General features: G+C 40.5%; 1 protein-coding gene across 7 annotated transcripts; it reads right to left on the minus strand.

Moving 5' to 3' along the window:
- Positions 1–281: 281 nt before the first annotated feature.
- ZNF438 (zinc finger protein 438) lies at positions 282–61,950 on the minus strand. Of its 7 annotated transcripts, XM_082314738.1 has the most exons (7): positions 61,863–61,950; positions 59,503–59,581; positions 58,967–59,020; positions 23,518–23,574; positions 13,477–13,581; positions 6,896–8,756; positions 282–5,259 (listed from the first exon to the last, which is right to left on the minus strand). In XM_082314738.1, the coding sequence occupies exons 4-7, from the start codon at positions 23,543–23,545 to the stop codon at positions 4,647–4,649; spliced, it is 2,607 nt and encodes an 868-aa protein (XP_082170864.1). In that variant the 5' UTR covers positions 23,546–23,574; positions 58,967–59,020; positions 59,503–59,581; positions 61,863–61,950; the 3' UTR covers positions 282–4,646. The 7 variants fall into 7 exon arrangements, 6 of the variants coding, with proteins under 6 accessions (XP_082170864.1, XP_082170867.1, XP_082170865.1 ...); XM_082314741.1 differs by lacking the exon at positions 13,477–13,581; XM_082314739.1 differs by lacking the exon at positions 59,503–59,581 and having other exon boundaries at positions 61,863–61,885.
- Between the last annotated feature and the right edge of the window lie 54,570 nt (positions 61,951–116,520).

Consider the following 116,520-nt stretch of genomic DNA (forward strand, 5'->3'; position numbering starts at 1 on the left):
CATCCACAGCAGTATAATTGTGCAGAGAAATCCACACATGGGACAGTTTGCTTATGTATCTCTTTCCAACAGAATTTTCTTTTCACTGATTTCACCTGTTATTCTAGATTAAATTGGAAATTTCTGCAAAATAACTTCAGAATAATGTTTCTGGATTTGTCAGCAGCAGAAATCATAATTCATCCCATCATTTCTAATGCTTACATGGAAAAGTCAATAAAATGAAAAAAAAAAAAAAAAAAAGGAAGGGAGAAAGCTTCCTTTGTACTCGACAGTGCCAGACCTCTCACATTTTAGAACACTCCTGGTACTACTACATCAATAAAATTGTTACAAAAAGCACAAGCAGAGAGAAAAGCTATTGTCATTTTTTAGGATTTCTTGAAGGCTTGTGAATAAGGTATTAGAAATTCACTCAAGTCTGAAAACCAAGTTATTTTTACACTCAAATTTGTAGTTTCTACTTTGGAACTGCAGAATGGTCAGCCACATAAAGTCATACACTGAAGCCCAACTCTTGCACGTTGCCCCACATTGTGCCTGTATAGGTAAGGCCATCAAGACTATTTTGATTCCATGGACGTGTCTGCCTGTATGGAGGAAGGAAGTAAACACATTTTCCTGAAACTTGCTTGCAGGCTCAGGTCTTCTTCAGTATTCCTAACCAAGAAAAATGATGGCAATTTAATAAAAAGTGGAGAAAATCCTACAATGTGACAGATCAGCTATAAAAGCACACACTGAAATGAGGACAACCTTTTTAAGCCATCAGAATTTTCTTCATGAGACTAGACTTTTTCTGTGTCATACTCAGCACGCAGAGATTTTCCTTTTTCAGAGCTATAAGGAATCTGACAAGTAAACCTACTACGGTTAATAGCATTTTAATCTTTATGCATAATTATCACAAACCTACATTGTACAGGTTTGATAATAATAACCGACAGCGGAATTTGAAGTATACATTTCTTTCCAAAATAGATGCGCATGTAGGTGGATGTGTTGTAGAAATATAATATACTACACAGCTGAGCCTAGATAAGCTGGTGATTCTCAAACGTCAGCATCATCTGCACAAAGTTAGGGTTGAAATCTGCTCTCCTAAATACCTGTTCATCCTCCTTATGACACTTTCTCTAAAGAGCTCAGTGAATACTAGATAAAATAAGTATCTAATGAGGTATGACAGAAACCGTGATGGAGCTAAACAGCAGAGATCTAAATTCTAATAAATAAATGAAGTAAAACATTTACTGCCAGCAACTATGTCAAGTTAGCCATAGGAAACTGTAGCTCTGCAGCTGGAGAAGGGCAATACTCTGCAAGCCAGAGAAGTGGTGGAACGCCTCCAGCTTTGATTATTTATGGTGTGATGATGAAGGAACAACTTTCCATGTGAGGAACAGCTTTAAAGTTGAACAGTGAAGCTGAAACAGAGATTTAATGAAAAATCAGAGGGGAACAAAACTACAGCTACAAAAACAATAACATTCGTTTTAACAATTTAAAACCATAATTTATGTGCAAAACCAGATGTTAACTTGTCCAGCTTCAAGGTAAACAGCAAACTGTATTCATAACAACCCTTCTGCTGAACAGCAAACATGCACTATTTATTTTTGCTGTAAATAAGGCTCACTTCATACCTCCAAATGTTATCAAAATGAACACAAATGCAAAACAAACACATTTTAAACAAAGGACACATCTGTATTTAATGCAAAGCTATTTTCAAAAATCCCAACCTTCCATAATCTACCATAATCGTAATAGCCTGAAACATAAGAATGCTTTCAGGCTCAGAAAAAAAGGCTTCTAATTTTAAACATTTACGAGGACACTGAGAAGTGGCTTAGAACTATACTTTAAAACATGTTTTCAGGCTTTAAATTGCTGAAAGCTGAGACCCCTTTATCCATTTGGCCTGGACTACTGAAAGGGAGAGAAGCACAAAAATATGATGAAAAGACTGTACATGAAAATTTCCATTAAAAAAAAAAATGCAACCCACTCCCTCGTCGCAAACCTCTTTCCTCCCATCATTGCTGCAGCTCCCCCCCTGCTTTTACATGAAAGGGAGTGACTCTTCTTGCCTGATAGCCACCACCAAACCACTCGTCTACATCACTGGCTCTGATGCAACACCATTTTTAACAAACGCTTTTTGAAAATATGTTTGAAGGACAACTCTGCCATCATTGATGCTGCTCCTGAACAGGAGCGACTCCATGTCGGAGCTGCATTCACTTCAGCTCACCTTAAACTATACCAGGGAATGGGTGATATTGCAAGAAAGGTGATTTAATGTCCATTCTAAATGAACATGATCAAACCTTTTGAATTTTTTTTTCCCAACTCTTAAAATGCATGCTTTATGCTGGGAATGAACTTCCCTTTGATATAGTATAACTATGAGATGGAGGGATTTTTCTCACATTTCTTTTTCAGAGAAAACACCAAGCTGTTTGATTTTGAAAGTTAAAAGATTAAGACGGGGGAAAAAAACACTTCTAAATGCAAACACACTCTACTAAGTTAAATACAGTCTCAGATTGATATGAAACACTGGCTTTAAAATCAGCTGTTCCTTTCCAAATACGCCATATATTCTTCTCCATCTATGCAGTGAAAATAAATATGAATATACTGTACGCATTAAAAGATGGGTGTGCCATACCCAAGAGTAAGAACTAGCAGTATTTTTAAAGTAGTTCAGCATACAAAAGTAATATATGAAAGCAAAGAAACAACCACAAATATGTATTTATAGCAACAGATAGTAGGAAGGAAGTTTTGAAAACCCAGAGGGATTCTTCCACCTTACCAGGCACCTGTACAGTTCTATGAGCATTTTTCTTTTGTCTTTTATTGTTCTTGGCTCCAGTTTTATAGTTCAACTCCAGGGCAAAGCACCATACAACAAGAAATTACATTCAAAACTATTAGCTCATCAAAACTGCCTTTACTGTTCAAAAACAAAACAAATACACAAAATATTGCAACATCTTCTGTAATCCCACTCAGAAAACCCAACATTTTTAGATCTCTTCTCATGTTCTCATCACCACAATTTCTGCAAAACATTGGGAAGCCACCCAGGACATTTTAGGAACGACTCCTTCATTGTTGCAATCCCTCAATTATAGTTTGACCACAAGAAGAAATGGATAGAGTAGTACTGTAGAGACAGTATTGGTGTAGTTTTCAGTTTGCCCTCTGATGTGCCCTGACTTCTGTTGAACAGTGATATAGTGACTTCTTATGCTGCCTCCATTATTGCTCCCCAAATAATTCAGAGGTACATAAGCCTTTAAGTAACGGCAGTTTAAACACCAATTTCAAACTAGATTCAATGGTTCCATGACATTTGCATCAAAACTGAGCTCCAGAACTCCATCTCCTTACAGCCTGAACTGACTTGCCCCCTTGGAGATGTGCTGAAATGGTCACTTAACCGTGCCTGCTCTGTAGCAGGGGACACAGCATGCACTATTGCTGCATGACAGGCTGCTGCTGCTTTGCATCCTGGTAAGGCAACTCTTACTGGTTCCTGACGCTGGAAGGTTAAGGTGCTGCATGCAATTCCTCTAGTACAGCAAATCTGGCAACATAAGTGAAAAAACCCTCATTACCTGTACCATAGACTTAGAAGTGAAGGAACAATTTCCCTTTAAAGCCATAGACTGGGTCAACTGCAGAGGTACAAATGCTATATACCAAGAGTGTTAAAGGCAGAGTGCTAACGGTGTTGGCAGCAGTAGCGCTGCTGTCACACGAGGTGCAAGGAATATGCTAAAAGTTCACTGTGAAACATGCAGTCTATTGCAGAATGTCAAACTTCCCAGAAGTAACCAACTCAGATTACTATTTTTAAAAAAAAACTTGGTTTTTTTTTCATAAAGCAGTCAAGCTTTGAGGGTTCCATCTTCATGGGTGGCAACTAACTCGTCTTCAACCCAAAGAGCTACAGGCAAAAAAATACATGTAGATTTTTCACTTTAAAAATCCAAAGATCCTTGCTGTTACCAGGACAGAATATAATGGCTAGAAGACCTGCCCAATAACAAACCTACAAGCAATGAACATGGTTGAAGACACTGAAATCAAGAAAACAAGAATTAAAAGCTCTTAAATTATAGATTACAAAGCTCCTGAATGCCGGCTGCATGTATGCACATTCAAATGATTCAGAGAACTGCATGGAAATATATATTTACCATAAAATCTGGGAGCACAGTTGGGAATGAAATTACACTTTCAGTCTGGTTTGTCATTTCATTCAAGACTGACATTACTTCATATAAACTGATTTATTTCTGTGTGTATAGTATAATTTAACTTGAGAATCTTTTTCCTTGATGTTAACCATTAGTACTGAGTATTTGCTGCTGCTAAGTTCCTTAAGCATGAATTTTAAGTACAGTGTTTCATAATCGGCTTGCATTAACCCATCTGGAATGATACTGGATAAATACATTTTCTGTTTAACAAAATAAAGGTTAGCGTAACTTAAAAAAACCCCAACAAACGCACCAAACAAACCTCTGAAGTGATACATCTCTTGGGTTAGTTTAGCAACACAGCAAAAAACCATCAACAATTTGGTAAGGTAGCTGATGTTTTTCATAGCATTGTAGAATTGAGCTTCAATATTCACCATTATTAGAAAGTTCAAGAATTCCTTGTTTTGATAACAAACTAAAAATTGTCCATAAAGTGGAGGGGTCTTCACAGTTATGATGACTCTGCCAATGATTACAAAGATCCTCTTTTCTTCCAAAGAACTGTTTGCATAAAATGCAGTTATAGCCCGCTTTAGACCAAATTTCTATTTTTTTGCTTGGTGTACCAAAACCTACATTTTGCATCTCCTTGGCTGCTTCACCACCTCCTGAGTGAGTCAGATCACTTTTAGATAACATATCGACATTATTTTGATGGTGAAAGTATATCTGTCTTTTCAGTTTCGGATAAGTATAAAACTCCTCCTCACGGGCACTGCATTTTGCTAAGTGTCTTCTCTCGTTGCGCTGTTTCCAGAAGTGGGTTGCATGTTTGATCAGTTCCCCCTTAGCTCCTCTATTTCCTTGCAATGCCCCTTCCTTTACTCTTCCCTGGATCTCTTCTCCGTGAGAGCACAGTAAGTGAAACTTCATTTCACCAAAAGACTGTGCAATAAACTGGCATCGACCACATTTGATCTGTAATTTCACTTCTCCTGGGTTATGGAATAGGTCCTCAAAATTGCACTTATTTCCCCTGTTAAAAAAGGGAAATACAAACTCTTTCAGTATTACCCATGCAAAGAATAGAGATGGCAATTTCTGTCCTTATAAGTTTCAAGAAGAGATGATATTCATGAAACATTCTTTTAATTAAAAACAGGCTACAGTATCTAATTTATTTGGAACAAAAAAAAAAAAAAAGAGAAATAAAATAATAATAAGGCTGATTAGGAAACAACTAAAACCAAATGTTATTCAACACTGCTGAGTTTAAGAATTGCCTCCAAAATTAGCCTTGGTAGAAAAAAATCTTTTAACAACAGTCTACTTTTAATAAAAGGTTAATAACATTTTTCTAAGTTCCTGATTTAGTGAGGTCAATCCAAATTCTTCTAGCTCTGTGCTAGAAAAGTGAAAATTAATATTAGGTGTAGCGTACTAGTAAGAGAAACCAACTATTTTACACTGAGTGATCTAAGGTCAATCTAAGGCAAAACCACATGTCCCGCCTCCCACTCCAAGGTGGAAACAATGAAACCTCAAAATTTCTTTTTTTTCCTAAAAGTTTGTAACACAGTTTTAGAAGTTTAATACCTGATTTACAATTGGGCAGCCCCTCTCATTGATTTAGAACAGCTCTGCAGTATGAAGGAAACAGATACACACAGAGCTAGCAAGTCCCTGGTTTAAGTTAAGCCAATCAAAAGATGACCTCCACAGAAACCTTCTCACAATTTCTACCAAAAGGACCATGCGATACTGTGTGTTTATACACATTAGACATATCGCCCAACAAAAGAGATAAACTAAATGATTCATTGTACGAAGGCTAGTAAGGCTGAAAGAAAAGTGCTCGTGTTTCTTCGGTTCAGTACCTTAAAAATATCTAATGCCCCAGAGAGTGGAGCTATGCAAAGCAAAATGTGTAAAATTGACCTGTAGTGTTGTAGTGAGGCATCAAGTTAAAGCCCTGAGCTTATTAAAACATACTTCAATGAAAGTAAATGCACAGTGGAACAAACAAAAAAGCCAACATTTATACAGTGTCAAGAAATTTCACCTCAAAATCATAATGCAGAGATAAAAGAATGTTCTATCCATCTTAATAACATGTTAACTTTTCTGCTTGGCTAAATGATCGCAAGAGCAGCAGCAGTAATCAACACACAAGACGGATTAGCTCACAGCACTCCGGAGAAGGAAATGGGATAATGATATTTAATAGGGTAAACAAACTACAAGCTAATACTGAAATATGAATTGCTTTGCACTTAACTGCAGTTGGTTCGCTTACCTTCTGGGGAAAACCCAAAATGGGTAGAACGCAGAACACAGCGCAGGTTAACAGCAAAAGCGTTAGCCATGAGAAATCAACTGATCAAAATAGCTCCACTGGCAGTATATTGGGTATTACTAGAATACATGCAATATTACTTTGGATATTCAAGTATCAGTAATAATTTATATTCAATAAATCAGTTAAAATATACTGGATGGTCTAATGGATTGACTAGATTCCTTAACAAAATATTTAAACCATTACGAATCTCACCTTGGGGGAAAAAAAGATGAAGAAAAAGCAACAATTTTCATAATGGTGATGTTTATGAACTTTCACTGACAACCTGAAATCCCGTTCTCATTAGCATTTAATTAGTGAAAACACTCACCTCTCCGTTGCTTCTTCCGCTTCTTTCATATTCGTGTCTCTCTTCTTTAAAGCATCTTGCAGCTGTTGCTCACTGGTAGAGGGCTCTGTACTGATAACAACCCTGTGCACTTCTCTTAGGTGACCAAAATACACTTTTGCATGGCCAAAAACTTTAGCACAGAATTCACAACACACAAGTTTTTTGGGTTTGCCTTCATTGTGATGAAGTTTCATATGTGTGCTCAGGCTTCCAGAGTGAATATATGCTTTCCGGCAAATTCGACAGCTGTAAGGCCGTTTGTTTGTATGTGTGTTCATATGGTCCTGAAGATGGTGTTTAAACTGGAAGATATGGTTACAAACATGACATTTATGTGACGGCTTAGGTACAGCTGAACATGCATTTCTGCTTAAGTCACTTGATTTAGCTGATGTAGCATCACTATGTTTGTAACTTAAATATTTGTTGGGAAGTGAACTATTTAAAAAAATATCTTCATCTAAATGGTCAGGAGATGGTGTCTCTACTATTGCCGCAGAAGTCAATGGTGCAAAAGCCTGCACAACTATCACTGGTTTTGGTCTAATACTACGGTATTTTTTCACTGCCTCTGCTTTTTTGTTTTCAGGTGGCTGAAGATCAACTTTCACCCTCTCTCTTCCTTCTCTAAACTTATTAATGACACATTTCCTTCGCTTGCTCTGAAAAGCCAATAAATCATCTGGGGCTCTTCTTTTCCTGCCTCTTCTTTTAGAGGCTGCACCATTCAATTTTTTAAGACTGTCAACATCCACTTTATTGGATGGAGAGAAGGTATTTTCTCGAATGGTTTGTTTGGGGACTTGTGTAAATGATACAGCTAATCGTTTATCAGATGCTTTAGCAGGAACATGAAAGGTTTTCGCCAAAGCTGGTATCTTTTCACATTCAGATCTTAATGAAGGACCAGGTACATCCGTAACATTAGTATTCTGCTTAGATTTAGAGAACGCTGAATTTTTCATCCTTGAGTAAGGCAAAATAGGAAGTTTTCCTTTTGGTGCTGATGGAGTCATCTGTACTGTACTGCCAAAAACTGCTGGTGACAGGACAGCAACAGAATTTGCAGAATTTGTGGGTTTTTCCTTTAGCTTCTCAGACGTTATGAATGACTCTCCTGTGGTTTCAGATGCTGTCTTCTCAGAGTGCAGACTTAGTTTCATGGGATTAATTGTACTTGCCAGCTTGGATAAAGAGTCTTTAACTACAGATGGTCCAGAAACATTACCGTTAGCAATTTCAGTTTTGTTCACTAAAGGAGATACAGATTTCACGCAATTGCTTTTATTTACTAATGTGGCAACTGTAATTTCAGCGGAGTCACGGTCTGTTAGCGTCACTTGCTCAGTTGGATCTGAACTAGAATGAGTTTCAGGACAGTCTTCAGTTAAGGCAGTCATGGGGGAAGTCCGCGATGAGATTGATGCTTTGGCAGGAATCTTATGTGCACCCAAACCAGAGATTTGTGCCAGTTTTTTGTCATTCAGCAATTTATTTCTTACAGATTGGTACCTAGGGATAGGCAGCTTTAGGTTTTCAGAAGGGGCCATGTTTGACTGCGGGATTTGCTGCGTTAGGGCAGGAGCAACATACGGCAAGGCCAACAGCGAAAAAGTTCCCTCATGCCCAGCCACCTGCATGACAGCATAGTTTTGAGTTGGTACCACCAGCGGTTTAGAACCTGCAGCTGAAATTGGTGTATTTTGCTCAGGCAAAGATGACTGAAGACAAGAAACCACTCCAGATGTTAAAATTTTTGGCACCATTTTTGGAGCAATGGTCCTAAACTGACTTTTCTTCTGAAAACTTTGTATTATATCCGAAGGGGATTTGTGTTTATCTGTAATAATAAAAAAACAAAGATATAATGTAATATATAGTATTTCTATTTTAAAAATTACTGTATCAAAAATAAAACTGCTTACAAAGGATACTATTACACACAAACTTATTAAAAATATTTAGATATTTAAATGGCCATTAAGTTTAGAATTGCAAAAGTTTCATGGACAAACCAGAAATACTCCCTGAAGCAATGTGCTTGAATATAGATATGCAAAAAAAACCCCTCTTAATCTAATCTTAAATGGATGTTTCATTCTAGGTTAGAAACTACATGGCGTCTCAGAACAAATACACTTACAAGCCTCTTTTGCCCTGGAAAAGCCGCACTAGCATGCTGGCAGTATTCAGCTGGAAGAATTAACAGGGACAGGATTTAAACTCCATGATGAAGAACTTTTCTAAGCACCTGCTCTGATCATATCTCTCAACCAGAGTCATGCTGTCTTTCAGATTCTGAAAGTTTCCGTAACATTTAGAATTTGTGGGTTTTATCAGATACAGACCAAAGCTTACCTGATGAAGTCTTTAAAAAATTACTGCTATAAAACATGCAAATAATGTGTAATAAAATCAAAGAGGAATTGAGAGAAGATATACCGTTGTTAAATACCCAATCACACACATTGTTTATGTGCCTTTAATGCACAACAGAACTACTGTAGTAAGTTATTCCAATATTTTCTTGAAAGATGCAATTTATCAAGGTTATACCACAGTTCCTTCCTGTCTCTACTTGTGTTGGTAAATGTTGCAAACATTTTAGTAAAGAAGAATGTGAGGATAATTAAGTAAAACAAATAAAAGGAAAAAAGTAATGTGTGTAAGATATAATCTGCATCGGGCAGCAGAGATATATGCTGACCTTTCAGACACTCCATAAAAAAGGACTTGATACATAGTTAATTGTACCACTACCATTTCATAGAACAGCCTCATTACCCACTCCCAAATTCAACTACTGCTTCTAGTTCTCAAAAACTGGGATAGGTTTCCTGGAAAAAAGAAATTCCCCAAAAAATCCCACTCTCAACCACTGAAAATTCAGCTACAAAGATCCCAAGCAGAAAGGCAATTTGGGAAGGCAACAATGTAAGAAAAATTCATTTCGAGAGAGGAATCACATTTGAATAGAATACGTAAAAGTAAATGCTGGGACCTTGAAATATTGCAGTAAGGTAATTCCATGGGGAAGTTTCCATTCCTTACCATTTTAAAGCCTTGTATTACAAATGCATTTATACATAGTTACGGACTTAAAGAGGTAACTGTGAATCACTACCAACACTGGAAACTCCAGTAAGTTTATCTTGATCCTGGATGTTCTTCTCAGACCTCACTCACTTTGCAACAAGCCCTGTAAGTTACAGAGCGATCAGCTGTCATGACCAGAACTCCTGGACAGATATACGTGCATACTCATGGTATGCACATGTGAAGTAAATCCACTGCCTTCAGGACACGCTAGATTCACTGAGCAATCACGTATAAACTGCACAGTTCATACATAGTAGGTCTGATGCTTCTCAAAACTCTTTGACCTACAGCAGGTTCACAGAGTAATAACTATGCAGGGCATAAACCTTTGATCCTTTTATTGCCATCTACAGCATCAAACCCCAAGTCTATTGTGCACCTTCTTGATCCTCCAATTAAGTGAAACTACTGGACACCACTGTAACTTTCTTTCTGCTCCAGGATTTCTAGATATTCTGTGCAAACTGGACTACTGCGCATACGGAAATCCTGCAAAAATGTAAAGAGAGATCCCTATATACAGGATAAGTCCAGGCCTACAGAGTTTGTGCAACCTGGAAAAGGCAGAAACATGGTAAGTTTAAAATTCTGTTTCCCTACAGCCCTTTTTATTCTCCAAAAGCTAGGAGCATGTACTATTTCTCACTAAGAATTTCCATTTTTGCCAATCTACAATCACTAAATATATAGAAACCTTTATCTTTTCAACTGCTAAGAGTTCTAACAATAGTCAGATTATTTTTTGTTTCCTGCAGGGTATCTTCTTGTTGCTGCTTTTGAGGAAACACTTTTAAGAGCTTCTGAGAAGTACAATAAAATTATGTAAACTATTGTAATCGTTAACCAAATTAGCCCTGAACTTCAATGCTAGTTACAGGTCATACTGTACAGCTTAAATACAGTAGATGACAGAACAAGTATATTTTTCTTTTAGGTCACAGATTCTGCTCTTATTTTTCCAGATCACGCTTGCCCTATACTGACATTAAAGACTTTTTCCAAATCAGCAGTTACTCAGCTTGCTACAATATTCAACACAAAGTAGTTTCCATTCTCTCTCACATTTAGCTTGTCCCTCTCCCTTTTTATTTCAAAATCTCATTCATTGATCTGCATAAACTTTTTAGGAAAGCCGGCACTTCAGCAGACTGCGACCTGTGCTACTTAACACTCCAAGTTATAAGGCACCTGCTCTCCAACCAGCAGCAGCAAATGATGTGAGTTCAGGAGAAGACGTAAGTTTTGCTGCGGACATGGCACCTCTACAAAAGTGCAGAAATAGCTGCCAAAACGCCACAAAAGAAAGGTCAATTTGAGGTTAGGAGGAAATATTTGTAGAAATAATGCATGACACTAACTTTAAAAATAAGCATATGCTTCTCAAATACATTGACTTGCCTATTGCAAAATTAGGCAGTAAAGCCACTTTTCTTTAAAGAAAGTCTCTCCACATATTTTCTCAGTATTCCATAAGAAAGTGTCATTCTAGAAGGCAGGACCTTCATGAATATCAATCACAAAATGCTCTTTGAAACAAGGTCCGTTTAGATCAATATTCTTCTTATGCAGTTAACACAACACTAAGCATTGATATAACTGTTTGAGAAGGGATTTTTATATGAACACTCTTTTTCCAACTAGCCTAATTTTGTCATAAATATGTCTCCTAGGCAAGCTATGTTTGGTATCAGCCTTCAGTACAACTTTTTTTTTTTTCTTTCTTTTCCCAAGTTTACATTAGACAGTTCAGTGCAGAAATATTCATTGCAGTGCCTCTGGTAAGCAAAGGATACTCAACTCTGTATTTCCCTCTCATCCAACACAGCTGCTGTAGTTAAGCAGCTTAGCCAGTGTCTAAATATAGAGATGGGCTAGATGCACACTAGCTGTCTGATGATCCTTCAGACTCGGTTAAGATTTTGTTTGTGGACTGGGAAAGCTAATTGGAAGAACTGGTGGAAGACTATTTAGCATCTTGGATCGGGAAACAGCCAATTCATAGAGCGGAGGTCCTACTGACCCCACCCAGAGTGTGCAAGTATCATCAGTGACCAAAACTACTTTTTCCATTTATACTCGGTGAAAAGTTTCAGCAATTTCCTTTGCACACAGTGATTGCTACAATAATTCATGTCTTCGCCACCCTGACACTGAAGGACTTAATATGCTCTAGCTGTCTGGCTACCAGAAGGCCACTTGGAAACTTAATATGCATCTCTCAGGGACATTCCACTTCTATTCCACACATTCTTCCAAATTATTTCTGTCTCTGATTCAAAGGACTCATTTTGACTTGTTGTTGCTTGTGACCTAAGGAAAAGCCTTCACGCCTATGCAAACCCAGTAAGTCTTGCATCTAAAAAGGGTAATTTTCAGTTAAGGGAGGCTCTGCAACGGCATTTTTGAGGATGGCCCTTGGTTTTAGGCAACATTCTTTCTACAAGTCAGTCTACAGGTCCTTCACTGGAAGGCAACAATTTTTATACTTTCTCTAAAATTTTCATTAAGAATAAAGGAAATTAATGAAAACATTAGATTTAATATCTGAATGACATGAAGCTCATCTTTAACTGCTGTGTTCTCAGTCTTTCACATAGACGTGGAGTCGGCGCAACAGGTAGACACTTTTAAATAATTAAACACAAGGTTAAATCAAATGCAATTCAATCCATTTACTTTAAAAGTCTCTGTTAAAAGATTAATGGTTACCATGTTAGTACCTGCAAGTATCAAATCACTCAGAAACTTGCAGGATGTCATAAGCTTTGACCCCTTCTAAATAACCTTAGAATTGTATAGGACTGGACAGTGATACAGCAATAAAAAAATCAATGATGCATCAAAGTCTCTGATATAGCCATGCTGGGAAGAGTCCTCTGGAGGAAAGAAAGTCTTCCACGGGGCTGCTGATCATTCACGGTTCCCCTTCCCTCCTAAGTCATTCAAGCCTGGTCTACTCCAGTCTGTTCTGCCTTCTTCTGTACCTCCTTCAGTTTGTTCTCTACATAAAGCACCTAACGTTGGTGAACGCAGACGTTGTAGAAAGTATCAGAAGAAATTTAAATTTTCGCCACTAATCTGGTCTATTTTGACCATTAAAATAAACCACCAAAATGCCAGAAAACACTGTGTAACAGTGTTAATTTTTTAAATAAACCTTGTAGGACCACCTCACTTGTGTAGGTACGTATTTAATTTGTGTATGACTGGACAAGTGACAGAAAATAACACAAAAAAAGGATCATCTTGTTTTGAAGGCAGAATACCGATGAAAAAGATTAATGAACTCTTTTATTAAATGCATGTTTACGTTGCTGAGTCTTTTGCTGACTTTGAAAGGAAGACTATCTGTTCTACGGGAAAGAAACAAATTCACAACCTTCTAACAGACAATATTAGATTTATTTCTTTCAACGATAGTTAATCATTCACTTTGCCAAATCTCCATACACACTAAATACCTGTGGATACTGTCTTTCCAGCACAAGTTTCTTGCTTTTGCTGACCCAGCATACTTTGTTGGACACAATGTTTCTCTGCAGGATTAGCATGCAAAAAAACACCACCTGCAAAAGTGCTTCAGTCAGTTATAAATAGATCCCAGGACAAAAAAACCCCAAACAACCCCCAAAACCAACAAAGCCCAGAAAAAGACAATATAAAACATTAACTTCCAGTTAATGCATTAAGAAAGCTACTGCTTCTTGCTCTTTGCCATTTTTCTCTCCTCAAAAAATGTTTTAAAATCGAATATATTACATGCCAAATACAAGGTGATAGCTTAATAACTGAGTAAAGCTGGTTAATGTGGTAAACAGATGGGATGCTTTAGCTTCAGTGTCATGGCAGACAGTCAACAGCACCAAAACAAAGCTCAGAAAAATGAAGGTTCAGTAGCTTTAGTGAGGCTTTTAAATATGGGGGCTAAATTCTATGCTGATTTACACTTTCCGTTATCCCATGTAAATCAATGGAACTGCAGATATTCTAGAAAATAGAATTTGGCCTTCTGTGTTCAAAACTAGTTCTGCCACACACCTATATAAAGAAAGGCTGGTAATAAAGCCTACAAATCAGGAGTGCCCAGCTCTACACATTATAACAATTAATTTGCAGTAGTTTCTATCTTTGCCCAATAATAACTATTTGGGTGGAATGTTCTGTTCTCGGTATTTGCCTCAGATAATTTTCTAAAATTAATTTCAACCGAAAATGCCAGCCATCCCCAAAGTATGTCTTAGCTAAAAAAAAAAAAAACCAAAGCACCAAAAAACACATCACAAAAAAACCCAAACAACCAAAAAGAAGAATCTAGTAACACATCTGTGCATTAGATGAAGACCTTGATATTTGACACAGCTTTTCTATGAAAAGCTGCCCGAATTTGGCAAAGTGGTAAGCTCTTGGCATGTGTTCAACAGATACTTTAAGCAGCTAATTTTTCTAATGATTACATTCTGTTGAACATGCCTCCTGCTTCAGGCTGGGCTGGATTTTTCCTAAAACTATAGCTTTAGGTCCAACCACCCAAGTTGGAACAAGGAAATGGCCTCTCCTTCTCTCTTTAACTGCTGAGCTGACGGTGTGGAAGAGAAACTAGGATATACACAGGGCAAGCAGGAAAAGGACAAGAGAACTAGAAATGAGACTTGGAAAGCGTCTAGGCCAAAGAGTCAGGGTGGGATATAAGAATTAAAAGCAGACTTAAGATGGGTAAGGAACATTACTATTACATGTGACTTGGAAAGGAGAAGCATTTAAGCCACAGGGATAACCTCCTATCTTGCATTTCTTACCTTTTTAGTACCTGATTTTTTTAAGAGTAATATAATTATGTCTACATAGGAGTACTTTTGTGCAAGTTAAAATAGATTAGAAAAATAAACAATATAACAAAGTATTCTAATGCAAGTTTGGAAAATTACAGTACAGAATTCACTCAAACACTAAGATACAGAATGTACAAATACGCTTACAAAACATGTTCTGGTGTACCACAGGAGGAATGAGATCAAAATAGTTTGTTAAAATTCTAAAAGGGAATATATAAAGACCTCTTTAAAGCTATATATAATTAATTCTGACTTGAGCATCAATGGGATTTGCTATTTGTGCACTAAGCATTTTATCATTGAGAAAGGTCATCTTTGCTTTAAAATCTATGCAAGTTCATTATCTTAAGGGATTAGGATTATAGTGCATTTCAAGAAATTCTGTGAGAAGCAGGATACTTCCTGGATTCCTTAAATAGTCTCCAAAAGACTCTTCTTAGCAGAAGAGAGCATTACAGAAACAAAGTTACACAACAAAAATGGCTTTTTTGACATTAACTGGACTCCATTAAAGCAGACATTCAACCTTAAAATTTCTAGCTACATTTTTCAGTATGGGAATAAGCTAAAACTATTTTTGGCATAAACAGTCATTTTGGAGACATAACTCATATAGTAATCCAAGACCATGGGTACATAGTTCATATTTAGGGAAGTTCTTCAGTTTCCTGTCTAAGTCAGTCTTTTTTTTTCCTGAAACATCTTTATTGCACTATCAACCATATATTAATACATACCAAATTTTTTACAGATCTACTTTTCAGAAAATTAGCATCTAACGTAACTTATGCAAAAAAAAAAAGGATGGAGAAAAAAACATTAATTATCTCTACTGTTAGATAACTATACTTTCTTAATTTCTGGAATTGCTTTCCTCTGTTGTTTGAAAGTATACATAGGAGTTGCTTCACTATCATGCTGTCATCTATCTGGACTTCTGTAAGGCCTTTGACATGGTCCCCCCGAATATCCTTCTCTCTAAAATGGAGAGATACAGATTTGATAGGTGGACTATTTGGTGGATAAGGAATCGGCTGGATGGTCGCATCCAGAGATTAGTGGTCAACAGCTCAATGTCCAGATAGATGTCAGTGATGAGTGGTATCCCTCAGGGGTCTGTATGGGGACCAATACTGTTTAATATCTTCATCAATAACCTAGATAGTGGGATCGAGTGCACCCTCAGCAAATTTACAGATGACACCAAGCTGAGTGGTGCGGTTGGGATGGGATGTGAGGGATGTGGGTGCCTGAGGGATGGGATGCCATCCAGAAGGACCTGGAAAAGCTTAAGAAGTAGGCCCACGTGAGCCTCATGAGGTTCAACAACGACAAGTGCAAGGTACCCCTGGTATCAATACAGGCTGAGGGATGTAGGCACTGAGAGCAGCCTTACAGAGAAGGGATTGGGGGTACCGGTGGATGAAAAGCTGGACATGAGCAGGCAATGTGCTCTCGCAGCCCAGAAAGCCAACTGTATCCTCGGCTGCATCAAAAGCAGCATGGCCAGCAGGTCGCGGGAGGTGATTCTGCCCCTCTACTCTGCTCTGGTGAGACCCCACCTGCAGTACTGCATCCAGCTCTGGGGTCCTCAGCACAGGAAGGACATGGACCTGCTGGAGCGGGTCCAGAGGAGGCCACAAAAATGGTCAGAGGGGTGGAACACCTCTCCTGTGAGGAAAGGCTGAGAGAGTTGGGGTTGTTCCGGCTGGAGAAGAGAAGGCTCCAGGGAGACCTTATTGCAGCCTTTCCATACTTAAAGGGGACTTACAAGAAAGATGAGGACAGACTTTTTAGTGGGGCCTGTTGCGATAGGGCAAGGGGTAATGGTTTTAAACTAAAAGAGGGAACATTTAGACTAGATAGAAGGAAGAAGTTTTTTATGATGAGGTTGGTGAAATACTGGAACAGGTTTCCCAGAGAGGTGGTAGATGCCCCATCCCTGGAAACATTCAAGGTCAGGTTGGACGGGGCTCTGAGCAACCTGGTCTAGTTGAAGATGTCCCTGCTCATTGCAGGAGGGTTGGACCAAATGGCCTTAAAGGTCCCTTCCAACCCAAACTATGCTATGATTCTGTTTAAGGTTTCTGTCTGCAATTGAGGCTTCTTTCTGCCAATACAATCTAGCCAGCATCTTGGCTCCAGTATCTCTGTCCTCAAAGTGTAACATAAAACAATACCCATGCAAAAGCAGATCTGTTAAACAAAAGTTAACACATCAAGAAATCAATGCATCTCAACACTATACTATCAGCACTAGCAACAGTAATAATCTAAGACATATTTTTGGATTTATCGTAGATTTAGGTTTCACATATGTCTGTATTGTCCCAACACAAGTAACTTTCAAAATATGTATGGAATCCTATTTCTATAGGGAATAACAAGTGGCCAACAGCTTTGAAGGTAACCTTCCTGAGTTGTAATATCAAATATATTAGCCACATGTGGGTAAATCAACATTCAAAAGCAACATCTTATATAAAATGTGGGCAACGCAAGGCTTAATACAACCTTCTATAAAAGAAGCCATTTCTGTGCTACTGTATAAAGGGAGTAAGTCTTGGAAGTCTTTCATAAAAGTCAGAACATATATACAGAAGAGATTTTTAAACAGTCTTTTGCAATGAATTTAAAATACATTTATTAGCAGATCCACATGTTCTCTTAACACCTTTCATGCAGTGTTTGTGAACTTTAAAAGCTTTCCTTTTTTTTTTTTGAAGGCACAGTCTTTCAAGTAATAAGCTACTCATTTCATACTAAGGTTAACATAATTAATAGGTTTTAAGCAGATCAAAATATTTTCATATCAAGAAATGAAAACTGACGTAAAGAGAGCTAGACATAAAGCATCTGTAATTATTAATAACTTTTTCCACCTTTACAGCTGAAGAAATTACACAGAGGTTTTTGTCACTATGGCAATAAGAGAACTTTGGAATAACATTTACGCAGATAAATCTATGGGCTCGAGATGGTGCCTGGCCTCCGCAACCACACAAATCACTATTAAAGATGAAAACACCAGTTATTTTCTGTTTAAGCATGGAACTTCTGTCTGAAAGAGACTGTTAGATACATCATCAAAGACAATGTGTTTCAGCTTCTATATGCCTCTACCAGTTTCAGCGACCAACCATGTCTAACTTCAAGTGGGTATTATCTAGAAACCATGCTGCTCTGACAGGACTCAGTTGAGTAGAAAGGAAATTATTTTGGTAGCATTGCAAATCCAGTGGTTTATCTTTGTTGGTTTTGCCCAGTCATTCTGTTCCGCAGAGGATACCATCCCTGGAGATTTGCAAAGGAAGGCTTCAGTGGCGCAGCCACTTGGGGGAAGTAATTGTTCAGAAAATAGCTGAAGGGAGGTGATGCCAGCACTGGTTGTAAACTCGTAACTCATAAACCTTCAATGGCATTGCAAATATGAGTTAGGTACTTTAGAAGGTGGGGACAAACAGAAGATTCAAAAAAGACTGTAATTGGATTTTAAAAAATTTTTTTCCTGGGGAACTGCCAGTTGAAATCTCTTTTAGTGAGCTTTAAGAAAGATATGGACCTAAACAGTAATTCATTCACTGTAAATTCGACATCAGTGTAAAGTCCTTTTTAAAAGGACTATCAAGATCACATCAGCCGGGACAAAATCTTGATATGCTTAATGTAAGTGGTAATTAATAGACTTATTTTTTCCTTAAGTGCAGGAAATAATAATGACCAGGTCTGCTACAAAAAACGAAGACAGAATTCTTCAGAAACTATGCAGCACTAAAAGGTCAAGTAGAACCATTTTATGAATAAATCATTAAATACTTTCTGACAAGACTCTTGCTCCCCTTTCAAACAAGCTGAGAATAGAATCTGTCTTCATCTTACTGAGAGTTCAACCCTCCTCCCTTCCCTCTATGGGACAGAAAACACGTATGTCTGATTGCAGTAAGGGAATTATGCCTCTTACTCCCAAAGTTTATTTTTTGCAAGTACTGCTGTGCAAATGGAAAGCACAACAGAACAGTAAAATTGGTTTTCCTTTTTTAAGAGTATCACTTTTTTGTGACAACCAGAGTACCTCTTTCTGAACAGAGCCCGTATGCAAGAGAAAACAAACAATTAATTCACCACTTTGGCTCCAAAGAGCAAATATCTTTTACTTGAGGCATTAAAAGCATCTGTATGGTGACTTCTGTACTACAAACCTTGGAAAGTGCTCCCTCATTAAAGATGAACGGAGGATCAGAAGACTGTCAGACTTCGCCTGGCCTATTTTGCATCTTCCTATATGAACTATACACAGGGTTTATCATTCCCCAAAGAAAGGGCCAGAACACATTGTTAAATGTAGATGATAGTTGCAGAGAGTTTTCTGAGGGATTTTGTAAACACCTCATTTCTTTTGAAAATTACCTAAGTGATATAACTTTTGAATGGGGAATTTCTATCCAGGATTTTTGTTTGTTCTGTCTGTCCCCCCTTTTCTTTCTTCATGACCCAAATTTCTTCAGAAAAAAGACTCTACAGTGCTGGCTAAGATATGCAAAACATTGCCACCTGTAGTCAATTCCACTAAGGATTAAAACAAAAATAAAGATTAGAGGATCTCCACAGTACTTCAAATAGATACGTATACGTATATTTTTTCAAAGACAGACAAAGCCCTGTAAAGCATAAGAAAACTAAAACATCTTCAGAAAGACTATGGCCCTGGCTAGGAAGGCATTAGTTTTCAGAACATCGAAAATTAGCACTTGCTGCTGAACCTGAACATAGCTAGGCCTTTCTGGCAGTAGAATGTAGCAGAAAATAATTGAAATTACAGTATCTGAATGCTTTTTCACCCCTGTGCATAATTACAATTACTTGCAATGCTTATTGACATTGCTAAGCATATACCAATATGGCCCATATTGGCCACTGCATTGTTGAAAGGTAGCACCGGTTCTCACAAGAAGGTACGGGATGTGCTGTAAAGGGATTGATCGAAGACACTGCTGCTAAGCGATAATACATCAGCAAACACTTGTAAAGGGCGCCAGCATACGAGGGAATGAAAACAGGAATGCAGTCAACAGGAATGGAGGCCAAAGATGACATCCTTAACTTGCCGTGTGCCGCAGTATCAGTACATTTCTAATTAAATTCAGGTGTAGCCGGCGTGCTCCGGCAGACAAAGGAGCCCCTCGGTGCGGAGTCCAGCAGGGGGAGCCGGCGCCCGTCACCGCTGCCTCCGGGCAGCGCCGGAGCCGGGCCGGCCTCGCCGCCGCCGGGGAGCCCACGCTGCGGCACTCTCCGGTCCTTCTTTAGGTGCCAGCTCAGGTTGGAGCTGCGACTCACGTCGGCTCCCCTACACTAATCTTCAAACAACAGAAAGGCTGAACTACGTGTCTAAATTCTGTAACGCTAAATATGGCTTCTATTGAAAAATCACCAAAGTCATGCCATCTTTTACAGCACCGCACACCATCTCTGAATGCCTTCACGACGAGTTATGTAATTATTTCAAAATATTCTACCTTTGCAAACTCTTCAGCCAATTCGATGTTTTGTATAAATTTGAGAGCACCTTGAGGCAAAGCAGCTGAGCCTTCTTGTTAAAAGCAATTGCTTCTGTTAAACTATTTACTATCTTCTATAACTGCAGGACGATTTTTGTGCAAGAGATTTCTTTTTTTTAAATCCATTACTGATCTTGTGTTAATCTAGTTAATGTCCCAAATAACACGTCCATGTTACTAAAAACATCAGTATTTACAACAGATGTTCTTCTTCTGGTAGACATCTGAAAACGAAGCACTGTTACCAACCTATTTTCCCATCCCGAGCAATACCCTGAAATCTTTGTCAAACTTTCTTGCTTTCATCATTGCTCAGCTCATCACACAAACCATCTGCATAAATAAAGATGTAAGCATCTGCTGTATGGCAAATGGTCTCAGGGGCAGATGTTTTTATCCTTGCATTCATGTCACTGGCTTGGGTACATTATTTGAACAGATGTACGCAATCTGAAAGTGTCGTGTCCCACAGTGAAATGTCTCCAACTGCTTTCTATCAAAGTACATAAATGCTATTTGCACCTGCATTTATGTTAATGATATAAAGGCAGCAGGGGTTCCAGCAAAGTGAGAGTTGATGCTAAGAAACACATTTACATGGCTAATTGAAGTTTGAGATCTCCCAGCATCAAATGACCATACTAACATGGATACAAAATGTACTAACCTATACAATGACTTTTTAAAAAAAACTATGGGTTTTTTTTTAAATTAAAATAAACATACCCAAGGAGCAAAACTATGATTTCAGCCTGTGATATACTTTTCCAATGTATATTTAAAAAAGACAAAAAAGTATTACATAAATTCCTAGATAAACCAGGACAGCCTTATATTTTGCACAATAATTGTGTAAGATACCCAGGTTTTTTTCCATGTTAGAGTCATTTAACAAAAATGTTTTATAAATCTGACAGTGCCACTCATCCAAAGGTATTTCAGTTCTCTAAGGCACACTGGTATTTTAAGTCATTATGGAGCACTTCAAAAAAAACCCAGTGCTTGCTCAACAGCAAATATTAAGATGAGTGTGAATGACAGAATATGATGCTTCAATGATAATTTCATAATTCCTAGGAAAAAATTAAGATCTTAGAAGTTAAATATTTATCATTATTCAGAAAAGTGCATCTGTTTGAACATGGAGTTACAATTGCTTGTTATGTAAGTGATAATCACCTTTCTTATAAAATATTTTAAATTGAGAAAAATATAGATGCCCTGAAGGAGTACGTATCAAATTACAGAACTTCTGCTATTACATGACAAATGGTAGCAGTGAAGGGTTTATGTTGTCACTCAAAGAACTTGCACTAACCATTACTTCCATACCCAACTGAAAAATAACAAGCACTTTCAAAGTATAGAAAGACTGACAAAAATGCTATACTGAATCTAGCTGATGGATAGGTTCTACTTCCAACACCATTTATTTTTGAACCTTTTATTTGTAAGAAATGTACCAATGTTACAGCTGTACATAAATCATTATAAATTACTAATAGCCTCAACATTTTCCAGGTGCCATAACACATTTAAGAAACAAAAGTGATGCTTGATACGAGGACAAAAATAAGTGATAGCAAAAGCATACAAAAAAATTACACTGAAACTAGTGTATTTGTAGAATATCATGATTTCACACTGATATAGCTCTTGACCAGGATCTGGTTATGATTTCTAACGTGAACCCTCATTTCCAAAGTTTACAACATGGCTATTATAATTCACTCTGGGTGCAACCTGGTAACAGGATACTGACTGGAATGGATTTTTGTTTAGAGTAAAAAAAAAAAAAAAAAAAGTCTTCAAAAAATCTCAGAGCAAATGATTCATTAGTTTCAAGTTTGCAAATAGCTTCACAGTCTATATTCTCCTATTATTCAGAAATGGCTTTAACATAAAGCTAACACATTCACTTTGACTACAACAGTGGTCAAATTCCTGTTATTTAAAGGAAAAATTAAATTAAGGCTTTTAAGTATTAGAATTAAGTATTTCAGTCATAAGCATACGGACATAGAGCACACTGCAGGGTGGACAGCTTTACACAACAGCAAGTACTGTCTCCCTTGAAAGAATAGTCCCATTAGACACAGAACTCATCAACTAAGACCAATTTGAATGACATCCTCCTGGAAGAGCTTCCTCAGAATTATTACAGTATCATAAAAACACTCAGTCTTCACAAAACAGGTGAAGTATAAACTTACATGACATTAAAAGCTCAAGGCTTCAAGTTAGGTAATATATAGTGCTTTCCTTAATTAACATCAGTACTAACAATGGAAACTTAGCTGACAACGTGCAATGGTTCTGAAAGGTCCATTAGAGCTTATGTCATATCCATCAAACATTCACTCACATTTAAGAAGTATCATTAAAAATTACATTCATGTTAAAAATAATATTTAAACATTAGCATTGTGACACAGATCAAAAGGTAAAGGAAATTAAAGTTATGGCTGCACATTTAGAGGGCTGGGAATACACAGTTGCAGCACAAATACCCTTACTAATAATGGAGAAAAAAATTCAAGACACTAACCATACTGAAAACTAAATCAACAAAAGATGACTTCTGAAGAGACAAAACATAGAAAAAATATAGTTAAACACAAAAAATGACAGGAAGGATAGGAATGCTGGAGAAAAGGCACTTAAAATCTAAAAATCTAAGTTCATATTTAGAAAATTTTTATTTTCTTGTTTGTGCTAGTCTTGTAGCATAACTTGCAAAGAGATTTGACCCCCAGTTATATGGGGGTCAAATACGACAATGAGTTTCAAATATATGAGCATAAAAAAATTGTAATAAACCCTGAACACTTAGTTCTGCTGAATCAAACAAGAAGCAGATTTATATATTTCAAGTTTCAACTATAGGTGGTAACAGTAATTAGCAATATCTTAAAGAAGAAAACAATCTTAGCTATTGCAATTGTTTAAAGTGATAAATGCTGCAATATGGCTTTTTTTTTTTTTTTTTTACCATATTAGGGTAGAATAGTAGACATGAGTTATACAGTGATTTACTAATGATGATGATATTTCTTCCAGATTTTGAATCACAAGCATCTAATTTCTCAAAAAAAGTACAGAAAGTATACTATACCTGCAGAAAAAGTTAAAGGATTCTGCATTATGCCCTTTAATAGTTACGACAACGTTCCTGGAAAGAAAAAATACAGATACTTAGAAGTTCTGATAATTGTTCATAAACTAAAAAAAAAAAAAAAAAAAAAAGAAAAGGACAATGGCAATTGTTTTCCAAAATGATATTTCAGAATGGATCCTAGTATGCCCATACTTCACGCAAAACACCACCAGAGTTTTAAACCAAGTATTTCTCTGGATCACACATACCCTTCTATGCATTCTCCATATTTCAACACTGGGTACAACTAAGTTAGGCTTCTTGTAATTGAAAACCCCCGTTAAAGCCAGAGAAGAGGACATGTCATGAACTCCAATGTGACAATGCATTCTGAAGAATCACAGACAATGTAGGGGTAAGCAATCATTTTCCTTCAAACATCTGACTGCATGGATCCCATATAACTGACTGACAAGCAGAATCTTCCACGGATGCTACAATGAAGATATAAGTTTGCATTTGTGAAGCAAACATTTACACTGCCGCCTCTCCTGAATTTGACGTGGCTACTTATCACAAAATTTGATTCATAACATTTGACATAAAGCATTACATCAAGTGGCCACCCAGTAACTTAAGAGTTGGCCATTTCTTTCCAGTGCAATGTGTTGCTTAAGCTTTGGTCAAATGTGATTCAACAGTCAAGTCGGAATGACATAGTATAACATAATGACAATATAAAATTGTGTTATTATCCACTTCTATTTTCTTCATCATAAAATGATCTAGCTTTTGGAATGGCTGCCTAATACTTTGGTTCAGTTGAAAACCACTAACTTGTTAAAAGTTACACAGGGTATAAAACTCTTGTTCTCCTGACGCAGTTGGAGGCTTTGGGATGGTAACAGACAAGTCCATTGACCAACAGATAGGACTCCAACTACTTGGGGGTTTACTTAGATCTAGGCTTTCATACCAGTGCATATCTATAACATTTCCCATGATCAGAGACAGCTGTGCGGATGTGGAGTTTGTTTACTTTCCCAGCCAATTTAACAGCCGGTAGAATCTTACATAAAGAACATTCCAGACATGCACTCAAGAGCCCCCTTCTGAGCACACGAAGTACTAAAAGACTGGTTTTGGATAAATACAAAAATAGTTAGGACAATTTTTGATGCAATTACCAAACAGAAAAAATAAGCCTTGAATATGTTTCTTTACTATCATGCAACTGACTTCATCAGTTGCATCAACAAGGACATCACCAGCAGAGATAAAGAAGTCCTTATCCCACTCTACTCAGCGCTTGTCAGGCCACACCTGCAATACTGTGTACAGTTCTGGTCTCCGCTATACAAAAAAGATGTGGACAGGCTGGAGGGGGTCCAGAGAAGGGCCACCAAGATGATCAAGGGTCTGGGAAGCCTGCCATAGGAGGATAGGCTGAGAGAGCTTGAGAGAGCTGGGTTTGGTCGGCCTTGAGAAAAAAAGGCTTAGAGGTCATCTCATCACCACGTACCAGTACTTAAAGGGGAGCTACAAAGAAGATGGAGACTCCCTTTTTACAAGGAGTCACATGGTGAGGACAAGGGGTAACGGGTACAAGTTACTCCCAGGGAGATTCCCATTGGACACGAGAGGAAAATTTTTCACAATGAGAACAGTCAGCCATTGGAATAATCTCCCCAGGGAAGTGGTTGACTCCGCTACGCTGAGCACATTTAAGACCCAGCTGGACATGGTGCTGGGCCATCTCGTCTAGATTGTGCTAGAAAGGTTGGACCAGATGATCCTCGAGGTCCCTTCCAACCTGGTATTCTATGATTCTGAAAAAGCAGTGAAGAGGTTCCAGGAAGGTGATGGTTCTGTGGGCAGCAGTAAAGTATAAGAGAGGCAAAACCAATTCCATTTCCAGGAAGTTCAATACCAAAGCATAAAAGAAAATTGAGTGTGGCTGCTGTGAGGAGACCTCTCACACAGCAAACAGGTGAGGCTCTTTGGTACCTGTATCTTCTGTGCAGAGCCATATGTAATAAGAAGCTCTTGTATGTCAACCAGCACCTCCTGGCATAGGTTTGCTGACGTGTAGCAGCAGACCCCAGGCTGCCTCAAAGAGCCTCTGTCCATGGTACTTAAGCAGTCAACCTCTGATCTGTCAGACCCAGTATACAAACATATGTCGGCTCATCTAAACGCAGTTTACGTTGTGGTAACATATAGACAATCCCTTTTAACCTACAAGAATGGAACAGACCATGCTGATGTAATTTTGGAATGGCAAAATACTTCTAGGAACCAGCATGGATTTTCAACTTGTCATCCACAGTGTACGGCATTCTTCTTTCAGGCCGTATTGCTCAACAAGATCTTTTTACAGAACCAACTCAGAAGTTTTTCTAGGATTTTCAACATTTGAAAACATACTAAAGTAGTTACAGAAACACATATTCTCATAAAAAACAATGTAAGAAATGATGTTCAAATGAAGGTTCTCAAAATTGTTATTCTGAAGTTACATTTTTATAGGTTTTCATGATCCTTCCCAGTTGTAGGGAGCATTAAATCATGTAAGAGAATGCCCTGCTTATGGTTAATAATCCCTCTTAGAATTGTAGCAAGCAAACCAGACTTCATAGATACAGATCAATAATTCTTAGAATACCATGTGGAAATACAAGCTCCACATTTTCCCCCAAGCATTCACAAACCCTAACACTAGGTTTCACTAACCCTAACAGAAAATTGGACCATACAAATCCAAACATTTTGTACAGGCATCTCCGATTTGATTTTAACCCTAACTGCAGTGAGATAATGGTCTTGATCTAGAAAATCCAGTGCTTATTTGACAGACTAGTACATTGATCAGCTACTGTCAATTAAAAAAAAAAAGTGTAATTTCTCAAGTTAACTTTTCATCTTCTAGCCATTCATGAATAATTTTTTTATTGTTGTTATACCAAAGAACCTTTCGCTGCCTTTTATTTTTGCAGATATTTAATCAAGTAACCTTCCTTTTAGGAAAAACTGAACAGCTCAAGATTTTGAAGTCAGGGCAAGATGATTCTTCTTATCCCTTCAAATTTTTCTATCCGCTGTTATATGTATGACTGTATTAAAGCATGTTTTCTTTGAATACAAACACAGTTTACAAAGCAAACCACACAGCTTTGTGTGACTGTCCTGTCTGCATTTTACACTATTTTCAAATTTATCAACAGCGATACTGTCTTTTTGACCACTGCCTAGTGCTAGTCTTGGAACCAGTCCCACCACAACTTTACTACAAGTAAAATGATTCATGTTCCTTGCTCACTGACGGTTTCTGACATCTTTCAGCCAGGCTGTAACATGTTTAACAGATACGTAGTATCTCCATACATTTGATCTGTGTCCTAAACATAAACCGCAGTCTTATCAAAAAGTTCTGAAATTTTGAAACAATGCACAGTAGAGAATTAGAAGGATATAACATCTATACACCTACCTATGCCTGCCCTCAGCGGCATTTTTTTTTTTTTTCATTTGACTATAAATCTGACTTGGTATGACCACTTCCCACAAAAAAAACATGATGTTCAAAAAACAGACAACTTTAGAAATAAAATTAGTTAATAATTTTTGTACCTGTTTTATACTTTTACATCCAGAACAAATTTTAGGTTGGACACCACCAATAATTCAGGATGTCCCGTTGTTTTTATTGAATACTGAGGAGGCAAACATGCTTACAGTCGTCCTTGGTTATATTTGAGTCCAAATCTGGTTCTTTCCAAACACAGAAGATGATATTGATTATTTCTATCTGGCATTATCATCAATTTTTCTCCACCTGAGAGCCTATCCCAATGATAAAACTTTCAAAATTCTATATAATCTTAAAATCTGTTTTGCTCAGTTTGTAACTGTACCATAGGACAATAAATAAAATCATTCACATCGCAGTACTCCAGAACTCAAAATAGTTCTCTTGAAATCTGCTGCTGACTGCTCAGAGGTGAAAAGAAATCTATTATGAAAATTTCAAATGAAGTGGAGTTGAAGTTGGACAGAATTAAAAACCAAAATTTATCTTAATGCCACAAAATAAGCTCTATCATACCTACACTACTCCTTATGTTACCACAGAATGAAAAGACGAATTGTCAACCAAAAGAAGCAAAAATATCAAATAAACTGGAAAAAAACTACACTGTAAATTGGTCTTTAACAACCAAAGGAAGCAGAGCATATACATGTAACAATTTAAAAGCAATTTTCACAGAAAGATACCCACAGGTCTTTTATATGAAATTGGTGTCCTGATAGACAGACTGAATCTGAGTATCAGGTGAACCCAATTAACCTAATTTGATGCTTGTCCATACTGAGACGTTTATTTTAGATGTTATACAAAATCCTTTAGGATACTGCACAGAAAACGATAAATAGGCTGTAAAGGTTATGACATTAATTTTACTGTCATTCTAATGCTTTAAGCAGGCATCAAAACCAAAAATCTCATCCTCTGGGAAGAGAGAACCATCTGAAAGTAATTATAGTACTTATTATCATAACAGTATTAAACTAAACCACTATGACCCTAACTGAATTTATTTTTGGTACCTTTTGTTAAAAGAACAAAGCTTCTCAATGACGACAGCACCTTCTAATGCAGTGAACACTAGTTCAGGTACTGGAAGAAAGCATTAAATCAAATCTTACAATTTCATATTAAGCTTAATTATTAATTTTAATTTAAAACTAGGCATGTAAAGAAGTGTTAGTTAAACATTATTATGTAATTTCATTTCAGAAGGAAAACATTCAGCTAAAAAGAAAAATTAAATACTTAGTGCAGTTTAGAAAAGACGTTCTCCTAACAGAAGCCCATGAAATGTCCATTTATATTTCAAAAGCAATTTTATTCACTTCATTTTTCACACCTGTTCTTTCACATACTGTGCCATCTTATAAATGACAGTGCCATGCAACCATTATTTTCCAAAATTTAGAGATTTTTCAACTGAAACCAAGTTCCCCAAAAAGCATGAATGAATCGTATCAGCATAACTTCCAGGAAAGTTAGCAAAATCCGTTGGTATTTAAAGGCCGAGTTAGACTTGAAATAAAAGATTAAAACATTGAAGCTATGCAAAAACACTAACGCAGGTAAAAATGACAGACAAAGATTGACTAGTGTAACACAAAAAAGCATTTGTTCAAGGAAGTATATTTGCCAAAAGCCTGCAGTGCTTGGCTACCTTATAAAATCAAGCACAAGGCATTAAGCCAATTTGTTTAAAAAAATAAAAAAACCCTCCAAAACCCCAAACCCCAATAATCAAACAATAGCTGATTTGCATTTCTGAAAGCCTGCAAAAATATTCTGCATTTCACTATCCAAATCTTCAGTCGCAGAAGGCTGATTTACTCTTACTCAAAATTTTCTATTTTAAATTGTATTTTCACACTAGGATTTCATTCTACATCTGTAGATCCTCATCCTCCTATTCTATATCCAAAGAGATATGCACAGAGTCACAAACAACAGCTTTCTTACAGGAGAAATTACACGCTGCTTCTGCTTCCATACTTAGGTAATTAATCAGGAGAAATGTGTGTCCATGGCAGAATTCTTTTGGCTGAGCCCATTAGGTGACTTTAGCAGACAGCCAAAAAGAAACAGAAGCCTCACTGCAACTGGTCACTTTTCCCAGTACAAACCCAGCAGAACCTAAAACCCAGGCTATTTTTAAATTTTTGGTCATCCTATGAGATAGACCAGTCCGAGCGCATTTCCTGAACTTCAAGCCTTACACACACTGAATGCCACAGTGGCAATCCTGGACAAAAATTCTTCCCTTCATACTCTGTTAGGTGAGGTATAGAATGGTTGGCTGGCATGCCTACACTATGCCCATCTGTCAGAGTGGAACTGTGCCTACACGACAGGCTCTATGCTACTTTTAATAACATGTTGCTGATAATAAAAGCTTATTTATGAAACAACATAGGGCAACTTCAGTGTTTGGCTTAAAATAAAAAGCAAATGAAGAGTGATTGCTTTTCTTGAGGAGACAAATCTTTTGAAACCAACTTCTAAGGTTTTTCAATTGTACGAATAAAGACTAGCACATACACTGCAAGAAATGAGGATGCTCCACACATTTTCTACTATTGCAGACAGTCCAGATACAGTCTCAGTAATTCTGATTGTACAACTATAACTATCTCCAAGAAAGCAAATTCAAGGACCTGAGAAAAAAATTGATGAAATCTAAGTTTCTCAAAAGGACGCCTGGGAGAAGAGAAGGCTGAAGAAGGAGCAATATTGATTCTTCATTTTATGAAATGTATGTGTATGAAATAAATTGTAGTTAATAAACCCAACTATTTTCCATTTGAGAAAACAACTCCATTCTGAAAAACTAAAAAAGAAAAGCAAGGAGCAGCACAGCTACTATTATGCCTAATATTAGACAATATTTAGAATGCCAAAAAATAACACCTTTCCTTCCAAATTTCCAATTTAAAATGACAGCTTATCATTTTAAGTTTTCCTTAGTGCATGCCTTCTCGGTAGTACTGCTTTGAATGTCGCGAACTGGAGTCCTGTATAAGTTCCACATCTGTATTACACACCTTTGCCATTATTCTGTATTAAAAGGTCAAAGCTTCTGATTTTAAAATAGTCTTGGATCTTACTGTTGTGAAAGTAACTGTGAAATGATGAATCAGTACAAATTGCTACATTTTGTTCTTGATTTTGAGAGCAGCTAGAAACAATAGTTCTGGAAAACACAGAATACCCATTTCATTTTTATAAGACACTACATGAAATCTATGCTGTCAATAGTTCTTACAATTTAAATTGAAATTAATTTACTATTTAAAAAAAAAAAATCAAAACCCAGAAACATCTAGCACTCTTACTTGGCAATGACTACTCTAGAATTTCCTTAAAAATTCAAACAGTGCAATTCCTTCTACTCCTGTTCTCCCCCCCCGTTATCCTAGTCCTAAACTAAGCACTAATTTATTGTTTGGGTCCAAACTGCTAAGAGGTTTTGCCAGGATTCTCAATAAGGCAGTTTCATAAGACAGAATCTATGTATCTTACAATTCTGTTCACAATATCACAGAATCATAGCATAGTTTGGGTTGGAAGGGACCTTTAAGGCCATTTGGTCCAACCCTCCTGCAACGAGCAGGGACATCTTCAACTAGACCAGGTTGCTCAGAGCCCCGTCCAACCTGACCTTGAATGTTTCCAAGGATGGGGCATCTACCACCTCTCTGGGAAACCTGTTCCAGTATTTCACCAACCTCATCATAAAAAACTTCTTCCTTCTATCTAGTCTAAATGTTCCCTCTTTTAGTTTAAAACCATTACCCCTTGCCCTATCACAACAGGCCCCACTAAAAAGTCTGTCACCATCTTTCTTGTAAGTCCCCTTTAAGTATGGAAAGGCTGCAATAAGGTCTCCCTGGAGCCTTCTCTTCTCCAGCCGGAACAACCCCAACTCTTTCAGCCTTTCCTCACAGGAGAGGTGTTCCACCCCTCTGACCATTTTTGTGGCCTCCTCTGGACCCGCTCCAGCAGGTCCATGTCCTTCCTGTGCTGAGGACCCCAGAGCTGGATGCAGTACTGCAGGTGGGGTCTCACCAGAGCAGAGTAGAGGGGCAGAATCACCTCCCGCAACCTGCTGGCCATGCTGCTTTTGATGCAGCCCAGGATACAGTTGGCTTTCTGGGCTGCGAGAGCACATTGCCGGCTCATGTCCAGCTTTTCATCCACCAGTACCCTTAACTCCTTCTCAGCAGGGCTGCTCTCAATCTCTTCACCCCCCAGCCTGTATTGATACTGGGGGTTACTCCGACCGAAGTGCAGGACCCTGCACTTGGCCTTGTTGAACCTCACGAGGTTCACATGAACCCACTTATCAAGCTTGTCCGGGTCAATATGTAACGTCATACATAGTGGAATTGCCATACACCATTATGGTTTCCAGTTTGCAATGCCTGATTAAATTGTGAGACTTTTTAACTTTGCTGTTGTTCATAATTAATGACTGTTTTGGTCTAATAAGGACAGAATACATAATTCATCTTTCACTATATACCTGCTGCAGTACATTAACTTTCTCTTCATATAAACAATATCACAAATATTAAACAGCAATTTCATTGCAGTTATAATAAAACTTGAATAGCTTTAGACAAACATCTGCAATTATGTACACAGGTACTCACATAATCATTCAGGTTGGCAGGGACCGTGCTAGGTCATCCCATCCAACTTCCCTGCTTAAAGCAGGGTCAACACTGGGCTTAGGGCTTTGTCTAGATGGGTCTTGAAAACTTCCAACCTCAACAAATGCCTTTCAGAAATCAAATTATATTTACCACTTGACAACAAAGGATAGCCTTAAAATCACAGGAACATTGGGTCTATGTACACAGGACAGATTGTTCCAGCAATTCCTGCTGCAATGGTCTTGCCACACTTCAGAATTAGCTAAAAAGGTACTCAAAAAAACCTTCCCATATTTCATGCTATGCTGAATGATTAAAGAGAATTTGACTGAGTGGCAGAGAACAAAGATATTTCATAATAAATTGCCATATATACTTTTTATTTACTTGCTCTTACGCTACAGATAAACAGGTTATTTCTAAGAGTAGAATGAGGTTAACGTACGACAAAGGTACCAACCAAAGTAATTACAGATGACTAAAGAAAAGACCAAAAAAACTTTACTTTTATATTACTTGCTTTTTCCATCTTCCTCAACTTTGACATTTGACAAATAAGTTATTACTGGTAGCATAACAACAATTTTCCGGTGACAATAGTTTTAAGATTCTGTTAATTATCAATTTAGGCTATAGAAATAACCAGCCAGGACTGCAATGCTGAAAGGAGAGCAAGGATTCTGTTTTCTTAATTTGGGAGTCCTAACATATTTTAGAGATATTTGATACCTCAGAACTTACTCACACAGAGTCAAAACGTACTTGAATGTCTCAGAGAGCACAGCCCTAAAAATTCCATTAATAATTTCAGGATTAAAAGAAGACGTTCACCTGCAAAATCTGACTCACTTAAGTTTGAAACATGGCACTAAGGTCTTCACAGAATCATAGCTGGCCCTTAAATTATGTAAAGACTAAACAAGAAACAATCAATCCCTAATCACTTCTTCCATTTTGACTATGGTATTTTTGGGTTATTTGAACACTAACCTAAATCTTTCAGAGGATGAAGATAAGATAAAACTTATTGTGTCATTCAGGAAGGATTTTGTACAGGGTTTTTATTATTTTAATAAAGTCTGGGCATGTTGTTAATGTTCTGCTTAGAATAAAGGTAACCAACAGCTGACAAAAAGCAAAAAAACACTCCAAACTTTGCAAAGTGAATTGCCTTTGCAATTCTGACTCACATAATGGAATTATTTCTGACTTTACAGGTGCAAACTTGAGCCTAGTACTAAATTTGCAATCATAGTCCCTGGAAGTATTCAAAAAAACGTGTGGATGTGGTGCTTAGGGACATGGTTTAGAGGTGGACCAGGCAGTTAGGTTAACAGTTGGACTCAATGATCTGAGAGGTCCTTTCCAACCTTAACCTCCAAGCCCAGTCAGAAGGTCATGATATCATAGGAGTAACTGAGACACGGTGGGACAACTCACATGACTGGGGAATCACGATGGACGGTTATAGGCTGTTTCGCAAAGACAGGCAGGGAAAAAGAGGTGGAGGAGTCGCACTCTACGTTAAGGAAAACCTCGAATGTATCGAAGTCAACTATGGTGATTGTGAGTGCTCTATTGAATGCCTCTGGATTAAAATCAGAGGGGTCATCTCCAAGCAGGACCTTACAGTGGGCATCTGCTACCAACCCCCAAACCATGACGATAAAGCTGATGAAGCAATATTTGGGACACCAAGGCAAGCTTCTGGTCAGCAGAACCTGGTTCTCATGGGTGACTTCAACTACCCAGACATTTGCTGGAAGAACAATACAGCAGCTCACATGACATCCATCAAGTCCCTGGAACATGTAGAGGACTGTTTCCTCTTACAAATGTTAGATGTGCCAACCAGGAAGGAGGCACTACTGGACCTGCTATTCACAAACCAAGAAAACCCGCTTTGTAATATCTCAGACAGTAACAGCCTTGGCTGCAGTGACCACAATATTGTGGAGCTCGGGATCCAGCTGAGCATGCTGAAGGTTAGCACCAAGACAAGGGTTCAAGATTTTAGAAGAGCAAACTTCAGCTCGCTCAGAGCTCAGTTGGGAGGGATTCCGTGAGAAGCTTCCATGGAGGATAAAGGAGCCAGTGAGTGCTTGGAGTTCTTCAAGAATGCTCTCTTGGAAGTACAAAACCAGTTTATCCCCTATAAAAGAAAAGGAAGTAAGCGGAGCAAGAGGCCCCCTTGACTCAACCACGAGCTCCTGGGTCTGCTTAAAACCAAAAGAGATGCGTACCAGAGATGGAGAAGTGGAAGATTGTCCACTGAGAACTATAAGGGCATTGCCAGTGTGTGCAGAGAAGCAGTTAGAAAAAGTAAAAGCTCAACTTGAATTGGAACTGGCCAGAGACATCAAAAATAACAAGGAAGGGTTCTTCCGATATGTAAGTTGCAAGCAGAAACAGAAGGAAAACATAGGCCCACTGTTAAACAGTAGAGGTGAATCAGTCACCAGCAATGCTGAAAAGGCAGAGGTTCTCAACACCTTCTTCACCTCTCTCTTTACCAACACTGTTGGATCCCAGGCGTTGGGAACGAAAATCCAGGAGAATCCAAACATAGACCCACCATCAGTGAAGGAGTTAGTATGTGAATTATTACAGGAGCTTGACCCCTGCAAATCAATGGGCCCTGACGCCATCCACCTAAGGGTGTTGAGAGAGCTGGCTGATGTCATTGCGGGTCCACTCTCTATAATCTTCGAGAAGTCATGGAGATCGGGGGATGTCCCAGAGGACTGGAGGAAGGCAAATGTTACCCCTGCCTAGAAGAAGGGCTCAAGGGAGGATCTGGGTAATTACAGGCTCATCAGTCTTCCTTCAATCCCCAGGAAAGTTACGGAACAGATCCTCCTGGGGGCCATCACGAGTCAAATGAAACATGTGATCGGGAAAAGCCAACATGGCTTCACAAAAGGCAGATCATGCCTGACAAATCTCACGGCCTTCTATGATAAAGTGACCTGCTCAGTTGACATGGGGCGAGCGGTCGATGTTGTCTACTTGGGACTTCTCCAAGGCCTTCAATACGGTTCCCCACGGCCTCCTCCTGGAGAAACTGATGCGTTATGGCCTGGACAAGTGGTCTGTGCAGTGAGTGAGGAACTGGCTGACGGGCCGCACCCAAAGGGTGGTGGTAAATGGCTCTTTTTCAAACTGGCAACCCGTCACAAGTGGGGTCCCCCAGAGATCGATATTGGGCCCAACGCTATTCAATATCTTCATAAGCTATCTGGATAACAGGATCAAGTGCAGCCTGATGAAGTTTGCAGATGACACCAAATTGAGTGGGGAAGCAGACACTCTGGAAGGGAGAGCCACCCTGCAGGAAGATCTGGATAGGCTGGAAGAGTGTGCTAACAAGAACCTTATGAAGTTTAACAAAGACAAGTGTAAGGTCTTGCACCTGGGAAAACATAATCCAGGAGTGCAGCACAGACTGCGATCCACCTGGCTAGAGAGCAGCTCCGTGGAAAGGGAGCTGAGGGTCCTGGTGGACAGGAAGCTCAACATGAGTGAACAGTGTGCTGCTGCGGCCAAGAAGGCCAATAGGATGCTGGGTTGCATCAACAAGGGCATCACCAGCAGAGATAAAGAAGTCCTTATCCCACTCTACTCAGCGCTTGTCAGGCCACACCTGCAATACTGTGTACAGTTCTGGTCTCCGCTATACAAAAAAGATGTGGACAGGCTGGAGGGGGTCCAGAGAAGGGCCACCAAGATGATCAAGGGTCTGGGAAGCCTGCCATAGGAGGATAGGCTGAGAGAGCTTGAGAGAGCTGGGTTTGGTCGGCCTTGAGAAAAAAAGGCTTAGAGGTCATCTCATCACCACGTACCAGTACTTAAAGGGGAGCTACAAAGAAGATGGAGACTCCCTTTTTACAAGGAGTCACATGGTGAGGACAAGGGGTAACGGGTACAAGTTACTCCCAGGGAGATTCCCATTGGACACGAGAGGAAAATTTTTCACAATGAGAACAGTCAGCCATTGGAATAATCTCCCCAGGGAAGTGGTTGACTCCGCTACGCTGAGCACATTTAAGACCCAGCTGGACATGGTGCTGGGCCATCTCGTCTAGATTGTGCTAGAAAGGTTGGACCAGATGATCCTCGAGGTCCCTTCCAACCTGGTATTCTATGATTCTATGATAATGATTCTATGATTCTATTTTGCCATAGTACTAAATAAGTAAAGTGTGCATCATCTACAGTTGTTTCTATAAGAATTTCCATTATGAAGTTTCTCTTAGAGAGTCAGACAGCTTTCAGTCAGAAAGCTACATTCTGACATTTAGAATGTTTTTGCAGGAATACCCCCCATACAAAAAATACACTGCATTTTAAAAAGTAATTTCAGTGTGTCTTATTCACAGACTCAAGCAAAACAAGCATTCAAGAACTTGAAGGAAAAAAAAAAACACCAAAACTATTACATGGCATACAGGACAAAGTGAGAAGGCAAACCTATGACTGTGCCTGATCAAGCAATAAATGAGCTAGGCCAAGATGTTATGGATTTCCAGGATGTTAAAATTCTAATTGCCTACCAACTAATGATTTTTAAGAGAAAGTCTTCCCCCGCCCCCAAAAGGGCCCACCTGTAACACGCACATTTCTAAGGCAGAAGTTAGAGAAACAAAGAAGATAAAAAGGGTATTAGTGCCAAAAAACTAAGAAGTAACACTGCCCAATGCCTAAGACCAACCAAGGCATACTAGATTCTAAGGACTAATTTCTCTCAACCAAAAAAGCTCTTACTAAGAATTATACACTGAAATATTTAGTTTCTTACATTGAAGGAAAAGGCCTATTTTCTTCAGCTGAACTCAAAAATAACCTCCAAATTCTACAGAAGAAGAATTCACTTGAGAATGTATAACTGTTGTGAGGCACAGCTGGTCCTTGCAGATTGCCCTGTACTGAAAAATATACCAGATAACTAATCAGATGGTGTACTAAAAATTGGTTTGATTGGTTTTGTGCTACACTGATTCTGCCCCCAAACGCTAACATTGCTAACCTAGACTGTGCTTCAGAGCTAAGGACCTTTTTTTCTGGATAGCTGAGTGCCCAGTACACTAATATATAAGACTATATATACTTTTAAGATCAGTGATATAAATAATAGTTGGATTTTCTTAATGATGCTGAACATTAAAAACATTGCCCAACTATGAATTATATCCTATGTTTCCCAAACATGATCCTACTCACCAGAAAGGGATATGTACTTAACAAATCACACTTAAAAATCCCATAAAAAAATCTAATGACTGGCATAACCAACTTAAATCCTATATGACTTCCACCTTTACGGCCTCCTAAGCATATAATAAACTGTTCTACATTGGAAGAATCATCAAATATTAAGTTTACAAATTAGAACATAATCCCACTGAAACACCCTCATAAAACTCAGAGTCCCAAGTTTAGTGCAAAAATTAAAAGGTCACATTTTATGTAAGTTCTGTGACAGTAAGTACCTTAAGTGTTAAAGAATATTGCATAAATTTCATACTTGTAGATAAAAAGAATTCCCAACACACAACCAATGCAGTCAAAATTATTTTGCAAAACTTAGGGCAGTTCAACTTTCACAGCTGAAGAAGCGGACTACAGATGTAGAACCCTTGTGAAAACTGCAGCAAGAGAAGCAATCATCCAGCTGTGTGCTGAGCACGTGCAGAGGATGCAGCATTCCCCGTTCCCTGCTCCTGCTGTGCCCAAACTATTTCATACAGACCCCAGCCGAGAAGTTCAGCTGTTCGCCCACATTCTTTGCTCAAACAGTTACATTCCTCTCATTTTCTGGGAAAGGACTGTCACCCCTTCGATGGATTCTCCTGCATGGAATGCCCCAATTGCCTGGCTGGGAGCTCCCGGAGGTCTGACCCAACTGACAAAGCAACTGCTGGCCCAAAATGACCGATATATCATTTATTTTAAGAACAGTCAGAATATAACAGAGTATATTTTCTAGTCAACTTAATACCAATCCTAAAATTTAGATAGACAAAAAAATTCCACAGGCTTATCTAGATTTGGTGACATTGCTTGACTGATTAGCATCCAGAAGAAACATAGAACAGTGGCGGCTGTTCAAACTGGTAAGCCATTCACCATGCAGTATACAGGACAACATTTGCAAGACAAAGTGTATATCCATATTCCACGATTTATTTAAATGATAACTTTTTCGCAGGATTTATTACTGTCTGTCAGCACAATGTTACTGATGAAACATACCTTCTTATTACAAAAACCTTTGCACAGATAAACATACAAAATAGAATAAATCAAAGTCTAACCTGTCCTAGTTCACTGCCTTCACTCACTTATCTTGTGTTGTTTTCATTGTGCAAATAGTCCTTGCCAATATAATTTTCATTTTTGTATCCACCACCCTGTTTGTTGCTTTCAAAATGTTAAAGGCACAGAGCTTCAAAGACTGATCAGACATACTTAATGAAGTTTCCTCAAAACATGTTCATGGAGAAAAAAATGTGAAATAAACATGTCAAAATTATTCCTGGCCACTGTCCAGCAACCAGCTGTGGTGCACAGACTATGCTAACCCTGGGAACATTCTTCTTTCTCTATGGGCCTCCAGCTTTGCCTTCTGTTCCTAAGGATATTTGTATTCCTAATTCGTTCAGTTAAATCTCAAACTAAGCAAGACCAAACTGAATTAGTACTTCAAGAGAAAAACAATTAAGCATGACCAAGCTTTTAGACCAACTAGGCTTCTGTGGTTTGACACACAGTACCTTTTCATTAATTTCCCATAAAAACCATGCTGTGGGACACCTACACTGCTTGAGTCATGTCAAGTCTTCAAATTCTAACACTGAAGTTCTACTTGCTTAGGGTAATGAAATAACTAAACATCTATTTTTTTGAATAGTGGCACCAATTCCTACATTATGGCCAAATTCAAACTTTGGTAGTCATATTCAGTGTCTCTAAATTTCAGTAGAGTTTTAACTATTTGAGACACTGCTCAAGCATGCACAGAGAGAGTTAGGAAAGGCAAAGCTCACCTGGAGTTGCAACCAGCAAGGGAGGGGAAAGGTGACAAGACTTCTACAAATACACTGGCAACAAAAGAAAGACTAAGGAAAGTGTGGGCCTAATGGAGAAGGGGACAAGGTGACGGAAAATGCTGAGGTACTAACATAACATTAACAACAGTAGATGAAGATGCAGTTCAGTAAGAGAATACAACTGGACACGCACAAATCCATAGGATCAGAAGGATGTATGCAAGAGCGCTGAGGGAGCCGGTCAGTGTCACTGCAAGGATGCACTCTATCATCTTTTAAAAGTCATGCCATCAAGGGAGATCCCCAAAGACTAGAAAATGGCACATAGAGACAGGCAACAAAGAGGATCTGGGGAACTACAGGCCAGTCAGCCTAATCTCAGTCCACAGAAAGATTATGGAGCAAAGCCTCCTTGAAGCCATTTTCAGCCATGTGAGGGACAGGGAGGAGGCTGGGAACAGCCAGCACAGATTAATCAAGGGTAAATCATACTCAACTAACTTAACTACTTTCTGTGAGGAGATGACTAGTCCTATGGTTAAGCGAGGGCAGTTGGTGTTCTTCATTTTAACTTTATGAAGGTCTTTGACATGTTCTCCCACCGTATCCTCACAGCCAAATTAGTGAGATATGTATTGGAAAGTGGATGATAACGTGCATGGAAAACTGTCTGGACTGTCAGGCTAAAGGGTGGTGGTGATCAGTAGTATAAAGTTCAACTGACAACCAGTTACCAGTGGTAAGCCTCTGGGACCAATCCTGGGGCCAACACTGTTTAACATCATTGTTAATGACCTGGATAATGCAATAGAGTTCACTCCTAACATGTGTGCAACTGATATGAAACTGGGACCTGGAGGGCAGGGACTCTATTCAGAAGGACCTAGACAGGCTGGAGGAAAGAGCGATCAGGAATCTGTGAAATTCAACAAGGGCAAAAGCAAATGCAAGCACCCTCTGATGGAGTAATCCCATGCAACAGTAAGAGGCAGTGGCTGACTTGCCCATTCTGATCAGCATTAATTATGCAATTCTTCTTTGAATCTTCACTGACGGCATACTACTATCTGCCTTTTCAAGGTGTTCATATTATACTTTCTAAATTTGGGCACATTAGTTCCCCTTCCCCTCCAGCCTTCTAGAATTTCTCCACTGTTCCATGATTTGTTAAAACTCAAAATTAATAATTCATATAGCTTCTGAGCTTTTTTTTTTTAGTATCTGTAGGTGTCAGTGCAGCAGATTTAAAAACATTTAGCATTAACAGTTGCTGGTACAGTGATAATACGTTCTTTCCATCACTAATGATGGAGGTGGTGAGATGTAAAAGCATAATCCAGCCTCTTTCTGAATACAGAACATAATATTTATTGAGTATTTATGCCTTTTTCTGCACAGCAGAAATTTATCATCCTTGCCTGTTATTGCACTTCTATCATTACTAAGCTTTTGTACCCTTCAAGAACACCCTCTATATTTAAAGAACTCTATTGTACTCTACTGCCTACAGATTTTTATTAATATCTTTACCTCATTAACCAACTGTCTTCAAGCCATGTAGTGCTTGCCATCATCAGCTCCCCATTCTTTAAACTGTATTGCTAACTTCACTCCCCTTCTTACCTTGTTTTAACCAAACAAATCACGTTTCCTAAGAGAAGAATTGCTCTGGGAGTATCTAATGAGCAAGCAATTGTCAGGTTAGTCAGATACTTCTGCTCAAGTATTCCTTGCTTTTAAAGTTTGTCCTTGTTTTAAAGATTAAAGTAGGAGATACGTGCATGCAGAACTTGTTCTTGGCTCCTAACATGTAAAGTTAGGTCACAGTTCCTAATACATCTGCACTATTTATTCTACATGCATCAGGAAGAAAACCTGTACAGAATTAGCCAGAATAATGTGGGTTTTATTTGTTAGAGAACTGTCTCATATATGTATGTGTGTGTGTGTGTGTGTGAGTATATATATATATATATATGTGTCTGTGTATATATGTATAGGAACAAGTATTTTAGAAGTTTCAGAAATTGATCAGTGGCCACTTGATGTATCAAACTCCCCATACCAGCAACAGGCTGAATTCTCCTAATTTTCCTTTATTCAATACAGAACAAGTTTTAAGAAACTATTCATGTTTCTAGGATCTGAATTACGTTTATAAAAAGCCTCCAATATATTTTGTCAGTTAAAATACTGGCACCGTACCACTCTACTTGTCTTCTGAATTGTGAGAACTGTTACAAGTAGGCAACAGAACATTTAATATACAAGACCACAGAAAAGTCTAAGGTTTTGTTGTGACATTTTAGTTTTCACAGAGGTTCTCAGTAAATGCTCATTAAAAATGTTTTAACATACGAGTTATTTGGGTCCACTATAATTTTCATTACAAAGTTGTGATTTTATTTTTTTTTTTTTAATTTATCATTTTGCTTTATCTCAAAAAATTAGCACTAAATAGCAGGAATATACAAGTCTGGACAAAGAACATGATAACCTGTAAAGATTTAGATAAGAGTTTTAACATGGAAAGAACATTAGTGAATGCATTTTTGTAAAAATAAAAATCAATGCTTCCCCTGCAGCAAAGCCGAAACACCTGCATATTATTTCTATCACATTCACCTTCTCACTGTACCACTAATAGTGAAACAACTTAAGATCTGTTTTGTAAACTTCATATTTTTTACATGCGCACTGGGCACATGCAAACAACATGCATCTTTTTCTCCATCAAACATTCATTCATCCAGCCCAACTACTTTTTTTTAGAGCACTAGAAAGGAGGAAGGGAGAGAAAAAATAATGGTGAAAACTGCTGAAGACATTTACCACTTTTCTTGTACAGATAGTTCCGATCTGTGTGAATTCACTTACTGCATGCAGGCCTCATGATCCATAGCATGTAAATGTCAATGATCATGCTACGAGTTTGAATTGAATTAACCTTAAAAGAAACATGCAATGGCAACGACAGAGTTCCATTCAAACCCACAGTCCTTTGCTTAATCTAAAAAAAAGTATTTCCATTGATGACAGTTATCTTTAAAGATAAATAGGTAACTAATTTTTTCAATATTTCAGGCTACATAAATACATAATTTGTAAGTATTTGCAAAGCTGTCCACCGCCATAGCTATAACACCTACTGTATTTAAAGATGATGAAAATCCACAGACTGGAAACCAAATTCATTTTATACAGATGGTAGAATGAGCTTTAAGTTTCTGAAATGCAAAGTTTTGGATAGGATTTTTAAAAGAAGCCTCCAATAAGTTACAAATTTAGACAATATACATACTTTTAGCAGATCACACAGAAAGCATAAAACTACTTTGGGCACTAGACCAGATGGCATGACTAGAACTCTTTCTACATAGGAGAAACACATGTATAATAAAGATGCAGCATATTCCTCTTTCCTAACCTCTTTCAAATTGTAAGATATCTTTTAAAATTCTCCATTTTCATGACTGTTCATCTAAAACCATACAATTAAAAAGCCTTAAAAATATAGACGGAACTTAAAAAAGTTCAGGGGGGGGCGGGGGGTGGGGTGTGGGGTATTTCATCTCAACTGTTAAAAATGTCATGATGCTTCATTTTCTCTTGGCACAGAAAAAATGCCAGCATGTCTATCACTATACTTAATCCACTTTTCTTCATTTGCTAAATAGTAGTCTCTAAATGCTGTAAACTGGGCAGTAAATCTTAACATTAGCTAAGCCTATTAGGCATCTTTTGTTCCTGTATTTATGTACAGGGAACAGAAAATGTTTTAACTAGTCAGTAAGAGCTGCAAATAAGCTAATTTCCATCACTGAACTTGCATGCTGTTTGTAAATGGTCAGAAATGACACCTGAGATCTTGCTTGTTACACTACTCTAAACATGAATAAATTGCAGAGAGCAAGGGTTTACAGGTTTTTTTCCCCTTCAAAAATCCCTGCCTATTTTATTTAGTAAAAATCCAGTGAATAAGTATAAGCTGGATGCATGCTTTGTGAACTTCGAAGAGAAATACTTTCAAAAATATATGCATCATCCGGAAACAAAAAATGGAACTGTTAAGTATTAGGTGTAAGTGGGAAAATTATCACCCCAGTACCCCAATCTTTTTGTTTCCCATTCCAGAACAAAACAATGCCACCTGAAATTCATTGACAAATATGAACACATGCACTGGTTTCAATTATTTCAGATAAACATTTTTTTTTTCTCAATGGGTATGAGTCAGAAACCAAAAGAGTTTGTGCAGATCACCAGGTCCAAGACAACAGTCCATCAACTAACTTATTACAGTGGTAGAGATTCTCATCTAATCTGAAATTACTATTTCCAGTGCCAAATCTCTTTAATGTACAGTTGCTTTTGTCAGCTGAGTATTATCTAATTTTAAGCTACAGAAATCATGCCCATTTCAGTTTTTAAATGAAAGACAGCAGTTTTACCCAGGATACCTGTTTTTTCCCCTTACAAGCAGTGCTCAGACCAAGAAATTCTGAGTGGGCAGTGTAACAGAAGAGAGGTTTTTGTCTCAAGCAGCAACTATACAGTCTGACAAACTGGTCTACTCCTCTTTTCTTCCTTATACACATTTTTGAAAAACTAAGAAATTTGTTTCCGTTAACATTTCAGGAACATTTTCAAGCTTTTATGCCAAACATTTTCATTTTCAGGCAACAAGAGGCAAGAGAGTATTTAATTCTTCTAACGTTTTGGCCATAAAACCCTTATTTCCTACCAAGAACAGGAAACTGTAGCTGCATTGTCTAATTTTTCAACATTCTATCCTACTCTATGTTGCCAGTATTTTATAATAAGGCTTAAACGTTTTCAGAGGGAAAATATGATTTAACACAGTCTTCCAAAGTGACACGGGGAAGGTAAAGAAAGAACTGGTCAGGAATGTGAAAGTCAATAGCAGCCTTTGCTGTAGGAGATGGTAAAACCTTAAGATCCCAAGAAAAGCAATCAAAACTAATAGCAAAATTGCACTCCTGGACTCAAGGAAACACTTCTGTTTGTTCAGAAAGCTAGCTGGTGTGACCCCTTTGAAAAGGCCACCCTGAAACATAAGGGAGCCCTGGAGAACTGGTTGATATTCAAGGTCAACCTCTTCAAAGTATAAGAACGGTCCAGCATTTTGACATGCAGCAAGTGTGGAAGAATACTCCTAACTGAGCTCCAAGACAAAAGAAGCATATGCAAAGTAGAGGAGGAAGAAGCTAACAGGAAGAACACAGAAACATTACCTGGGGCACGTACACAGAATTAGCAAACCAAAGATCATTTGGAATTGCAACTAGCAAGGGATGTCAAAGGCCAAGGAAGGCTTCCATAGATACACAAGAACAAGCTGAGGGAACTGAATATTCCTGTCTATTCTGCACTTACAGGGCTGTACTCATGTTTGGGTTCCCCACAGACATACCCAAGTTCAGTTGTAGGAAGAGAAAGCTAAGGTAGGAATCTTACTGCTGTCTTTACCTACCTGAAACAGGAGGGTGTATGGAAGATGACGGCAGACTGTCCTTCAGGCTGCACAAGAGAAGGACAAGTTGCCATGTAAGAAATCGAGATAGTAGAAAATTCTCAGTGAAAGTGGTCAAACACTGGAAAAGGGTGTCCAGAGGCTGTGTAGTATCCATCCATGGAGATGATCGAGACTCAACTAAACAAGACCTTGGACAACCTCACCTAACTATGAAGGTAGCCCTGTTCTGAGCTGGGCATTTGAGCAGATGACCTCGAGTGGTCCTTTCCAAAATAAATTTTTCTTTGATTCCATAATGTGTACCCACAAGAGCACAATACTTTTGGCACATCCTTTTTCAACTCACTAATTTTGCTTTCCAACATATGTGTCTTAAATAATGAACCTTTCAAAATAAATGATTCAAATTCTTTGATATTACTGATTTCTAAAACCTCATACTGTGCTACTATAGTATCCTCACACCTTCTCCCCCTTCGTCACTGGGATCTCTGCTCTGTGTTTCACTTTTCTTTCTCCCTAAAGCATCGATATAGAACTCAAGGAATGAAAATATGTAAATAAACTAAAGAACAATTAATAGCAAAAATACGTGCATCAAGTCAGTAAGCATTGCTAAATACACAAGCAGACAGATGAAATTAAAATGCAGTGCATGCATAGCCAGTGTACAAAGGACTGTCATAATTTAAAGATCTTATGCATGCTTAATACTTATCTAAGAATGAAGACTATAGCCAATTCCTATAAACACATCAGTGTTAGCATATTTACATATCAAATATATGTATGTAATGTTTGCGTAAATACAAAGAACCAAAGATGAAATGTAGACCACAAAAAAGCCAATGTGCAACACAAATTACTTTGAAGTCAAGTTGTGGAACTCTCATGTAAGTAGCCCACCAAATCCAGTATCCAGAAAAAAGATCCTGAAAGACAGCTGCATAAAGAGCACGTGCTCTGAGATTTTCCCACCAGTGGATACATGGCATCTTCTGACCCAGGACAAATCCAAGAAACTCAAAGAACCAATCATTCTTTTTGCACACCAGTGGTAAATAACATCATTCTACCAGAGTGCTAATCAACACTTTAGCAGTACCTAATACTTTGTTATATATAGTTCAACTCACTCAAGAAAGCCAGGGACATAAAAATTGCCCTTAAAAATCTAGTCAAGAGGTGCTCTGTGATTAAACTTCAGTTTGTGAACATTGAAAGTGAGAAACCACTGCACTTAAAAACAAAGTGTCTGCAGTTTTACGAAATGTGCTATTACACCTGATGTGTGTTAAATTTGTTTACATGTTACTTTTTATAGCCAGTTTCAAACTGAGGCACTTAATCTTGCCTTAGATAAGCGAAATGAATTAATTACTATCAAATCCTAGACATGTTTATGCATTTTGTCATAACAGTAATTTACATGTCTTCTCAAGGAGAGAACTTGTAGAACTCTGAATATAAAAATACAGTTGACTACATTGTCTGAAAGCTTAAAAGCTCACCTAATTCAAATTATTCCTTAATTCTATAGTAGCTTGTTAAAACCAAACAGCTTCTTTCTCTGCACTAAATACACTTCAGATTAGGTCCAGTTCTTCCCTGCATCACAGCTACATGCATCACCTTGCCTCCAGAGCATGAGAGACATCCAAATCCAAGAGTTTTAATTTAAACCACTAGAAGATCAACGCGCACACACATACACAAGATCAACAGCACCATCTTACATCCTGTAACATGCTTTCTACACAAAAAGCAGGAGGTAATTTGCATAGGACTCTGCAACCACGTATTTTTCATAGAAGAAAATTCATTACCACTCAGGGTATTTTCCACTTCAAAGGCGACATTTATAATGGAGAGTCAGGTCAGTTACCTTCTAAGCACTTTACAAAGTAAATTCAAAACAGGTTACCTTTAATTACAATATAACATGTAATTCCTCACTGTCTTCATCTGAGCAGGAGCAAAATTAAACAGGAAAAGACAAAGGAAAGACAATCTATACATCCTATTGGATGGAAAGCAGGCTTCAACACAGTTGTACTCACTTTCAGCTAACTCTAAATTCATCAGTGTTTTCCTAATATAAAGTCAAAAGTAAGCTGTTTTGAAAAAAAGCTTTAACCAAAGCACTACTCTGCTGCACTTCATTGCACAGGGAGCCTAGAATGCTTGCAACGTGTTTAATGCATACCCAAGTGGATGTGTTTAGGTAAGCTCTCTTCATATGAGGTTTCTTACAAAATCTCAGGTACCTGGAGATCACATGCAGGCCATGATAAAATGAAAAAGGAACAGTCTAATTCTAAAATATCAGCAGTATCTTCTTCTGTCTGTTCAGTTATACTCTCTCGGTGCTTCATGGTTTTTATTTTGTTCTTGTTTTTTTTTGTGTCCCCCCCCCCCCCCACATGACTACTGTATAAATACTTTATGCCAGGACCGGTTTTCTGTGTCTTGAATAATATGCCAGTCAGAACCTCTGGGTTCAACAACAAAAATAGGCATATCTGACAGCCATGTTCCCAATTATATGATAGAGTATGCAATTAAGAATTGGCCAGCATACTGACTGCATTCCAATTATAACTAAGCCATCAAATTCAAGAAGACTTCCTGATAAAAATTAAAAAGACATTTTCATTAGAATATACTGTTCTTCACTAGCATAGCAGCACAGTTAACAACATGCGCACCAACTGCTCTAACTTCTATTTATATAGTAAAGCAAAGGCATTGGTATTCACGAGAATTAAACTAAGAAAAGGGCTCAAACTGCTACAATTTATTACCCACACAACATTTTCTTCCAAGTCCAATCCCACTGAGCTCAAACACAGTTATGCATTCACAAGACTTCAGTCAGTTACTGGGAAGACTTCTGAGTATCCGAGTTGCAAGCACAATATCACAGCTAAACAAAATAGAATTACTTGCAGCCTGAGAATTTCACACAGCAGCCAATTAAATGCACGAGGTAATAAGACTATGATTATGACAAAAAAATTATCTGTAACAGGATAATAAGCTAATGAGATCACTCTTGAATGAAGTATCAAAATTTGGGCTACTTCTCAAACCAATGGTGCACAGAACCTCCAGCTACTTTCTGACATTGTCAGTAACAAAAAAACCCACCCACTGATGTCAATATGTCAGCACATTACAACTCCTCACAGCCTAAAAAAAACCCCTGCCATCACAATCTTGCATCTTTCTTGGCACTGTGAGAAAACGGCATAAAGCTCATGGAAAGCAGACTTCACTCGCATTCTTACAGGTGGCTCCTCCAGATGAAAGCTGAGGAGCAGCTAAGCAGTGGCACGGAGGACCTTTCAGTGCCTTTGTAGAACAGAACACTTCAGTTCCCACACCTCTGAAGCCAACATTTTTCAGCAGTATGCAGTCATTTCTATTTAAAAACAAAATAACACCTTGTGTTTACTGTTTATATACCACAAACTGAAAATCCGAAGAAATACAGGATAATTGAACTATGTGGGAAAGACAGAATTGAGTAATACCCTCTCGTTTTTTGTAAGATATGCAGCGACTGCAAAGAATTCAAAAGAAAGAAAAATCCTGAAGGCTCAACTAAGTAGTTCTACATTCAAGCAAGCTTAAAATGATATACCAATTACATGGTCAGAAGTAAGAAGCTAGAGTCAAAAACTGTCTTTTTTTAGATCATAACCTATTTTCCAAACATATTATGAAAAAATAATCTTTAATATGAACTCACAGTCATTCAACCAGGATTCAGCAAATTCTAAACCCACACATTTGATTTGTCATCTATTTGGCTGCTAAATCTGACTCTGAAAGAGTGATGTGTTACCTTATTATTATTTTTAAAAAGATTTCTCTTGGGATTGCACAGCGAAGGAATGAGTATTTAGCCTATCTTACACAGGAAGGAGAGATTTTTATCCTTAAAAACAGGAGGCTCGCCCACATGATCACCTGGGACAAACTTGGCCAGTGCAAGCAGGCTAGAAGGTTATAGGAGCCTGGGAATGTTTAACATCAAGAAAGTAATTACAGCCCAGCAAGATCAGAAGGAATTACACAGGAAATGTGAACAGTAACCCTTTCATGCCAAAAAAATCATGAAAAAGTGAGCTCTCGGCTGCCAAGCTATGAGGCTGTACAAACCAATTGCAAAACACAGGAATGGAAAAAGCACTATATATTACTAGGCTATAAATTCCCGATGATGTGATAAAGCTGTATTTCCAAGAAAAGAACAAAACCTCTGGTCTTTCTTCTTGCCATGTACATGCAGCATAATTAAAGCCCAGAAGAAACAAGAAAACATTTCAAACACCACGTAAGAATGGTCAGTTGTCTCTTCTGGATTTTTTTCTTTTATTTTTATGCTGGCCGAACAGTCTCCTCCCTAGAAGGTGGTCAAACATCTTGTTCTTATTTAGCCATGGGAAGCTTCCTTCCAAAATAAATATTACATTATCCAAGCAAGAATGCTAACTCTCTCAGTTATCTATTCCATAAAAATGAACCCCCCAAATTCTGAAATAAACTCCATAGCTCAACAGAATGGGCTCAAGCTACCCTATGGTAGGTGAAGCAATTTCTGTTCTCTAGGGACACGAGGGAATTTGAGTAATCTGACTGTAGTTCAGTCTAGTTACAAAGCCTTCAAGTGCCATTTTGGAAAGTGAAGAGTGATCATACATGCATGCTCTTCACACAGACCTGGGAACCATTTTAAGCAAGAGACTTTTTTTAAGCTCCCTGCTAAGGAAACTTGTATTCCTTTATATCTACCAACAGATAATGCCGCAAACTATTAGCACATAACCCTGATCAGACAAGAGACGAGCAAAAAAGCAACCAAACACTACTGTTTTTATTAATTTGTTGATTAAAACTATGAATATATTCTCATTAGAGTAAACAAAAATTAGATCCCCTAAAATGAGTATTAGTTTTATCTGATCTACCCAAAAATGAGATAGAAAGATACTTTTATGTTTAAAAACTTCAATAAATTATCTTATTTATTTAAACAATGTGCTTCCTTAGTTGCTCTTAAAATTGCAAATCGGAACAGCATCATCACACATTGCATTTGCAGTGCATCTCCATACCAGCACTTTAGCTTCTTTTCTTCCACCTTGTCACTCAGGTCTTCCTCTCTACCCTCCTTTACTACCAAAGTCTTCCTTTTCTCATCTGTTCTGTTGGATTCTATTTTTTTTCCTTTTCCTTGCCTTCACCTAAGGCGGGCCTTTGCCATCACTAACGCCGCATGCACAACCAACTCCTGCATGACTGAAGTCTACTCAGCTACCTGCTCAGTGGAACTGTTGAAAAAATAAAATTGAGGGGGAAAAAAAAGAAAATAAAATACAAAAGCACCACATCAGAGTTTCGAGCATAGGCATGCAAACAGGGCAGATACGGTACAGTAAAGAAGTAACAATCAAGAAGGCCAAAAAGTCATTGCTAACATTATGGCCTGCACAGTAACTGTAACTCCCATTCTTCAGGAGATAAAATTGAAATATGAAACAATTATATTTTCTATTATTTTACCGAGATGGAGGCTGAAAAGAAACAAGCACTGTGATCTCATTCGGGAGTCAAAGGGAAAGCTCCATTTTCTCCTGCACTAAACTTAATCCCACTTCTAAGGGTTGGTGATTTGCAAAAACAAACTGAACTAACTCTCCCCGTCAATACACGTTCTTCTGAGATTAAAGTCCCTTCTCCTAAATTTGTCTGTCTCCACAGGAGACTAAATATTCAGCAGTACAATATCCATACAAGATACCATCCAAAAAAACTGCAATAGCAGATGAGCCACTAAATTTTTGATGGCTATAAACCTGATGCAAATCTTTTGATGATTATTCTTTTTTTACTTTTTGTTTTCTAGGGCAAAGGTGCTTTGCACATTATTGGATATCGCGATCAAGAAATTACTCTGTTTCCTTGGCTTGCATTTTTGATGGTCCAATTAAAGCCCATTACTCCACAACTTCTGTAATCAACATTTTATAGTTCTTGATTTTTTTTGCTTTTTTCTGAAATGAACAGCTTCCTGAAACAGGAAGAGACATATGCAGAACAAACCAATTCTATAGTCAGGAGTTTCCATCAACATAGTTAGCAGTATTCTTAGACTAAGGAATTTTTCTGCTTCTCAAAAGTTGATCAACTAAATCTTTCAAAGATATCTGCACTTCCGTAAGTGCAGTTTGATTTTAAAGTCAAAAGAGAAAAATAAGAGAGTTTGCTCTACTTTAATCTTGAACATGAAAACAAGCTTTTGTGTCTCAAAATTGAAACAAAATTTCACTTTCCAATGAACATCAATATTATATACCAAGCGTTTGAAGATTTCTAGATGAAAAAACACCTTCAAAAAGGTTTCAAAACTTTAGATCAATTACACCTTAATAATATCTCAAACCAGCTCTCCTTGCAATACACAGCTATCTTCACAGCATGCTAGTACATAAATGTAGGTTTAATATTTGCATGAAATCATAAAAAAAATAAAATGGGTATGATCCTTGCAGATCCTGATCTAGCCTACATGGAATCTACAGTTTCATGCTTCTTTTAAAGTGAAATCTTACCATGTAAAAGAAACCTTAAGTACTTACGATTAAATGATCTAGAATAAAGCCTTTAAATACAGAATCCATAATTTACCAGTTTTTCTAACATTTTTTATGTGGTCACAAAGTCTTTCAGAAACTGCAGTAAACAAAGAAATTTGAGAGCCAGGTGAAAAATACCTGGAAGAAATTAAGTACAGGAGAGACATAAATAATGATCAAACACACCAAACTCTGTTACAATTTCAGCATCTCTCAAGCTAAAGAACATGCCCTAAACTGGTCAGAAGTGCAAAATCCTGCACTGGACTGGACTTACTCACTGTCTGAATAACTCTCACAGCAGCTATTGATCTAACCTGGCTTCCTTCACATTTAGGAAATCAAAAAGGCTTCACTCAATCCTTTTGGAGCAGCTCTGACCACAATTATTTCCAGGCTGGCCACTTTCAAGCCGCTGAAATTAGCTACCTAACCAAGAAACTCAACATGCTACAGCTGAGAGGCAAGCTAGTTTGTCCCCTTTTCTTTTAGCAGTGCAGCTACATTGTTCATCAGGAAAAAAATACGGGAAGATTTGTTCACAAATCTGAATAGCATACTCTAGTTATGACTTTGTAAACCCTGAGGAGAACAGAGCACATACATTACATATGTTACATATACGATGCTTTTGACAACTCTCCCCCTATACTAACTGTTTTGTTTTTTTTTAAAAAGTCAGACTTTTTCATCATACTCTGATTAAGTGCATAATAAGATGCATTCCTTCTATTTCAAATCCCATCTCTCCAGAAAATGGTAAGAGCTACTACAATCACCACTAGAATATGAAGACCCAAAGCAGGAGGGCAACATGGTTTTCTGAAACACTAACCCAAGATTAAGAGGCAGCATCACAAAGAAAATCAGAAGATTTATTACTATTCTCCCCTCCAGATTACTGTATAACTAACATTTTTTCATCACAAGAAAAAAAAATTCCCCAGACTCCTCAAAGTATTGAATACATCATTATACATATAAGACAACAGAGAATCGGCACAACTTTCACATATAGCAACCTGCAATCAAAATTACTGCAAATTACATCACATTTATGTTTTTATAATCTATAAACTATACTGCAGCAATATATACTTTTGAAGTACAGGTAGACGGTAAGTGGAAAAAAAAAGATGTGAGAAAGATAAACAAACACGTAATCATTCTACTAACAAATTACACAAGGTGTTTTCAGAAATGGAACCTTAATCAAGGCAAAGATAAAATAGCTCCAGCCTTAAAAAAAAAAAAAAAAAAAAGCAGCCACTAACTTTTGAAGCATTCTGCTCATTACAAAAGTGAAAAGAAATAAACCAAAGCAACAAACTTCTCCAGGATCCCACATACATCTGGCACCCACCTGCTTATGCAAAGGCTGGCAACATGTAGTGGTGGCTTTTAAATGCATATTTTTGAAATAGCGACAATCCCCAAACAGCAAAGCTTACTATTTAGATGTTCCAACCCTAAATAATGTTTAAAAGTTGACCACTATTTTAGGCTTATCATCCCTGACACAGTACCTCTCAGTTACTGAAGTCTTTCTGCCTTGACAGGGGAATTCCATTTTTAAGATTCATACAGAGAAAATGTTTCGGTATAAATTGTGGCTGTTCTAAGCCAGGAAAACGTCCCACAGGCCACTAAGCTACCATCTCTCAGGCAAGTTCTCCATAATTAAGGTATCAATTATAATTTCACAGGCATATTTTATTTTATATATAAACTCTGTTTCCACAATTTGAACTGTGGGAAAGAATGCCTGCGTCAATGCACCAACCCTTGCAGCACAGCAAGTTTTGAGCTGAATGCCAACTTTAAATGTTGTAATATGGATTCTAGCAGGGAAAAAATAGGAGGAAGATTTCCCCCTCACCCCCCCAAAATCCCACAAGCCTTCTGAATCTTTTTATTCCTGTCACGGCACCTCCCTGACATCTGCTCTTTGCTGCTCTAGAGCCAAATACAACAAATTTAAGTCAATCTGTTGCTAAAGACACCAAAAGTAAAAACTGCAGCCTCCATTAAATGGAATGAAAAGGACATTTCAGTGGGAATGAGCAAAAGCTGGTTCTGTAGTCTTTTCCTTCTGAACACTGCTTTTGATGCTTTTATCACAGAGTTTTATATTTGAGTTTGATAGAGAGTGAAAACAAACAGTTTCTAGGACTTCAACCATGCCAAGAGAAAAGACTGGCAGAGCGTCAAGCATGCTCATACAATTAAGATACCCCCACTGCTGTTTTTTATGACTTTTTACATACTTGCTGGAAGTTGGCTGGATGACACAGAAGGCCAGCATTAGCTCACCCTCCCTAAATATTCCATCGCTCTAGGTAGCGAACAAACTTGTGTACTGACTTGGATTAAATTACTGCAGGAACACCTACTTAATGCATGAGCCCAGGCAACAGAAAAATCCAAGCTGAACAGAACAGTGTCTCACAAGTGGCAAGTCACAAAAACAACAGCCCTACATAATTTCTCTCCAAGTTGATGAGGACCTCGATGTTACTCCCCAAAACTTCTTCCTCAGTGTCCCCACCTACAAGAAAAACAAAGTAAATCAGTGGATACTACCAAGAAAACTAGACATAGTACCTAGTGGGTATTTCACCTACATATAACCTAACACAGGGACAGAGAGCAAACAAATTAGTGAGACACTATAACCATTTCTCTTGTAAACAAACTAGGGACAAACTTAACTCCTTTACTCCCACCATCAATACATAGCTTTTAGATGAGCTTTAGAAAAAATCATAATGGGAAAAAAAAACCAAAAAAATCTTATTAATGACAAAAAGCTAAGGGGTTACATTCTTTCAGGAAAAAAGGTAACATAAGTCTGTGTAAATATTCTTGCACTCTAAATTATCCAATTTCTATTAGAATTTTCCTAAATTAAAATTATCCCTAGACTGCAGAGCTCACTGTCTTAATCAATTTATTAAGAAATACATCCTTTCTCAAGTTTCCTTTCTCAATTTGCCACCCTAATTTCACAGAATGTCCCCTTACTCTCACAGTATGAACCAACAGAACAAAAGCTTTGAATTACTTTTCTCAAACCATTCATCATTCTGTGTACTTGTGTTATACTTCATCATATTCATTGCCTTTCAAAGGCTAAACAATTTTTTTTCCAATTTCTCTTCATACAAGCAAGTTTCCATCCCCATAGATCACTCTTTTAGCCTTTTCTCTGAATCTCCTCTCCTCTACACCTTCATTTTTAGAGGAGGCATCCAGCACCACATACACTGTGATGGCATGCTATACAACAGGAAGATATTGATTTTTACCACAGCATTTTGTTCCCCATGTTATTCTCCATCACACTTTGTTTACTCTGATTGCAAGTACAAACACAGGTATCAGAAGTCAACAGAGCTCTCAGAAACAAGATTCTTAACACGTGGCCCCCTACTTTGAACATGAGACACTATGAACCTGTGAAGACATCATTTTGTGCCAGGCAGTCTTTGCCTTTTTGTCCTTCAGCATAATTTCTTCCTCATACTTCACCCATTACAGTACACAAATCTTTGTCACCTGCCCATCAGGATATCTTCCCAGAAAGACAATCACTGGTTCACAAGAGAACATAACCATAGACTAAGCAAAGGTAACTGCCCTAAACTGCACATATGTAGACTTTTCACCGTCAGGCCTTCAGTGAGGCACCAAGTATGCTTTGGCATAAGAACAAGTCTGTAATGTAATACAGCAGACCTGCCCTTTGAAAAATTAAGACTTTAATAGAAAACATAACACTTATATATGGAAGACAAGAATGTTCAAATCCCACTTACCCTACAAGAGCTACGGAAAACATATAACATCCCTGCATTAACTTACTAAAACATCATAAAATATGATAGATACTATATGGACCCTTAAGGAGTACATATCCAGCCAAAACGAGACAAAAGTTTCCAAGAAAAAGGTACATTTGAAGATCTGAAATCACATCTGCCTTCCGGAAGCAAAAAAAACCCAACAGAATCAAAAGTCTAAGATTTTTTTTCCTCAATTGTGAACAGTATTGTAAAGTTTGTTTAATATTGCCATTTAGGGAAAAACATAATGGAGTGATTGACCCAACTCTGTTCTTAAATGCTCTGCTAAAAGAACAAACTATTTGTGCAAATAACAAAAAACAGCTGAAGGCATTTGGGTGGTCTCAGTTTCAGTCCTGTAATACAGAACAGTCCCTTCTTTCTAAATCCAATACCAATTTGTTTTCCTTCTTCAGTAAAGCCTCAAAATGTGTTGATGACAAAAGCAATAAAACCCACCGAACATCCATATTATTAATTTAGGACATTTTACTAGTAGACTGACAACTTAAAAGTGCTTCTTGATTCATCATACATAGAGCACTCATGTACAAAACAGAACAGGTTTTTATAGACTGATCCTTTTTGATTCCCTAACAATATTTTGGGGGTTCATATACTTTTATACTTTATATTCGGCTGGGGCTGCACGGCTAGAAGGCACGTCCCCTGGGTGGTGGATAGGGGATCCCTCTCTGGAGGGTGCACCAGATAAAATTGAAGAAGGTGCCGCGAACCAACGCAGCCTAAGGGAAGGCCACCCTGACAGAAAAACCACTGGCCCTCCAAGTCATGGGGGTTGGGCAGGAGGCCAACTACCTCCTCCTGGAAAAAAAAAAAAAAAAAAAAAAGTTGCAGAAACAACAAGCACCAGAAATGGCAGGGATGGAGAAAACCGGTAATGAAGTGAGGAGGAGGAGGAGATGGAGCTGGATCGGTCATGGCCCGAGAGGGAAACCGACAGAAGACTGCGCCGTGGCCCTTGATTCCAGAGCACGCAGCCGCGGACCGATCGAAGTGGAAGAACGATGTTCGCGCCTTGTGTGCCTCCTGGCACTGACAGAATTCAGATTCAGAGAGAGATTCATATACTTTTACCTTTAGAACAGTGCATATCATTAGCATTGACTGATGTTGGACTGAATGCTGATATTTAAACTTTACTGCCTTGCTTCCTAAAAACATGGATCTAGCTTATTTCTTCACCACCTGTTCTGTTTTGACTGAGCTAAGCAAGACCAAGAACTGAGAGAAGCTCATCTCTTGGTGTATGTAGCACTGCTTGCTTCACTGAAACAGCAGCCTGATATAAATCTGAGATTACAGGCATTCACAGAAAATTGGCAGACTGTTACCTCACTTAGGGAGGCTAACCAGCCAAGGACGGCCAAAAAAACCACCAAAATTAAGTTTTGTATTGCTACTATTTAAAATCAATGACACGCAGAAGACTGAAGCATGCTCAAAAGCTACACAAATCAGTTAACAGGAACATCCCTATTTTCTATGGTTCATCCAAAAGAACCACAAACATATATGTAAGAAAAGTGAAGTGGCAAAGAAGCATGCATACAGAAATTACATCAGTCTAAGCTTTGTCACTATGCATCATATTTGCCACTATGCATCATTTTCAGAACGTTGTCCCTAAGGGAAGGTCCTTAAAAGAGAAGAACGATTACCTTGCAGTTGTCCCTTACAACAGATGAATAATGCACCAAAAAGTAAGATGACACACCTTTAAGGGTTTGTTTGGCTTGGTTTCTGCTTTTGGGTCAGGTAAAACCATTAAATACTTCCTACAGATATTTCAGTCTTCAGTTACTGATAACACAGGGCTTCATGCAGAAGACTGAGTATGGAAACATTGCTCTGACTGATCTGTCAGCCAAACTGAAACAAACAGCAAAAATTTTCCATGAAACTATAACTTAGAAGCCACTTAATATCCCAAACCAATTTCATTGATAGGTCCTAGTAAGTCTGCCAGGAGTCGTTACTTTCCCCCACAACTCCTATACCTTTCAAACAAATTTTCCAAGCTGGTTTTCCATCTCTTTTGCACCTGCTGCTCCTGGCAAATACCCAAGCAAGCCACAAGAACACTCCTACCTCCCTGCCTCCCCAGTGACTTGCTGTGACAGAGGCATTTCAGCAGGGCTGGGATAGTCCAGCTCTGAAGCTCATCTCAGCACATGACCCCTTCTTGGCATTAACTCTGATACTTTTTGTAAACCAACAATCTTGGGCTGAGACTTACTGAAAAACAATAAAGAGCTAAGCCACAGAATGAAACTACAGGATGCATACACAGAAATTAATATCCTAAAGCAGCCTCTAAAAGTAAAAGTCCCACTTTAAAAACTACATATATTCATTACACAATAGTGCATAATTTTACTCGTTATATGATCCCACGAAGAAAACTCATCATTCTGCAAAAAAATAAAGCTTTTTAAAAAACAAACAAACAAACATAACCACAAATGAAGTGACCGCAATGCATTACAACTCTAAAAGATGCATCAAGCTACATATTATATTATTTCCTTTCCATTTCTGCAATAGTTGAAAGTATAGTGACAGCTCAATACTAAGCCTGTTATGGTATCAGGACATCAGCTAGCCTCCCTTCAGGCAAGGCTTTCAGTACTGTATGCCCTTCAAAAAGATGCAAGAAAGAACCAAAGAACAGTTCACAGTTTAGGTGAGGAAATAGCTGTTTCCTAAAATGGTAAAAGACTGAAGTGACAAATGAAAGAGAGTCTCTCCTTAATTTATGCACTTTTATATCCTTGTTTAATACGCAGTACAGTTCTACCTCAGTTAGATTTATGGTGTTTTGATTATATTTTTTTATATTAATTAGGAATAATTATCAGATTAAGATGTATTGCTCCACAAACCATGGTAACATTTCCTACAACATTTACTTACACTACAAAAACCCATGGAATCAGTCCTTTAAAAAAATAATGCTTGAATACTACTTATACTAGGTTTAATCAGCTTACTAAGGACAAACCAGTATCTGCAAACACAGTACTATAATAAGTTAAAGACACAATTAAAAAATATCACATGAAGAACAAGATCATTTCTACCCAGCAGTTCTGTACATTTTCATGAAGGGTGACAAGACCAATAGTAATACAGAGCAAATATAATACAAAGAAGACAGCATTCTCCAAATGCCATTTTAAGCTGACAGTAAGCACCTGTTTGTTATACCAGCAAGAGAAAGCATGGAATAAAAAAATTACCACAACTTTTTATTTTCAAAACTAAAAAAACTCCAGATTATTAAAGATCTACACTATATTCTTTTTAATCATTACATTGTGAAGAAGTTTGCATTTCATTCAACTTTGATAACAACACCATGCAAATACACTTCATGAGAAAGGGCTCTATTATTCAAGCATCGCTGTTCTCTTATTTGCCAATGTTAGTCTTGTAAAAATACATGTTCATGTTCTAAATTTTGTTTAAAAAAAATCTTTTTAAGTAAAAACATGTTCTGAATCTCCGTAAGCAAATTATAACGATAAACATGAAGCATTAAGTCTAAGTAAATAAGGACAAAAATCTTAACTTGACTGCAGATGAGAATGAGCATCAAAACATCTTTTATTGCTGTTGAACCACTGATATCTTTTATGGAAATTCTGAAAACAATTAGTTTCATTGGAGTACACTCCCACTGGAGTACACGCTCAATGACGTTAAAGAATTTAAAAAAACACCAACAAACAGCAACTCAAGCACAGAAATAAAAACTGCCTACGTAAGAAGGAAAGTACATAGATGGCAACTGAATGTTTTTCTTCTTTGATCACATTTAACCAGAACGCTGAAAAGAAGATTCCAAAAAAGTTTCTGGTATTTTCTCAGTCCAGTTTTACAAAAGAAAAAGCATATAAACCCTAGGGAAAGGACACATTGAAAAATTTCCATTAAAGGATGCAAAATTAAAATGCATCAGCTACCTAAGGCTGTCTGCATCTACTCATGTAACCTGTGCTAAACATGTAGCAGCTTACCACAATCGAAACCAGGTAAGCTACCTACATCTACCACTGGAAAGAACCTTAGCTTACCATATGTCATTTCTTTGCGTTCAGACAGACATAGAATCAAAAATCAAAATATTCTGCAAGGATATTAACCATATTCTTTCAACATACCCACCTTATACATCCTGCTGCTGCTATGGCCAATAAAATATTTCATCCATCTTAATTCCTGTTTCAAGGAAAACAAAAAACAGAAAGTCCAATATCTCAGGAAATGTATTTAGCAAAGGACAGAAAATCATATCAAATAAAAAACAGAGGCATACATTTTAGAAAGTGGTAAATAAACAAGAATTCTGCTAAAACGTGTCTGCTCTCAACAGATCAAATACAATGGCATCTCCTCTGAGGCTTACCATACATTAACAGTAATTCAGATTAGAAATTGCAATAATAACTATTTGAATAAATATTGCTGAAATAACTGATAAAGTTCCCACATTCCTGATTTGGCCATGTACTTTTAAAACTCTAAGTTTCTATAATTGTAATATTTTCAGCTAACTTCACATCAAAATTGTACTTTCACAATTTGACCATTTCACTTTGGCCTGCCATCTACCTCATTAGGTGCAAATAAATACATGAAACCATCACCAGTTTCATATAAACATTTAAAACATTAAACCGCTTCCATAAATAACGTATTACCTCTGTGCATAAAAAAACCTCGAAACACCCCAAGTCACAGATGAAGAACACTCCGTCTAATGCAGCATAATCATTGAACCTGTACATCAAAAACATATGTATGACAATCACTATGTATATCTAAAGTTTCCTGTGAGAAAGTCAGAAATACCTAATCATATGTTGTCACTATCATTGCTAGTTCCGATATTATAACAAACGAGATGTAGAGGATACATAGGAAACTACTATTTCCTTCATGAATGTTTTGAAAAACATTTTAGTTACAAAATTTTAGTTACCCCAAAATCTATTACTTCAACACTTGCCCAAAAGTTAAAAACATTGGAACCACACCATAGTGCTAGTTTTCTTCTAATCCTCCAGTTATCGTTACCCAAGAATATTTTTTTAATTAAACACTAAGGACATTATATCAGATCATCACAAAAAAATATTTTAAATATACAGCATAACTGTCATAAGCTTTTTTCCTTCCTTTTCCTTTCTGATTTTTGACAAACTTTAAGTTTGAAAAAATCCTACTCTTCTACCTACTGAAGCAGAAAAAGATGCACTCGTCCCCGAAATATATATTTTGCTTTGCATAAAAATAACTTTTTAAAAAAATTAAATTAGTACTAAAAATAACTAGCTACTATAAGGTTAGACAAAAAAAAAGCAGCAGCTCAGTGTTTAGGTTGCTGAACAGTCCTGTGAAAAAAAAAAAACAAAAATCTGCGCACAAAAACTACTGTGATCCAAGGGAGCTGTGCATTTACCCTATGTTATCCACCTCTTTCCTTTTTATTGTAGAATAATAATAAGAAAGACCATTTTTAACAGCATACTACAGGTTCAAATAATCAGTACAAGCCTTCAAGAATATAATTTCTAAACTAAGCTAGCTAAACTACACCGCATTTAAGAGCTAGAATGTTAACTGAGACTTCAACACACATTAAAAAGCTTCAATGAGATATGCTTAACGTGGAAAGAAAGAAAGGAACTGGGTACAAGGCAGTACGAATTGAATAGCAAAAGACTGTCAATAAAAGGGAAGATGTATCACATCAATTTTAATTCCAGCATAGAACTAGGTGAGTCTTTTAACAAAGCGTGACTTTTGGACATAACAAATTTAAACAAGCCAATCTCACATTGTTTCAAATCCGCCACGCTGCAGACATGACTGCAGTCCTTCCAAAAAGTCTCTTATGCTGCTTTCAAACACATCCCTCCTTATTTTGCCAGCGCCAGCCACATCAGATCACTTCGAAGTTGGGATATACTCTTTATTTCATTAGTAGCAATATAAAAAGTTCTAACGGATTCATAAGCCGGCAGGCCTCAGCACCGGTTACGCACAAACACTACACCCATTTATTGCGTTCATTTCTGCAGCCGCAGAGCGAGCGCAAACCCTTCGGCTCTCCGGTTCCTCCCAGACCCCACGGAGCCCGGGAGGACTGCGTGTAGCATCGGTACTTTTATGGAAGCAGCGGCAAGGTTTAGGAAGCGACGCTCAGGTCTGAGTGAAGAGCTCCGCGCGCAGCTCCGACCGACGCTGGCGGGGGGATCTCACACCAGCCAAGTGCTGCCACAACTCAGCCTCGCAAAACCCCAGCCCATCTACTGCCTCCCTCGTGTATCTTACGGCCACGCGTACTAAAAAAAGTGTAAGTGCACTGCAGAAGTAACTTCCGTGACTTGCAGAAACCTTTCCGCAGACCTTTATTGTAACATCGCACCGGGTGACTGCAGCCACGCCCGCTGGCGTCTCCCGCCTTGCAGGGGGCAGACACCACCCTCAACGGGACCCCCGGGGTCGCCTTACCAGCGCGGCCCCCCCGCGCCGGGCAGCCGCCCCTGCGGCCCCCCCCGGGCCGGCGCTGCCCGCGCCCCGCAGGCCGCGCCCCGCTGCTCCCGGGCTCCGGCGGCGGGAGGCGAGCGGGCCCCGCACGCAGCCCGGTGGCCCGCGGCCGCGCTGCCAGCTGCCCCGCCGCAGGGGGCGAGCCCTCCCTCCGCCGGGCGGAGGCACGGCTGCCCTGCGGGCTCGGGGCCCGCTTCCCCGTGACTGGGCGAGTCGGGGGCCGCGGAGCCCCAGCAGCAGGGCCCGGCGAGGGATCCCTCGGGCTCGCCGGGGGCCGGGCCGGGGTAGGCGCCCACCTCCACAGGGCGCTGCCGCCGGGAGCCGCTGCCCCGCCGCCCCCGACTTCCCGGCCGCCAGCGGGGCGGCCTCCCCGGCCCCGCGCCGCCGCCCGGCGCCTCGGCCCGGGGGGGGAGGGAGCGGCTGCAGCCGCGCCATCCCCAGCGCCGCCCGCTCGCCCCCACCCACCCCGGGCCGCGGCCCCCACCGCCACGGGGGGAAGGGAACTTACAAACGCGCCCCTCTGCGTGCCTGCGTCACGCCGCCGCGACGTCACGGCGACGGCGCGGTGTGGCGTCACACCCCGCAGGAAGACCGTGTGCGTGTGGGCGGCCTGCCCGCCCGGGGCGCAGGCGCACTGCCGCCGCCGGGCCGGGGGTGTTGGCGGGAGAGCGGCGGCCGCTGCTGCGGGGGTGGTGAGGGGCGGCCGGGACCGCGGGCCGCGCCCGGGCCTCAGCCCCGCTGCCCCTGGGAGGCAGGGTTATATGGCTGACTCCCCAGGAGCCCCTCCGCCTGGAGCGAGGCCTTCCCTTCCCAGCCAGCCGTTGGTGGGGAGAGCCAGGCTCCCAGCCGGCCCCAAAACAGGCTGTCATCGTGCTGCAGGTCAGGGGCGGTGGCATCGGGGATTTCAGAGAGGCAGGTTGGGAAAAGGAGTTTCTGGAAAGTGCAGGAGTTATTCTGGGAAATGGGTCTGAGGAACCTGCAAGCACTGGGTCAGAGGGGAGCGCAGTGTGCCCAGGTGGCCAAGAAGGCCAATGGCATCCTGGCTTGTATCAGGAATAGTGTGGCCAGCAGGACCAGGGAGGTGATAGTGCCCCTGTACTCGGCACTGGTGAGGCTGCACCTCGAGTACTGTGTTCAGTTTTGGGCCCCTCACTACAAGAAGGACATGGAGGGGCTGGAGCGTGTCCAAAGGAGGGCAATGAAGCTGGTGAAGGGTCTGGAGCACAAGTGTTATGAGGAGCGGCTGAGGGAGCTGGGGTGGTTTAGCCTGGAGAAGAGGAGGCTGAGGGGAGACCTCATTGGTCTTTACAACTACCTGAAAGGAGGTTCGGGGTCGGTCTCTTCTCTCAAGTAAAGTGTGGTAGGATGAGAAGAAGCAGCATCAAGTTGCATCAGGGGAGGTTTAGGTTGGATATTATGGAGCAGATCATCCTGAGTGCCATCACACAGCACGTACAGGACAACCGGGGGATCAGCCCCAGTCAGCATGGGTTTATGGAAGGCAGGTCCTGCGTCACTAACCTGGTCTCCTTCTATGACAAGGTGACCCGCTTAGTGGCTGAGGGAAAGGCTGTGGATGTCGTCTACCTGGACTTTAGTAAGGCCTTTGACACCATTTCCCACAGCATTCTCCTGGAGAAATGCTGCTCATGGCTTGAACAGGCGTACTCTTTGCTGGGTCAAAAACTGGCTGGACGGCCGGGCCCAGAGAGTTGCGGTGAATGGAGTTAAATCCAGTTAGCGGCCAGTGGTGTTCCCCAGGGCTCAGTAGTGGAGTCAGTTCTGTTCAACATCTATCAGTGATCTGGATGAAGGGATCGAGTGCACCCTCAGTAAGTTTGCAGATGACACCAAGTTGGGCGGGAGTGTTGATCTGCTGGAGGATAGGAAGGCCCTACAGAGGGATCTGGACAGGCTGGATCAATGGGCCGTGGCCAACTGTATGACATTCAACCAGGCTCAGTGCCGGGTCCTGCACTTGGGTCACAACAACCCCATGCAACACTACAGGCTTGGGGAAGAGTGCCTGGAGTCCTGCCTGGTGGAAAAGGACCTGGGGTTGTTGGTTGACAGCCGGCTGAATATGAGCTGGCAGTGTGCCCAGGTGGGTTGGTCTCTCTTCCCATGTAACAAGCAGTAGGACAAGAGGAAACGGCCTCAAGTTGTGCCAGGGGCTTAGGCTGGATATTAAGAAAAATTTCTTCACTGAAAGGGTAGTCAGACACTGGAACAGGCTGCCCAGGGAAGTGGTTGAGTCCCCATCCCTAGAGGCATTTAAAAGATGTGTAGATGTGGTGCTTAGAGACATGGTTTAGTGGTGGGCTTGGCAGTGCTAGGTTAACGGTTGGACTCTGTGATCTTAAAGGTCTTTTCCAACCTAAACAATTCTATGATTCTATGAAAGAGGAAAAATGAAAGTGTGACAGAAATAGAATAATTCAGGATTTAAGGGAAGGCTGAATGGAGAAGCGAGTTGGACAGGAGGGAGGTGAGAAGGTGCAGAAGAAAGAAGGGAAGCATAGAATATGTAGGTGAGAAAAGAGAAGGGAAACAAAATTCCAAAAAAGTAATTCCCCCCCCCCCCCCCCCCCCCCCCTTCCTTCTAACTATCAGTTCTTCAACAAAGCTGGTCCTTGTGGGGAAGAAAAGGACTTCTGCCTGCAGGACTTTAGTGAGCATTGGGGCCACCTCCTTTTCTGGTATCATCCTGTGGTGCAGGACTGTCTCCATCTTCACAACCTCTCGCGTGTGCTCTGCCAGGACACCCCCATCTCCTGTAAGCCCGCACTCAGCACGGTTGTTCTATTGTGCCATAGCCCTTTGCTGGAAAAAGGGGATGACAGGGATCCCCCCAGCCACTGCTGGAACACAGAATCTGTGAAGTAGCATTGACACAGCTCCTGGGAAGTGGGAGCAAGGGAAAGGGGGAAATGGGGTTAGGCTAAGCATTTAATTCTGATGGTTTTTGCTGTCATGTGCTTAGAACCATGATGCTGCTGTCATATTAAGTCCAAAAGTGCCAAAAATGGCAAAAATAGGGGTCAGTGTGGGAGAAGATACAAAGACTATGGAATGCCTTCCAAATATCATTTCTCTACATGTACCTAAGGCCAAAATTTAAACTGTGTGGGTTTACACAGCATGCTAACAATTAGAAATATATTTAAAATATATGTGCAGTTTTCTGAATATATGTTTCTGCAGCTCACTGCAAAGCGACAGCTAAGGAAGCAGATATCTTGAGTCTTTGGCCCTGAAAATTGTTTTTCCAGTTAGCAAAACAATAAAAAGAAATTAGAAGTTTAGGCTCTTTTTGAACTCATGAAAATGTGTGTGAATTAGATATTTTGAACATAAACACAATTTTATGATTACAGTAAGTTCATCTTGGCACATGAAATGTGAGGTGATTAAAACAGGCAGACTGGCTCAAAGTCATTTCAGAACCAAGGTACATTTATGATACGATACTGTCCTTCAGTGGTGTGTTCCACTTGGAGGCTCTGTATCTGAAATAACTGCTCCTGTGCTTCAGAATACTTCATTTACATTTAAGTCATTTACAATTTCAGCAGGAGCTGAATTTTAAAAATAAACATACTTATTCTTCACCTTTTTGTGCCTACTAAAGTTGAAGTGTTTTGCAGTTACAGAACCTATAAAATACAATTAATTTTAAGGTGAATCCTCCAAGTGATCTTAATAATAATTCCTTTTGAAGTCATACAAGTCTTAACTCTTGCTTAAGCAAAGCCATTACTATATTCAGTATGTGTACTGCCTTTCTGAACCACAAATGAGGCATAATTAGCATACGATGTTCTTGATATATTACATGCCACTTGGAGAGACAGAAAATATTCATTCTGATGTGCAAATGTGTTTGAGGCTTTACCAGCTATTAGTTTTCATTTAAAAATATGATAAAATACTACGATGGATTTATCTGTTGCTGGTGAAAAAGAAGAGACATCTGATGACAATATAAAATTCCATTAAAAACTGTTCTCTGTAGTCACAGAAAAGATCAGTTATTTCTAATAGAGAGTACATTAATTTTCCTCAAACCTCACTTCACGATAAACCATAGAAACTTTGTAGCAGCAGTAATTAATGTCAACCTGCAGTATCAAGTTTTAAAACAATACTGGGAAAAATAACTCATTGTAACTTGTTGAAGATAATATTTTATGTGGAGTAGCGCCTCAACATCCTAGGTTATAATATTCTGAAGTACCATTTCTTGAATATTCTACGGAAAAGCGTATCAGTGATTTCAATTCTATTTTACAGGCTTTTGTGAATGAGTTTTTCTTAAAAGCAAAGTCATAGAATGAATTTATACTTAGAATTAAAAGTAAACAGAACTTGGTAACCAATGAGCAGTCACTACAATAGAAAAGAATGAAAGCTGTGATACCTGATGAAGATATCACTCTCTTTTTACAACCTACAATGGACAAAGAGACACTGTTTTAAAGATTGCGTTGGTAATGATTTAGAATAACTATGTAGAGAACATTCTTCTTCCATCATCTGTAAATTATAAGAGTAGTAGTGGACTATCACATAGAATAAACTGAAGAGTATATCTATGTGATTAAAGATTTTATGATATATGGCATTAACGTGCACTACTTAGAAGAGTATTAGTAATTTAGGGTAATAAGCTGGCTAAAAAAAATCATAGTATTAAAGCCGACATTATTTTTTTCATATTTAGCAATGATGTAGTATATTTTCAGAACTAAATCAATAGAGGTGTTTGCACAGTAATGCTTTTGCCATATATCGGCACAAGTGGAAATGCCAATTCATTGTAAGAAAGGGGTGAACCACTGTCTTCAGTAGTGCTTTCAGCTGAAGCCTGTATGGGGAGGGCAGCTTGAACAGACAACCGCAATACTTCCCTCCCTCCCGTAATCCGTGAAGTTTTGGAACTTTAATTGATAGTCTGCTATTCTCTCTTGCACTTTAGCATACATGGAGGAAGTTTATATCACATTTAGAGAAAATCCACCTACCTGCAGTAAGGTATTACTGCATAGTACTAGTTTGGTTTAGACCAGGTAGAGAATGGTATAGGTTAGTTTTGGTTTAGGTAATTTAAGTTTGGAGGACTACGGCAGCCTTTGAGAATACGATGGTTTTTTAAAGATGATTAAGGTATTTGAATTCACTGCACTAGGGCACAGACTCCAAGAGTTTGGGGAACTTGGACAACACCAAACACAAGCTTTGAAAAACTTCTAAGTACCAGACTTCTGCTTCCCACAGATTAGGCCTCCTGCTGGCTATTTGTACCTGTTAAATATATAAGACGGTTAGGCTTTAATGTCTGCACCTCAGTTCTCCTAGCTTTGAAATAGCAGTAATAATTCTGACTTAAATATTGTGAAGATACATTAATAAATATGAGGAAAACTCTTTGAAGTTGAAAAATATAATGAGGTTTAAGTATATTCCTTTTTGTCATCATTAACCTGTCAAACCTTTAAATGCTGAAACACTGCTCTTGGAAAAAAAAAAAAAAAGGAGAAATGCCAATTAAGATAATAAAGAAGCCAAGGTCCAGAACAACTAAGCAGAACAAGCAAGTAAAATAAATATGGGGGAAAAATCCAAGGAACTGAGCAGGTCTAAAAAGATACAACTCAGAAAAATGAGAAGAAAATCTGAAACAAATGCTGCCAGCAATAGGAAGGGCAGTTAGTATGTTACTAAGAAACACCTTTGCATAAAATTCAGAGTGAATGGATGTTAAAACAACGTGTCAGAGACGTCTGAGCAATTTATCTCCCAAAGTCTCAAGTGGATCAGTGGTGCCCTGTAGGTTCCTGTTCCTTCTCTGACTGTAAGAGGAGCCCACGGCAACTACCTCAAATACATGAATCCCAGCTCTTCAGAGTTCGACTACCTCCTGTGTTACGGGATGGCGAATGGAGGTTTTCAGATAACGATTTTGATCTAATCTTAAAACCGACTGGACAAGAAGACAGACTGGGCAGAGATCTGTAAGTGAAGTAGATGATAGGCTTCAGTCTGCTGAAGTGGGAGAAGAGAGACTTGCAGGAGTAGGTAGAAGGGACAATAAGCAGAGTAGTCTTGCATACAGGAACACATCCCATTCCAAATCCCGAAATGGATCCAAAATGCTCAGTTTTCATATTTCCCTTACAATAATGTATATTTGCAGACTAAAGGTCAAAAACGTATAACTTCATTCGCACAGAAGATGAGAATCCATCACCGCTAGTGGTCAGCCCAGTAGCCAAAACAACGGAGGTCTGTATGGTGGATCACCCACCTAGCCATAAAGAGAAAGCAAATATACAGTAATTGCTCACTTAGTGAACCTTTTGTTCTGTTTTAAAAAAAGGTGGACACACATAACTAAGAACTCTATCATCATGCATAAGTGCATGAAAGCCAAAATAATGCTGGTTGGCATTTCTTAACTTCTCAGGATGTGATTTCTCAACCTCCTAATGTTATTTCAACAGAGCTTTTATGTTGTGATACATGGAAGGCCAGAATTTATATCCAGTATTATTGCTTCATGGAAGAGAGTAGGAACATATTTTAAGTATTTATTATCCTTCTTTTGAGATGACACTTTCAAAAGCTTCTAAGAAATCGTAAAGTAAGAAAAATCTCTCTTTGAACTGATTTTGTACCAGCTTAGGATGACTGATTTTTCAAAGACAGCAATAGATTTCAGCAACATGAAAGGTTTTACTGGTGATGCCAAATAAAAATTATTTAAAAAAAAAAAACAAAACAAGCTGCTTGTTCTAAAGTTTTCGTTTTATGCCCAACAAGTTGATCTCTGTCCTTCAAGGTAATAAAATACTGTGACAAGCCAAGAACACATAGTTCTTGTCTCTTTTTTTGTTTTTCTTAATGAGAAGCCAAGGAAACCCGCATGACTGAGAGGAAACTTGCAGGCTTGCAAGCAGGGAGAAGTAAACTCAGTTCTCTCAGCATCACAAAATATTTGTACTGCTGTGGACTAAAAAGCCTCTACAAAGAACTATAGCAACAGGAACCAAAAAAAAAAAAAGCAGAACTTTTTGGAAATTGAAAGATAATGGATATAAGTACATTAAATACAAATATTTTTTAAATGGGAAGATAGAAAAAAATTTAAATTATACTTGAAAATATGGGAAAAATAAGCTTTCACAAACAGAATAAAGAGAGGGAAAGGGAAACTGAAAATCAGTGCAAGATTGAATGGGAAAGACAGAAATGAATGATTCAGAAGTAGTGAAGAGATTGTTTTGTGTTCATTTGGAAAGAAATTTCCATAAAGGTTGGACAACTTGGAAGTCACAAAAGGTTTATAAAAATAGCTGTTCCTAAAAAGCAGTTAAGGAAACATTTGAAAAATGTGCAGAGTTGTGAGTCTGTCAGCCAGCAGCTATGCATCCTAGGGGATAGGAGGTATTTGCTACGAAACTTCCTGTAGCACTGTCAGTGAAGCCTGCGAAGAGGGACAAACACTAGAAGACTGAAAAAATTCAAATATGGCCTCTTTTTCCAAAGAAAGCATAGAATGCCCTTTGTAACTGCAATCCAGGAAATAATACTTTACCACTATATGTCTTATTCTAGAAATGCTGTGTAGCAATAGATGATGCTGTGCTTCAGAGACTGAAGGATTAAAGTATTATTACTTAGAATTTTGAGTTACTTCATGAAGCCGTTATGCTGACGATGAAGAGATGCTTCATAAAAATAAATCTTTGAATGAAGATTACAGCTCACAGAAAGACCCTTCAAGGCAGTGACTAAAGCTGGAATCCTGCACAGATACCCCTCCCTTTAACACCTGATGGTCTGTGGCAAGGATACACTACTAGCTTTCTAGAGGGTTTATTACATGTTCTCATAAAATTCTTCATTTGTGTGTGTTTTTGCACTATGTCTGTGCTGAAATACAAGGATACGTATCTCTCTCTCAGTTTCATAATGCAGAAGACTTGCTCATTGAGTCTTCACTTCTTGCAGATGACTGTCCCAGGGTACAGTTTGCACGGTACGTACTGGGAGGGCAAAGGCGGCACACATGCAGCACTGTCTAGCAGAGATGCAGAGTTGAGGGTGAGAGGATTGCTCTTGAATCACAAGATAAACCAGTGGTTTTAATGAAAATTGCAGTCTCCTGTGTTGCTTCTGGACTTGTTTTACATCATCCTATAGGTCTCTGCAAAATGTATGGGAATGGGATGTGTGGGAGACTGGACTGCGAAGAATTTTCTTCATTTTAACCTCAAGAAATTTAAAATGGTTCTTTAATACCTCTTAAAGTAGTTCTTAGTATTTCCTTTCTTTCATTTTAAAGAAATAATTCAAATACTTTCTCTGTATGATACCCAGTGAGCGAGAAAACGATATTCTTTTCCAGTTAGGCACTGAGGCGAGGAAACCTTAATGTTATTGCAAGGTTTCTCAGAGGACTCCAGCCAATCTGTTCTGCCCAGACTGTTAAATAAGATGGAGGCTCCTCTTAGAGGCAAACCAGATAGGAAAAGGATCCCGGTATGGAAAAGCTGAGTGGCACCAAGCTATTGGCAGTCTTCTCTGGAAAGTTTGGGGTTTTTTTTTCTTGTCTGCTCTATATAATATATATTTAAAGTTGTGTTTGTTGTTGTTTTCTTTTACCGTTACTGGCAATCCGTAATTTCTACATCCCTTGTCTTCAGTGTACTTCACTACACAAGGGAACTATAAATACATCTAAATTTATTTGGTCGACTTCTGTGTTTATGCAGTTCCCACTGAAGTGAGGTCACCGAACTAGAGAACTGACTCTCCGACTGGTTCTCAAACCCCTGTAGCATCTCGCTGTCATTCTTGGCACGTGAAGCGTGACCTCTTGTCCCACAGTGGCCAGGCATATTACCAAGAGGTTTTATCATAGTCACTTACTGCACATTTAATTAGTAATATTTTTTTCACAGCAGTGCATCTACATGGCAGTTTTATTTTTCATTTCCTTGAATAACTCTATGGCCTACAGATAGAAGTGAGAAATCAAAGGTCCTCGTAAATGCTTGAGTTTCTGGAAAAATATAGCATGGAATAAAAACCCGAAAATTATATTCAGATTTTATGTAATCCTATTCCCCAACTGAATTAAAAAATCATGGGAACCAGCTTCGGTCACTATGAAGTATCATGTGCTAAAACCTCATCACATCGACACATCACCAGCTAAGTTTAGAGTAAACTTCTGGATGCAATCAAGTGACCTGTGGCCTTGGCAAAGATCTAACTTGAAGTCTCATGGGGAAATAATTTCTGGCTCTTAATTTAAGACAAGGCCAAAGGAATTGAGCCCTGCAAGTTCTACGGTTAAAAGCCAGAAATCGCATTTTGATCTGAATAGTGAGCTCCTCTGTTGCTAGCAGGTATGTGTGTAAGAGTTAGTGAGGCACAGATCTCCTGCTATTTTGCCCTTAATGTGGAAAAATCAATCACCCTTTTTAAACAGCAGACTTCAGATAAAACACGCAGTACCTCGGTGGTTGTGAAAGGGCTCTCTTTTTCCAAGACTTTGATAAGAAGAGGAAGTTAAACAGAATTTTAACCTTTTTTGTGAGTACTTTTGAAGTGACTGAGGACCTGATTTTCATTTGCATCAAGGCTTCTGCATTAAGCTTAAAGAACCTTAAATGGGCATAAGCTGTAATTAGGACCTAGTCCCCTGTCTCTCCTAGCTTAAGGTATGTAACAACTCTGAATCTTTAATGTCTACAGATGCAGCTCCAGGGGAGAACCTCTGATGTCCAGAGATTCAGCCCTAGGGAATAGTGACAGCCTGGCAACAGCCCAGAAATACAATTAAACAAAAGTCTGTCCTCTGAAACCCCCGGAAAATCAGTATGTTTAAAAGCATTCCAAATTTATTCTTTATATTTGCTCTTTTGAGGATTAATGCCATACATATCTTTGAAACCGACTATTATAGTTTTTAATCAATGGTGAAGACGACTAATAATTCTCATAGTTTATTATCTGAGTATTTTATATAGTTGACACATTTACTATTATTTTATTTTCATATGTATTATTTGTACATAGATACATTAAAAAGGTATTATTGAATAAGGTCGACCAAGAAAAAGCTTGAGCTGTACTTTAAATGAGCAAAGCCAGTTTACATGTTTTACTTATTAATACAGAGGTGCCTAATTTCAAAAGGGGTGTGTGTGAAAATAATGTAATTCTCATATAGTACATTGTGATCCTCAAATAGAAAAGTTATACAAACACTAAACCTGATTTTAGCTTTAAAGCCGTAAACAGTATATTCTTAAAAGGGTAGCATAAGGCAAGAAAAGAAGTTGTTCTAATAGTCTTAAAATTCCTGATCGTTGATTTCCTATGCATTAGCCGACCTCAGTTTCATTCAGGACCATCCTGATGCTCCTAGTTTTGCAGAGGACACCAGTACTACGGCTAGCATGCTCTGAGTTTGCTGGCTCATCAGCCAGCTGCTGCCACCTAAAATATGTCACAATTTATGTCCAGCAATCCCCCACAACAGCACTCTTTTAGCTCGTTGTTCTCCCCTACCTGCTTATTGCTGCAAAACCAGTAAGAATGTCATTTTCTTTTGAGCCTCTACCTCTTTTGGATGTAGACGAAGTTTCTCGGAGGATTCCTGTGTTACTACCAGGGCACTGACAGGCAGAAAAAAACCCAGATGAAAAGTAGTATTGCAAATGTCTCATTTCCTTAAGTAGCCAGGTTAAGAAAAGAAGCTTATAAGGCCTGTGACAGTCCAGCTCTTGGCCATGAGCAGTCTTAACAGTGAGAGGAAGGAAAAGACTGGTAATACTGAGCTGTGATTCTTCAGTGGAAATCCTGTGCCAAGACATCTGTGTCCTGAATAGAAAGAAGTGGGACCATTTTGGTAATTTGTCTCCTGGGTTAAGGGCAAAATATGTCACAAGAAGGATGCAGGATATCCTAGGGAATTCCTACCGATTATAGTTCACATAGTAACGAGAACACAAATGAAGGGAGATTTAATGTACTCACTGAATTACTTAGCAGATGTAAGAGAGAAGGAAGGAGATGCCTGGTCTCAGGAACCTCGTGATATCTCTGGTACAGAGGACAGCAAAGACAAAAAGACAGATCCTGGTCAGTACGCAATAGATGCACCCAAGGCCTGAGAAGGATCCGCTCAGTTTGAAAGCTACTGGGATTGTTTCCATGCCGAGGGCGTGTTGGGACCTGAAGTCTCACATGGCTGCTTCCCCCCCCCCCCATGCCAAGTTCCAGAGCAGCACAGCCAGTGGGGAAATGAGTGAGGAGGGCGCTTTTCTTTGGCACAAGCAATCTAGCTGGAATTTCCAGCTTGTGGAGTAAAGCTAAAGAAAGGTATTAACCTAATAATGGCAAGTACACGTGTAAAATATATATATTAATATATATTATAATAAAATACATTGCAATAATATATAATATAGTAATATATACAATTATACTATAATAATATAGAGAAAAGCATTAACTGTTGCTAAATTTCTCTGTAGAAACATAAGGAGTATGAGAAACGGACAAGAATGGAGTACTGAGCAGATCCAAAAGCTGACATATTTCAATCGTAAGGTCCATATAAGCAAACTTCTTTCAGTTAGCCTGCAAGGAAGGAGTGCAGAAAAGCAGCAGTTAAGAACTGCAGTCAACATATAAAGCAATCTTACCAACAGCATTCAATGGGCTGCCAGTTCATTTGGCTCACTGTATGTCTTCTATTGATTATACTTTCAGATGCATTCAGATGTTTACCTGGCTTCAAAGAACAAGTGGAAATATTCTGGGTGGGAAAATCTGTGGAGGGCTAGTACATGCAAGAAAATGAGCTCTGGGTTAGGTAGCCCCAGGGCCGCAAATAATGGAAGGTAGGAGAGTATTCCAAAGTACTACTGAAATATGCTTTTCTTGTAATACTCTATGGGTCTGCTAGGAGACAGGATACTGGAGTAGATGAAACTTCGGTCAGAAAAGCATTTTATTAGTCCATTTGTTCATACTTGAGTTACTGAGATTTAAAGTTGGATGTTGCATACTATAGTCGAATAATTCAGTAAAGCTGTCGTTGATAACAATGATGACATATACCCTGCTGTTTATTTCCTTTAAAAAAAGCAACAACTATCTTTTAATTCATGAGCATGCATATTACATAATTTAAGTTACATGAAACTGAGAGTCATACCTAGTGATGAAATGTAATGGGTATAAATTACACATCTGAAAGACAAGCTGAGTGTGAGGGAGTCAAAGTTTGATTTATACCTGGAAGGAACAAGGAGAAAGTATAATTTTTGCTCTCACCAGGTTTTTCCTAAATGGCACACACAAAGGTTATTTAAAGCATCACTAATTAATTGATATTAACACTGAGTACAGGATTTTCAAGCCTTTAAGACATAAGCGTAGTCCTAGATAGATGAAATGGGTGAATCCAAGAAGAAAACAAAGGTTCTAATTTATGTGAATGTTTAATATTTTTATGAATTATATGCTTTAGACTTGAAAATGTAGTCACAATTATGTTGAAATAAAAAAAAAAAAACTTGGAACAGGAGGTAAAAGCTGAACTTTAGTAACTGTCACTAATGATTCTAGATCTGGTGCTTTCATGCATAGTGTACTACGCCAAATGAAGGTGCATAACGAAAAATGTCACTGAATTGAGAATGTTAATTTTTCAGGAGATGTTGTTGAGTTGGTAGTTGTCTTTTTTCTATATGCTTACCTAGGAACACACACCAAAGCATGTTCTATGTTATGTATAAATAACTACATCTTTCCCCCATGCAGAGAGATCATGCCTCTGAATTTACATTGGTAAAATTCAAGATGCCAGAATATACACAATACAAAACCAGCATACAGGAGAAGGGCTGTTTTGATTTTTAACATAAAAGCTTTTCTCTCTACAGAAGAGAGAATGAAATTAAGTTGTTGTAGGGGTACTCTTAATTGGAACAGGCTGAAGAATGAAGTGTACAAAATTAGGAGTCCTTTTTACTAAACAATAGACAGGAAAGATGCGAAGAGTGGGTGTGCCATGGAGGACATCAGTGGGAAATTCCTGGATTGAATTCCTGTTTGGGGTTGTTCCATTGGATTAGTTTATTCATTCCTTGAAAGCGCAGTAATTAAACTGTATTAAACAGAAGGGCACCCACACCACCTTTTTCTTCCACAGTCAAGGTGCTTTTCTTGTTAACCATACAGTCTCTACAACTCTACATCTATATGAATATATCCTTTAGTATTCCATTGTCGTGGTTTAACCCCAGCCGGCAACTAAGCCCCACACAGCGGCTCGCTCACTCCCCCCTGGTGGGATGGGGGAGAGAATCAGAAGGGTGAAAGTGAGAAAACTCCTGGATTGAGATAAGAACAGTTGAATACGTAAAGCAAAAGCCATGCACGCAAGCAAAGCAAAAGAAGGAATTCATTCCCTACTTCCCATGGGCAGGCAGGTGTTCAGCCATCCCCAGGAAAGCAGGGCTCCATCACGCCTAACGGTTACTTGGGAAGACAAACGCCATCACTCCAAACATCCCCCCCTTCCTTCTTCTTCCCCCAGCTTTGTATGCTGAGCATGACGCCATACGGTGTGGGATAGCCCTTTGGTCAGTTGGGGTCATCTGTCCCGGCCGTGTCCCCTCCCAGCTTCTTGTGCCCCCCCAGCCCCCTCGCTGGTGGGGTGGGGTGAGGAGCAGAAAAGGCCTTGACAGTGTGTAAGCACTGCTCAGCAGTAACAAAAACATCCCTGTGTTACCAACGCTGTTTCCAGCACAAATCCAGAACATAGCCCCATGCTAGCTACTATAAAGAAAATGAACTCTATCCCAGGCAAAAGCAGCACGTCCATGAAGCTATTCCATAGTGTTTTTTCTAACAGCGAATTCTAGGATGCCTACCAGGAACTACAGTAATTTGAAGACTGGACTTCAAACTAACAGCTCCCATGATTCTTCTGCTGGCATCTAATGATTTTGCCAGTGCCACTTTTGACCTGCTGACAGGCAGCGTAGGGGATGCTGCTGAGTGCCGCGAGCGTGTCTATCAGACTGTACATGCATTGGCAGGCGTGCAGGCAGACGGATTTGGCAGTGTAGTTTCACAGGGCTTCTGAGGGCATGGGAATATGCTTAATGGAGAAGGAGCAGGAAGATGAAGACTGCAGAGCTATTTTTTTTTGAATCAGTGCACATGATATGAGATGTGCTTGTGGGCTCAGACAGCTAGCAGGGCTCCTGGGATAGGTGGTGAAGCAAAACTCAGATGACTGGGCCTCCTAGCAGGTTGTCAGAAAGGCAAAGGACACTTCCTAGAAATCTGTGTCCTAGAAGTCACCTAAGAGTTGCAGCACCAGAGCAGCAGTGTGAAAGCTGCCCACAATGCAGAAGAAATAGGTTGCTCTTGCTCTTTGGGAAGCAGGCTGCCCCTATTTACTACCTGCTAGTAGTTAACCAGGTTGGGGCTGGCAGATCAGCTTCTGGGCTTGTTGCCATGGAAGATTGAGATGTTTCTTTGAGCAGTGCTGTTCTACCAGGTGTATACACAGGAGGAACTGGCATCCCTTCAGAAAGCAGAGGGGAGATATTTGTGTCCACTGATTTTTGGGAGCACCTTTTCTGCTTCATTTGCTCTGACAGTGCCTTCTGCACGCTGTTTGTGTTCAGCAACTCCTAGATGGAACTAAACATACCACTTCTGAAGGACAGGGCTGAGCCCAGGACCTCTGCAGCAGTCCACACACATGCATGGCAGGGCACTAATGATTACTGCCTGGCACCTATGGCTAAATTTGTCTCAGACAGCAGTAGAGGTTAAAAAAAAGAAAAGGAGTTCCCATTTAGCTATCCTACGCAGATGCCACTTACAAACATTGAAATGCTGCCAACCCTTTCAAGAGCTAAAAAGGAGTAGAAAACCTGCTTGATGATGTTCTAGGTGAGCAAGGTAACGTAAGAAAAGGCAGGAACTTCCTTGATGAGGCTGGCAGAGGCAGTGGCAACAGAAGCTGCTCCCTGGTAGAACTTCATTGTAATCCTCCTTTCTCCCCACATCTGCTCTTGTTTTTACATCCTTATTCAGCTGTAAATAAGAACCCATAGTTTCACTTAAATGAATGAAAAAAATCTTTAGATAAATCCTGATCCCAATCCCACATGTGGGTAAAACAAGATTAACTCGGTTGACTTTAATGGCATCAGTTGGAATGTTCTTTACTGAAATTCATCAACAATTGCATCATTTGGCTTAAGTCAAATATATACATAACACAGGTATTTCCAATGCTTTCTCTGTAAGGTGATTTCATTTGGCCATTCTTGGAGTCAAGAGTTGCCCTGAGTTCAAAAAGACCTGGATTTCACCTGGAGGTGTTCCATCAGCATAAATCTGGCTTAAATGATAGCAGAATAACCTCTGCCAGCTTCTAGTGAACGATGCAAGCATCCCTTCAATTGCAAGTGGGGCTTTCGGTACACCTGTCCAGTACTCGGCTAAGATTGAAAGGGAACACTTTTCACCAGTGATGGGAAAACAAGAGGAGAGAAAAATATTTGCAATTCAAAAAGAACAAAATGGAAAAGCATTGCTTAGAAACCCCCCCACACACATCCTTGCATAAATATCCTTTGTCTGTGGGTCAGGGCTAACTTGTACTGTACTCTTTGATGTGGGATTTTATTTTCATACCACTGCAGACACAAACCTTTTCAAAGCAAATACTGTACGATTTACTGCACACCACAGCCATTTTTAGAAAGGTTTGCCACAAAATGTAATTTTAAAAGAACTTTCATGTGAGACCCACAAACATCTAAATGTATTTATTGAATAGTACATATTTCTATCAAAAATTGAGTTATATTTCATTTTTCTTAATAATATCAAATTATTACATAATTCTTTACCTCAGTAGACGTCAGTGCTCCATGCTTTTCCTGTATGTTACAGAGAGGAACAAGGGGTGTCTTTGATTCTGCACTCCCTTGTCTTTAGGTATTGTACTTATTATGCAAAATAGATGCAGGCTACTGTCAGGTACTTGAGCAGCTTTCACACAATTTGCAACTGGTTTGCCCAGACAGCTGCATATGAAGCAACGCATGGGAGAATCAGGGCCCCACACTCGACTGAAGGCATATCTGGACTGAGGGCCATACCCCTACATGACATGTCAGCATCATTCTGTTCTTAATGGAGCCAGATTTCAGTAGATAAGGATGTGTCCATAGGGGTCCTCAAACTGGTAAAGCTGAGAAATTGCAGATGGAAACTAGAATGGGAAGAAGAGTCTAATGTCGGACTTTCATTTGATTATACTGAAAATTAATTGTCTCCATTAAATGTGATTCTAAAAGGTAGAAGACAGCTGATATAAAATAATAATTGCTGCGTTCCTTTTTCCTACTCATAAGCATCGCTCTCTCCTGAATTCTGGGCTAGAAATCTGTCTTTCCGTAGAAAGTTTTGCATAAGACATGCTTACCCAGTCTTGTAGCAAATCTGCCCTAGCCTCTGCACATGTACAAAATATACTTCTTAGTCTTTGGCCATAAAGAAAAAAAGAAATTATGCATCTAGACACACAACATCCATTTTGATTTTGATCTATCTGGAATCCCTGTTTATTCGATTACCTGATACATGTGCATACATCTTCTAATGGGTAAATTTATACCACTGCCATATTGAGCAACACTGCAGTACTCGGGTGAATAGCTGTGCCATTTTACAGCAGTTGAAAGGACAGCCTTTGAGGTCAAGCATTTTCAGTGTTTGCCTGGCTGGGATGCCCAGAACTATAGTTTTTCTAATGTGCTTTTCATGCTGAAGTATGAGCAGGCCACTGAGTGTAAGGAAGTCCCCTAATTTTGTTCTTCAGCACTGTTGTACTGTGACAAAACACAGGACTGGAACTAAGTCAGATGTCCCTTTAGCTAATTAGAGCTGTAGTGTGGATAGGCCTTGCAAAGGGGTAGAAGGGACCCCAGCTTGTCTTCTCTCATCTCATTTTGTGCAGCTGTCCTCACCACCTTACTTTTTTTTTTGAGATAAATACAAGTGAATATATGTGCATGTTATCCACAATGTTATTTTATATAACTCAAGATTTACTGGCTATTTATATACTACACATAAGGACAAGGCAAATTTTCTAGCAGAAGATATAAGATGACAACTGAAAAGCTACTTCTAGAAGAAATACACATTTTCAAAGATGTGAAAGCGTTACCTGTTGAGGAGCAAAGCTCTAAGCAATGTATGTCATTTTCTCGCAGGCCGCTTTCCTATTACACTCCCTCCTCTGCCTTTACTGATGCTACTGCACTATAAAAAACCAGTGCTCTAGGGTAGACCTCGGAGCCACGGTTTCTACCAACCTCTTCCTTCCTTAGTCTCAGTAGCAGAAGCTACTGCAAGGTTACTTTGCAGTCAAGAAAAGCAGTTTGTACAATGCCCCAACTCTGCAGCTTTCAACTGTTCCTCATTTTTCCAGATTAGTGCCTTAATTAAGTCCAAATGTTTTTCATTTTCTCCCTTATGGTCCCTACTCTGAAACCTGATGCTGGCCATGGACAGTGTCCTCTTGTGACCTTTTCCCTTCCTGTTCCTGCTGCTGACTGGCTTTTAAATTGTGAGCAATAGCAAAAGGGTGACGGTTGCACACTTTCTCAGTCTCCGCACACACCTGCGGGGTTGTTCGCTGTGTTGCTGAAGTCGGAACCAGTCACAAATCTACTTTGCTTTTTTCCCCCCTCTACAAGGCAGAAGTGGGGCAGAAGAGAACAGATTTTTAGCTGGTGGATAAAGCAGTTCATACCATCCACCTGAGTCACTCTCAGTATAAACTCTTAATACAGTGCAGCAGTAATTTATCACATCACATAAAATGTATAAACCAGGTTTCTTAAGACCGGCCATTGATTTCAAGGTGATTATTTTTAGGCAGTTATCTTGCAAGTTGAGCCTGCAATTTCACACAAATTATTTTAGCAAATCACATGGGTGCCCATGAGGGCAGGAAGAGACCTCAAAATGTTCAACCCAGAGGAAAGATTTCAGTAAAACAGAACAGCAGAAGTTCTAGCTGACTCCTTTCAAAGTTAACTTGTAATGATGAAGGGCAAATTTTGCCAATAAAGTAAGTCAACAGAGCTGCACTGAAGACAACGGCGAAAAATTCAATCAGCTAAGAATCTGGCCCAAGAACTTTAGGAAAGAAAAACTAAAGGAAATAAAAAAGGGCTCGGTGCTTTTCTTATGGCGTGAGTAGCCCCAGTTACTGGAACTACACTGATGTAAAATTGGTTTATGTAGCAGAAAAATCAAATCATATGTCAATTGGAGTTGCATGACTGATGGTAAACATAAAAATTAAGCATGAAAACCATGTTCAGTGGAGAAATTGTTGCAATGTGAAAAAGATGGCAGTAGTATCTTGAAGAACATTTGCATGACATTACAAACAAGTTATTTTTTATATCTGCAGGAAATAAAAGAGAACTTCTAACACTTTTATAAGCATATTTTATCTTAATACAGACAAACAGTGTGTCCTGCCTCTCGAATAAAACTTTATACCGCTAACCTCATTTCTCTATATGAGGTGTAATAGGATTTGTAGAAATCGTGAAGATGTGTCCATAACAATTGCAAGTACCAGGAGATGAATGATGTACAGGAAAGGTACATCATTTGTACCTTTGTTTTTTTCTGTGCAGGGTTTGTTCACTGTTCCTCTCAGGGAGACATTTGTGCAGACAGTATGCACTGAGTGAAATGAGTACCCCTTCCTTTTTGACACCTTTAAAATTATTAGAATTAAATCTATACTTTGCTAAGTGAAATGTTTCAATTTAATCAAACTGTGCTGTCATGACTATACTTACATTAAGAGCTTAAGAGCCCTACTTTGCCCTCAGCTAATCCCTCACATATGAGGTTTTCATGGTTAAATTGTCTCCTGTGTGAGTAATCAAGTACATATGAACTCTGCTGCTAGGGAAATTGAGCACAAGGCAAAATCCCTAAGAATAAATCGCTACAAAGAGGGGGGTTAAGGAAAAGAGGAGGAGCTGGCCTCAGTCACCAGGTCCCCCTGATTCTTTTTCTTACCTTGCAACTTGTTGGCCTCATGTCTCTTGCTCTTTGCATCTAGTTTTGGATCAGAAGAAACAGAATCAGAAAAGACAAAGCACAGATTTTGGTCCTACATGATCAAGCTACTTTTTTCAGTGCCCCGAGTAGTCTGACTTGGTTTCATTTTACTTCCTTTGGGCGTATATTATGAATAGCTTAACCAGTTTGGTCTCTTTTTACGCTGTCTATAGTTTCTCTGATGTGGAATAATGTGTACTACTGTCCTTAGAAACTTTTCTTTGAGGAATTTACAGCCGTCTTTAATGCTCATGTTCCCTTAACTACCAGCTATCTAGTAGTTTATTGAAGCCTCCGCACTTCTAGTCCATCGCCTTTTTTTGGTTGTCTCCATTTCCTTTCCAAGGATCATACACCCTGTGACTCCGAGGTTACTCTTACACGTTATCTTTCACCTTCACACTCTCACGTAGTTCTTTACTGCTTAGCATCAAATCTAGAAAAGCCCACTTTCTGACTCCTTCCTCCACTTTTTTAAACAACATTGCCAGTAATTCCAGGAACTCGCTGGCCATCGGCGTTCTGTTGCATTCTTTCACCAATGAATAGCTGATTCTTAAAATCCCTCATTAATATAAAATCCTGTCCTTTGGCTGATTCTGCTTTTTGGAGACAAAAGGCCTCAGGTCTTCCTTGTTTGACATTTTGCAGTCCCCGCCATCAAAACCCTCGTATTCTTTTCCCCTTTTACCTTCTCAGAGACTGTAACTTCCTCCACGTTCTGGATCTCCCAGCAGTCATATGTACCCTTGAATGCAGAGCAGTATATCTCATTCCATCTAATCTTGCCTGTCCTTCCTGAGCAAGCTAATGCTTTGTTTATTAATATTCTAGCCTTGCCACCACCTCAGCACAATTTGTGAGTACACTGGTGAAAGCAGGACCCATTAATGGGTTAAAAAAATCTTAGTGCCATTAAGAATACGCATTTGTTGGAAAGTCCAAGGACTTGAAAAACTGAAAAAGAATTAGGGGAAGTCTTCTGGGGAAAAGGAAGCTCTCCAAAGCACAGGACAGAGCAGAGAGAGTGCAGCCTGACAACAGTTCACACCACTCACCTTGAGGCAGGAGCTAAAATGGGACTGGATAAGTGCTCTGAGAGATCTGAGGAACCACGAGTGGCTGTGCTTATTGGACACTGCAGCAGGGAAAGACAGAAGCATTCACTTATATAGAGAGAACTAAAAAATAAGTATGTTAAAAAAGGAATATTTTCCACTACCTACAAGGAGAGAAATCTTTAGAGACATGGCTTGCGCCAAATATTTTCCTATGCTTGATGCATCAGCAGGATTCTGGCAGGTGTCCTTAGGAAAACAGAGCACATGTTTGTGCACATTCTGCACCTCCTCTGGGAGACACTGTTTCTGCAGACGGCTGTTTGGGTTGTGTTTGGCACCCACAGTATTTCACAGGAAAACACAGGAAAAAAGGAATGACGGTGGTGAGGGTACTAAAGTAACAGGTGATATTTTCACCTGCGGACAGCAGTGGAGGAGTATGACCAGAAGCTCTGAGCATCCAGAGCCAGAGCTTTACCTAAATACCAACAGTAAATACTGTTTAGCAGAAATAACACATCTGGGAGAAACATTAGGCAGCATGCAGATAGGCCACTGTAAGTCCATCCCCCACACATTTGCTTCAGTAGACAAGAAAGGTAAGACTGAGTTCCCCAGCTGTCCCTGGCAGGCCGGGGAAGCACCGGCTGCTCGAGCTGTCCAACCCCAAACCCGCAGGGCGCTCCCAGGCAGAGATGTCCTCTGACGGTGGCCACAGTGACTCACGGGGGCGGCCCGTGGTGGCTTATCAGCAGCTCTGGCAGTTTGCAGAGCCGCTGGATATTGTTTGGCAGTGGCTTTGGTGGGAGCGCAGTTCTGCTCCGGCATATGCAAAGCCAGAGACCAGCAACTTGCACATAACAGGTACGTATAGAAACGGTGTCACTGCACTCACATAGAGAAGGAGGCTTCAGCCTGAAATCATGGGTGAAAGATAACTATGTTCTGTAGAAAGCTGAGGCTGTGTTGGCTGACCATGTGCTATTATCTGTAAGGACCTAGTAAACTTCCCGGAAGGATTTGAAACTTATTTTTACAGCTACAGATATCTGATTTAAAATCAAATGCAAAGCTGGGAAAGATTTATAGCTGCAAATACATTTTCTGTACCATAAAAATGCAGAGAGCAAAAAACAGAAGTAAATTTCTCATAGGTCAGTCTGACAAAACAAAACAGTGCAGCCTTGGGCAAAATGATCACCAGAAGTTCAAGTACATATTAGGCAGAGCACCTCTATACTTTTTTTACACTCTAAGTAATCACAGCTGATCTTTGCTGGTGACAAGGTACTTGGCTAGGTAGACCTCTGGTCTTGCAGTTATTTTGTTCCTCTGAACTCTTTGTGAGAACAGGGTGTACAGAAAGCAGTGAAATCCATGAGCAATGGTGCAGCTGGTGCAGCTTATTTCCTTGCCCTGCTAAGATGGAGTTCTTGTTGCTTGGAAGTATTTCGTTTAAAGGCACTGAGCAGTGATTCCAAAGGCACCACAAAAAATGTGCTTAAAAGGATACGTGAAAGTCAACCGACAGACTGAAAAATCTAAGAGAAGGGCCAGGGATGTTTTATATTGGCCTTAAATAAACAGTGCCATTGTGGGAAGTTAAATATGGTAGCATCTGCCAAAAATACTATTCAAGCAAAAGAGCCTATGTTGGTAGCAAGAGAAATATCACCCCCTTCTCTCCTCCCCTGGCATGAAGCAGGCATAGGTTTGTTTATGTTGGCTATATAAACTTTGTTACTCCAAGAGAATTATTCTCAATTCCTGAAATAGCCTCATTTGAAGATATTAGAATAAAAAAGACAATCCCATGTAGTGACTTTGTTTCAGTGCAGCTGAGTTTTCTTCATTATTGGGTGTTATGCTAAGCTGACATGGGGATTTGGATGTGTGACTGACGCAGAACCAGGACTGAATCAGTAGTATTTTTCAAGAGAGTCTTGTACAGGCAGCGACCCCAGGAGGGTGTGAGATTTGAGTCCCAGAACATGGTATAAGCAAAACAAAAAGCTTTACAACCAACCTGAGAATATGAGACCTGTGGAACACGATTTGTCCCTCAACTGAGTAAACACAGTAGCTGCATTTTACAGCTCCAAATTCAAGAGGTCATTCCTGCCTGAAAAAGTACCAGCATGTGCTTAATATCCATTGAAAACCACTGTAATCTGAGCCGTAGCCAGTCCAGTAGGCAGGTCACGGAGCAAAAATGTCTTCAAAACATACAGAGATTTACTTGCAGAAAGACAACGCTCACTCCTGTGTCCAGAGAACCACAAAGGGCAGAAAAGGTACAAAGGCTTTGCCTAATGCAACTGTATTTGAACAATGACCAGGAATCTGCTTCTTACGTGAAGGAAAATTGCACAAACCACAATTTCTTCTCTCTGGGAACTAACAGAGCAGTTGAGCTAACCTCCTGCGTGCAGCCGAGTTAGCCATTTTCTGCAAGGAGAACATTACATTTAATCCAGCAGGGAGGTTCCCATTCAGGTCTCTTCCGAATGCTGCCTTCAGTTTAACGTTTAATGATTCAAGCTGCTCTCATACCTTTATGAATATAATATGAAAGGGCTGGAAAAGAACTATGTGCCTCTAAGATTCATTACCATCAGATAAAACTATGATATTTATGTGGTGTATGATACTAAAGAAAATTACTCTGCTGGGGCATAGCTCAGTGCTGGCAGGAGTCATGAAAGAGACTCCTAATTTCTGGAACTGCTGTGAAAGACTGAAGAAATTTGTTATTTTAGTATCATAATAAATAATGTATACATTTGAATTTTATTCCATAAAAGACCATCTACTAACATTCAATTAGTAAGATCTTTTGTTTCAGGTTTTTTTCCCCCAAGCATTTTATTCAGGTCACGCCTCGGAAATGAACAATGAGAACATAAAATTTAAACTTTTACATTAACTTACTCAAGAGCTGAGTAGACTGAGTGCATGTAGAGAAAAATGCAAAGGATCTTCTTTTCTCCACTTAATCATACTGGTTACATCTTTCTATTGTTCTGACTTGGAGATATGAAGGAAGCAAACAGTATTTATAGCGTAAAGTAAATTTCACTTGCCATCCTTAATGCTTTCAAATGGAAGATGTTGTGAAAATGCCACAGGCTGAGACTTTTATTCATGTAAATACGTATCGTTATGTTTCAAGTGTTTTTCATGCCAGGAGAGTATAAAGAATTGAATTTGACAGTTAATTTCTAATAATCTCCTTTATCAGCCATTGCAGTGCAGTAATAAATCCTACTTCACCTCTCCCTTGGACTCTTTTCATTCTGGTCACTGCGTTTCCATGGCTGTTGTTTTCATACCTCAGCCTCCTTTTGTAGGCTCTAATGTGCGCTTCAGGATTCGTCATCAAACCTCCACTGTCTTGCAAAGCCCACAAGCACCTAACATTTAGAAATATTACATTAAAGAAGGGAAGGAGGTTCATAATTGGATTTTTCTCAATGTATTTAGTACATTTGGTGATGTATATCCTTTTAGCATGTCATCTTCTGGCATGAGTCACATGAGAAAATGGTTAGCAACTAATAACGTAAGTTGGTGAGACCTTATCTGGAACACTGTGTCCAGCAATAGCCCCCTGGCTCAAAGAGGACCTGGGAACAAGGACAGCAAAGAGGTACTGTGATGATGGGAAATGGAAAGCCTACTTTGCATAAGGAGGCCAGAAGAGCTTGACTTATTTAGTGTAGCAAAACAAAAGCTCAGATGGAATGTCATTGCTCACTATAAATACACCAAGAGGTTAAACATCAAGGAAGGAAAAGATCTGCTGAAGATAAAGTACAGTGTTGGCACCAGAACAAATGGGCATAAACTGTCTATGAATGCATTTTAACTGGAAACTGTTACCTAGCCAGTTGAGCAATCAACGCTGGAGAGAGCGGACTTCCAATGCAAGTATGGTGGCACAAAAGGGGTTGTAAGATGGAGTGCAAACAGCTGATGAAAGGCATTGTGTGATGTGGCCCGGGGCTAGCAGGGGACTGGGCTTCGAGACACAGGGGGTCCCTTTCAGCCCTCTGTTCCTTTGTTTTAATTTTCCTCAAAGGTATTTGAAGATTCTGCATGGTGATGTCTCACAGCTGGTAAAGGATATGGCTCAGAGAAGAAAAAGAAATAAGCAACATGTCTTAGCTCGCCAGATGTATGTTATTACTTTATTCCCAATTCACAGGAAATGAACAATCATTTAGTACTGACAGGTACATACTGGAACTTACTATCTTTCTTTTAAACCTTAAAATAATGTACTACAGAAGTTTAGCATTAACCTTAAAGTAGACTTCACATTTTTGCCAAGGTTACTGTGATATCTTGTGAAACCTTTTGAGGAAAACAGAAGAAGGAGGCAGCGGGTAGAAACTATATGAATTGCTGCCAGCATGGCTGAAATGTTAGCAAGGTTAAAAAAAAACATCATCCAAAGCTTTTCTGCTCATAGAGATACCTTAGTGAAAGGTCTCTTGGGAGCTGCAGAAGGTTAGGTATGTCTGACTTTAATTGGGGTGTAACCCAAATTACCTTCTTAATAGACAATTAGACTTAACACAAAAGTAATGGTAAAAGCAGCAAGTGTCTCACTGAATCAAAGGACTACAGTTTGTTAACTGCATGAAATGAAGTGGGTTACAGCTATATAAGGGTAGGTCATTACAAGTCTAAGACAAGGTCAATACATTTTGCATTTGTTTACTGGGATGATTCAGTTTGGATTTTTACATAACTTTTTAGTGTTCGCCTCTGAAGAGGTGAAGGTTATGTATGATATCAACTAAAGAAAAAGTCAGACCAATACTTTCTAATGTTGCTAGAGAGTTCAGCATGCCTTTAAAAACAGAGAAGGCTGGACTCGCAGAAGCAGGCAAGTCTCCAGGTCCATCAGCAGCCAGTTTGTCTAAAGGAAGAATCTGAATGGCACCTGAAACCCAGCAGGCTGCTGCTCAGCGTGCCACCGTCCCGTTTGCTCCTTTTCCGCTGAGCAAGTAAATGCCAGAAGTGACATTGGAAAGTCTTGGTTTCCCCACCCAGCTCGTGAACTGGCAAGTCAGGGTGGTTTCTAAATAACAAATAGAAACAGAACCATTCAGGTTGAAAAGGTCTTCTGGAGGTCACCTTGTCCAACCTGCTCTTCAAAGCAGGGTTAACTTGTCCAGCTGAGTTTTGAGTATCTCTAAGGACAGAGTTATTACAACCTCTCCGGGCAACCTGGCCACTGTTCAGCTAATCTCACCGGGATTTTTTCTCCCCTATGTCCACTTGGGATTTCCCATTCTGATGTTTGTCTTACCTCTTATCTGCAGCTTCAAGAAGAGTCAGCCCCATCTTCTCTACAACTACTCCTTAGGTAGTTAAAGACAACAGTAAGATTTCTTCTTATCCTTCTGTTCCCCAGGCTCAGCAAAGCCAGCTCTCTCAGCCTCATCTTATGTGCCTTGTGCTCCAGCTCCTTGAGCATCTTGCTGGCCGCCTTCTGGACTCTCTACCATTTATCAATGTCTCTCTTGTACCAGGGAACCCAAACTGGACACATTATTTCATACAAGGTCTCATGAGCGTCAACAGGAGGAGACAGTCACTTCCTTTGACCTGCTGGCTTTACTCTTCCTAATACAGCCCAGCATGCAGATGGACCTTTGTTGCCACCGGGCACACTACTGACATGTTCAACATGTTGTTCACCAGGACTGCCAGCTCCTTTCCTGGTGAGCCACCACCAAGCCAGCTGACTCCAGCCTGTTCTGCTGCATGGGGTTAATTCAGCCCAGGTGCAGGACTTGTGTTTCACTTTGTTGAACTTCAAGAGTTTCCTCATGGCCCATTTCTCTGGCTTGTGAAGTTCCTCCTGAATGGCAGCTCTGCCCTCCAGCATATTGACCGCTCTCCCCAGTTTGATATCATCTGCAAATTTGCTGAGAGTGCATTGTAGATTATTGTCCAAGTAACTAAGGAAGACATTAAACAGCATCAGCCCCACTGTTAAATCCAGAAAACCACTCAGCTGGTTACCAGTTAGACTGTGCACCATTGGCTGCTATCCTTTGAGCCTGATGATTCAGCCAGTTTACCACACATCTTCAAGCCCAGCCATCCAGTCCATATCTCCCCAGTTTGGCTACAAGGATGCTATGGGAAATAATCTTCAAAATCTTGCTGAAATCAAGGTAATTGGTATCCATTGTACTCCCCTCATGTACAGAGCCAGTCATCTCATCACAGAAGGCAACCAGGCTGGTTCAGCACAATTTGCCCTTAAACAATATAATTTCTTTTTCATTCTGAATTTCATATTTATGTTCTGAGAGTACTCTACCATCTTTTCCGACACCCTCCCTCCAGCACTATCTCACTATATATCACTTCCAGTGTATCACTAGCATGATCGGTTTTCATTCTTGAGGCAGGATCAGCTACCCGAGACTTTGAGATCTCTTTCACCAAGACTCAGAAGCTGTCCTGACAATCATCCTGATCTTACTTGGCTCATGAATCTGTGCAAACACCTTTAAAAAGAAGGCTAAGCAGAGGCCTCAGCCTTTCCTTTATTAATTCATTTTAGGCAAGCCAGACTTAAAAGATACAGGTAGGAAAGCTAACTTCACTTTGCACTTTCCGTCTTTGTATTTTTCCCCTGTGTGTACTTACATTTGTTTCACTAGAATCTATAAAGTCTATTTTCCTCTTTTTATGTTGTGCTAGGAAGGATATAAATGGACTAGCACCCTTTTTTAAGCTTATGCACATTCTCATTTTCTTTTCAGGATTTTTTAATGGATATTCAGGTGGCTTTGACCAAACTGAAGTCTTGCAAGTAACTATAAGGCTGAACTACCTGCAGGTAATTTTTAGTACCCTCAGAGGAACGCAGTTAACTTCAACTCATCTCCAGTCTGAGTTGGTGCTTTTTGAAGTAGGTCTTCATGGGGTGAACAGGAAGACTATGAGGGTTTTATTATAGTTGGCTTCCTTTACTGCATTAGCGTTTATATTTTCCCAGTAGAAATCCCCAAATTGAAAATATAGAGGTGTCAGCTAGCACCACTTTAGTTAAGGTTGTGTCAACATTTCCTATAAACGTTGTTTTTCTAGGGTTTATAACTAGACCGTAAAAATGTGCTCGGCACAGAAACTTGGCATAGAAGTGTTCTGCCTGGGAGAGAATTTTCACAATTAAAAAATAAAAAGTCCATTCAGCTGTTTTTAACTAATATCCATGTAATGAAATGGAAATTAGTTGATTTAAAGGTGCATTTTTCTTCAGCATAATTCAAAGCAAGCTTTCATTTAAAGAAATAAATTCATCAAGGGATTGTTCCATTAATGTTGTCTTGTTGCACTTGGTAATTTTGAAAAAGTCAAAATTACTGAACTATTGCACACTAGGAAATAGTGACTACATCTGCAAATGCTAGTTTGTATAAAGCTCTTTGCTACACATAAGGAAATATTTTTAATAGGCGGGGCTAATAGTGCATAATATGAAGTTTGCCCAATATTTCCTATTATAAAACCACATTTTGAGACTTTGTCAAACTTTAACCATTTGGGCTGATATTTTATATTCCAGGTGTATGCCTAAGGCTGAATTTTTGGAAAAAATTTTGTCAAAATAGTTTAGTGGATTCTGGGAACAGGAATTGAGAAAACATTTTGTTTTGTTCATATTACAAAAAATGCCAACAAACTGCTTTTCAGAAAGGTCTAATTTCTCAGGGTTTTGTAGCAGTGACTCAAAATGTAGGAGAGGAGGCAAAGGGGTCTTTTCAGTCGTGAAATGCCTGTTGCTGTTTTTATAGAAGTCTCTCATTTAGGTCCAATTAGACACTTTTGAAATAACACCTACTTTGCCCATGCTCAGTAGAGACATTTTTATTTTAGCAGCTAATATCTCCTTACATCCCATCTTCAAGGCGCACGTGCAGGTTTCTCAGGGCTGCTGGAGAGGAGCAGAGAAGATGCTATTCATCCACACAGAGTAACTGCACAGGCTCTGTCCCCTCGCAGCTCCTGCCTGGGACCAAGCTAATGTGTGCACCATCTTCACCACAGGCTGAACATGCTCCATCCACAGTCAAAGAAAGTGGGTTTCTCCAGTAATGGTTGCTCCAGGTAAAAGTCGGGGATGGGAGCTCTCAGAAACATCTTTGCTGGCATTGAGGCAGTGTAAACAAGGAATTCTTCAGAGCAACTGGAAAGGAGGAAAAAACGTGGCTAAAGGAAAAACACAAATAGATGGTTGGACCAAGAAGTAGAAACTGATTAGGAATGGGAATTCACTGACCAAAGATGGAAGATGACAGTGGTGGGGTCTGGACTGCTCGGTTAAGAAGACTAAGGCTGAAAGCCAGGATCTGGGACTGTAGTGGATGTTGTGAGAGAACTGGGCAAGAAACAAATATATTTTCTTGAGAAGTCCTTTGTTCTCTCTGACATTTCCCTCGTGCAACATCACTGTCATCTTCCCCAGGCTTTTCCTTTCAGGTGTCAAAGCCCATCCCCTGCTCCAACTCAGTGGTGAAAGAGTGTGGAGACACCCATGCTGATCCGTTGTCCTGCATTTGGCTTGTGCCCTTCCCACCTTATGAACCCTGCTCCATGTGCAGCACCCAAGGGCGTGGTGTTGAGAGTAGAGACAACCATGCTCCAAATAAGTTGTCTTCACCCCAAACCTGGATGCACCATGTTTAGTATGTAGCACTTAGCAGGCAAGGTTTCCTTTGTTTTCCTTGAGATGGGAGCAGATCCTACTGCCTGACAGGCTTCCCTTCCGTTCTCTCTAATTGCTCTTGAAAGAAGTGTCCCTAAAGAAATCTCTCAGCTCTAATCCCAGGTTCAGGGTTAGAGCAGTTCAGATCCAGCTGGCATCCTTGAGACATAGCTTGTATCTCCAACGGTCAGGAAAAGGCAAAGTTTTAGACACACATCTGAATTTCAGAGAATGAGTTGTGGACTTTCAGCATGGAGCCAAGCGCTGCTCCAGACTCTAGCAAGTCCTGAGTGGTGACGGGTAGAGCCTGTGTCGGTACTTCCAAGAATTCATCGTCTGGATGTTTTTTTCCTTCTCTGTTGTAATACTTTAAAGACACCAAAACTACATTACGGTGTACTGTTAGTGTCACTTTTTTACATATGCAATTGATGTGACTGAAGTAAAGATGTTCAGCTGCCACTGGGGAAGGGCTTCTCCACGCAGCTGTGAAGAGGAGAGGATGGTCTTCTGAGTGGAAACAGCAGATGAGTGCCCACAGGGCAGCCTCCTATAAAACTCAAGGCTATCCTGTAAAACTATGGATAGTCCTAGAGTCCTTGTTCCAGATGAAACACAAAAACTTGGTGTCCTAAATGTCTTTCTTCTGAGCAACTGGCAGAACAATGGCAGAGTGAAAGATCTAAGAGAAACCCTCTTTGGTGTTGAGCTCCCTGAGTTGGAAATACTGTATATCCCAATTAAATACAGCCAGGCTGTTTGAACTGTTGTGTTTTAGTAAGCAAGCAGTATATCACAGCAACACCTGAGGGTGCTGCTTTGATCACAGCCTGTCAGCATTTCCGCTGTGAACTTTCTTTATTAGAGGTTGGCTGCAAAAGATCTCTCCATGCTGAAATTTCAGTGTAAAGCCTGTGCCAGTCACCAGTTAAGAGAATCAGGAGGACAGAAGCTCACATAATGGTGCTGTACTCCTATATGGGATTTTTGTTTTAAAATCTGAGGCTTTTTTTCTTTTCTGAAAACTAAAGTTTCTGTATCATCTCCAAAGTGCATTAATCCTTGCTGCATACTGAAGAAGAAAATCAAACATCTGAATTATTAAGAGAGGTGCTTGAATGTCTGAAAAACTTCTCATCAAATTTTCATCCATTCATTTTGTACAGTTTTCAGGACACAAACGAAGCATTCCTCATCCTGTCTTCCTGCGGGACTCTAAGGTGGTTAAACCACATCTAACCGGCCTGAAAGACGGGGTGGGGGAGAGAAGAGAAAGGAAGTGTCACATCCTCCGCTCTGAATAGCTAACACCCTCGCAGCCATGCTGAGCTGAATGCTTAAACCCTTCATCTGCCTGCTTTTTTGGAGCAGGGGCCTGGGATCGGGTCCTTCTGCTGCGTACGGTGATCAGTGGGTCTCACTGCCCGGGTCTCTCCCAGGCTCCCTTGCTGAAGCCGCTCCGCTTTGTATGAGCTGATTAAATATTCAGAGGACGGGAGTGAAAAGGGCTCTGCAGCTTGGGGTGGGGGTGCTCATCCCAGAGGCCAGCTCCTAGTCCCCGCGCCAATGAATATTTAATCGCTTTGTACAAAGTGGAAGACTTTCAAAAGGAATCTCTGAAATCTGTAGCTTGGCAGCTTGGATATTTAACCAAGGAGAGTCTTGGGTCAGAGCCCCTTTTCAGTATTATGCAGGAGAAGGGATTTAGAAGTAAAACCCTGAGAAGTGCTTTGGCCACTGCGGTCTTCTGGACACAGCTTCAGGGTTGGTGTGTAAGAACTGGCTTAGGTACTCAGCTGAGTGGAAGGAGCGATGTCCTTCCCACCCCGAATTAGTCATGCAGTGCGGTGTGGGCAGTGCCCTTCCGAGCACTGCGATCCCCTCCAGGCAACATGCAAGGAAAGCAAGGCACCCGCATTGCACAGGCTGTGGCGGGGAGCTAAAACTTCACCGCTGCAATGCTGCTACCGCATAGTCCCTGTGTGACTTTTGCATTGGTGCTGTCACTTAGCAATGTCATTTTTCACCCGCCTGACAAGCATTTAGCTGTTTCCTTTGGCAGCGGTGAGGTTGCACACTTGCTGCAGGTGAGGCACTGCCTGCTGAGAAGACAGAGTCTGAGCGGGTCCTCTCAGATCGGGATGGAAACATAGTGTTGGCCAGCTTGTACTGCTGTATTCTTGGTCTGCGCTTGTCCGTAGGAGAAGAGGAGACTTTAGAGAGCCCAGCATCTTTCATTGCTACAATAGCCGTGGAAAGATGAAGAATTCTAACTGTAGATGTTTGGCCTCCTGTTTTGTGATCACAGCAACCTTCCCTATATATTTTTATAACTGCATAGGAAAAGGTAACTATGTTATTATAGACTGGGTCAATTTGTATCTATGCCTGTATCTATATAATCTATAGATGCAAGTGTACATACAAGTAACATAAACACACAAGTGTATACATACATCCGTATCAATGAAACTTTGGTGTTTGCACAGTCTGGAAGTGATCGTGCCTGGACATTAACAAAGCTCTCCTCCCCAGCTCCCTGCCAAACATTGCCATAGCTTATCGTATCACTTCAGCAATCAAACAACAAGTTCATTATGGATGAAAACCCAGCCTGGATTCAGAGAAATGCTTACAGATGTGCTTAACTTTCCATGAGTGAAATTCCACCCCTATGTAGTAACACGCTTGATTTCGGCAGCACCCAGCTGCTGAACCAGGACTCCCATCCCTGGACATGCTGGTCCTTCTCTGAAGCAGACTGGGTGCATCAGTATTACTTGCAGGTTATTGGTTTTTTATGGGAGCTTGATGAAAAGCGGACTAGTTATTGTGTGTCAGATTTTGTGCTGTGGGAGACAGAAGCAGCAAGGACTGAATAAGGGACCCAAAGGGGCTCTCTCCATCCTGCTGCCGGAGCCCGCAGTGCCCTGCCCTGCCCTGCCTGCAGCTCCGACCCTTCGGGCCGTGCCCCCCCGTAGCCAGGCCGTGCACCGGGGGCTCACGCCCCCTGCTCCAGCTGAAGGTCCTGGCCTTGGTGCCTTCCCACGGGGCTGCTGCTACCCCCCAGAAACGTGACACTCAGGGAGTGGCGTCCTCATCTGCTTTCACCCCATCTCTGCCACATCACAATCTCAATGTGAGAAGCCGCCTCAGCTTTCGAGTGAAATCGGACCCCGCGTTCCCCGCGAAGGTGACCAGATGTCGCGGTTTCACCAGCAGCGCCGGCCCTGGGAGGGGAATCGTCAGGCCACCAAAACGCCCCGCTCTGCCAGTCCCCCCTGTGCAGATGGCCAACTTGGAAATCCCGCCCCAGCGCCGTCGCGTGGGAGATGCCGATCGGCCAAATCTGCTGCCGTCAGCAAAAGACAAAACCTCTCGCAAGCCATGCGGTCGGCGATAAAAGGGAGCGGGCGCGGGAGCGGCCCCGCGGAGGCCCCTCAGGAACAATGGCAATCCTTTCGGGAGCCGGCGATGGAAGGCCGGACAAAGGCTCACACTGCCCCCAAACTCCAGCTGCTGCCTCAGCACAAAACAGGGGGGTGCAAATTTGGTTTCTTTCATCTAAATCCTCTTAGGTGGTGCGAATGTGGAGAGTGGGCGGGCACCCTCGCGCGTCGTGCTCCCTCCCTCCGCCATCAATGCGCGCAGCCTCGAGGGCCAGACGACAATTTATTGCGGGTTTATTTGACTTTATAGGAACGAGGCGCTTTCTGTGGTGGGAGCAAAGCGGGGGAACAGGCAGCAGAGGGGCACGGAGAGTATCGTCCTGAGAAACTGTGCCTGCCCTGCGCTGTTTTGCCTGGAAGAGGCTGAACTTTTCATGTTCTGAAAAGCCAGATGAGCAGCACAAGTCATTAGTCACCCAGGTATTTACAGTGTTTTTCCGATTTCCTTTCTCCCATGGCCTCTGTGGTCAGCAGTATAAAATTCCTAGGCACTCCCACCTAAACACAAGTTTCCTGTTTATGCTCTCAGTGGCTTTTATGTTTAGCTGTTAAAACCCGTTGTCTAAAGTACCATAAAACAATATGAACAGAGACTGCAGGTGAGCGGGGGGGGGGGAGGGAAAGCAAAGCCACGACCAGGCTGCGCGGAGGTTGGTCTGGACGGGGAAGCGGGGCCGGGGGGAACAAAGGAACAAAGCTCGCCGGCAGCCAGCCCGCTGCCCCAGTGCTGCCGGGCGCGCCGGCACCGCCGCCTTTCTGCCGCGGCGACCTCGGCCGAGGAGCTGGGCTGGCTGGGCTTCCTCATCTGAAATCAGCTGAAGGCACCTGATATTAAAAATTAAATGTGTCAATGGCTAGTATAAGTTAATTGAGGTTTGTGGTATTAAATGATGTAGGGTTACAACACTTTTTTTTAAGGATTTTCATTACAGTAACCACTCACGCCAATCCTGTTTGGTCTCTGTCAGCATTTACAGTATTTAAGTTCCTCTTTTAATGTTGGTTACGTCTGCTTCATCCTGAAACCTAGAAAAAAAGTTGTCGGCAAGAGCAACGCTGAGACTCTCTGGAGCTGCAGGAAGGGAGAAGACCCAGCTGATCATCAAACTTACCCCTGGAGCCAGCGCAAATTCCTGCTCTGCCGCAGGCTTTCGTGCGCCTTGGTCAGACTGCACGAACGTTTTCAACTCATGTTGACATCAGGAACATCCAGTTTAAGACATTTTGTTGTGATCACATAAGGTCAAAATTGCTGAAGACACAAAACTTGGTAGCGGTCACACTACAGATTTAGACAGCTCTTCCCAGAGCCTTTAGGTAACATATCTGTATCTATATCTATGTAACAAGGTGATATGCATCGATCAACTCATTTTAATCCTCACTCCCCAAATATGCCAACTGTTCAATATAACATTCTCATTGGCTTTTATTACTATAAAATAAAAATGAATGATCAGAAAAATACAAAATAAACCTTAAGCTACCAGAAAATTCATAATTAAAACGAACATGATTTCTGTGACAAGCTTTCATTCACAACAGTGTGATGTAAGGGCCTTTGTCATTATTGTATCTGAATTTTTTGGTTGATTTGGTTTAGCCAGACACTTACAGCTATTTAAACATAGTTTTATGTATTTAATTATATGATACATTATGTCATTTTTTACTACAGACACCCTTGGCATTTAATTTATTTCAGCCAGTAATTAGTAAAGAATAATTAAGCTTTCACTACTATAACTGCTTTTCATGATCCTCGTATCCTGTAGAGCAAGATACAGCAGCGGCAGCAAAGTTTATGTTTCAGATATTAAGATTTATTTGCTTTTGGGTTATACATCAGTAACTTTACAGAGTTTCTGTATACAAAGGAAGGGCTGGGACAAAACATGTTAAAGAACCTATGTATTCCCTTACAGAGATTAGCATGAGTGAAGAATAGATCCACTGTGTTGAAAACTGCAGCATATGTGGGGAGACTATTTTATGTGTATATGTACAGATATATATATAAATACTTATTATTATCTATATATTACATATTTTCAGAGAGACTAAGGTTTCTAAAATGCATAGAAGGGCATCTTTTAGATGGCTCTGTTTGTACTGATAACTCTCTCATGAGTGATCTGTCACCTCACAAACATTTTTCTAAACACAGTTATTGGCCATAGATGATCTTATTCCCAAATATCATTAGATTTTCCATGTATGATGCACAGTGGAGCAGTGGCCACAGTTCCTTTGTTCCTGTTGAAGGTTTGATTTTTTATTATTCTAACCCTAAAATTCAAGCCCTTCAGCAGCCGCCCCGTGGGAATGACGTGCTACCTGAAGCGTGGCATGGACTGAATGTGCGTTTGTACATGGAGTGCTCCAGGTGGGCTCCCAGAGCGTGTTTTCAAGCATGTGTTTCATCTGAAAGGCATCGGGTTCATCTCTTCCAGATCCGCTCCGAAAGTCAAAAGGAGGCACAGTAAGTGGGGACAACTGGGAGACTGGCTTTGAAAGTTGGCTCCTGGTCCAAACTAAGACGCTGATGTAGATGCACTGAGGTATTCAAGTTTGGACCTTACTGTCACAGTTCCTTTGGATCCTCCATTTCAGTGCACAGACTTCACAACAGTGTGTTTCCAAACCCTGTCTTTTGATAACCTCTTTGTAGACCTGATTAAATGAGCTCCTTCCCTGTCTTCCCTGCAGCAGTTTGAATATAGTCCTCCTGGTCCCCAGCTGACATCACTCTCTCCCACTGCAGAGAGGAAAAAAATCTATTTGAAAGCACCTCTCTTTGGTCTGGACGTCAATGGGAAATGAACACAGTCTGCAGACCAAGCTAACTTGTAGATGTGATGAAGCATTACAATAAGAGAGAGGGGGAAAAAAAAATAGATGGGAAATCTTTGAAAAACTCAACAAAAAGGAAATACTTTAATGTAGTCTTGATTCAGCAAATCAGTTTGGTTTCAGGCTCAACATCCCAGCGAAGCCATCAGCACCTGGACTCTGCGTAGGCAGAAGGTAGACAGGGAAATGACTCACTGGTGCAGGAATACAGAGGGCAAGCCACCCAGCATCGGCTGTGGGAACCTTTGAAGGGAAAATAAAGTGTCTCAGCTCACAGAAGGTTACAAACCTTCAAGCTTGTTGCAGTGTGCACACCCAACTGGCAGCGCCATTCTAAGAGCAGCTGACAAAGTAGGAGGGGAAAAGACTGCTTTAAGAAAAGTGATCCGAAACCTATATTTAATTCTACAAGCAAGAAAGCTTTTGCCTGTACTGAGGCAAAAGCAGACCTGGCGGAGTGTGATCTTTGCCTTGCTGCTAGTTCTCAAGTGAAAGCAAACAGGAGTTTCTAGCAGAGTGCATTTTGTTTCCTCTACAAGTTACAGGGCTGCTACGTAGTGAGGACCCTTCTTGTTGCTGTCTTCCACCGTTACCAGCAACGATATACGTGTATGTCCTTCACTTCTCAGTCTCTCAGAAGGCACGGCCTTCCCTTTCTCCTCTCACGGAAGTTCTAGTGCCAATAAAAATATAAAAAAGCGTAACAAATTTGTTGTTTCTTTGTCAGGTCACTCAGCAGCTGTGCCCCTGAAAGCCGGAGGGCTCTCGGCGACCCCAAGGGAGCTGGGCAGTGCCCAGGCTGGCAGCACAGGGGATGAGTTGGGGCAGAGGAAGAAAGACTGCATGGGCTTGCTTCTCGAGTGCTCGCACAAGTGGCAATGACGGGGATCCTGTTCCCCATGGCGGCGGTGCTGCTGCCTTTGGTGGCTCCTGCAGGTAGGGCTGTGTCTGCCAAGCTGCAGCTCCAGAGCAGAATTATCTCAGGCGATCTGAAGCTGTCCCAGCAGCGTCCCACCTGGGTGATGGTGTCCCTACTCTGGCTGTGCTCCCCACATATGCTATCCACATTTCTAGGAGCATCTCCTACCAGTCACTGTGCTTCGAGGGGCGGCGCTGCTCCGTACAGCCGGCAGGGTTGAGGGAGAGCAGCATCTTCTCTCTAGCCCACATTCCCTGTCAGGCTAGAGGTCACCCCAGGTGAGAGGTTTGTGTGGGCAGGCAGGAAGGAGGTGAGGGGCAACTCTTAAGAAGCAGCCCAGCTAATGCTGCAGTCGAGATGGCCCCTGCACCCACAGAGGGGAAGCCGTTTCCCCCGTGCCCAGGCACCTTTATAAAGAGAGCATTCATCTGCTTCCTCCCTGCGCTGCATGATAATCCACAGCAACTCGAGAGATTTCCTCTCTCTTCTCTCGCTCACCACAGAGTTGCTCCTCACAGCACCACATTTGGAAATTCAACTTTAAAAGAAAAACATTGTTTTCTGTTCCACTGGCATTCAAAAATGGAATACCAGCACGGGTCTGGACACAAATCTGATCTTCCCTGGAGATGCTTGGGCCCATTTTTAACTGCAAAAAGTAAAATGAGTAAATATATGTCCCCTACATCATGTAGACATACTACTCTTTCCACCCTGAATTTCACACGTCTCTTATTAAAGGGGAAAACAGAAGCTCCACTATTTGCTGTGATTATGGCTATTATTTTTGCATTTTGACTCAACCAATATCATGGGTGGTCCAGCTCATACACGAAGCTCGACTTGTTCTACCCCTGAGCTACAGCTGGGTGGATCTTCTGTAACAAGACGTGAAGCCATGTGGACACAGATATGGATCCCAGGCCAAGTTTGACTGAAGTTTGCAGAGAGTCAAAAGCCTTTCAGCAGACGCGGACCAATTTCTGCTTCCAGGTGGGAGTCAGACAAAATTCTGGCTTTGTCTGTTTTTCTGAAAATCCCAAAACAAAGCACAGCTCAGGGGTTTGAGAGAAGTTTGGCTCCGTCCTTATGAATTTAATAGGGAACAAATCCATGCAAACCAAAACTGCACAAAATAGCTTCAAGAACCCCTGAAGCTAGGACTGCTGAGATTAATTTACTGTCCCAGATTACTTCCTTCGTGTAAGTACACAGTGATTTCTGTCGGCCGGCTCCCATGAAGTCAATAGTTTTGTAACACGTTCCGTTGCTACAGTCACTTTCCATTATCCATGGGTGGCTTCTCCATTGGCAGATAAGCTGCATCCCGGGCCTGAGCCAGCTGAGCCAGCTCTGTGCAGCTCAGCCGAGCCCGGGCTCTTAGCTCAGCACTGGCCCCGCACGCCTCTGGGTGACCGCGGGGCAGACACTGGAGCTGGCTTCTTCAATATGCCGTGAAGTCGGAAGAAACTTTCAGAGGATTGGGAAAGGGGAAGGGAGGGTGACAGAAAGCAGTAACAGGGCTGGGAAAAAATAGTTATAAGCCTTTGAAAAACAGTTAGATGTGAGATGTGTACACTGAGAATTCACCCTTCACTCAATTCACTATTGACTGCATTTTTTTAACTGGAAGGAAAAGATCTCTTAGGTGCAAATTCTTCTTGGTGCTTGTGAGCGCCAGGGCACAGGGGAGGTATTGCAGAGCTGTACCTCCCCGGGGGCACCAGCCAGCCTCATCCTGCCTGGGGGAGGATGCTGCCTGCTCTCACACCCATAGGCAGACATTGCGCCGCTCCTTCACCCATTGCTGGGTATTGGCAGGGTGCAGCCACAGACTCCACCCCTGCGTGGTCCTTGCCTGCAGCTCACCCTTCCAGGCAGCGTTCAGCCACTGATACTGCCAGTACAGCTCCAGGTACAGCCTCATCCAACTTTCTCTACTTCTACCAGAGGTCACCACCCAGATCTGCTGGCCTGGGATTTTGGCTGTCTTGCACATGTTGCCTAATTTACACAAATGCAGCAACCTCAGGTCTGAGCTATCACTTGCAGTTCAGGCACCCCTAGAGTAAAGAATTGATCCAACAGGAATGAACCTTGCTCAAATGAGCAATTTCTATTTAGTCTCTTTCTGGTGAAGAGAGGAGGGAGAAAATGAAATGCAAAAAACATCTGTTGGCCAAGTTCACGCTGATGCTAAACAGCTCTAATGTATACAGTCCTCCCTTTACAGAGGACACCACATACACTACATATATACGTTTATATACACATAGCCACATGTTGCATGGCAAGTTATCTGTGGGATGGTGTCTTGGAGCTCTATCAAGTCAAGGAGGAATGCAACTACATAGATTTGGGGGGAAATTCAGAGAAGAGGTTTTATTGTTAGCTAATCCAAAGGAAAGAGTGTTAACAAATACTTCGAGTGTATGCAGTGAATGTTAAAAAAATAGTAAGCATGGAAAAAAAGAGGAGCTCAACCTGTCAAAACCATATAAAATAGATCCCTTTAACCAATGGTCTTTTTATTTCCAAGCAATGAAACTGGTGTTCATGGAGCTCTGCACCTCCTAGCCTCAAGTCCCCTTGTTTTCAGAGAGTTTGTGTGGCGAGGGAGCTGTCTGTAGCAGCATAGCGTGGCCGTCTTTCATGACTGTCACAAGCAGCCTTACCCCAGTCCCCCAACAATAACAGTATAGTATTTTTCTTCCCTCTGGACTTTTATATCACACAAGATTTCCCAAAGGTGCATAACTGTTCTAAAACATATCAACCCCCTGCTAGCCAGTTTTCAGATGAGATGGACACATGAAGTTGCCTGGGCTAGGACACCTTCTCTCGTGCTGTATTTCACTGAGCATACAGAAGCCCTGAATTGTTCCTCACTGAATTCAGAGCTGAAATGCCAGGTCTGCACAGAAGTCCATTTTAGGGCCTGATCTGGCACTTTCTGTCTCTCAGTGATGGACAGCTGCTGACACTGGCTCCTTCTCAAACCCAACTGTGTGGTAAAAGAGAAAGTCCGCTCTGGCCAGTTCAAAATAGAAAGAACAAAGTGCCCTTAGCAGTGATCTGCAGATACCTTGGGCTCCTCCAGGTGCCACGGAAAGCAGCTCTCTCCTTCCAGTGCTATGCAGTTTTGTACCCTCAGGGCTGTCACTATAGAGCTGGGGGGGAGCAGAGGAAGGGCTGGGACATGCCCAACAGTCCGGCACCCGTCGGTAGGCATGAGCCTCATGAGGGCTTTCTCTGGTCAGTGTTCCAGGCTTCGCTCCACAAAGTTGCAAGAAACTTCAGTAGAAATTCCGAAATTACCTATGAGGAGCACGTTCCTGATCAAAAATACCCAGGAAAAGACAGAGAAGGTGGCTTGGGGCTCTGTAGCGATTTCATCAGCAGGTCCTGGGAGCATGTTCTGCAAAGTGCTGTTGAGCTACATTGCTCTTCTGCTTTCTGTGTGGGGATGTGGCGACACCAAATCTGAAGAACAAGGGTGAGCCAAAAGTGTCCCCAGATCACAAGAGCAAACATCATCCTAACAAAACTACTCCAAATTGAATGGTCGCACAACAGAATGCTGTAAATCTTGCGTAGCCTCACATGGCTGAGGGTGCATGACTGATGTCAGATTTTTTTTTTGAACTGAAAGACTTAAATCATCTCAAGCTGAAAACTGCATTAAGGATCACAGAACAGTCAGAATCCCTGTTCTCTCCTCCCAAACAGGTCTCTCACTGATATATAGCTCCCAAAGTATCAAGAGCAAGAGGTTGCACAAGTACCAATCAGCTCAAGGTGTGTGGGATGAGGGGAAAAGAGCCTCAGACACAGATACTGCTGGAGATTTGGCAGTGTCTCATATCAAGCAGAGTGAAAATTTCAGACATCAGCAGTTTGGTCTAAACCCACTGTTTTGCATGTGGGTTTTACAAACCCAAGCTTGTACAACAGATGTCACAAACCATCCCCAGACATGTCTAAGAGACAATTCACCGTCAGCTCCCTCCTTCCTACACATTTTATGGATTTAATCCATAATCCAAGAGTTTGATCTCAGGCATGTAAATGTTTGAACTAAATGCTTGATTTGGACCTGGCTTTCCATCCTGTCTTATTTCTGTTTGGGTTTGTTGAGAATACAAACCTTCAGACTGTGGATGTGTCATCTATTTTGTTTCTGCTGACTTTGGCATGTGAACTTATCCTGCTTGTAAAGATGACAAGGCCAGCCCCTGCTGTGGCCAGCTGGATGTATCTCATAAGGGACTACCTCGTGTTGATGGAAATTGTTTTTTTTCTCAAACAGAAGCCAGGAGACCTCTACAATAAATGGCCCAAAATATTAGAATGCCTGAAATCTCAAAGAAAACAAGTTGTCGGAGCACTACAAGTTGGGTCTGGGAGTGGTGGCCTGCTGAATTAGCCCTCCCTAACTATGGAGGACCCAGAACTTTGTATGGCAGGTTCATACTAACTGTTAGTGATTAAATTTGACAAAACTCACAAAAAGTAGATAAAATAAAATAAGCTGTCTGCTATTTCGTATGCATGGATCTGGTGCAAGGTGCTGGATCTGCATAGATGCTTTGCAGAATAAAGAGCACACTGGGAACTGGAGAACTGTTGCTTTGGGTGTGGTAAGTGATACCTACATCCAAGCAGTCCTGCACAAACCCTATGTGCCCAGAGATGGCAATGGCCTACTGAATACGTTTATTAGTGTTATTTCTAAATGCACAGTTACTCTTTTATCTTAAGAAAGCCCACTGTTGTGCATTCCACGCTTGGGTGTTTGGTACCTCTGCCCATAAAGACTGTGTCTCTACATTTCAGGGCAAACACAGCCCTGCTCTGACTGAGGTTTTGGGGAGGCAGTAGTGTAGTCATTTCACATGATAAGGGGGGACAGGCCACTTCAACCAAGGATGTGGGGAGAAGTGGGAAAAGGCTGGAGCTCCAGCACAGTTAGGTACTGCTGATTCTCAAAAGACTCATACTCACACAGAGAACCTGCATGGTCACCTCAGGGGCGTGCTGTAACCCAGCTGGCGAGTACTGCCCCAAAACCCACAGAGGTACGTGGGGCAGGAGCAGCTACCCAGCCGTGCATCCCTGACCATGTCACAGCTCTGGCTAGTCCTGTCCTATATGACTTTATGGGGCACTGAGAGTGGAAAGAGGTCTTCTGCCTTAGTGTGACTTCCAGGAGTCTGGAAAGGGAGCTAGTGTAGCTACTGTAGCATTGATCTACACCATAGCTCACTGTGCTTTAACGTCCCCGAGTTGAAAACAGTATAGCCACCCATCAAATCAACAGAGCAGTCAGTATTTTCACATGTTCTCCTCTTTTAATTTTTTTTGTGCTTGATACAAAATGTACTTGGCCCCCAAGGGTAATGGCCTGGAGAAAAGGCAGATGCTTAAGCCCATGTGCACATCAACCCCATCATCACCCTGCTGCATGGTGGCTACATTACCAGTTAGAGGAGCTCAAGGAAGGTCTGAGAGAGTACAAAGGATCCAGATGAAATTTTACTTACCACATATTTGAATAATTATTTCTACAGCAACATGATTCACTTTTCATTCTTTGTAAATTCCTCCATGATGTACTCTGAGGAGTCCACTATCTGTTCCAAAAGCTGTTGTATCCTCTTTTTAATGAGTATCAGATGCATCCTTGTAATTTGGACTAGCTTACTCAAGTTCAGGCTGCAGCAACCCAACTCTTAGAAATATGTTCTACATTCATTTGGGAAGAAAATGACACTGAAAACAAAAGCACAAAAAGAACTGGGCCCGGTGGTCCAGTGCTGTGTTTGGGATAAGATGCTATCCAACCTAAAAGCAGCCGAGCAGAACCCTAAATGTTTTCATTTGATGTTAAGTGAGAAGGTACTTGCCAGAGTCACATATGTTTCAACATTTGGGCACACATACACTGAATTAGTCCCGCCACTTTCTAATCTGCTAGATCCCACCTCTTCTTTGTCCTCTTGTTTCCTCTCCCTGGAGCAGAGGGGGTCAGTCCTATGGACTGGGATCCTGGAAGCCCAGACACATCTGAAAACAAACAAGCCTTTCTTATCTACCATTTTGCCTCTAAATTCCCCTTCTGCATTGAAGACCCGCTGTGAATACAGACATATGTTTTTAAAGAGACACAGTTTTGTCTTGCTGATCGCAATGTAATTAGAAAGCTATTTGGCACATACAGGAACTTCTGTACTAATTTGGCACTATCCCATCCTGCTACTGGCAGCATTGGTTTTGCTCCCCGTTGGCGATTCTCCTAGATGTCTTACAGCTCCTGGAAACATCAGCCATGCCTATTCAGGGAATAAGTCTGGCAGGATGCTGACACCTCGTGCAGTGCATCCAGCAGCAATGTGGCTGTGCGATGTTGGCTCATTATCAGACTCCACCACTGTATCTTCTGATGGGATATGGCATTATAGAGACAGGTGCATGGTTTGCATTATGAAAGCCAGCATGACATTTCCCATTGACTCAGTTTCAATTGCAGGGTTTTATCTGAGTTATGCTTCAAAATGGGGTCCTATGTCAATTCAGCTTTTTGCTGAAGAACTTACTTAAAGGAGAAAGCAAGCATTTTCCCCTTGGTCCTCTCTTGCTTTAATAGGAAAGGACACATCCAGCTCCTGAGTTACGATGTTTCAGATTTCAGAGGTCTCAGATAGATATCCTTGTTGATGATCCATGGGGACATGGGTCCCCCTAATCTAACACACTGTCTCCAGCATTCTCCAGTCACTTACACCAGTAATGAAAAAACACGTATTGCTGGTTGCTACGTGGCAATTCTGGAAGAGAAGAGCTCATAACCTTTACACAAGAATGTTCTTATCATGATAACTTGGCCAATGACTACTTTCTTCCCGCTATTTGGGTATTTTAGCTGTCCCACCAAATCAGAAACTCCATGCCCTCCAAGTGAGCACACATTCGAAACATGAAATAATCCAGTGTGGTGAAGCCTTCACCTGCTCTTCTGCAAGACTGAGCCCTCCTTCTTGGGGCTATTGATCTTCATTCTGAGCAATCCTTTGAAATCCAGCCTCCCTTGTTTTTTGCTGGGTTATTTGAGCTTCTTCCAGAGCCTTTTCACTGCCTTCTTCAGAGAATTTTAGAATAGGGAGATGTAGAGCTACTTTCTCTTTCCTAGCACTTTCCTCTGTTTTCTCATTCTCTCCTTGGTGTGAGCAGCTATTCGTACGTCCTCATGCCTGCTGAAACACTCCTTGCAACTCCCGTCATCTCCAGGAGCTATTCTCAGTATTGCTGACACCAACCACTCACATATCATGACCTATCAAACCAAACACGTGCAGATTTTGTTAGTTTTTGTCTTTTTGCTTTTTTGAAACTTCAGGAGTCAGCAACACAACAAACAACACTGGGGTCAGGTTCATAATAAATGAGGAGGCTCGCACAGCAAAGTATACGTCCTAGTTCCCTCCTGGCTTGAACTGAACCCAACCCACTACGCCAGGCCAGGCCTGTGCTGCCTCCAAGGGAAAACATTTTTGCTCTTAACATCATTAGCAGCCACTGTAACCAGTGAAGCTGCAAACATTACTTGCATAAAAGGCTGGTGCTTTTCTAATCCTGCAGAATCCAGTAAAAACTTTCATGGTAAATCCTACAGGTTTGCTCTACCCTACTTATTCATGGTTCTCTTTATCTGCTTTAAACATGTCGTCTTGTAAGTGCAAGCATCCCCTTTTCCTTGTTTTCTGGGACAGGTAGAACAAGAGCATCTGACTGGCAAAGAAGTTGATCCTCTGTGCTCATGAAAATGTGGGAGGAATTAGGTCCTTCCTGCAGATTTGACTGCGTTCTCCAGAACCTAAGCTTTCATTTAAAAAGCTAATGAAGTGTTTAGCCCTTCTGGTTGCAAAGATAACCATGCTTCAGTTTGCGTTTTGCAGAGGTTATCTTGTTGCGTCAAAGCCAGAGAAACTGCAACTAAACCACGGAGTTATGAGCTTCCTCTCCTTATCTTAAAAGGGAGCTAACTGTAAAACGGTGCATCAGGGATGTTGGTGCACCACAGACCTGGAGACAGAGAAAAACTTTGCTGAAAAGAGGCCATCTGAGAGGTTGATCCAGCCTGGATCGGGGTTCCCATATGGTTCTGCCATCTCCTGCCTCCTCTCCACTCCTTATTGCTCACCGGCATTGCTCTCCTCCAGCTTCATCCCTCAGCCCTTCTTTGCATGGTTCCTTCATGAGTCCTGACTGACACCATTGCACTTTTCCATATGGGTTTATGAACCCAGATCATAAATGTGACCATAATTAATAAATATGAGAGGCAAGATAGGCCATGATCCTGGTTGGAAAATGAGAGAGGGGGAAACTTTGGCAGAAGCAGTTGGAAATATCCTGAAAAGAAGCAGCAGGGCCAATGCTAATGAGGAGTCTGAATGCTCAGACACCCCTTATGCCAACCCAAATCTTTCCAGGCTCCCAACTTTTGGTGCATTGCCAGACGGACTGGCCGGCTCCTAGATGCAAGAGACCAACTTCATCATCCTCAGCCTGTCTACTCACTTGGGAAACGTGAATTATTCAAATATTCTTTTATCAAGTTCACATTTTACATGCGGCATCTAAAGTCGCATGCAGTAATGAGGCTGATGAGCCACCCCTCTGCGTGCACATGTGGCTACACGTGCAGCCACATCTGCGCACCGGGGTAGGTATGTTCTTATTCTCTTCTTAATGCATCCCCCCACTTCAGCATCTCAGGCACATTTTTCTGCTTCTGCTGCTTAGTATCTTCACTGAGCTGTTCACAATAATGCTCAGTTCTTTTCCCCAGAGATTACAGTTAATTCAGAAGACATCAGTATGTCAGAGTAGTTTAAATTATTTCTTTCAAATGCATTACCTTTTAGTTCAAGTTCATCTGCCATCATGTTAGGACAACCACTGGTGGTATTAGAGTTGTCTGGTGTTTCAAACAATCCTTTGCAGCTTTTCCTTTCTGATCAAGCTTTTATCAGCAGCATATTTTGACATTTCATTGTTCATCTAATTCTCAGTGTTATTAGGAAATGCAGTACTTTTACCAAATCCACTGAAACTATGATCACAGTCTTAAGACATAGGAAATAATTCTGAAAATCTCTAAAAAACCTAATGGGTACATTCCTTTTCTGAAAGTCCATATTTGTCTCCTATCTGTTGTAAACAGAGCCTCATAGGAACTGAAGGAAATCAATGTAATATATGTACAATATAATCGCCTTCACATGGATAGATAGAAAATAGGCCTTATAGACATCCTTAGGGCACTTCACTCTTAATATTTTTCAGCCTCAGGCTTCAGACATTTATTCCCACTGCCAGCTTGTCTCTTCAGCAGTTGCTAATTCAGGACAAGATTTTACCTCACCTTCTTGTTACTGGACTTCTTTCATAGTCTCATGGGCAGAATCCTATCGAAAGCTTTTCAACACTCTAAATAAATTATATCCATCATCTTGCCTTAATGTACTATTTTTTTGACTCAGAGAATTCTAGGAGGTTAGGACAAGTGTAATTCACTTCTATGTATGTCGTGCCAATATGTCCTTATCAAATTATAAAGATGCTTGTGCTTTATTACTCTAATGATTTTCTCAATTTTCTACACACTGAAGTATTTGATTCAAAAATTATCCTTAGCTCCTCTTTTAAATGTGGGCTCTATATTGAGTGCTTCTACTTGTATTTGTGCCTCAGCTTCTGCTTCGTGTGAGGGAAAATTCTCTAAGCTTTTTAAACGCAAACTACCTTCAGGCATTACAGTAACCTGGTCAGCTCTTGGAATTGACTGCAGTGGAGAAAGCAGCATAGCTTGAAATGAGAGCTTTCAACAATTTTTCTTAAAAGATCATTTACAGATAACTATCTTACTACAAATGTCCTCCACAGTTTTAACAAATCTTGTTATAATAATTCACTGGGTGTTATGCACAAGCTGCTGTGGCGCGGTCGTTTTCATGAACGCCTTTATTGGGAATATTATTGCAAACTGAGGAAAACAAAAGCTCTGTGGGAACTTTAACTCTACCAGCTAGACTACTGTACTTAGCTATAAGGACTATTATTAACCCAGTTACAGAAACAGTTACTTGAATAATGAATGAGCTATTACTGCGTGCTGTAGGCTGAGATTTAAAAAGAAAAGCTGAAAGTGTTCACTCAGAGCAGTAGAGGAAAAATAAGGAAAAAGGAAGTCTGGCATTTTATTTTGTCAAATATTTAATTTGTCTTTTAAGTTAGTTTCGGAAAGGTATTGATCAATGTCTGAGGATAGTGATCTTCTTCCCAAAGACTATGATGAAAACCAGTCTGTGTGAGAAACTACATCTTTGAGAGGCTGGAATATAAATTAACCCTCAGACACAAAACTCCTAATTTTTTCTTCCCTGCAGAAATGGACACTCTTCCCTCTCCTTTGCTTTTATCCCACAGAACACAAAGAAACCTTTTATCAAACTTCCAGGAATGCCAGTCAGGCAGTGCCAAGGCAATTACAGAATAGAATCATAGAATCGTTTAGGTTGGAAAAGACCCTTAAGATCATCGAGTCCAACTGTTAACCCAGCACTGCCAAGTCCACCACTAAACTATGTCCTTAAGCACCACATCTCCCTGTCTTTTAAATACCTTCAGGGATGGAGACTCAACCACTTCCCTGGGCAGCCTGTTCCAGTGCCTGACAACCCCTTCAGTAAAGAAATTTTTCCTAATATCCAATCTCGACCTACCCTGGTGTGACTTGAGGCCATTTACTCTTGTCCTATCTCTTGTTACTTGGGAGAAGAGACCGACCCCCAGCTCGCTACAGCCTCCTTTCAGGTAGTTGTAGAGAGCGATAAGGTCTCCCCTCAGCCTCCTCCTCTCCAGGCTAAACAACCCCAGCTCCCTCAGCCGCTCCTCGTAAGACTTGTGCTCCAGCCCCTTCACCAGCCTCCCTGCCCGTCTTTGGACATGCTCCAGCTGGGCAGTCCTGACCCCCACCCGGGGTCTGAGTTCCCACTGCCTAGAAGGATGCCCAAGAGCACTGCAGTGGCCCAGCTGGCTCTGAGCAGAGAAAATGGTCCAGAGGACCCAGAGTTATCCTGACCCAGAGCCTCAGGTACTCCCTCCAGGCCACGTCCAGTCACTTCTGGTTGCCCTTTCCTCAGAGTGATCACTCTGGCCATCCTCATTGTCTTTCTGGAGCTGCCCAAAGGCTGTATTTATTACTTAGTCCCGTAAACTCCTCCACGTGCAGTTTACAAAAGAGGAGTAATGTCGTTTGCACCATTTCCTGGCATGCATAAATAAGCTCTCGCTGGAAGGTGATTGACACTGGTGTGTCCTCCCACCAGGAGACATGGTTCGTTGTGTGTTTTGTGCAGAGTGAAAGTACTAACCCGGGATAGGGGAGAGATCCTGCCCTAGCCATCGCCTGGGAGCAGAGGGGCCACGGGAGAGGAGGAAGACCTGCATCAGCTCAGCTCATGGCCTGATCTACAGGAGGAACGTGAAGGAGGTCTCCTACCTTGTGGCCTGTAACCTTTTCCAGTGCTCCTCTGCTGCTGAAACAGTTCTGCTTTGTGCAAAAGTTTTAAATCATCACGGAGACAGTGTGAGGAGGACCCACTAGCCCTCTGGTCAGACACCTTTCTGAGGCCTCAATCCCATTGATCTTTCAATGCAAGAAGCTGAGAGTCTCCTTGAGTACTTTATGGCCGTCTCTTTTGGCATTCCTGTGAGGTCTGGTCCTTTCAGAAGGAGAAAGGATTTGGAGCTGGGTCTCCCATGTCCCAGACAAAGGCCAAGGTGAGGTAGAAAAGGAGGATGAAATGACAGCTCCCCTTCTGGCTCCTTCCTTCCTTCCTTCTCCCTACTGTCTTGCCAAAAAAAAGAAAGAAACAACGTGAAACTATTTGAGTGCCTCAGGCTGAACTCACAAATAGTTTCAGGACATTCAAAACCATATTTCCATGTAAATTTACTCTTTCTACAAAGATGTCACCAGTTTCTCCCTCACTCCAGGTTTTATTTTCTGACTAGTTGTGGTACATTTAGAGCCCGGCAACGAGTCCATTGTTAACGCTGCTCAGCCTTGGGTTTATTGGGATCAACTTTCCTCCTCTGTAGGGCTGCCCATGAACTGTCTCAAGATATTTCAAGCTCCTTTCAATCTCATTTGCGCCCTGCCTGCCTTTTATTTTTTGCCATCTCTCCAATCACGTTATTAATGCACATTTTAATCGTCCCTTTCTTTAGAACACTATTTTGATTTAACCCAACAAACAGTTAAATTTTTTCCCAGGTGAAAATTAACCATTTAGTCCCGTTTGTTATTTTTTATTATGCTGAATTCACACACATCAGTTTTGCACTTATAAAACTGTCAGCTAGGAAGAAACTTCCTAACTTAAAGTGGCATTACACTGTAATTTATCCCTTCCCTATCCACATGGTAATAAGCTCCCCTGTTCACTTCCCAATGAAGTCACTGAATCCCTTGAAGGCAGCCTGTTGTCAACACACTGAAAAAAACTTTTCTTTTTTCTATTTTATTATTATTATTATTATTATTATTATTATTATTATTATTATTATTATTATTATTATTTCTGGGGCTACTTTTGCTGCAAACACACCCTAAAATCATTTCATATTTACTGTATTTTTAAATCTGAGACTGCTTATGTTTCTTCTTGTGGATACACAAAGGAGGGATTTCCATTTTCTAAAGGATACCTGGATGGCTCCAACAACCTGTTCAGTGTTTCTGCTTAGCCATCTGGCAGAGGGAGCTGCAGGGACCCAGCCCTGTGCTGTGTGTTCATACTCTGCCAAATACGGTGCCTGCTCTTCTCACAGTGGGAATCACCCTGCCATGTCCCAGGGCCAACCTGAGCTTCATATTTATACTCTCATAGCTCATTCATGTGAGAAGGCCGAGATAAACATTCACCGAGCAAGATGTGTTAGAGAGCAACTCTCGATCAGATGAAATGTGCCACAGAGAGCAGAGGAGCTGCATTGCACATCACTGGGAAGACCGCATCACTTTGAAACTTCTGGCTTTAATACACGTTTTTATTGGCTTCACTTGCCAGGTTTTTTTTTCTCCCGTCTCGACTCATCTTGCCACCCACAAAAGAATCCAGAGTTTGTACAGCGACACAAAAGTCATTTGAAGTAAGACTAGATTAATTTCTACATTGCAGTCATTCCAAGAAACAGCATAGCTAATATTATGCCTGAGGGTAAAACATATTTGGACTGCCTTCATATTTTAATGAAAAGTATATTCCACTGAGTATTAACACTAAACAACATTACCTAGAGATATGTTAATAATAGTTTTGTAGCTTACTGGAAGATTAAGATTTGACAATTCCCACAGAAGCACAGCATTCTATGTAAATTCCTCTTAAACCCTGACAACAGTATTACAGAACTGATAATTTATTTATTTTAAAAATGTCAGCAGGGTATGACCACTGAGATGAAACATCTCATTTTCAAGAACATCTTCAGGGATGATGGCAAATTACAGGCACTCACAGCGATGCACTTGGCATTAAAGAATACAGTGTATGATCAAATATGACAAGTAGAGGACTTGGGATTTTTTTATAAACAGAACAATAAATTTGCTTAAAAGGTAGATAAATTGTGATAGAATGTAATATTCTGTATTATGATGTTCTAGTCCAATGGCTCTGAATAACTAAAAAATTTTATTTGGTTTTTATTTCAGAGAATTTAAACTCTGTCATCTTCACAGCTCTCAGTCCGTGTTAGTTATCAAACAGGGTCTAGTATTGCACTAGAGAAAGAAATAATAACCTAATAAACAGCAAAACAGTTTTATGCAACTGGATTTTTTTCACTGCTCTCTCCCAGGGAAACTGTCGTGGAATTTCCTGCTGCTACTTTATCTAAGACACTGCTGTGGGGTTTATGTTTTCTCTTTTATACAAAGTACTTTTTTTATCATTTTATCATTCATTCTTCTTGAGATTTTTTTTTCACAGTAAAAAATCTCGGACTTTCCACTGTGTTACAAAAATGATCCTGTGATCAAAACATACTAATAACACACATAAAGTTTCATTTGCTGAAATAAAAACACAGATGCTTTAACAGAAAAAAATCCACTTTCCAACAGAGCAGCAATGGTCTGGGAATTACCCTATCAGTAAATATGCATCCAAAAATCACAGAAGATATGGAAAAGTTTTAAGGGCTCAGTGTAAGATTTTCCTGGTGAAGAATGGCATGTTGTACTTCTTTATGCCTTTTGGCAATACTGGCTTTGTAGAAAGATGCCTTTTTCCAGAAAATAGATACAAAGAAAGAAGTGCTCAGTGCTGCACGGCTCCCAGATAGAGGCACTATCACATGTTTTAAAGGCTTTAGGGTCAGACCCTCACCTGGGATAGGCCAGCATGGCCCCACTGACTTCAGTGCCAGTTTGTATTAGTTGAGACTTTGGCTTTCATAACTTTAGTGAAGTCTCTGTGCTGTACAGTGGATTGCAGGTTAGAAAGACTTTTAGTTTTATTGAGTACATGAATGTTTCCAAAGTGCCTGATGTTGAAACACGAGTGTGTTCTCTACAGAACAGATGTTTCCCCCTGTTTGACCACTGCGGTGACCACTGACAGAAAGACCACTGCAGGGCTGCATGGACATAGTAGCTTTGCTTTCTCAAGACTCACTAACCTGAGAGTATCTAAGCCTCATGCTCGGGGCCTGGGCATTGCCTGCCTTGCTCCCTGCATATGCATTTTCCCCATGCTCGCCCAGGTGTAGCTCTTCTGTGGGTGTGCAGGACCAGGGCACGCCGGCTGGGACCTAGGACCTAGACCCAGCGCGGGACCAGGGCACACAGACCCGCACCTACAGCAACCCTATCTGTAGCACCAGGATGACCCGACAACACATATAAGACCTGGTAAAGCTGTGCTTACACCAAGTGACACAACCAGCAATTCTGCAGAGGCTCTGGAGTGCTCAAGTGTCATTCCTTCAATGGGAAACTATTTTTCATTTCTAAACTAACAAGGGCTGCATTGAGGGAAGGGCAGGTGCTGACTGCAGAGTGTCTGAGCCCAGCGCAGCGCCGGGTGCCTGCCACCGCTGCAGCAGAGCCTGCCTCCCGCCTCGTTCATTTACCATACACTGCTAGACACCCAGACAGACCAAAATCCCAGAATTAAAGTCATCCCAGCCCTCAGCTGTGGCATAAATGACTCAAATGCTGGAACAAAAATCCAGGAAAGGATCAGATCCATCACACTGCTAGGGTACTTTGTGCTGCTTTACTGGGGGAAACCTTTCTTTAATCTCCCCAGGACTCCCTTCAGCAGGGGAGTTATTTAGTGGTAAAAGCTGCTGCTTTACCATGTCCACTCCCAGTCCCAAAACAGGGATGATGATTAAGGAAGAAAGGTCTTGAGAATGTATTTATAATCCCTCCAATGTCCTCCCCTGCCACAGGCCTTGTGACATTCAAAGCAGCAGTAAGACAGTCTCAGGATTACTTTTACATACATCAAGAATGGCACCAGTCCATTATTTTCCTCCTCATCCTGAGCTATACTGGATGCACCTTGGCCATTGCTGAGCTTTGGCCTGCAGCCTATGGAGTGCTAGTTCAGCATGAACTCCTGCTGTTTTCCCTGTCAGAAAGCTTGAGATGGTCATCTGCAATAATCCTTGCAGACAGTGTGGGTTAAAAGCCTGGTTCATGACTATTTTGTGTCTCATGCCTACCCTACAACTAGGTGAACCTTGTGTTCTCTGCCCGGTTCTCACTTTCTGTCACGTCCAAACACAGAGCACCAATGACTGAGAAAATACTCTGCCAGGGCTTCTGCCTTCGTTTCAAAGCAAAGGACTGACTGGGATAGTGCATATGCACCTGGGAGCATGGCAGCATCGCAGCAAAGGCTGATTCCTCCAGCAGGCACCTGCAGCAATTGCCTCCTTCTCCAGCTGTTGCCCACGATCCTCCAGCCCGCAGCTTGCAACCCCAACGGAGAAATTTGGGTGCTCAGCAGAGCTGAAACACACACCACCATCTGCTGCAGCTGCATCCCACGGCCTCCAGCAGTCTGGTGGGCTGGGCTTTAAGGCTGAGTCCTGAACATGCAGGTGAAAGAAATACTTTCAGGACAAGCATGTCAAAAATTGGATCAGAAATCTATATCCCAAACAGGGTTAAATGTGAGAAGACAGATTTCCGCTCCAGACTACACTGGAGGGAGAGCCGTAAGAAAGAGAGTAAATCTGTACAAAGATTGAAAGAGGACCGATATGCAAAAAGAGAGGAACAGAGCTAAAGGAAAGCTGAGATTGATCTCTCAAATCTTGAGGCAAAAGAGCAAAAGTTCTTCAGCAGCATAAAACACAAGGAAGATAGAAGTGAGGCACTAGGGATCCAGACTTTGCCTCAGTTTCCCACAAGGGTGATGAGCTCAATCATGAGAGCAAAAGACAGACGATGGGAACAAGAGCTGGAAATCATGGTGGAAACAAAACTCAAGGAGTTCAATGCACTTGGTTCAGAGAAACTGGATGATCTCATCCCCGCATTCTGAAAAAAAACTGGCACAAAAAATGGCAAGACGGGTGCTTCAGAAGGAAAACAAAGTGCTCAGATCAAGTCTAGACTCATTAGTCTGTCTCAGCGGTATTCAGGGTTTAAAACAGATTCTGAAGAAAATCGTAATTAAAGACATGAATGTGAAGGGAAAATGTGACAAAACACAACAGGAGTGATTTTAAGGTAGCTTCTGCCAGATTGCCTTTGATAAGGCATTGAATTTATCTAATAAAGAAAATGTTCCAGTCAAACTCTCTGGACTTTAGTAGGATATCTTGCTATAGGTCATATGGAAATCCTTTCTTTAAACTGGAAAAGCTGGGGTCAATTGGGAAAGTGCAAGGTGAGTAAGAAGCTGGCTGAGAGATAGGAGTGTGGAAGGAAAAGGAGGCAATGAGTAATCCTGCAAGAAGTATGTGGCTGGAGGGAGGTTACTAGGCGAGACTCCAAAGTCTTAATATTTTGATAATGACCTTGTCAAAACCATTAGAACTGTGCTGATAAATTAGCTAGTGACCTAATGTTAAGGAACATCATGAATACAGAGGAATAGCAGAATACCATACAAAAAGAAGTAAATGGCCCTCGGGGCTACAGTAAAGGAAAGAGATGAAATCCTATAGTACCAAAAATGAGCTCATGCACTTGGGAACAAAAGGTCTTCATACAGACCCAGTGCTAGCTTCAAACTAAGGAATTTGCTCAGTCATGTCAGCCTAACACAAGAGTTATCTAATTCTCATTGACTGAGTCGGGAGGAGTCTCCAAAACAACCTTAAATTATGGAACATAAAGCAGATAGACATCAAATACCAGTCCTTTTCCCAGGCAAAATTCACGCTGCATGAGCAAAGCAGGAAGAGGTAACATCTGACACTCTGCTCCAGGATGAATGGGGGCCCCATCAGCAGCATCTTCATAAAAACCTCCTGTGAATCACAGCCTCAAATGCAGGACCGGTATGGCCGCTAGAGCTCCCTGTGCTGGCAGGTACCCTGCCACTACCCAGATAGGACAGTCTGTCACCACTCGCCGGCTGGGCACCAGGCAGCGTGGGGTCACGGGAGACTTGAGGGTGTCCAGACTGCAAGGACTGTCTTACCACAAGTTTCTCGACAGTCATGCTCAGGAACAGGGGGTTTGGAGCAGGTTCAGTAACAACAGATGGTCAACCTCAAGGGACAGGTTTTGGAGCAGAGCTCTCCCAAATCCCTCAGTAAGAAATAGCAGTAGCTATTTTTTTCCCCTAATGTGGACATGGCAACCTTCATTGCTTGGCACTTCTTTTTTGTCAGTTTTCATGTGCCGTGGATGGCATGGGCACAGATGACATTTCGCAGAGCAGTTTCTCTTGAGGCCCTGCAAAGCCTCAAGGAGAAGCACTAGCCAAAACACAAGCAGAAGCAGACTCTGAATGTGTTCCATTGCCATATTGCTTATTGCTCTGCCACCACAGAGGCAAGCAATTGAATCCAGATCTAAGCATACGTGTTTGCAAAATAACAAATGCATTTCCCAGAGCTAGAGATACTTTGCATAAACTGAATGGAGGCAGTTTGGATTAACTTGGCTATAGATGTAGCACAGAGCCAGAATTTGGGTCTTCAAACGCAGTAGGCTAGAGGAAAAGGAGCCTTCTTTTAGCTTGCTGAATAGCTACAGAATAGTATTTTCAATAATCCTTACAGAGCATCTATAATGATTAAATCTGATTCTATAAGCAGTGGATAAAGATCTCTGAAGAATTGAAAACGTAAATATTCTAAATATCAAATTCTAACAAGGTTTGCAGAGGGCCAGTTCTGTATGTGAATAAACTATTAAGGCATTTGTAAAAAGCAGAAAATAACCTACCCAAAAATCTCTCAGGTCAGAAAAATAAAAAGGGCATCATAGCTTTATCCAATTTCCATATGTTAAGACCTCAAAATTACAGTCAAATATGACTTTGCAGGCATTACTACTGCAATATCAGGAGTTGTGTATAAAAAAATGCACAGAAAGCATTTGTCTGAAGAACAGGAATTCTGATGACATGATATCGGCAAGGAGCTTGGTAAAGACCCCAAACACATCTATAATACATGGGCTGAAATCATGGTTTAAATTTATTGTTCAATTACAGCTTCAGGCTCTTGGAATTCACTGCTGCCAAGAAATATATATGACATTAAATTATGGAATATTTTGTTAAATAATTTAATACATTTGAGTACTTGTAACACTTTATTTAAGCATATTATTCAGAGAACAGAAAACATTGCTTTTTCCTAATTAAAGGTGTGAGTCAGCA

The sequence above is a fragment of the Platalea leucorodia genome (genome assembly GCF_965183815.1).
Source record: "Platalea leucorodia genome assembly, chromosome: 1".
Classification (NCBI taxonomy): domain Eukaryota; kingdom Metazoa; phylum Chordata; class Aves; order Pelecaniformes; family Threskiornithidae; genus Platalea; species Platalea leucorodia.

Bases quoted from the DNA above. Each gene is read 5' to 3' on its own strand.
- ZNF438 (XM_082314738.1), bottom strand. From the start codon at position 23,545: ATGCAGAATCCTTTAACTTTTTCTGCAG. The intron at 13,582-23,517 runs GTATAGTATACT...GCACTTTTGCAG, and splicing joins TCCTTTAACTTTTTCTGCAG to GTGGTGTTTTTTTGCATGCT. The intron at 5,260-6,895 runs GTGAGTGTTTTC...CTTTTTTAACAG, and splicing joins GCGGAAGAAGCAACGGAGAG to GGGAAATAAGTGCAATTTTG.